Here is a 144,179-nt window from a genome sequence, read left to right on the forward strand (position 1 = left end):
CTAGCAAGTGTGAGGTCCTGAGTTCAAATCCCAGTAATGCCCAAACAAATAAATAAATAAGATGACAACTATTGTTAGTTGTAATCACTATTTCCCAGTCTAGTTCTTCTTTAGTCAGGTGAAACACTGAAGTTTATGGAAGGAAGTCAGCATCTGCCTTGCCAGTGAACAAAGAATCTGTGGAATTAGCTGGAACCAGGGAATTCCTGATGATCATAAGATATACTTTTTAATTTTATTTACTATTTTTTTTTGTTGGCACTGGGATTTGAATCAGGGCCTCAAGCTTGCTAGGCAGGCACTCTGACTGCTTGAGTCACTCCGTCAGCACAATTGTAAGCTATTCTGAAATAAGATTCCACGGTACTGGAATCATAAAACCACAGTTCTGGATCGTGACACTGTGTGAGTCATGATGTATTTAAGTCCACAGTGGGTTGAATAGAAGAAAGCCCTAGAGGGTGGCTGGAATTCCCAAACAAGTCCTCTGGGTCAGATCAGTGCCTTGCCAGGCCTTAGGGAGTGTTCAGAGGTACCTGGAATACAGCCGTTGAGAAGAGAACTTGGGGGACTGTTGTAGGTTCTGAACGAGTTTCTTTTTTCTTTTTGGTGGCATTGGGGTCTGAACTCGGGGCCTCATATGCTTGCTAGGCAGGCTGTCATTGCTTGAGCCACTCTTCCAGCCCTGAACAAATATTTGAACCTTCAGCCTAAGGGTCCAGCCTGGGGTGTTCGGTGGTCAACACTCCTCCCTCTGAAGGCCACTGACTTCTAGAAGTCAGATGGAACCTCCAGGATGCATAGCAGGGACTCTTATCCCTAAGCAAAGCAGGTCCGGAGGGACACCCCTGAAGGTAGGTGATTTTCTGCAGTGTCAAAACAGCCTGCTGGGAGGCAAGTCACATGAGTTAGAGTGAGGCCTCAGAGTGTTATCAAGATGACATTATTTTGATTTTTATCATGGAGCTTATGAAAGCTCACAAAAGAATGGGATTTTTGGGTCCAGAAGCTCACTGAGGGACTGTGGGAATTCAATTCCGGAATACTCAGGCAGGAAGAATTCCAGGAAAATGCTGAGGGTGACACCAGGAGAGAGTGGTGCACTTGTCCTGAGTGAGCAGTCTCCCACCAGTCCATGGCCACAGGAGATTGCTGCCCGCCTCAGATACTGTGGACCTGGACTTGTCCTGGGTTGTGTGGCAGGCAGACGTCACCCATGTGTTGGCATGGGCTTGCAGAATGGCGAGCTGGCGGGGAGAGGGAGGTGTACAAGATGGACCTGTGGGCTGAGAGTTGTTGAGCCTGATGGCTGCAAGTGCAGCGAGAGAAGAAGGCAGCTCCTTGTAAAGCTAGACAGAGAGCTTCGGAAGGTGTGGTGCTGCTCGCTGCAGAGACCCTGTGGGACAAGTGGGGGCAGAGATTCTGGGTGGGGCACCAGGGAGAAACTCCTCAGTTGAAGAAGAGGTTGTAGGTCTGGAACAGGGAGTGCCTTGAAAACTGCCAGCTACTGTAGGCACTAAGAACACTTGTCATTGGCATAAGAACCCAAGAAGTCCACGCACGAGAAAACAAGAGGATGGAGACTTGGTGTGGGGGACTTGAGGATCTCAGGTGTCTGCTGACCCCTAAAGTGAGGATGCTTTGTGGGGCTATTTTGCCCTAAAACCAAAGACTCAAGCAGGCAAGCTTCAGGAGGACAGGTGATGCCTGCTAAGGTCTGCCCACACTGAGCCCAGTAAGAGGCTGTGTTTTGGGTTCTAAGCTGTTCGCCAAGTAGTCCTCACATGTGGAAAAGTGGTTTGGAACTCCCAGCCCAGAATAAGCCAAGTACTTCCCCAGGAGAGATGTCCTAGAAAAGAGGCAGGGAGCCAGGGAAGACCAGGGCACTGTCTAAGGAGGAGGGCCATCCTGGGGTGGCCAGGGGTGAGCAACAGAAGGTTGAAACCATGGCAGGGGTGGGAGATGGGAATGGGCACATTGAGCACTCATGATAGGGCGTAGACAAAAGCAGCCAGCCCCAGGGATCTGCAGGTGTCTGGGCAGTTAGCCTCTGTCATCTTCATTCTTTCTCTTATGGTTTTCCAAAGGAAAGGCCCAGCCATGAGGGGAATGTCATTTACACTGCTCTTCCCTTTCCCAATTCTTGTAGCTTGAAACTTCTTAGCCTAGTAGGGAAGAGGGAGCATCTTTACCCCAGTGAGAGGCTGGCTGGCACAGTGAAGACTTCCCTCTTTACCCACCTGTGTTAATGGACTTGGAGGTGGAACTGGGCCAGGAGAGCCAGGATGCCTGTTCTGACCCCTCCACTCCTTATTCCCCATTTTGATTCTAGCTTTACTCCCATTCCTTTACAGTCTCAGATGACAGGACTTCCCACACTTTGGGAAGCTAACTGGTCAATGACCCACCCTGCTCATTGCCCATGAATCCCCCAGAAGTAGCAGGTAGCTTTTGGCATGGACAGGTGATATGGGGTCACAGGAGGAGAGTCTACAGAGGATGTGCCCAGGATGGATCCCTTGTCAACTCATCAGAAGAAAGTTCTGGAACTCTTCTGGGCAGCCTGCAGATCACTCAGGAATGTGGTTGTCATTCACATCGCTCACCAATGTCAGTTTCTGCTCTTCCCTCTGCAGCTGGAAATGGGAACTCCTTGGATCCCTTATGGGGTGGGGGTCACATGACTAGTTCTAATCAATGAGCAGAAATGATGGAATGTCTTGGCTGGGGCAGACTTGCCTGTGTGATACCCTCCAGAGTTTCCTTCCTCCTACCGCATCGAGTCACAGTCATCTTCAGTCTGGGTCCCAGAGTGATCTCAAAGAGCAGAGCCCCCGCCAACCTTGGGTATGCATAGCAAGAGCAAGGAGTAAGCCTTTTTTATGTTTAAGTTACTGGGAATTTGGAGTTGCTTGTTACTGCAGCATAGCTTATCACATCCTGACAAGAAACTTTTTCTTTTCACATGGAGGGGTGATGATTAAATAAGAAAGGGCACTAAGGGACATTTCACCTATCAATACTTATTGTGGTTACTAGAGAACTACCCAAATGGAAGAGAAAAAATAGAAATGGGTGATCTACATAAAGAGGACGCAAATGATACCCATCTATGTGACTTGCTCTTCATACATGCCTGCTGGTCATAGCACTGCAACAAATCTGCATCATATGAGGTGAGTTCTGGAAGGTCAAGGCTGGGTTCCAGAAGAAGCAGGCTGGAGACTAAGGTCAGTGTGCAGGAGGCTTATTAAGGAGATGTCTTGGATTACCAGCTGTGCAGGGGAAGGAGGCAAAGAGGGAGTGGTGCAACCTCCAGGCAGTCTCTGTGGAAGTCCTGAGGCTCAGAGGCCCTCAGAGTCCTCCCTAGTTCAGGCAAGAGGGTCTTTGTGCAACCCCCCACCTTGGTCATTCACTGGATGTGTGCTCCAGGCCGGTGTGTGTGTGTGGGGGTCTTTGGGCCTGGGGACTGTATTCAACTGAAGAGACCGGGCAAGGGCCTGGGGCCAGGGCAGCTCTATGGCAAATGTAGACTATGCAGCAGATAGAGATTGACCAAACTTCCTCTCAGATGTGAAAATAACTGAGAACAATGACTTAGCACTCTGGGACTTAGCTGTGTCATTGGCAACTGAAGCTGCCCCAGGAAACTCATGAATGGGCTGGAACCCAGGGATTCCACGTGCACGTGTCCATAGGCTGCTGTGGCACTCTTCCTTTCCTCCTGTCTGATAGCTATTGACTGATCCTTAGTAAAATCCAATATTTGGAAAGTAGACCATGATGGAGATGACTCAAATCCAATGGACTAGTAGGTACAGACCCACAGCCAGGGTCTGACTGCTTCTCCAGTGGGAGTGGGTGATCCAACCAAAGCCCAAAAGGGATCTTCGGGGTCTGCCCCCAATTCAAGATAAGGTGTTCCTTGATTTTATATATATATATATATATATATATATATATATATATAAAATACAGATATATAAAATACAGATATAGATAGATTTAGATATGCATACACAGGCTCCACTGACAATTCTCACTACTTCCCTTTCCAAAGGTGCATTACTATAGCAGTAGATGTTAATATTTCAAATCCTCCTGAAAAGATATTCATCAGGGCTCATTATATTTAATAAATTTATGTTTGTTTATATGAAAATTAAAATTATTTTTTAAAATCCTATTAAGTGCCCATTTAAAATTAAAGTGACCTAGCTCTTTTGGGTTTGTAGCTGCACAAATCAGACTGTGGCTGGGGTTAGTCAGCAAAGAGCAGATGTTGAGTGGCTGGCTCCCTTGTCTCTAGCAATGAAAAATACCATTGAGGGAGGCAGAGGTCCTGTGTGTGGCTGTGTAATCGTAGGCAGGATGTGGAATTTCTCTGAGCTTTGGTTTCTATCTTGGAAAAAAAAAAAAAGACTGTGTTTGTGTGTGTATTGTACTGAGAATACCAAATGTGCCTTCCTGAATTACAAATTCTGTGATTAATTAAAATCAATCAGGATTGGCAAAGCTTTTCTTTTGCCAGTTACCACAGGGTTGGAAACAGTGAAGTCCACAACCCACCTTGCTTTGTGGCATATAAAGATTTGCAGTGACTGGCAGGGCAGCAGATCTGCTTTACACCAAACACTGAACATCTTCAACATCCAGAGCAGGAGACAGAGGAAGACAACCCCTAACACTCAGGGCCTGGCTTCTGAAGTCAGAGCCAAAGGCACAGCTGAAGCCATAGGGCAATAACCAGCCTTTCTTTCAGATTCTTGTGAAAAAAATCATCTCATTTCTTTGATATAATAGAGGTATCTCAAGATGAAAACAGGCAACATAAGAGTTGGCATCTCTCTTCCATTAGCACACAGATCTCACACTTGAACTTGCTCAGGGTTCCTTAGGTGGCTTGTTAAAGCATCGATGGCTTGGCCCTTGCCCAGAGTTCAGGGTTCTGCAGAGCCTGGGTGGGGCCCAAATTTTGCATCTCTAACAGGGCGATGTCAACCTTGCTGATCTGAGGCCCACACTTTGAGAACTGTATTTCTAGAACAATCTCAAGTATGACTCAAAAGTGGAGAGGAGAAAGAGCACGGCAAAGCAGTTTTTGAAATGTTTCTTAAAGGCTTTAAAATTATCTTTACATTAAGTTGCTTAAGGACTTTTACTCAACTGAAAACCCAAGGAATCTGAGGCTAATCTATAGCACTCACTATATATGATGGGAACCAAGAGTGAAGAAAGTCTTGGGATTATTAACTATTTATTCCCCAACAGTTTACCTGTAATGTCAAATATCTCAGGTTTAAAAACCAGCATCTGAAATGTTCTCATCTGCTACAGCTTACTAATAGCAAGATGAAATCCGTATGAATTTTAAAATGAGCCATTTCTGTAAAAGACACCTGGCTCAGAGGAATGTTTGATTTTACCACTTTGACACTTCTCTGGGTGTTTTGGAGAGCGTTGGAGCCAAGAGTGAGTAAAAAGATAATTCACAGAAAGCCCTGGCTGCCACCTGATATAGGGGAGGGTGAGTGTGGGTTGGGGGGCCAGTGAGACAGTGCACTGTCATTAGGGCAAGTGACAGTTTCTCTACCTTGCCTCTCAGGTAAGGGAGACAGAATGGGTCCCTCTCTGACTTTTCAGGAATTCCTTCCCTCAGGTTGCAGGGTAACATCTTGCATTTCTTGGATACCGTTCCCTAAAGCAAATAAAGAAAAAGCGACTTACGCATCTCTGGAGGAAAATGTCTGTATTAAAAGCCAGAAAACCACAGAAGTACAAGAAGAAACGCCCACCAGGCCACATCACTGGATAGATCGACTTGGAAAAGGTTCAGAAAGTTCATTTTCAACAGTAACAATAAATCAGTGTCAAATCCTTTCCCTGCCCTCCCACCCCCTTTTAAAATAAATTAAAAAACAACAAACTTCAAATACAGCTATGTTCAAATACAAAGAGCTTCTGTTACTACAGCGATAGCAATTTAATCTTTTTGTTTTATATTTTTTTACTAAAACTTTCATTTAAAACAGTTATTAAATATATAAAACAAATACACAGGATCTGGTCATTTTCTGCCATGAATAGGGGCACGTGGGCGCAGGGGGGACGAGGGGACGGGGGCAGGGGATGCAATCGAGGTGGGGAAAGGGCCCTTTTCCTCCCTTCTGCCTTCAGAGCCTGGTTCCCACCCTTCGCGGTCAAGGGCTCACATCTCTTTTGGGAAGAACAAGCACAACAACAGACTTGGATTTGCAAACTCGCTGGGGCCTCTCGTGTCCCCTCCCCGGAAAAGAACTAAGGACAACCACAGCACGAAGCACACCGGCCGAGTCTCCCGGCGAGAAAGGCACCCACGAGCGTGGGCGGACACGGGGCGGACACAGGGAGGTGGGGAGCGGGTCACTTGGTGGTCACCCCCGAGGTGACGGCGGCGGCGGCGGCGGCTGCGGCGGCAGCGGCGGCGGCGGCCGCGGTGGTCCCCGCGGGCACGGCGGCGGGGGCGGCCGCGGTGGCGCTGGCGGTGGTCCGGCGCTGCTCCATGCCGTTGGGCAGGAAGCCGGCGATGATGGGCACCGGCCAGATGAGGGCAGCCACGCTCCACACGACGATGACCAGGGTCATGAAGCAAGCCACCAGCGTGGACTCGATGGGCTTGCGGTTGAGCCGCCAGCCCGGCTCGCCCTGCAGCTCCTCCAAGCTGAAGTCCAGGCAGCAAAAATGCAGCGGCTCGCCCTGCAGCCACAGCGGCCCGGGTGGCTCGGCCGCGGGGTAGGCGGGCAGCGCCGTGGGTGCCCCGGTGGTGGCGGTGGCGGTGGCGGTGGCGCCGGCTGCGGCGGGCCGGAGGCGACCCGGGCGGCGGCCGCGCACCCAGCCGCAGCCCACGCAGAGGCGCAGGTCCTGCTGGGCGCCGCCGGCCGCCAGCCCCAGGTGCTCGATGAGCAGCGGCGGCCCGACGCGGTGGAAGGCGGCGGCGAAGAAGGCGCGGCCGTGCGCGTTGGTGGAGAAGAGCAGCAGGTCGCACTGGAAGCCCCGCGGGCGGCCCCAGCGCACGAGCAGCGAGCTCAGCATCTGCCGCTGCACGCTGATGTTGCACGGCGCGGCCGCCGGCGCCTCCTCGGGGCCGGGGCGCTCGGGGGACGCGGGGGCCGCCGAGGCCAGCAGCCGCGGGGCGGACGAAGCGTTCACGGTGGCGTTGGAGGGCGCCCCGAGGAGGCCCAGCGCGTCCGCCGCCCCGCCGTGGGCCCGAGGCAGCGGACAGGCGGCGGCCAGCAGCGCGGCGAGCAGGGGCAGCATGGCTTGCGGCGGGCGCCTACGCGCGCGGGGTCGGTGGAGGCGGCTGCATGGCGCGCGGGCGACGAACCGGCGAGCGGACGGCGGGGCCGCGGGAGCCGGTGGCTGGGCGGAGGATGGGCGCGCCGGGCCCCCGGCAGCCCGCGGGGGCGGCGCGGAGGCGGTGGCGGCTGGCTGGGCTGGCTCGGCCGGCTCGGCGCGGGGATCTCTCCTGATTCGTTGCGCCCGGGCTTCCCCGCCGCCGCCGCCCCCGGCGCTGGGGCCCTCGGACAGCCCGGCTGCTGTGCGAGCAGGCGGTGCGCCCGGAGCAGGATTCCCCGGCTCGGCTCCGCCCCCCGTGCGCCCCGCCCCCCTCCGCCAGCCCGGGGATTCGGGAGAGGGCGGGGTTCCACGCGCCGGGGCGGGGCCGGGGCGGGGCCGGGGCGGGGCCGGGGCGGGGCGCGGCCGGGGGCGGGTGGTGCTCCCAGGTGAGCGCGTGGGCTGGGCGCGAGTGGAGGCGGCGGACGTGCGCTGGCGTCCCGGAGCTCCGAAACGATTGCGTCCTCTCTGGAGGCACCCCTTTGTCACGCCCGAGGAGTCCCCCCAGCCTTGTTTCACAGGAAAAACAGGCCACCCCACCAGTCAGAAACAGAACTCGGAGTCGCGAGCTCTTTCTCCAACCGAGGTCGTTTAAAATCTCAAAAATCTGGACAGTTTGGTTTTTAATGCTCCTCCAACACAATGGACCCACTTGGCATCCTCCTCGCAGGAAGTGAACCTTGAGAAAAACTCCCCAAACTACGGAGTTCTGGGGGGGGGCGGTGAAGGCTGGTGGGAATGCGAGCCCTGCAGCTCCGCCGCTCTGAGGGGTCCCTAGCGAGTGTCCCACTTAGAAGTGACCGCTCTTCCTCGCAGGCCACCTCAGGTGGCGTGAGCACGCATTTGGGAAAATGTTTATTAGAATTTGCATATTGTAGGATCTCCCTGGGGCACGGCGGGAGGCTGCCAAGAGTAACATGTCAAGATAAAATTACGTTAAAAGTGATTAAAAATCAGTTTCCCAGTAGTTTGGCCTCTCACACTTAGAAACAAATGTCACCGGCCCCTCTTAAGGGAATGTCCCTGCGGTTTGAAGCCATTACACTCCACGAGTCTGTCTGGGAGGGAGGAAATAGGCAGCCAATGACCCGCTTATCTAAACCAGCTAAGTGTCCCGAAGGGTCTGCATAGGACACAACTATGGTCGTTGCCAGGCACCGGGGCTAAGCACATTTCTGGAAGCTTTTGTCCGTTGTTTTCCAACAATGAGTAAAAAAACAGTAAGAAAATTGTGTGTGTATGTGGGAAGCAGCGTCAAAATATAGGTCCTCCACTTATGCCAGCTGGGCAAGTCATTTTTCTGCCTTGGCCTGCTTTCCCCAGCTGATGGTGGGGTGGGTGGTCCCTGCCTTGCAGGGGTGATGCGATAGTGAATGCTTGAAACCCAGTGTCTGTCCCTTGGTCTTCAGGGGTGCTTTCCTGGTTATGTAGTCCCTAGCAGTCCCACCAAGTTGGCTGTCCGGAAGATCCTTGGTTTCTGCAGAAAGGGTGAATCTCCCCCAAGGAGGGGTACGACTCCCCTTTTGTTTATATCTTCATCACTTTGGGGCTTGAAAAAAGTGCTACCAGAGAGGACAAAGCGAGTTTCCATATTGTTATTGAAAATAGCTTCTTTCAGCTTTGCATCTCAGGAACAGAATCTACCACCTGATGTGGAAGAACTATTTTCACCTGAGCCTTGTGGCTGGTGAATGTCCAAAAATAGGGGTATCAGGTGATTCTGAGGGCTAAGAGAGGCCTGGTCTTCAAGGGGTGCATTTTAAGCCAGGCAGTGGCTGCAGATCTGGGGCTTTAACCAGAGGCAGCTTCCCTGAGGCTGCCTTGTCTGTCCATACAGAGAAGATAGAGGTTAGTTTGGAGAGCTAAGCAGCTCTCTGAAAAGCCACTGCCACTTTTAACCCTGTGTCCCAGCAACCTGCATCCTCCCCACCTTCTCAGCATGAGACAACAACCACCACTCACCCTCATTCAGGGCGTAATTATCAGATAATTGCACAGCTCCTAGCTGTCTTTTTGGGCAACTGGAATATGAGGACAGCAGATAACAACTATTTTCTGCCTTGTTTGCTATAGTCCCTAGCAGCAGGAAAAGTACCTAGCATAGGGCACAGGCTCAGTAAATACTTGTTGATTGAACAGGTTTGCCTTTTATATTAACAGTTCTGACCAGCTACCATTTGTTTAGTTCTTTCCATGGACCAGGTGTTTCATACACACTACAATACCATGGGTGTGATACCTGTTTCACCAAGAGAAAACTGGGGCTCAGAGATGGAAAATAACGCACCTGAAGTCTCCCTGTCCTGAAAGGCCAAGCCAGAATAGTAGGAGAGTCTTATTCATGATTTTTAAAGAAGTAGAGGCTTAGGTTGGGGACAGATGTTTCATGCCTGTAATCCTAGCTACTCAGGAGACAGAAATCAAGAAGATCTCTGAAGCTAGCTCCAGGGAAAACAGTTTACAAGACCCTATCTCACAACTACTCAAAACAAAAAAAGGGCTGGTGGAGTGGCTCAAATGGTAGAGCATCTGCCTAGCAAGTGTGAGGCACTGAGCTCAAGCTCCAGCACAAAAAAAAAAATAGAATAAAATAAAAAAAGAATTAGAGGGTTGGGAGGTGGAGGGTAGGAGGACATGGTCAGAGGCTGGCACAGGGAAAAGCTCGAGATCCTATCTGAAAAACAAACTAAAAAGAAGGAGAAGGAATAAAAGTACAGGGGCCATGGCTCAAGTGCAAGGCATGAGTTGGATCCCCAGTACTGCCAAAACAAAATGACAACAAAAACTAGAGGCATCTCATCTTATACAGATTGAGATCCAAAGCCTGTGCATAAGTTAAACAAGTATGGCACAATTCTATTTCATTTTGAGAAAATAAATTTTCATCTGAGTCTCTTCTTAGAGATGTATGTATTACATACATCTTTGCCAGACTTTGATCCATTTGAAATGTTATAACATATCAGATGACTCTTTTTTTGGCAGTACTGGGGTTTGAACACAGGGCCTCATACTTGGGAGGCAGGTTCTGTACCACTTGAGCCACTCTGTCAGCCCTTTTTTGTGTTGGGCATTTTCAAGATAGAGTCTCTCAAATTATTTGCCTGAACTGGCTTAGAACTGAGATCCTCCTGATCTCTGCCTCCCAAGTAGCTAGGATTACAGGTGAGTGAATCCCTGGCAGCCAGCCAGAAGAGCTGACTTTTAAGGTACTTTTTCTTTACTAATATCCGACTTCCTGATAAATAAGGATATATGTATTATAAACCTAACAGCATTACACAAAAGTTGGAAAACAGAGACAATTCTAATCCCACTGACCTGATAGCTTTACTTTTCTGTATTCACATTATTTGTTCTTTTCTGCACTTTCATATTCTCTAAAATGTGCAAATACTACTTCTGCAAACATTTATATGTTCAAGTCCTGCTACCTTTCTCAACTATGACTGCTTTGTGCTCTGTTCTTCAGCTCACTAGGGACCTGGAGGACCAGTCAGGGGCAAGAGGTGCCTAATGGCAGTCATTGACTGCACAAGTCTGCCCACTGGTTAAGAACTCTGCCCAAACTATACGTTGAGATACGTTCATGGTTCCTGGCCACTTGTCTCATCCATCTTCTGCCACTTGCCCTTCCCTTTGTCTGCTTTGTTCCAGATACACTAGCTTCCTTGCTGGTCCATCTGGAGCCTTGAGTTCTAGACTCAAGACCTTTGCCTACACCATTTCTTCTGCCTGGGACACTGTTCTTTCTGACATCTGTCTGGGTTGCTTCCTTGCCTCCTTCAGATCTCTGCTCAGCTGTCAGCTGAAGGCTTTTCTGGCCATTGGCTGTCAAGAGCATTCATCCTGACATCCACATTGCTCCCCATCTCTCACACATTGGTCCACTACTTAGTGAAACTTACTGTTGACTGGCCTATTGCACGTTCTCTACTTTAGTGTCTCTCCCTGTATTTGAATGTCTGTTCCCTTAAGCAAGAATTTATCAGTTTTTTTCAATAAAACAGTATAGCTAGCCATCAGTGGCTCACATCTGTAATCCTAGTTATTCAGGAGGCAGAAATCAGAAGAATTGCAGTTCAAAGCCAGCTTGGGCAGACAGTTCTCACATGAGACCTTATTTCAAAAAAAAAAAAAAAAAAAACTAACAAAAAAACCATCACAAAAAAGGGCTGGTGGAGTGGCTTAAGTGGTAAGCATGCTTGCCTAGCAAGCGTTGAGGCCCAGTGCTGCCAAAGTAAATAATAAAACAGTACATGGCACCCACAGTAGAGGGTCAAGGAATAGTTGAGGAAGGAGTGAATGAATTCAATAGACAGGGCAAAGCCAGCAGACAGGGCGTGGGCCAGCAGCTTAGAGAATGGAGAGGGACAGAGCCCCTAAGAGCAGGTTAAAGGAAGAAAGGCAAATGAGACTCACTTCATTGCCCCAAATTCTGTAACTTTTATAAACTGAATGGAAAGCTTGGATGAATCTCTGCTTTGTCCATCAAACAGGGATGGCAAATTTGTCTGCATGGAATGTATTGTTAGAAAACAGTAATTGAGAACTTAAAGAAAATAATTAGTAATGATGCACAGTAATTTCTTTCTCTTCATTTCCTATGTCTCTCCCTGGTATTAGATAATTTTTTCTTATACTGCCTGTTGAAGTAATAACTTTTAAAAAATGATCTCTCTGGGTTATTTCAATTCCTTTCATCCAAGGACCTCAGAGTACCACAGTCATTTGTTAGTTCTCTCCTGTTATGTGGGTGGAACTAAGATATTACCATGTTGTAGACTGAGAAATAACCAAGGACCAAGAAAGGGCCATAAAAATAGGACAGAGAAGAAGAGGTTAGAAAGCAGTGGTTTAACCATATCAAAACCACTGGTGGAGACTGTGGTGTTTGTGCTGGGTGTGAGGCTGGGGAGATTTTTTATTAGGAGTGAGGGAAGATGCTTTGCATACCTGTCTTCCTGAGCTGTTGGCAGGTAGGGGAAGGAGGTCTGGAAACCACCAGGGTTTGGCTGATTAGACTTTGCCAGTCTCTTGCCTCTGCTTCTGTATAGCAACTGAGTGAGTCCCCAGTGTCCTAGCCAGATCTCCAGGGCCTGAACATCTATGCTCCCTGACCACTGTGATCAGAAGGGAGATTCACCCTACAGAATTCTGGCAGCAATTACAGTCTGCAAAATTCACTTAGTAACTAATCATGGACCCTTGGGTGAAGGCTACTGTTGCCAGCTTAAGTTGTTATTTAAACTTAATTCTGCCCTATGCATTTTACAGTTTGAGTGAGAATACTCTGTAGCATAGTATACAGGGGCTGGTGCTTGCATTTCTTTCATTTCTTTTTTTCTTTTCTTTCTTCCTTTCTTTTTTTTTTTTTTTTTTTTGCAGTACTGGGGCTTGAACTCAAGGCCTTATGCTTGCTAGTCTTGTTAGGCTTGCTAGGCAGGTACTCTACTGCTTGAACCACTCCTATTTTTTGGGGGGCGGGGGGAGGCAACACTGGGGTTTGAACTCAGGGCCTCACACTTGCTAGGCAAGGCAGGTGATCTACCTTGAGCCGGGTTTGCATTTCTTTTCATGCTGGACCTCTGGTAAAATTTCATGCTGGGCCTTTTTGAGGAAATAAAAAGCTCCTACTAGTCTGGAGAGGCAGAGTGGGTCTTACAGACAACCAGGAGGAGGAGGGGAAGCCCAGTTGTGCCTTCGGCAAAGAACTTGAAGAGGAGAGAAACACCCAGTGGGTGAGCACCTCTTCTGGGCTTCGCCTGGTTCTAGCACCTTCACTGGATAAAAGCTGTCCCTTAACCAACAGGTACTGTGTGCCAGGTGTTGGGCCAAACACTTGAAATGCATCCTTACCATAATTCACAAGAAGTGACTGTGCCCTCTTTACAGAGGAAGTAATCTGAGACTTAGAGGAATCAAGTCACGAGTACAGGAATACAGCAATGGAATAAGATCCTCACCTCAGCTCTGCTAAATGCTCTTCACTGTCACTAACAGTCTGGGGGATAGAAGCATCTTCCCATTTTACAGATGAGGAAACAGAGGCAGTATGACCGGGCCTTGGGCAAGGGCTGGTTCACCTGCAGCTTTTTAGCTTTTCAACTGTCTACTCTGCACTTGGTCCTAGCTTATGAATTCTGCCAACACTGAAATGCTTAAGGATGATCTCCTAGTCCAAGGTATCCTTACTGATGAAACTCTAGATTATGTCTCTTCTAGATTATGTCTCCTCCACTGGCCTCTCCACAGGTCTGAGCTCTGTCCACCACTCTGCTGCCAGGGTCACTGCTATGGTTTGGATAAGTGTCCCCCAAAGGTCGTGTTTTGGAGGCTTGTTTCCCAGGGTGGTGCTATTGGGAGGTGGTGGAACCTTTAAGAGATTGGGCCTGGTGGGAGGTCCTTTGGCCACTGAGTGTGTCTCCTTGAAGAAGATTATGGAATCTCTATCCCCTTTCTCTTCCTCTCTTTTGCTTTGTGGGGATGAGGTGAGGGGCTTTTCTCTGCCATATGCTTCCAAAGGGTGCTCTTGTCCAAAGGGTCCACTTAACCATGATGGAATTGTAACAGGTACTGAAACTGCTTTTGCTGAAAAGCACCAACTTCTTACTTGGGCCCATGAATTAACTAAAAGCAGGAGAAAAGCCTGGCATTCCTGCTTCTATGTTGTATCTGTTCATTTGTTCTAAGCCATTCTCTTTGCACTCACTTGGCTTCCAGGAAGGACAGGACTGATCAATAACATCTTTATGACAAGGGACCAAACTACCCCTATGGAACAGTGGAGCCTTGCAGGGTAGACCAAATGCACCCTGGAGCGGGAGTAATCATCTTTTGAGAACCAGATTGCTTGCCTCGAGTGATGACAGCAATAACAACTTCTCCAGAACCCTCAGAAAACCAGAACTGAGATAATTGGGCTGCACTTTGACCAGGACTGTTTAATTATGCACACCTCTCTCCCCCTGCCCCAGTTCTTCCTCTGTTTAAACCTAAAGCTTATGTCTATACCCTGAAGATGTCCAAAGACAAATTGAGGTGCTGTCTGGCTGCCCATGCCACCAGTAAATCTCTTTTCTCTGCACCTTCATCATCATCATCATCATCTCTTTCTCTCTCTTTTTTTTTTTTTTTTGGTGGTACTAGGGTTTGAATCATCATGTCTCTTTATTTGGCACATAGGGGTGTGTGATCAGACTTGACATGTGGAATCCCAGGAATTTGGACCTGGTGTGTAAAACTTGGATTTCAACTTCTCCAAAATTGTGAGACAAAATAAGGCTTTTTTTCTTTATAAGTTAATTATTGCAAGTATTTTGTTATAGCAACATAAAACTAACCCAGTCATGCAGCTGGTACAGAGTAGGTGTTCAATTAGTGCTGGTCAGGAACCAAGATTCAGCAGGGACCACTTAGCATGGCACAGAACCAGCCTGGAGCTTCCAACATACCTGAGCGCTTTCAGTTATGCCATTGATGTGTTTCAAAATAATGAATTTACAGGGGATGAGAGTGGGTAAAGGAGAATGATGGAGGGGGTTGAATTCAAGTATGATCTATTTGATATATTGTAAGAACTTTTGTAAATGCCACAATGTGCCCCCACCCAGCACAATAAAAAACGAGGAAAAATAACATAAAATAAAATAATGAGTTTACAAATCACTTGAAGAGATATTGAAGAAAGAGAGGAGAAGCCCAGGCAAATAGTTTGTGAGACCTATCTTGAATATATCTAACACAAAACAAGGCTGGTGGAGTGGTTCAAGTGATAGAGTGCCTGCCTAGCAAATGTGAGGCCCTGAGTTCAAATTCTAGTACTGCCAGAGAAAGAAAAACAGACAGACAGATGGGGGAGGGGTAGAGAGACTGGGGACATTGAGTAAACCACACTGACATGGTTTCTGTGACAATTGCTTATGCTAAACACTTTTTTTTCTAGGGCTAATGTTTATCAGATGAATCTGAATTTATTCCTAATTTTTTCTGCAATACAGGAATATGCATTTCTCTCAGTCCACGTGCTACTTATAAAGCAAAGTTTTTGGAACGACATCTCTTTAAGGAAGTGATATCTTGTGGTTCTTGCATCCACTTGATAGCAAATTCAACTGTCATTTAGCATTTGTAATTGCGAATTCTGAGGATTTCAGTGTGACACACCTGGGAGACAGAGCTGGATATCAAAGCCAAAGCAATGGAATGTTCCCCCTTAGCACAACACGAGTCATAAAAATTTACTGCACGCAGCTCAAAACTGTGCCACATTCCCTTCCAGTGAAAGAACTGGCATTCCATTTACCGAGGGGAGGAAGAGATGGGTGAAGCCAGAGCCCATTTTGAGAAAACCTGGAGCACAGGACCACATTATCAAGCTTCACGTGCCTCTGACTGAAGCCCTGCTGCTCCTGGCTTGCAGGATGCTTGGGATTTGCCCAGTTGTGCTTGTTCATGCCGGTGTCTTGCCTAGAGTTCTCTTTGTGTTAAGGTCACCACTCAGTGTCTCCTTCTCGCTTTTTCTACTATAGTCCCCATGACAGCTTTAGTCATGTGACTGTGAGCATGGCCTTTGGAGCCTCCCATGCACTGTTCTACCCTGCCACATCTCAGTTGTCTTGTCTGTGAAATGGGCTTATAGCTGCACTTTTGTGAGTACTAGATGAGATCACTGTGTAAACAATCAGTTCAGGGCCTGCACAGGGTAGGTATTTAATTGTGACTAGCACTTTTAGTCTAGAAAGCACTCTTTCTAGGGACACAGTCATGTGGCTCCTTCTCTGTCCTTACATGGCTGGGACATTGGTCTGTTTTCACCAGCAGGAATTCCTCACTGTAGGTGGGAAACAAGGGGACACATGGATGCATCCCTGGTAGTCAAGCAAACCAGGGATGCAGTCATCACGAGAGTTGGAAGGGGTCCTACAAGCCCCCCAATTTTATATGTGTGGAAAACTGAGACCCAGAGAGGGGTACTGATCTTGCCAAAGAAGAAAATCTGCCCGTGGCCACTTGGGCATCAGACACGGTCCTTCCTGAGTACTGTCCTTGGTGTACTTTCACAGCTGCACTTGAAAAATGAGGTCCGGTTGCAAAGGGAGAGCAAAGAGCCTTTCTAATTTATTTAGGGAAGAAGAGGGAAATGATGGGTTTCATAATTGCTGGAATCACACTTGTATCTCAGTTTGAGGGCAGAGGATTGATTGCTGGGCTAAGCGTGTCTGTGTACTCCACAATCTCCATTCTGATGCAAGCTAGCCTTGCTCCTTCCGGCTCTGCTGAGGAACCTGGGCCAGGCCTCAGAATACCCAGATGTGAGGTGGTGCCCATGCTGGACCAACCCCTGCCCCATCTTCTGAAGAAGCCCATGGGGAGAGGCGAAGGCTTGGAGCTCCTGTGCCAAGTGGAGTCCCTGGGGCCATCGCTAGGCTGAGCAGTGGAGAGTGGTGATTCTAACCAAAAAGGCCTCTGGTCACAGACTCCAGAAGATTCTGGATAATTGGTGGTGGGGTCTTCTTGACTGGCCTACCCAGACGGTGGGCTAGTGAAGACCGGGTCTAGAATTACCACATTGTCCTGGGAGTTTGAATCACCCACAAGCTGTATGGCCTTAGGCTCCATACTCACCACTCTGAGCCTTAGTTTCCTCAAGGGCAAAATGGAGATAATAGGAGTTGTCCCCCAAAGGCCATATGTGACAAGCTTGGTCCCTAGCTTGTCACTACTGGGAGGTGGTAGAACCTTGAAGAGGTGAGGCCTTGTGTGAGGTGTTTAGGTCATTGGGGGTGTTCCCTTGCAGGGGATTGTGGAATTCTGGTCTTTTCTTCTTTCTCCCTTTTGCTTCCTAGCCTTGAGGTAAGAGGTTTTGCTCTGCCATCTGCCCCTGCCATGATGTGCTGCCTCACTATAAGCAATAGGCCATGTCATCATGGACTGGAAACTCTGAAATCATGAACCAAAGTAAACCTTTTCACTTTATAAACTGATTATCTCAGGTATTTGTTATAGTACCAAAAGCTGACTGACACAATGGGGTACTCACCTCATAGCATGGTAAGGATGAAATGAGTTAACATTTTTAAAGCCCTTGGAACTGCACATGCACATAGTAAGTATGCAGTAAGTGTTAAATAAGTAAATAAGTTAGCTGAATCCCTGGAGACCCACAGAAACTGTAAGCTGGAGACTTCTGTCTCTGGCCACTGAGATGTCAGACCCTGCCACTTGTTCATCTTCCTCCCCTGGTAGGATTGAGCCTGCCTCAATACCACATCTTGTTCAAGGAGGGTGGGACCCTGTCTCCCTTGCTCTTCCTTCTGCCAGCCCCTGCTATCACCTTGATCCAATCCAGGGTCATGCTTCCTATAATCCCTCAGACAGTATCCCTGGGTGACCACCTGCTTCCAGCATACGTCTGGAGCACCCAGGCCCTACTGTGTCCTGTTCCTGCCACCTAGGTTGGCACCTCAATGGCAGTTTCCACTCTGGTGGTACCTGGGTTTGTTCTGCACTTTGGAGCTGTGTGCCACGAGCCTCTCCACAGAAGGATCTAGTGTCGACCAGGGGCTGAGCCCCCTGTATTTAGCATGGTCCACTCACTCTAGCTCGCCATGACCAACAGATAGAGCACACAGGTGTGTGGGGAGGGTGGGCATCAGACTCTTCTGAAGCCACGCCCCAGTGGAAATTTAGATGAACAAAGCCCAACGATCTCCTGAGCTGCCAACTCATGACTTACTCTTGAGTGATGAAAATGGAAAGAAAGCACATTATTTGGCCTCCTGAAGGCAAAAACACAGAGATCACAATGTCTCACCTCCACGAAAGTCCAACCAACTCACTGTCCACAAAGATACCCCACCTCAGTGACCTACACTCCCAGGAGGGAGCATCTCCATCCTCCCGAGGGGCCCATGAGGGTTTTGAACTGTACTCCCTTCCCACGACCTAGTCCTTCCTTAGATCTGATCTACTTTACTTTCTTGCACACCAACAATATGTATCTGTTTTTTTTTTTTTTTTTTTTTGGTAGGACTGGGGTTTGGATTTAGGGCTCCACAATTGCAAAGCAGGAGCTCTACCACTTGAGCCATCCTGTAGCCCATTTTACTCTGGTTATTTTTGGAGATGGAGGTCTCGTGAACTATTTGCCCAGCTGGCCTTGAACCAGCCTTCTGAGTAGCTAGTATTATAGGCACAAGCCACCATCAACCGGCTGGTATCTTGTTTTATGCTCCCAAAATGGCAAGTTGCTTTGATCTTCTAGGCTAATTTGGATTGGCTGGAAGTGGTTGTCTGAGTACTGTGTTAAGGATTCTATCCTCAACAAAATAATGGCAAACCGAATTCAGCAACACATCAAAAAGATTATCCACCACGACCAGGTAGGCTTCATCCCAGGGATGCAGGGGTGGTTCAACATACGAAAATCAATAAACGTAATAAACCACATTAACAGAAGCAAAGACAAAAACCACTTGATCATCTCAATAGATGCAGAAAAAGCCTTTGATAAGATCCAACATCATTTCATGATAAAAGCTCTAAGAAAACTAGGAATAGAAGGAAAGTTCCTCAACATTATAAAAGCTATATATGACAAACCTACAGCCAGCATTATACTTAACGGAGAAAAATTAAAACCATTCCCTCTAAAATCAGGAACCAGACAAGGATGCCCACTATCTCCACTCCTATTCAACATAGTACTGGAATTCCTAGCCAGAGCAATTAGGCAAGAAGAAGGAATAAAAGGAATACAAATAGGTAAAGAAACTGTCAAAATATCCCTATTTGCAGACGACATGATCCTATACCTTAAAGACCCAAAAAACTCTACTCAGAAGCTTCTAGACATCATCAATAGCTATAGCAAAGTAGCAGGATATAAAATCAACATAGAAAAATCATTAGCATTTCTATACACTAACAATGAGCAAACGGAAAAAGAATGTATGAAAACAATTCCATTTACAATAGCCTCAAAAAAAATCAAATACCTAGGTGTAAACCTAACAAAAGATGTGAAAGACCTCTACAAGGAAAACTATACACTTCTGAAGAAAGAGATTGAGGAAGACTATAGAAAGTGGAGAGATCTCCCATGCTCATGGATTGGTAGAATCAACATAGTAAAAATGTCAATACTCCCCAAAGTAATCTACATGTTTAATGCAATTCCCATCAAAATTCCAATGACATTCATTAAAGAGATTGAAAAATCTACTGTGAAATTTATATGGAAACACAAGAGGCCACGAATAGCCAAGGCAATACTCAGTCAAAAGAACAATGCAGGAGGTATCACAATACCTGACTTCAAACTATATTACAAAGCAATAATAATAAAAACAGCATGGTACTGGCACAAAAACAGACATGAAGACCAGTGGAACAGAATAGAGGATCCAGATATGAAGCCACACGACTATGAGCAACTTATCTTTGACAAAGGAGCTAAAAATATACGATGGAGAAATAGCAGCCTCTTCAACAAAAACTGCTGGGAAAACTGGTTAGCAGTCTGCAAAAAACTGAAACTAGACCCATGTATATCACCCTATACCAAGATTAACTCAAAATGGATCAAGGATCTTAATATCAGACCCCAAACTCTTAAGTTGATACAAGAAAGAGTAGGAAATACTCTGGAGTTAGTAGGTATAGGTAAGAACTTTCTCAATGAAACCCCAGCAGCACAGCAACTAAGAGATAGCATAGATAAATGGGACCTCATAAAACTAAAAAGCTTCTGTTCATCAAAAGAAATGGTCTCTAAACTGAAGAGAACAACCACAGAGTGGGAGAAAATATTTGCCAATTATACATCAGACAAAGGACTGATAACCAGAATATACAGGGAACTTAAAAAACTAAATTCTCCCAAAACTAATGAACCAATAAAGAAATGGGCATGTGAACTAAACAGAACTTTCTCAAAAGAAGAAATTCAAATGGCCAGAAAACACATGAAAAAATGCTCACCATCTCTAGCAATAAAGGAAATGCAAATTAAAACCACACTAAGATTCCACCTCACCCCTGTTAGAATAGCCATCATCAGCAACACCACCAACAACAGGTGTTGGCGAGGATGCGGGGAAAAAGGAACCCTTTTACACTGTTGGTGGGAATGTAGACTAGTACAACCACTCTGGAAAAAAATTTGGAGGCTACTTAAAAAGATGGACATCGATCTACCATTTGATCCAGCAATACCACTCTTGGGGATATACCCAAAAGACTGTTACTCCAGAGGCACCTGCACATCCATGTTTATTGCGGCACTATTCACAATAGCCAAGTTATGGAAACAGCCAAGATGTCCCAGCACTGACGAATGGATTAAGAAAATGTGGTATCTATACACAATGGAATTTTATGCAGCCATGAAGAAGAACGAAATGTTATCATTCGCTGGTAAATGGATGGAATTGGAGAACATCATTCTGAGTGAGGTTAGCCTGGCTCAAAAGACCAAAAATCGTATGTTCTCCCTCATATGTGGACATTAGATCAAGGGCAAACACAACAAGGGGATTGGACTATGAGCACATGATAAAAGCGAGAGCACACAAGGGAGGGGTGAGGATAGGTAAGACACCTAAAAAACTAGCTAGCATTTGTTGCCCTTAACGCAGAGAAACTAAAGCAGATACCTTAAAGCAACTGAGGCCAATAGGAAAAGGGGACCAGGAACTAGAGAAAAGGTTAGATCAAAAAGAATTAACCTAGAAGGTAACACCCACAGGAAATCAATGTGAGTCAATGCCCTGTATAGCTATCCTTATCTCAACCAGCAAAACCCCTTGTTCCTTCCTATTATTGCTTATACTCTCTCTACAACAAAATTAGAGATAAGGGCAAAATAGTTTCTGCTGGGTATTGAGGGGGGGAGCGGGAGGGGGTGGAGTGGGTGGTAAGGGAGGGGGTGGGGGCAGGGGGGAGAAATGAACCAAGCCTTGTATGCACATATGAATAATAAAAGAAAAATGGAAAAAAAAAAAAAAAAAAAAAAAAAAAAAAAAAGGATTCTGAGCCAGGCATGGTGAGGCAGGAGGATCGCAAGTTCCAGACCAGCCTGGGTTACATAAAGAAAGGAGAGGTGGATTCTGAGAAATTAGAACACTTGCTCATTGTTGGCGGGAATGTAAATGACACAGCTCCTAGGGAAGACAGCATGGTGGTTTCTCAAAAAAATTAAAAATAGAAACTACCACATGATGTAGCAACCCCATTCCTGGGGTGATATATACTGAAATCAGGGTCTTGAAGAGACATCTGTACTCTCAAGTTCATTGCAGCATTATTCACACTAACCACGATATGGAAACACCCAACTGTCCATCAACAGACAAATGGATAAAGAAAATGTGTTAGATATGTACAACGGATTTTTCTTTTTTATAAAAGGAAGCCTATCATTTGTGACAACATGGATTAACCTACAAGACATTATCCTAAGTGAAATATATCAGTCACAGAAAGACAAAGACTGCAGGATCCCACTTATACAAGGTATCTAAAATAGTCATGCTCGTAGAAGCAGAAAATAGAATAGCGGTTGCCAGGGGATAGGAAAGGAGAAAGTGGGGAATTGTTCAATGGATATACAGTTATAAAAGATAAATTCAATACTTAACAATATAGCACTGGGCACTTGAAATTTGTTAAGAGAGAGATTGAAAAGGAGCTTTTGGAGGAGAAGGATGTGTTCATTACCTTCACTGTGGTGATGGAATCATGGGTGTATATATGGATGTGTCCAAACTCAACTGGACATGTTTAAATACACAGTTATTTGAATATCAGTTATTCTTCAATAAAGCTGTAAAAAAAGGGGGTGGGTGGGTCCCAAGGCTTTATCTATCTTTATCTATCGACAGTTACTGCTAGGGTACAAAGAAATACAGGCAGCAGTGAACACCCGTGGTTTATGGCTCTACATCCCTTTTGTACTTTCTTCTGGAAAGGAAGTACCTTTCTCTTGGTTACACGCTGCTCACTAATTCCATGTGGTTCTGGTGGGGCTACCAATTAGAGAACCTGCTACCCTAGTTCAGTGATGGACATGTGACCAAAACCTAGCCAATCATGGTGCCCCAACCAAATGACCACAGTGATTGGCCCAGCAGATAAGCATGTGACCCAAGCCAACCAACTGGAGATCTTCCTGGACAAGAAGCCAGAAACAAGAAGGTGGCTCCTTCCTCTGGAATCACTAGCCAGGATGAAGTGAGGCTGGAGCAGTTTGTGGGGCTGCCCACTTCTCTCCCCACTGTATGCTCATTATTCCTCTCCCTCCACACAGATAGCCTGTGTGCAGTAGGAAGGATAAGGCCAACAGTGGAAGCTGAGAGATAGAGAAAAGCCTGGGTCATCACTTGAAGCCCTAGATCCAGGTGCTCTTGAAGACTGCACCACCTCCCATTGTAACCAGACTGTGAGCTTGAAAATATCATTTCAGCTGGGAACAGTGGCTCATATCCATAATCCCACCTACCTGGATGGTGGAGATTCAGAGGATCACAGTTTGAGGCCAGGAAGTTCCATCTTAACCAAAAAAGCTGAGGGTGGTGGCATGCACCTGTCATCCCACCTACTTAGGAAGCACAAATAGGAGGACTGCAATCCAGGCCAGCACCTCCCACCTCCAGCAAAAATGTGAGGCCCGATCCCAAAAATAACCAAAGCAAAAAGGTTTGGGGTGTGGGTCTGCCTATGTTAGGCCCTGAGTTCAAAACCCCAGTACTACAAAAAAAAAATTCACTTAAGCTAGTTTGAATGTAGTCTTAGATGCCTGCAACCAATTCATGCAAATGTGAGAGTTGACAGTAACAACTCCATTTTGTAACTCAGACTCCATCTTGTGCTGTGGAGACTGCTCTGTGAACTTGCTGACATACCAAAAGACAGTTATTTGCTGAAAAGGAACATCCTGAGGACTGTATAAACTGAATTATTTCCAATAACAATGGTATAGTCTGTGCAGGACCAAAGAGTTATAGAGTAAATTTTTCTTCCAAACATAATTTTTGTTTTATGGTGCTGGGAATTGAAACTAGGGCCTTTCACATACTAGACACATCCTCAGCCCTGATCATAATTCTTGACAAATGACCTGTGTCACCCACTGAAACTCCCCCCTTGTACCCTTAGAAAGATCTTCCAAGCCCTTGCCTAACAGGGCACATTCTGGTTTCCACACCAATGTGTGCTCCTTGAATTGTAATTCTAAGACACCAAACAAAACACCTCTTTACCAGATCCTGGGAGCCTCTGGTTGATGTCAACCCTCTGGTTGTCACAAAAAAAGTCTTCCCCTCTAACACTTGCACCTTTACTGAAGGGCCCATCTGCTTCCTCCACTCATACTCTCAGAGCTTACCCAGCTCTTCTCTTTGAACCCCTACAACTCTGAAAAAGCAACAAAGAAATGACATTTATGATGCTGCCTGCGGCTAACACCTCCTTCCCCTGTTCAAGCTCAAGTGAAATTCTGTTCTCTGTAGTACTTAGCATTTGAACCAAACCCCTCGACTTTTGTGACTCTGTTTTCCAAGGTCCTAATCATAAATAAAGAAAAAGGTTTTAGCTCCAAGATGTTTATCGTGTGTCGTTTATGATGGTAAGAAACTGAAACAAACCAAATGTCCTGCAATAAGGGAATGGTTAGATCAGTACAGGTTTGTTCACATTATAAAATGCTAGGCAGCCATTATAGTTATATTGTTGAGTTTTCTGCACTGAGGTCACCATATAGGATTTAGGCCCTCATGGGGTCCGCAGGAGCATAGCCCTATGTGATTGTGTGATCTTTAGTGACAATTTCTATCTTTCAGGGAGAGCTCACATTGCATGGAGCAAGCCATCCACTGAGTCCCTCCATCTTGTCCCTGGATGTCCAAGTGCTTTGCAATAGCCTGCCGTGGGCTCTCCCTCTCTCTCGTCTTGTCCCACACCAGCCTTGCTGTCTTCGCTGTCCTCCCTTGTGGCTTTCTCAAGGTCCTCCAAAGTCCTTTCCTTTAGTCATGGAGAGAGGTCCAGTTGTCTCCAAGCTCCTGCCTCCCTGGCCAGAACCACCCAGATGGCCAGATCCTTCCTCCTTGCTGGGTTTGGTTGCTGGACATGTCCTGTGAGGTTCTCCAACCTTCACTGTAGATGTCTCTCAGACCTAAATGAACCAGAATTCCCTGGAGGGCCATGGAGAGCACAGGTGCTATCCCCATCCCCTGTTTCAGTAGGTCGGGTGGGATCCAAAAATCTGCATCTCGAACAAGTTCCAGGTGATCCCCAGGTGTCCCAGATGTAGGGATATCACTTCAAGAACCACCAGTTAGCTTATTTCTTCTGGACACAAAGAAGGTTCCATTCCTGGGAAGGATAGTGTTTTCTCTATCTGATCACATTTCATTATCATTATTGCAAGATCAAAGTTATATAGAAATATATATTTGCTTCACAGTTTCTCCACACAAAGGGAGAAGGGATTCCCAGACCAACCTTCTGCTGTGTTCACTTAACCATGGACACTTAAAAAGTCAAGGGTGGCAGTGCATGCCTGCAATCCCAGCATTTGGGAGGCTGAGGTAGGGAAGTCTCCAGTTTGAGGGTAGCTCGGGGGAGAGAGAGAGAGAGAGAGAGAGAGAGAGAGAGAGAAAGAGAGAGAATTTCCAGCAACTAACTAGGGTTAGTTCATGGTTTTCAAAACAGAGAAGGTGCCCACATTGGGACAGGATTGGACTTGTTGGGAGAGGAGGATGGGGAGGGGGGCAGAAGCCAGGATGGGGAGATAGAATGGTCAGTACAATGGCAGAGGTCAGTTGACCCATCCCTGCCCCAAACCCTGCTTTTACTCCCCTTCAGGACATCAGTTGGTGAGGCTTTGTCCTTGAGTGGGTCACCGACTTCTTGGGGGTTTCTAATTGGTAAGGCAAGGGGCCTGCAGAAGATAATGTCCTCTGTCACATAAGACTCCAAAGATAAATGGGCACTCCTTCTCCATTAGGACTGTCTTTTGGGGCTGGGAGTGGTGGTGCTCACCTGTAATCCCAACTACTTGGGAGGCAGAGGTAGGAGGATTGCAGTCCCAGGCCAGCCTGGGCAAAAGTGTGAGACCCTATCTGAAAAATAAACTATAAGAAAAAGGACTGGGGCATGGCTCAAGTGGAAGAGCACCTGCCTAGCAAGGGTGAGTTAATGTCCAGTACCACAAAGAAAAGAAAAGAAAGAAGAAAATTGTCTTTCTCGGGGTCTGGGAAGAGAGAACCAGCTTAGAGGTTTTGTGAATCTATGCCTTTTATAATGTCCTGGTGTGTTTTGCAGCCTCCGTGGTTATGAGTGCTAGACAGAGATCCAACACCCCATACCCCTCCCAGTGGTGCTCTTCTTACTTTGTTGAGGTTGGTGGAGATGGGTGGCATACTTGGCTTCCAGATGTTGGGGTGCCCAACATAGCCAGCTGCATAACGGATGCGAAGGTGAGAGCACTAGGAGAAAAGCACCAACAGCTCTTGTGTCTGGAAGTCCAAGTATGAGGGTACAGAGGCCTCAGCTGGGAGGGGACTGAGGACAATATTGCGTTCTATGTACAGGAGTGTCGCTCCACTGGGAGCCAGCCTTGGGACTTGACATTGCCTGTTACGGTACTGCTGGTAATTTAGGGGCCATTGGTTTCCCCAGATTCTGTAGTTGGACTGGTCCCAGGACTTGAGAGAAATCTCATCTGCCAGCAGGGTCTCTTGGTGACTGTGCCAGCCTCTGGAAAGTCTTCTTCCCTGCCACAGGGGTCTGTTTTGACTTAGGAAGCTGACCCAGGCTCTGGTTTATTTTTTCCCCCTTCTTTGCTGTGTCCCTCTTCCCAAGTGCCTTGGAATTTTCTTGTTTGACAGCTAGCTGAGTGCTTCACACCTTATCGAGAAGTCACCACAATAATTACCAGATCATTAACAGGGGATTTTGAAAAGGCACTTCAAAGCGGCTCTTGGAATTGCTGAGACAGGTGGGAAAGTCTGTCTGGGCAGAAAGCCGGCATTTGAAGGGGACCTTGGGGATGGAAGGGTAGGTGTTAATTAAACTGGGCCCACACCAGCCAAGATCGGTAACCTTTGAATGGAGCAGGGCATTCTACCCAATGGCAAGGAGGCCTGGATGTCTAAAATAAAACACAAAATGTTCACTTCTCCTCTTATAGCTTCCTGAGGAATTTGACCTGTGCCTTAGGTCTTCTAAAACCTACTGCATATCCATGTTGGCAAGAATAAACATAAATTATCCTGTACCACCAGCCTCCTTTAATGAAAGTTGATGAGGTGATACAACAGCAAATCAAATGCCTAAATGACTAGGTTGGGGTGGTCAGAATTTTCTGCCAAAACATCTTTTTAAAAAATTTTTTTATTATTCATATGTGCATACAACACTTGGGTCATTTCTCCCCCCTGCCCCCACCCCCTCCCTTACCACCCACTCCGCCCCCTCCCTCTTCTCCCCACCCCCTCGATACCTGGCAGAAACTATTTTGCCCTTATCTCTAATTTTGTTGAAGAGAGAGTATAAGCAATAATAGGAAGGACCAAGGGTTTTTGCTAGTTGAGATAAGGATAGCTATACAGGGAGTTGACTCGCATTGATTTCCTGTGCATGTGTGTTACCTTCTAGGTTAATTCTTTTTGATCTCACCTTTTCTCTAGTTCCTGGTCCCCTTCTCCTGTTGGCCTCAGTTGCTTTTAAGTTATCTGCTTTAATTTCTCTGCATTGAGGGCAACAAATGCTAGCTAATTTTTTAGGTGTCTTACCTATCCTCATATCTCCCTTGTGTGCACTCGCTTTTATCATGTGCTCAAAGTCCAATCCCCTTGTGTTTGCCTGTGATCTAATGTCCACATATGAGGGAGAACAAACGATTTTTTGGTCTTTTGGGCCAGGCTAACCTCACTCAGAATGATGTTCTCCAATTCCATCCATTTACCAGCGAATGATAACATTTCGTTCTTCTTCATGGCTGCATAAAATTCCACTGTGTATAGATACCACATTTTCTTGATCCATTCATCAGTGGTGGGGCATCTTGGCTGTTTCCGTAACTTGGCTATTGTGAATAGTGCTGCAATAAACATGGGTGTGCAGGTGCCTCTGGAGTAACCTGTGTCACAGTCTTTTGGGTATATCCCCAAGAGTGGTATTGCTGGATCAAATGGTAGATCAATGTTTAGATTTTTAAGTAGCCTCCAAATTTTTTTCCAGAGTGGTTGTACTAGTTTACATTCCCACCAGCAATGTAAGAGGGTTCCTTTTTCCCTGCATCCTTGCCAACACCTGTTGTTGGTGGTGTTGCTAATTATGGCCATTCTAACAGGGGTGAGGTAGAATCTTAGTGTGGTTTTAATTTGCATTTCCTTTGTTGCTAGAGATGGTGAGCATTTTTTCATGTGTTTTTTGGCCATTTGAATTTCTTCTTTTGAGAAAGTTCTGTTTAGTTCACTTGCCCATTTCTTTATTGGTTCATTAGTTTTGGGAGAATTTAGTCTGCCAAAACATCTTACAGTAAGCTAGGCATCGATGGCTCACACCTGTAATCTTAGTTACCCAGGAGGCAGAGATCAGGAGGATCATGGTTCGAATTCAGCCCAGGCAAATAGTTCTTAAGACCCTATCTCAAAAATACGCAACACAAAATAGGGTTGGCGGAGTGGCTCAAGTGGCAGAGTGCCTGCCTGGCAAGCATGAGGCCCTGAGTTCAAATCCCAGTACCAAAAAAATTCTTACAGTAAGGAAGCTAAGTGGTTATGTCATAAATAGAGTGTTCAATTGCTACCCACCAAAGACATCACTTTACAGCGTTAGTTGTTTGAACAGATGCACAGCCCTTCTCTACTTCAGGTCTTGTGTGCAGAGGTCCTTGCCTGGTGCTTCTGGTCTCTGGGGAGCAACAGCCCCAGTGTGCAGACTTTGTCTTTGTGACACTGGTTAAAGCTGTGGACTTCTTGGCTGCAGATCAGAATCACCTACATCACTTTCTGGTGATGCTGATCTCAGCTCTCACCTAAGCTTCTTGGTCTCTGGGGACCAAGACCTGGCATCTATTTTTAAATAGCGATCAACGTGATTCTTAATGCCATTTTTACTGGTGTTAGGGAATTACAGAAAACTGAAAATATTGTTTTGTGAGCGTTGTTTAGTTACTTCTGAGCACAACTGCTCTGCAGTGGTACCTCTGGGACTTCACCAGTGTCACCTTCAAGAGGCTTGATTTGCAAGACACCTTCTCGATGCCAGACAGAAAATTTAAGCCAAGTACAGGAGAGTTTAGGCTTGTCTTTAGTGCCATGCTCAAATCTGTCTGGCACCCTGTAGGCTGGCGAAACAAAGTGCGAAGCAGCCAGCAGTTCATGGTGTTTTCTATTTGTAGTGCAGTGAACACCAGCTAGGATGTCCTGCTCTCTGCTAATTTGTGCATTAGAACATTTCTGTTTTGTCAGCCTCCATGGGCTGCTGCAGACTCCAAACTCCATCCCAGATTGTAGGCCTGAGCCCAGAGGCTGAGCCATGCAGCCAGAGGCTGCCTTTGTTACAACTATGGCAGACAAGGGAGGCTCTGGATGGCCCCAGAGAGGACAAGGTGACAGGCAGGAGGCAGCGCTAGGAAGGAAGGTGCCACCAGCTAAATGGAGAATCCGTAGCTTGGAACATTTTCTGTAATTCATGGGTCAATCTGTAACTCATGGAGGCCCCTCCAGTACTTCTTTGTGCTAGTATCAATTTTTCCATTTGGGGTTTATGAAAATTGCCCTGAGAACCTGTCCCACGTATGATAGGCAAACTGATGTCCCTCGCATATGTCTGGGTATTCTCGGGGGTGCGCCTCTCCTGACTGCCTCTGGTCCGGTACCTGCGGGATCTGCTCTGTGCTGTCGTGTTTCTCCTAGGACATCCCCTGCACCTGGCCCGGCCCTCGTATCCTCTTACCCATAAAGCCCCACAAGCTCAAGGCTTGGGTAGAGTGAACTTCCAGACCTAGTTCAGCAGAGCCTTGGGCTTCACAAGGACATTTTTGCCTCAGCCTGGTCAGGATCCTTTATTCTTACAATACTCCTTATGAAATAAAAGCAAGGCATACACCCCATTCCCAACAAAATTCCCCTCCGTGTAGCTTGTGCTCACCCCTCAGAGACCTCGGATACACCCACCAGGGCAATTCCTTGAGGTACCCAGACCTCCTGTCTAGAAGGGAGGGTGTAGAGAACTATGGAGGGAGAGGGGTAGTCTCTGATGTGTCCCAATAATATGGCCTCAGCATTAAAATCAAATAGGCAGAGATTAGATTCTGCAGGCAGAAGCCAATTATACGCAAAATGTAGGCAAATCATATGCAAATCATAAATGTGAGTGTTCTGGCTTGCACCTGCTTTCGTGTGTCTCTGAGGAGCAGGCAAGTAGAGATCACTGGTAACGTGTGTTCAAGATGTGCTGACCACAGGGCAAGAGAGGACAGTGGTAGACTCTTAAGCTCTGCTGCAGAAGAAATTTTTCATATGTCATCTGTTCCACTAGTTCCTACTGAGTGGCTGCTCTGTACCAGGCACAGAGATGGGACAGAGATCAGTGAGAAGCTGTGCGCCCCTCTTAGGGAACTCACAGATTTATCAACACCCAAACAAGTCAACAGAAGGGATTCACAAACGCTTGGAAAGGCAGTGAAGGTGACAGGTACAGGGGGCTGTGGAGCATGAGCAGGTAACTATTGAAATCAGAGTGGGGCACAAGAGGGGTGCACAGATTGAGAGGGGTGAGGGGCGAGGGACAAGATGAAAATCAGGAAGTGGATAATTAGTCTTTCATCACTGAGCTAAGAAGCACTTTTTATAGTGAAAAGTGAGGGTATAGGCAGGAGAAGAGTGAGATAAGGAGACTGAAGCTGGGGTGTGGACAGGAGTGGATCCAGATGGGGTAAAGAAGTGGGGCAGAGGGCTTAGACTGGCAGTGGTGGAAGAGACAAGTTGGAGATCTGATGAGTCAGTTGAGGAGGTGATGGTGACACAGGGTTCTGCATGACTATGGGAGCTGGGGAGCTGACATGGGACCATGGGAAGAAGGGTGGGAGGACAATACTAGTCTGGACACATCTGGTATGAGGAGCTGTGGGGTGTCCAAGAAACCACATGGGAAACACGGGATACTTCTCACTGTCCTGGGGCAGGTTCTCCTGGAGCAGGTGCTTTGTCTGAGGCAAGTATTTTTTTCCGTACTTCCTTCCTTCCTTCTGTTTTTTTTTTTTTCTCTCTCTCCCTTTCTCCCTCCCTCCCTCCCTTCCTCCCTTTCTTTTCTTTTTTTGGTGGTACTAGTGATTGAACCTAGTGTCTCATACTTGTTAGGTAGGAACTGTACCACTTAAACAACATAGGGTTTTTCAGAAAGGGTCTTGAGCTTCTTACTGGCTGCCTCAGACCTGGATCCTCCTATCTCCATCTCCCAGGTAGCTGGGATTACAGGTGGGAGTCACCACACTTGGGGCTGCCCTGGCTGGGGGTGGGAAGAAAAGCAGATGGCATATATGGTCTCATCATATGAAGGCAGGTTCTTGTGGTTCTTCCCAAAAGAGTGGCAAGGATGGAGATTGGAGGCAAAAAAGCAAAAGCCTGCTGCTGGTGGGGAGGTCATGCAGAAACAGCAAACAACATCTCAGAACCTCTGGGCGGGGCACCAGTGTCCACTGACCATGCAGAGTCCTTGGCCTCAAGATTGATCTGCATTGTAGGTATTTGCTATGCAGACAAGGGCTCCAAGTTTAGAGAGGTTAGGCAGCTTGTCCACAGTCACACAGCTAGGTGGCTATGACCCTGGAACCCAGGGACTGTAGACATCCACTCTGTCTTACACTCCTATGTAATAATGACAACATTCATCACCAAGGCTTGTGCCACGCCCCACCAGCCACACCCATGTGGCAACTGCTTTGTTCCCAGCATCCCCAGGAGCTACTTTCATTCTCAACTTGTGGGCAAGGAGGCAAGAAATTGAGAGACACCTGGCCAGGAACACCGTATCAGTAGGCACAGAAGCTGGGATTTGAACCCAGGTCCATCAGGTTCCCAGCCCCAGACCCTAGTCCACAGCGCTGGGCCTTCCAGGTGGGACACCATTCCAGACTCTACCCAGACTCTCTTGGAGAATGTGTGGGACGAGGTCAGGGAGAACGTTGTAGATTTGTCGAGGGTCTGCTCATGTCCTTTGGCAAGATATGGAAGATCTAGAGCTGGCTCGAGGTGCGCAGACAGCCCTGCCGCCCCCTCCCCCAGCCGGCTCCACAGAGGCAGCGCTGGATTCTGCCAGTGCGGTTGCTCATGTTTCCTGAAAGGGTAATTTGGCAAACAGTGCTGAGAAGGAGCGGGCTGTGGCAATAAATTACCATGCTAAAAGGAATTATTTTTATCACTCTCTGTGTTCTGGGGCCTGAAGAATGCAGCAAACAAAGACAGGTTGAGTGGGCCTTTCTGTCTGTGCGGGCCGAGGGCGGAGGCACAGATGGAGCACACAAGTGCGCGTGTGTGTGTGTGTGTGTGTGTGTGTATGTGTGTGTGTGGTGGGGTGTGTGAGTGCGCATGCGTGTGTGTGTGTGTGTGTGTGTGTGAGTGAGAGTGCGCGTGCGTGTGTGTGAGTGTGAGTGCGTGTGCGTGTGTGTGCGTGTGTGTGCGTGTGTGGTTGCGCGTGTGTGTGCGTGTGTGTGCGTGTGTGTGTGTGTGTGAACTCCTACCTGCTCCTCAGCTGGATGACAGACACGCACTACAGGAGCACCAGCCCTCACCCCGTGGCAGATGCTCACGGTATTTTCCTTGGGGAAATGTCTGTTCAGGACGTCGCCAGAGGACTTGACACCGGGGGAGGTGGGAGCCCCCAGAGACACCACGTTTGTCTGGGCCTAGAGAAACCTCCGGGGAAGCCTGAGACCTTTCCCGAATATCTTTCCATCAATGGCCAGGAAGGCCAGGTCTCATGCTGGGCTGCGGGAGAGATGGAAGGCTCCCTCTTGTTTGATGAGAACACATTACCTAGCCATTTTGTCTGGTTAATTTGGAGACAGGGTCTTTTTGCCCAGGCTGGCCTGCACCGTGATCCTCCTATTTTATGCTGTCAACCATAGCTAGGATGACAGGTGTGTGCTACCAAGCCCAGCTGTTGGGTGAGATGGGGTCTTGTGAACTTTTATTTTGCCTGGGCTGGTCTTGGACTGTGATCCTACTGACCTTAGCCTCCCAAGTAGTAGGATTACAGGTGTGAGCCATCGGTGCCTGGCAGCTGATGCAATTTTTAAGCTTTTGATCAAAGCTCACATTCTCGGAAGTGAACCCATGCAACCCAGATAAAGAAGACAGAACATGGCTGGCCCTCCTGCAGCTCCCTCCACCTCCTTCCTGTCCCTCCCCACCAGGGTAGTCCCACTGAGCTGTGACAACGTAGCTCAGTGTGCCTGCTTTTGTGTGTCATAAAAAGGGGATCACAGGAGGTATGGCTAAAGCAGTGGAGCACCTGTTTTGCAAGCTCAGAGCCCTGAGTTCAAGCCACAGTCCCACCAAAAAAAAAAAAAAAAGGCGGGGGGGGGGTGTCGGGGCAGGGGTCATACAGACAGTTTTTGTAGGATGATTTATGCTACTCAGGAGACAGAGATCAGGAGGATTGCAGTTCAAAGCCAGCCCAGACACACAGTTCAGGAGACCCTATCTTGAAAATATGCAACACGAAATGGGGCTGGTGGAGTGACTCAATGGTAGAGCATCTGTCTAGCAGGTGTGAGGCCCTGAGTTCAAACCCCAGTACTGTCAAAAGAAAAAAAAAAAAAGACTCCAGAAACATCTTTGACTCCACATGCTACCTCCTGGGCACACCCGAGCAGAGGTTGGGTCCCCAAGGCTTTGGTTGACTCCACAGCTTTGCCAGGCTCAACCCTTGCTTCTGTTCTCTCGAGTTGGTGGTGCATGTTGGTACCTGTACAGATGTGGGATCTCAGTGGTGGTCCTGCCCCTAGGTTCATTTCTTTGGGTTCTGTAAGGTAGGCAGAATGGAAATGGTCTTTTCACTTGCCAATGAGAGATTCTAGTCTTAGGTCTGGATTTGAGAGAGAGGGCAGGAAGAAACTGCATGGAAGAAGATAATAGGAGGGGACTAGAGAACCCAAAAGGACATTGAGGAAAGATATAATGGTTTGTCAGCTGTTTTGTATTCAGCTAACACCATACTGGAGCCATACTACTGGGAAATACATAAGAAAACCCATCACCGTTTATGCTCTGCTTAAAGAAAAGACAGGCTATAAGGATGCAAGAATGTGTACTTTCATTTCCTTGTTTCTTTCACCAATAGGGGAATCAGAAGGAAGGTGATCACTCATCTATTCATTTATTATTTGTCCACTAATCATGGTAGACAACTTTCAAAGGTGACTCATCAACTCCTGTGCCCTGGCATGCGAGCCACTCTTCCGGTCAAGAGCTGGGGTTGGTTTTCTCCTGCACTTATATTGCTTTGACCAACAGAAGGAAGGTGGAAGTGGTGTTCTGCCAGTTCCAGAGCCAGCCTTTAGTAGCCTGCACCTGCTGTCAAGAAGAGATGGGCCATATGCAGAAGCCTGAGGTGCACACAAGTGAACCCTTCTAGAACCTTCCTGCCCAGTCCAGCTGCCACGAGAATGCAGGTGAGTGACCCCAACCAGTGCTGCAGAAAAATCGCCCAGCTTTTAACACCATCCAAATTCACAACACAGAATCATGCAAAATGGAAATTGTGGTTTTAAACCACTACACATTAGGGTGATTTATCACCCAGACATGCAGACACAGATAACTGAACACTTACTATGTTTTTGTTAGCTATATTTAAAGAGGCTCCCTTTTACTCCATTTTTCTAAAAAAAAATTAATTTTTAATCAAAGACAGGAGGTAAAATTTGTTGAATGACTTTTCCTGCCTTTATAGAAATGACTACTTCTCTCCTTTAGTCCATTAATTTTATTTATTTATTCTATTTTTACTTATTTACTATTATTATTTATTAATTGTGGTACTGGGGAGTGAATTCAGGGTCTCGTGCTTACCAGGTAAGGGTTCTACCACTTGAGTTGCATTGCCACCTCAGCTGATTTTTACATATGATTTGTACTTGGTGATTTCACTAACTTCATCTAGCAGTTAATTTTTAAAAAAAGAAATTCCTTAGGATTTTCTATGTAAAATCATATTGTCTACTAACAGAAGTGATTTTACTTCTTCCTGTCCAATATTTTTGACTTTCATTTATTGACTTGCGACCTATAGGAAAGGGATGCACAGGTGTGGGCCACACATCCTTGCCTTGTTCCTGCTTTTAGGGGAAAACATTCATTCTTCACTCTGTGTGATCCTAGCTTTAGGTTTCCATGCATGCCTCTTTATCTGGTTGAGAAAGTTGCCTGCTTCTCATGTTTACTAACATTTTTATTATGAGTGGGTGTTAAATTTTGTCAGACTTTTCCTTCATTAAGGAGGTGATCACATTCCTCCTTTCCTGTTAATGAACTGAATTGCAATGTGGTTGGCAGACTCCAAGATGGTCCCCAGGCCTCATCATAGGCTCCAAAGTAATGGGTCCAAGTGACCATGGGAAGAAGTCTCCAAAACCAAGTCCGGCAAAACTTTCTTCTTTTTAAGTTGATTATCTCAGATATTTTGTTTTAGTAATGCAAACCTAGCTGAGGACCTGAGGAAGGCCTTTAGCCAGTATCCAGAGGAGGACTGAGGGCCTCAACCCAACAGCCACAAGGAACTGAATCTTATCAACACGATTCAGTGATCCTAGAAGCAGATCCTCCTTCACTCAAGTCTTCCGATGTGACTACCACCTTCACTAACACTGTGGATGAGCCTCCCTGTGCCAAAGAGCCCAGGTAGGCAGCACCTGGATTCCTCACCCACAGAAACATTGAAGTAATAAACGTTTGTTGCTTTAGGATACTAAATTTGGGCATTCATACTAAATAGATACTAAACTCATACTAAATAGATAATACATTCATTGGTTACTTTTTTTTTTTGGCAGTATTGGGGTTTGAACTCAGGGCTTCACACTTGCTAGGCATGCACTCTACCACTTCAGCCACTCCACTAGCCCTGTTTTGTTTTTTTGTTTTTGAATGTTTTCAATATAGGTGTTGTGACCTATTTTCCTGGGGCTGGCTTTGAACAGCGATCCTGATCTCTGCCTCGCGAGTAGCTAGGATTACAGATATGAACCACTGGTGCCTGGCTGACTTACTAATATTTTGGTAAAGATTTTGTGTCTAGGTTCATGAGGTATTTTGGTCTACATATTTTTTGCAATGTCTTTTGTCAGGTTTTAATATTAGGGATATGCTAATCTCATAAAATGAAATTTCTCCTTTCTATTTTTTGAAACATGTAAAATTCATATTATTTCTTCCTTAAAGTTTTAATAGAATTCAGCAGAGAGCCTGGGATTTTCTTTGCGATAGTTTTTTAAATTATAAGTTCAGTTATCATATAGATATAGGACTGTTCGGATTTTGTTTCTTCTGAGGTCATTTCTACCCCTTCTCTTGCTTTAAAGATCCAAAGAAGAAATACACAGGGTGATTATCAAGTGATGGCCAGGCCAGTGTGGCAGGAACTCCTACGAGAGATCTAGGCAATGTCAAAGGATTGTGCTGTGGGGAAGAATATTCCTGCACCAAGGGACCAAGATGGGAAAGGTGGCATGCACGGGGAATTACGTCAGAACAGAAGAGGGAAGTAAAACATGGTCGGAGTTTCAGGAGCTGCAGAATGGAGAGCAGAGATTGCAATGAGTTGTTAAGGCCTAAGTTGAATCTCTTTAAAATTTTGGGAGAGACAGCAACTAAGATTAAAATTCGTGTCTGCACCATGCTTCTCTAGGTATGACGTGCCTGTGGAACACTGCTAGGAATCTCGGGACCACAGGGGAGGAGGAATGCCACAGTTTCAAGGTACAGCTGTTCCATTGCTCTGTATAAATCCTCTGGGCTTATTAAAGTCACTAATATCCCTAGTTCCTATTGTTGGGTAACAGATCACCCCAAAGCCTCATGGCACATGTGACAATTGTTATGATTCTCTTAGAGTCTGTGGGCCAAGAATTTGAACAGGACACAGTGGGCACCATTTGTTCTTTGCTGTTTCCCTGCCTTACTGGCAGACTGGAAGGTGGGGGTGACCTAACACCGGCAGGCGCTGCACGGCTGAAGGCTTGCTCACTCATGTGTCTGGCAGATGATGCTAGCTGTTGGCTGAGACCTTAGCTGGAACTATTGCACAGACACCTACATATGGTCTCTCCAAAGGGAGAGGGCCTCCTCCTAGCACTGTGGCTGGGGTCCAGCACAGAGGGTCCCATGGGAGCAAACTAGGTGGAGGCCTTTTCTAATCCCACCTCTGTGGCCATACAGTGTCACTTTCACACTATTCTCTTCATCAAGGCCACCTGAAAGGCTTTTCAAAGGTCCAGGTGAGGGGAAAGCAATAGGGTGGGTGACAAAGTCCTAAAGACGTGGGCCTGAAAATATTGTTGCCATCATTCTGGACAGATAGAACCTACTACTTATACCCATTGTAGTCCCCTGCAATGTTTGCTCTTGGAAACACTATTGATGCAACAGTGTCTCCCTGGTCACCTTGTGCGAGACTAACAAAGCTGGAATGTAGGGCCCAGGTCTCCCTATGCCCTGCAGATTGACTATGAATTCTCACAACAGGGGAGTGATTCATGTGCATTAGCACAGGCCATGGGAGGTCTGTAGGAGTAAGGGTGAGTACCAGTTATTAGGGACAGTTCTTGAATGCAATCCTATGTTGCTTCTGAGATCATGAGAAATCTAAGAACCCTTCCATCCTGGTTCTGGTATTCTAAGGCCATTCAATGTCCTTTCCCTTCTACGTCTACACACTGCTATAGCTCTTTCTGTTATTGACCTTGGAACCAAGGTCCAAGGTAAGTGCTTGAGGATGGTAATGAAGGGAGGATGGCATTTCAGAGAGGAAATGTAGGAAGCCGTGTGACAGCGGTGGCTGCATTGCATGAGGACTCCTGGGGGAAAGGGCTGTGGGAACTGAGCTCTGTAATGGCCCCTGGTCACTGGTCACTGACCTAGATGAAGTGCTATCAGATTTACAACCAAAATTCTTCTCTACATGTTATGTTCCTAATGCTAAGACATCCTCAGGAACCCAGAAAGCCCCCAAACAGTTCAGGCCAAGGTTATGGATATTTATTTTGCATCCCAGAGATAGCTCACTGGGGACATTAAACTAGGAGTTAACAAGCAAAAGCGAATAAGGCATTCTCTCTTAAATGGGCAAGTCATTCTCTTCACAGTGGGTGAGAGGAGCTTTGACAGAGAGGAGTGCTTGGGGCCTTGCATCTTGGGAGCTCTGGAACATTGCAGGTTCATCCACATCCTTGGCTTCTGTAAAAGATGCTTCAGGATTATGGCACAGCCAGAGTCGCCTCTTTTCTGAGAACTCCCTCCATGCCTATGGGGAGTAGCCATGTTTGTCCTGAGCGAGGTGGGACTCAAGAGGCCATAGCAGGTTGGACCAGGAGCTGCCGGATTCCCAGCTCCTCTCTGAGGGACTTCAGTGAGGTTCTGAGCTGCTGGTCAGTCTCGGCTTGCTTTCTGAGCCAAGAACAGGTAAGCTAATCATCCAGTGGCTGGGCTCCCACCCAGCCAAGTACCACCTTTCCCAAGCCATCTCTTACGGTTCTATGGACCAGGAATTGGATGCGCAGCTTGCCAGCTGATTCTGGCTCAGTGTCTCCATTGAGACTGCAGTCGGGGTGGAGGTCAACTGCAGGTTCAATCCCAGGTGCCCGTTGGTACTGAGCACTGGTGGCAGGTCTCCATGCCTCTCCACCTGGGCGTCTGCACAGATTGCTGGGGTTCTCCCTCACTCTCCACCACATGGTGTTTGGCATTCCCCAGGGTGAGGAAGCCAAGTGATCAAGGAGCTTTTATGACCTAGCCTCAAAATTTCCACCCTTCTGCTCCTGCCATAGTCCATTAATCACATTGATTCAGAATCAGAAGGAACTACACAGGTGTCCCTGGCTCCCTGGGGGCCCATTTGGGTGCTGCCCACCGTAACCCCTCACATTCGTACAGTAATCTGTGATCTGTGAGCATTTCTGACATGCACCATCTCCCCAAAGGTCTCAACAGCCATGTGACCTGGCCCCTGCTTAGCGTTCTCCAGCCTTCCAGTTTCTCTCTTTATTATTATTTTTTTTGGTGGTACTGGGATTTGAACTCAGGGCTTCATGCTTGCTAGGCAGGTGAGTTCTACTGCTTGAGCCACCTCTGCCAGCCAAGACTTCCAATTTCTGAAAGTCTTCTAGCATTTTCCCTCACAGAAGTCTTCCATACATGCTTGCTAGGCAGGTGAGTTCTACTGCTTGAGCCACCTCTGCCAGCCAAGACTTCCAATTTCTGAAAGTCTTCTAGCATTTTCCCTCACAGAAGTCTTCCATACATGCTCTTCCCAGTGTAGAATTCTCTTCTGGGATCTCCTTATCCAACTCTTTCCTGTTTTTCTTTGGGGGATCTGCTTAGATAGCCAGATCTTTGGCCCTCCCTGCCTTTGAGCTTCCATAGTTCCCTGTACCTTCACCATCAAAAAACCCATCATATATTACAGATTCTAATGTCTGCCTCCCCAGCCACAGAGCTCCATGAATCTAAAAGTGGTCTGTACCCAGCACGCCATAGGTTTGTTAGCTTAATGCATTAATGGGCAAGGCAGACACTGTTATTCCCATTTTACAGAGGCAAGGGCTGATGGAATGGCTCAAGTGGTAGAGCACATGCCTAGCAAGTAGGAGGCTGTGAGTTCAAACCCCAAGGCCACCAAAAAAAAAGAAATCCCATTTTACAGAGGCAGTGAGAGTAAGGTTCAGCCCAAATCGTAGTGAGTTTATGATGTAGCTGAGTCCAAGTCTGGATCACATCACTCCCAGTGTCCTGTGCATCCTGGAAGCAGGTCACCAAACATATTTGCTGCAAAGCCCCCATGGCTTTGGCCCTTGGTACTCTGACTGCTGTGTCCCCTGTCTTTCCAACTTGGATATGCCAGGGTTCTGGGTGCATGGCAGAAAAAGTTTGGTTATTAACCTATTTTTATTTTTTGCCTGTGAACCACTCAGCGGGAAGACATGCTGTTAATGGGAAACACAGTGAGAGACCCAAGGTCTGTTCCCATCATTAAGGTGCCTCTATGACTCAAATATTGATTTTAATTAAGAAGTGATGCCTAGGCAGAGTGGGGGAGAGAAACAGGAGGATGTGGGGACAACAGGCCTCTGTAAGGAGAGGACACAATGACAGTTCTGTCTGCTCAAATTGCTCCGCATCTTTCTTTCCCATGTAGAGTTATGACAAATAGTTTTCTTTTTCTTTTTCTCATTTGGGAGATAGTAACCAGAAAAGTACTTAACTCAGGGAAAAAAACAAGCCTGACAGCCAGACGACTGGCTCACTGTCTCCTCACCAGCTGCTTTTAATGGGTGTTGAATCAATACCATTGAACCCACAGCCTTCCCAGAGCAGACACTTCCAGATGCCTGGCTCTGGAGGGGTGAGGCAGGACTGGACCAGCCAGAGCTGGGTCTGTGAGACGGTAACCAAGCAACAGGCCCACCAGCTCAGAAGGGCAGGGCAACCAGGAGCTTGTGGCAGGATGGCAAGCAAGGATTCTGGTACAGGGACTCAAAGAGCCAAAAATACAGAAAGAAAAAGCACCCAGTTATTACAGGTGAGAAAGCCAGACAGTTAGACAGTTATGAATTCAGCAGCAACAAAATGCCAATAAAAGAATCTTGATATGGAAGTCAGATCCTGGTCTACGGAGGAGCTTTCCATACACTTCCTTTTAAGGATAAAGCTATTTTAATACTCAATAAATAACACATGGGAACACTTAACAAAAGAAGCTATCCAAGTGACTGCAAAACATACAAAACAGGCCTCCAGCTTTTAGCCATCGGGGAAGGGAAAATTAAAGCTGCAATAAAATACCATTTCATGCTACTGGGATGTTGGTAACCACTTGGGGAAAAAGTTCAACAGTTTGTTATGAAATTAAGCATACATACATCTACCTTGTGATCCAGTAATTCTGTTCTTTCTTAGTCACCAAAGACGAATAAAAACACATGCCCACAAAATGGTTTGTATAGTATATGAATCTTCTTCAGCAACTTTGTTTATAACAGCCCCAAGCTGAAAACAATCCAAATGTCCATCCACAGGAAAAAGGATAAATTCTCCATACAGAGAAAAACATTCAGCAAAATAGACTGCGGAATGCAAATGAATATGTACAACTGGATGAACGGATCTCATAGAATTGCGTGAGCCAAAGAAACCAGGTAAGTGTCCACATTTATTCCCAGGCCATCGAAGAGCAGTAAGCACTTCATCTTTGGTGGCAGGATTTGGAATGTGGTTGGGAATGGGGCAGGCGAGTAGAAGAGACTTCAAGGGAACTTTCTAGAAGGGTGAAAATGTTCTACATCTTGTTCTGGGTGGTACTTCCAGGGGTGTAGATATTTGCTCAATCCACCAAACTCAACATGTAGAATCACTGCACCTTGCTGTGTGCTAATTATGCCTTGATTTAAAAAATCCTAAGCCATGCAAATACAAAACCGAAATGCAAATACAAAATTCATACACTGCGTCTTCCACTTCTGCTCCCAGGGCAGACGCTGTAAATGGGCTTCAGCACTCTGTGCCTCTGAGATTCAGCGGGATTTTAAAACACATCAAGAAGGAGTTCTCCAAGTGGGTGCTAGCAATCACCAAAGTACCTTGCTACTGCTGCTGTGACCCTCAACCTACTTGTCTAGTTTGAGGACTTGGGAATTCAAGTTATCCATAAAAATAATAACCCCCATTGCAGAAAAGTTTTTAAATAATCCAAAATCACACTCCCCTATTCTACCACTAAAACCATTTAGATGTCTTTCCTACTTTTATGTTGTCATAGGCCTAATCTAACGTACAAGTGTATGTGTGACTTTTGCTATTCTGAGCATTTTTCTAAATTACTTAACAATGAGCCAGGAGAGGATGGCTTCTGCCTGTTATCCTAGCTACTTGGGAGGCTGAGATTGTAAGGATCACAGTTAGGAGACAGCCCTGGGAAAATTGTTCATAAGATCCCATGTTCGAAATAACCAGAGCAGTCGACGGAGTGGCTCAGGTGTAAAGAGCCTGCCTAGCAAGTGTGAGGTCCTGAGTTCAAACCCCAGTACTGCCAAAAAAAAAGAAAAAAGTTAACAAAATAACCAGAGCAAAATGGACTGGAGGTGTGGCTCAAGTGGTGAACATCTGAGTTCAAATCCCAGTCCCACCAGAAAAAAAAAATTACTTAATAGTTTTCAAACTTCTCCTCCGCCTCCTCCTCCTCATCCAGTAACGGTGGCATAGCTCTCTGGGGAGTTACTCCACCGTGACTGATCCTTCTTTATGGTTACCGTTACCCGTCCTCCCTTCAGTTATATATTTGGGGACACTTTGGGGTCAGAGGCTGTAGCCATCCTCCAGTGAGCACCTCCTATGTCTAGGCACCGTGCTTAGCAATTTAAAGACATTTTACCCCTCTTTACAACTGCCCTGCAGGCTACAGATAGCCTATAGCCTACAGGGTAGAATCGCTTCCTATAGGAATAGTTTCCCTATTCGCAGGTAGGGAAACTGAGGCATGGAGCCCTCACCCAGGGCTACACTACCAGTAAGTGTCAGCATCAGGGTGGAGTCAATGCCTCCTGCCCTCGAAGCAAGGGGAGAGAGCCAGCGTGTTTTCTACCACCTTCCAGAGACCCTGGGGAGGTGGGCTTTGTTGGCTCATGGTTGCCAACCAGAGCAGCCTATGTCAGATAGGTCAAACCCCTTGCTGCCTCCAGCAGCCTCCCCAGCATTAAGAGCGTCTGAAAGGACTTCTCCAGACCTCAGTGGATTTGATGTTGGGGTGCATTCTGTGGCTGGCTCATTCCAGTGTTCTGGGAGGCCACTGCAAGGTTCACCCAACAATCCAGAGGCTCCCACTGTAGATGGGTGACAGGAATGTTCTGCTCTGTGCCTTCCAGGCCAAGGGCCCCTCTGCCCATGTCTTCGGGGAAGATACTTGTGCTATCAAGCATCGTTGAATGATTGGAGTTTAACATAGGTATTTTATTGCATGTAGACTTAGCTCAATAAAATTGATTTTAAAAAACAAACAGATAACTGTGGCAGAGTCCTGGGCTCCTGGTCCTTCAAGACCAGGCTGTCCTTGGCATCTGAGCAGAAGACAGAAGGTTCTCTTCCATAGGCTGAGCATTTTGTGACACCCTTGAACCTTCTAGCCCCTCTGCCCCCTTTCCACTTCAGCCCATTCGAGTGGATTTTTTTTGCCACTGTAGCTGAAGTGCTGTTGAATGAGACAAAGTTTTATGACAACTGACCCTGGAGAGAAGCAGCCTTGGGGGTGGTGACAAGTGAGCCCTTAGGCTTATGTAAATTGCTCAGAAAGTGAACTTGCTTTTCCCCCATGGACCCCAAACATAAGTCCTGCCAGACCTTTCCCTGGCCGTAGAGAATCATGTTACATGTGTGTTTGTGGTGGACATTGACTGAGTTAATCCACTCAAACTCCTGGAAGAAACTAAGCAATTGTCCCCTTTGGTGACCCTCCCTAGCTCACATTTTTACTTAGCCTGGGAGGCTCAATTGAGGGGACAGTCATGCCCACAGGAGCGCGACTCTCACTCAGCCCATATTTTAGTGGGGCCACCTTCTCCAACCCAGAACTCTTGGGGTCTTAAGGGTCTAAGTGCTTTCTTTTCTGTGGAGTTGCTAAGCTGGAGGACATGAGCCTGGAGCTGTTTGAAACCCTGGATCACCTGTGGCTAAAGTGCCAGATCAGATCCCAGACACTACACTTGTAGGAACGAATTCATTTCCTTTTCTGTTTAAATCCAAGAGTTTCTGGCACATGTAATAAAAAAATGATTGGTGTTGAATGACACTTAGATTCACAAAGATTTAAAAAAACCATACTTGGCATCTTGACACCCAGTTGGTCAACTTAGTTTTTAAAATGTTCTCATGAATGTGACTACACAGATCCCTTTCTATTTCTATACACACTACTTTCCCTTTTCAGTGCTGCATAGTAGTCCATTGGCTGGGTAAACTGATTCATTTAACAGGTACCTGTTAACGAGGACACCACTTATTTTTTGTTTTAAATAATTTGCCAAATTATTATTATTATAGTTATTATAGAAATATACAGGCTGGGCACAGTGACTCAAATCTATAATCTCAGCTACTCGGGAGGTGGAGATTGGGAGTATCACTGTTTGAAGCCAGCTGGCCAAAAAAGTTATGGAGATCCCCATCTCAACAAATAAGCTAGACATGGTGGTTCACATCTATAATTCTAGCTCTGCAGGAGGTATGGATAGGAGAATTGAAGTCTGAGGTCAGTGGGGGAAAAACAAAACACAAGACCCTATCTGAAAAGTAACTAAAATCAAAAAGGGCTGGAGGTGTGGCTCAAGTAGCAGAGTGCCTGCCTAGCAAGTACAAAGCCAAGAGTTCAACCCCAGTACTGCCGAGAAACAAAGAGATAGATATACATTTGATCAAGACAAAATTGGGCTACTAGAAGGATGTAAAATGAAAGGGCACTGCCGTCACCCTTTCTGATGTTCAGTTTCATCCCCAGGGTGGCAGAGTGTCCATCTTTCAGTGGTTATCTTCCTGGTCACATGTTTCCTTTCTCTCTTTCAGCAGCTGGGGATGTGGAGGCCGAGGGGTGTACCAGGCTGGTACTACTTCCTGAATCTCCCTTTCAGTTCTGTAAAAACGTTTCCCATGAAAAGGAGTGGGATTGCCCCACGATCTTGGGTAGAGGCAATGTCACTTTCTTCACTTTTTCTGTTTGGTGCCACACTCAGTATCATAGTGAATTTTGCTGCCACTCCACCCTTGGTTGTGATCACAGAAAGCTCCCTCATCCTTCAGCTTGGCATGGCCCTCCCTCTTGCCTGTCATCTCTTTCTCAGGCCCTGGTGCTGTGAGCACAGAGAGAGGACTTAGAAGGGGCCACAGCGCTGGGGAGACAAGAGCTGTGACCTGGCAGTGGGAGCCCTAGGATGAGCTCCCACCTCTGCCCAGTGCCTGGCTTGAATTCTGAGACTTCAAACTGCCTGGTGCTCCAGTCCCCACCGCCTGGCCCTCGGGTCGCTCAGGAGGGTGACCTCCTCTTCTTTGATCAGGAGGAAGCCACAGATGTCATGTGCTCCTCGAACAGGAATAAGGACACAAAAGGGGACAGGGAAGCCCAGCTGTTTTGAGGTGGTCCTGATGACTGCACCTGGGCCTGCACCTGAGTGGTATTGTTAATTCCAACATGGAAACTGCTCCCCGGTAACCATGGTAATGGCTACTTTTACCTGTGGTATTTAAGACTACTGTTCTCTCTGTCCCATTTTCAAAATCCTTTTTGATATTTTTCTTTCTCTAGAGAATAATGCATTTATCAATGTAAAGTTCCCATGACCAAGGAGTGATCATTGTACTAATGAAATCTACCTTGAGGATACAGTCATCAGTCCCCAAATCTCTTAAGGAGCTTGCAGTGTAGAAAGGGGAAGCAAATGTTTGTAGGAAGTTCTGTGGGGTTCGAAGGAAAGAGGTCTCAGATCTAACCAGGGGCCTAGGAAGGGGTTCATAACTAGGATATGCAAGGGCATCTTACGTGGAAGAAGGAAGTCATGAATCAGGGAGGATTCAGTGGGGTGGGGAAAAATTGCCTTTCTCTGTAAGTGTACTCCTTCTTTCGTCCGAGGCTTTCATTCTGGGTTATCTTGTTTCTTTCTGAAGTCCGCTCCTTAGAAGTTTCTTTTTCTTTTGGCAGTACTGGGATTTGAACTCAGACCTCGAGCTTGCCAGGCAGGTACTCTACTACTTGAGCCATGCCCAGCCCTTTTAAATTGATTTTTCACATTGGGTCTTGCTTTTGCCCAGGGGCGGCTTTGGATCACAATCCTCTTCCCTACGCCTTCCAAGTGGCTGGGATTATGGCTTTTTGAGGTAGGCCCTTGCTAACTTCTTTTAGTGCCCAGGCTGGCCTTGTACCCTGATCCTCCCACCTCTGCCTCCCTGGGAGCTGAGCTTGCAGGCGTGAGCCACCACGTCTACTGTAGAAGTTTCTTTAGTGAGAATTTGTTGGTGGTAAATTTGGTCAATGTTTATATTATTGAAAATGTCTCTATTTAATTCATTCTCCAAATACATTTTTACTGGGCTTGTAAATCTAATTGATGGTTATTTCTCTCACCTCCTTGAAGATGTTACCCTGGTTTTCTTGGACTGGAGGTGTGGCTCAAGTGGTAGGGTTTCTGCCTAGTAAACACAAAGCCCTGAGTTCAACCCCTGTCCCACCAAAAGAAAGAAAAAAAAGAAATTGCTGCCTTACTCTGGTCTTCTGACATTCATGTTTGATCAAGGGTTGATCTAACTTAATTCCTTTTTTGGGAATTGGTATTTTTTTCAGGCTTCTTTTAACATCGTCTCTTTACCTTTGGCTCCCATATGATGTATGCTGTTTGAGATTTTTTTGAACTTTCTAAATATGGAAGTTCATATCTTTACCCAAATTACAAAATCCTCAACTATTATCCCTTTGAATTTTACCTCCCTCTCTATTATCTGCTCAAGTAACCTGATTAAATATATGTCGGACCCTCTACATCTCTCGATTTTCTTTCTGTTTTTTTTTTTTTTCATGGTACTAGGATTTGAACTCAGGGCCTCACACTTACTAGACAGGTCTCTATCACTTGAGCCATACTCTCAGCCCTGTCTTTCAATTTTCTTAACCAGAATTTCCCGCACTTGTGTCTCTCTGATCTACATTCTGTATAATTTCTTTGGATCCAAATATTTTTTAAGACAGGGTCTCATAGCCCAGTCTGTCCTCTAACTCAAGATCCTGCTGCCTCAGCCTGAGTGCTGGGATTACAGAAACAAGCCACCACACCAAGCCAGATTTGTACTTGAAGTGACTAATTCTCTCTTCAGCTGTGTCTACTTTGCTTCCCAAGACTTTTACAAATAGTTTGATTCCTACTGTATTCATTTATAGACGTTTTGATTCTTTTATAAAAATACATCAGTTTATTTTTATAATTTCTTGCTTTTGACTCGCTTTTAAATCCGTTATTTACTTAATCATGTTCAATTAATATTTTATATTTGATCATTCTAAAATGTCTAATATTTATGGATAAAATCTACCTTTTTTCCTGCCTCTCGTTCATGATAGCTGGCTTAGATGGGACCTTTTCTGGCTTTATGTTGTGAGCTCCTAGGTGGTGAGGCCTTCTCAACAATGAAATTTCATGAGGCCTGGGCTGAGGACACATGCTTGCCTGACAGGAATTTGGCTACTATAGACTTGATTCTGCTAAATTAAAATTTTTATTTGGGGCTGGAGATGTAGGTCAGTGGTAGAGTGCTTGCCTAGCGTGCGTGAGGACCTGGAATCTCGAGTTCAAGCCCAGCCTAGGCCATACAATGAGACCCTGCTAATTTTTGGGTATACATCAGCATTCACACCTCACACTATAGGAAGACTGGCTAGTGACCTTGAAATTTCAGGGGAGGCCTTTATTTCCTCTCTCTCTTTCCCTCCACCAGAATTGGTTTTTGCAGTCGCACTCCAGTTGGAAGGATTTCTTCAACTTCATCCTTTTTTCTCAGGGTAGAAACCCCTCTAAGTCCCAGATTTATGCAAGGTTTTGCTGCTCTGGGCTTGTGTTACTGCTCAGGTCTAAGGCTTGATTTCCTGCCCCTGCCCCCAGCACCCCCAATCTGCCTCCCCTGGGGAAGCTCCAATTAAATTCTCTCTAAAGATGACCTCAAGCTGGGAAATGCTTTTTGATTCCCATCTACCTTCAAAGGCTGGCGTTCCTACTGATCTTCTGAATCACAGTTTCCCTTACTTTATTTTCTTGCCAACTATTTCATTGCTATAAAAGAGATTGTGTGTGTAGCATGTTAAAGCATTTTTTAGTCAAACAGTTTCAGGACGCTTAAATGGTTGCCTTCTTTTCTTCAGGTTCTTCAGTTTTCTTTTTGTTGGCTCTTTGCCTGTAATATATTTTCTCTAATTGCATTAATACCTTTGTGTTTTTCCTTTGCATCATTAGGATTATGAGAGCAAATTGATTTTGAACTTTCAGTTTTCTGTTTCTTACTGTTTGTAATATTTTTAATTAATTCTTTAGTGGTCATCCTTTGGTCCTCAATTTTTTTTTTCATTCTGAAAGATTTTTTATTTCAGTGTTCTGATTTATTAACTCACCTTTCAACTCTTGGCTTATTAAATACATGGGGTTTTTAGAAGCAGCACACATGTGAAATTTTCTTTTGTTCTTAAGTTATGTTTTCTTCTTTTTATTCATTTTTTTTTGTTTGTGTGTGTGTGGTGATATTGGGGATTAAACTCAGGATGGTACTAGGGGTTGAACTCAGAGCCTTGTGCTTACTTGGCAGGCACCCTACCTTGAGCCACACCCCAAGTCCTTTTGCTCTTAGTTTGTTTTTCAGATAGAGTCTCTTGCTTTTCTGAGGCTGGCCTTGGACCATGATCCTCCTGACTCTATCTCCTAAGTAGTTGGGATTACAGGTGTGAACCACACCACCCAGCTAGAATGGTCTTCAAGTATCTTTTGAATACTTTGTTCTTGTCTTTCTTTTTCTTTATTGTAGCATGTTTTCAGAGTTACCATGATGTTTCTGTTGACTCGGTCAAGTTGACTATGGATAACTATACCCATACAGACTATATTGTGTGAGAAGTTTCCTGTTTTAAGGTAAAAACCTAATCAACTCTCCATTGATTAGGACAGATATGAAATGGAAATAGAGGTTTTATTACTTTCAGGTCACACACACAGAGGTCAAATAATGCAGGCAAAGAGAAAGAAAGGAATTTGTGGACCAGTGCCTTCCTTGGGTCCAGGACATTACCCAAACAGGTTTCCCATGAGGAGCTTCCATTGGCGGGCTTAAAGCAAGCAGGCATCCAGGCTGGGGGTGGGGCTCAAGAGGTAGAGCACCTGCTGAGCAAGCACAAGGCTCTGAGTTCAAGTCCTGGTACTGCCAAAAATAATTATAATAATTAAGTAAGGAAGCATGAGTTCCATGAGGTCGCAGTGACTGAGACTTAGTCGCTGTACATATCTACACATCTTAGTGGCTTTGAGGATCAGTGTGGCCAGACAGGCTGAGTCAGCTGTCACCAGGGAGCAGTTACATACAGCAGGTATCGTTGAGGGACTGGGGGAAGCTGTGGGTATGGCAGTGGAAATACTGGAAAGTATGTCCAGGATGGATGAACTCTGTTTTCAGCGTGAGATGGTCCAACTTATATTTAAAATGGATGCTGAGGCAACACGAGATTACAGGCGTTCACCACATTTCCCTGGGAGTAAGTCTTTTCTATCTACTTTTCTGTAGCCTGAGAGCCGGGGGCAGGGAGGATGTCCCCCCTCACTGTGAGTCCCCAGGGCTGCTTTCTCCTGAGAACTTATCTCCCCAGCTTTACCTTTATCTCTCAGTGGTGAAGTCACTCTTACTCTCTCTCCCACTTCCCACCCCAAGAGAAAGAGGAGAAGAAAGTGTCCTCTTTCTCCAGAGGGGCCATGAGTAGAGTTCCAAGAATTCTCTGGACTCGCCAGAGCCAGGGTAGGCAAGAGGGATGCTGTGCTCCTTCATCTTCTGAGTTATTTTTCCTCTGCCATCATTCCTCCAATTCTTACACCATTAGATCATTCTCTTGGCTACTGATGTACTGGTACATTTCCCTGCTTTATCTGTTTTTACTATTTTTGACATTTCCTTTGGCATTAAGAGGGAGAGTAGTTATGGTCCTGCTTCCCTTTGCTGAGTCAACCAAGACTCATCTGTTTTCTGTCTTCCAGAATTCTCTCAAATGTTCTGTCAGTTGTAGGCTACTATTCTTGTTTTCTAGCTCATTTATAGTTTCACTCCTTCACTACAAACACATGGCACAGACATACACATATCTTTTCTGACTTTTTAGTGAGATGTTGAGGAAAGGCGGAGGGACAGTTTTAGTTTCTAAACTGAGCTCAAAGCCCTTTTGGCTTTTCTTGAACATTGAAATATTAAAGGATCCTGGGAGAACCATATTAGTACTCACATAGATGACCCTATTTGTCCTGCTGTTCAATACCCTTGGACGCCCTCAGGACAAGTTCCTTTCAGGGCTGAGAGAATTTGCCTACTTATAGCCTGAAATCCTTCCTTGTATTAGTCAACTAGGCACTAAAGTAATCCATGTTTTCTCCATTTCTTTAAGATACATGTTTTAGGGCCAGGGGCTGTGGCTCACCCCTATAATCCTAGCTATCTTGGAGGCTGTGATCAGGAGGATTGTGGTTCCAGGCCAGCCTGGACAAAAAGTTCATGAGACGCCCCCCCCATCTCAATCAATTGTTGGGTATCCCCATACCCAAACAAATGCCTGTCATCCCAAGCTGGGTGGGAGGCTAAGATCAGGAGGATCACACTCCCAGGGCAGCCTGAGCAAAACACTTTGTGAGACCCCCATCTCAATGGAGAACCGCTGGGAATGGTGGTACTTGCCTGTCATCCCAGTGACCACAGGAAGTATAAAATAGAAGGATCAGGTTGATCTGGGCAAAAAGTGAGACCCTATCTCCAAAATAACCAGAGCAAAAGGGCTGGAGACATGGCTCAAGTGCTAGAGCACTTGCCTAGCAAGCATGAAGCCCTGAGTTCAAACCCCAGTACTGCCAAAAAAGGACATGTTTTATTTCTCAGAAGCAGCTTCTTGCATTCTGGGTTTTTATGGTGTCATTTATTTCCTGAGTCTCTTTGTTACTACAATTCAATCTCTTAGCTTTTTTGGTGGGGAGGTAGTTATTTGCTACCACAAATCCAATTTGAAAATACATGATATATGAGGACGGGTTCCCCTTTGAAGTCATCAGGCTCCTGCAATACCTAACACTGTATAATCTTCCAATACCTACTGAATAAACTAGCACACAGTGAGGGAGACAAAATACCCTGGCTCGTGAGTGTGTGCAACCTATTCTTCATCAGTTACGTTTGATCTTAGGCTTCTGTGAGGCTCTCTGGTGTGGATAGAGGTTAAAGATCTGGCTTGAGTCCTCACTTTGTAACAGCTACTGAGCAATCTTTAGCAAGTCACTTCTACAATGTAGACCTTGGTTTCTTTGTCCATATTTCATTTATTCATTCACTCACTCACTCAACAAACCTCTCCTGCATACCTGCTGTACCCCCTCATATACCATCTTGGGCCTGGGATATAAAGCAACATTCAGTCCTTGCTCTGGCAGAATCAGTGTGTTAATTGTCAAGGTAGGAGCGAAGGTCTAATCCAACTGTAAGACTCCATAATTTAAAACTATCTTTTGACTTCCTTTTTTTTTTGCCATACTGGGGTTTGAACTCAGAGCCTACACCTTGAGCCACTCCACCAGCCCTTTTTTTGTGGTGGTTTTTTTCAAGTTAGGGTCTCATGAACTATTTGGCCCAAGGCTGGCTTCAAACCACAATCCTCCCAATCTCTGCCTCCTGAGTAGCTAGGATTACAGGCGTGAGCCACCAGTGCCGAGCTTGACTTCCCATTTTATAGATGAGGAACTCAAGTCCCAGAAAGGTTATGTACCTTAGTCAGGATCCTGTAGTTTCAAGGCCAGCACTCATGGCCCTAGTGGTTTGTAAATCAGGAAGTGGAGGCTGCCATCTTTTTAAACCCTGCATGGCTCCGATCAGGAAGCCAGCCCCCTGAAGATACTGAACATTTGTCTGCTGATGACACAAAGGTCTTTTCTTTAAGAACTCACCAAACAGAACGATAGCCTGAGTTTAGCTCCCTAGTATGGGTCACAGGACTTGAGAAAGGCAAACACATTTGCATGTACTCCTTGCATAGCTGAGAAGGGTTTTTGCTCTTGAACAAATGTATAAACCAAAGCACATGGGGGTCCCCAGCACCCCTCTTTTGCTGCAGACAAGGATGCAGAGTATCTATGACTGTCAGGTCTTGGAGGGAAACACTGACAGCAGAGCAGACTTAATATTTTCCATGATCAAACATAGATTGCCACCAGCCCATCCTGTCTGAGCATACAGGGCCCCACACCCAAACAGGTGGCATGAAGGAACCATGCTGAGAAACAAGAAAACGAGTGATGCCTGGAGTCATGAATGAAGCCCTTTCCCTCCCAGGGCATTGTGGGACTTGCCCAGCCTGGCCTGGATTGTCCAGCCCTGCCTGGGTGGGAGAGAAAATTTGGGGGGGGTTCTGATTCCTTCTTTCAGTCTCCCCATACCAACTGCTATTCTGTTCAGCAGTTTACAGTTTACACAGTGCCGTCACATATTCCCAGACACGACATTCCCAGAGTTCCTGCAATTGATATGAATCTCGCTTAAGAAAGCAACAGCAGGTAGAAAGAAGGGGGAAATTGGCTTGAAGAAATGTAGTTAGTCAAGGTCAAAGCCAGAACCTGAATGCTTATCAGCAGCCCCCTCTGGTCTTCTACCCCCACATACTGTGGTCACCCTGGGGACAGTCCCTTCACTTTGAGGACTTCACTCCTTAGGAGCCACCATGGAGCTACTTGGCTTCCCCATTCCACCCATCCTAGTGTCTGCCTGGGCCCTCAGTGGAGCCGTTGGAGAACAGGAGCAGCCTCAGCTGGGTCACTCCAGCCTCTGGGATTTTGGCTCAGGCTGTTGCATAGCATAAGTTATAACCAAGAAATCTATTTTTTTTTTCTTCTCAGCTCTTAAGTCTTTCCAAAACAGTCCTGGCTAAATATAACAAAGATGCCCTTTGGCATATCTTGCCAACTTTGTGGGTGACTCATAGACCCTCATTCAAGGTGCCCAGGGGTACAGTAGGTACCACGCAGTTAAAAATACCTGCTGTGCTGGAAGGTGGCAAGGACAGATTGGATGAGCTCACCTGGCTTCCCCAGAGGCTCATGGAAGAGTGGGCTCAGTCTGGCAGTGGGCGGGTTTGCTCTGGATCTCCTCTGGGCACTAGGTCTCATTATGGAACTGGCAACTCACCAGCATCTCCCAAATGTCCACAGAGCAGATGAGGCAGAATCAGGAGGGCTGGGATGGGTAAATGGCCAGGGTCCATGCCACGTACCTGTTCTGTTATGCAGAGTTCCCCTCCTCTGACAGCCCCAGAGGCACAAAGCCCTGAGATGGGCATTTACTGAGGACCTTCACAGGGAAAACCAGGATTAGATTAATAGGAAAAAGCTTCTGGAACTGCACTACATGCATAATCATTGCTATTGTTTATTTTCCTTTCTAGTTCACACTGAAAACTCCCCTAGGGAGTGAGTCAGGGGCAACAGGATCTGGATGGGGCAGGGAAGAAGCTGGGCAGACATGTAGTTCCCCCACAGTCTGGTTCAGCCTGAATCCCTGGGTCACTCAGAAGCACCCACTGTCCACTGGAGGTAAGACCTTTGGCCTTTCAATCTTGTGTCATTCATCCCTGGCTGTGTGCTACCCCTGGACTTTTTGGGTGAGGTAGTCTGGGGGCAGAGCTCTGCAGGACTGAACAACCGTGAGCCACAGTAGCTAACAGCCACTGGGGTACAGCGCACAGGCCAGGTAAATGGGCTTGTGGCACACTGACTGCAGGTACCACCAGCATCATTCTTATCTGTCTGGAAGACCAAAGTGATGAAAGTATGTGAAATCAAGCCACTTATTCATAGCAACATATTATTTTCTACCTGTCCCACAGGCAGGAGGAAACCAAACATGGCATAACTCACTCATCTTGCGTCATATCTGACTTTTCCATGAATGGGGCAAACCCTGTGACTGAGGGAGATGCAAGGCATAAACACAACAGACTCATTCTTCCCCCACCCACACACTTTCCACTCCCACCGTCCACACCTCCTCTCCCGGAGGTGCACACCCTACATCACTCACTTACCCCACATTCAGTTGGTTTTGCCTTGACTTTAGACAGAGGTCTACCCAACAGCACGTCTTTCCCCTTGACCAGGCTGAATATCACCCTACTCCAAGTTCACCCTCCAGAAGCTTCCCTGAGCAATGCAGCCCCCCCCCCCCGACCTCTCCCACTGTGCAACTGGGACCACACCACCCTACATTAATGTTCACGGTGAGGAGGCTCCATGTGCCCAGCACTGCATTTATTTGGTGGGGACACATGGATGAGTTAAGTCATGTCTGCTCAAGAACTCTCTGAGTTTCAGGTGGCTTCAAGAATAAGGGAAATCATATTTATCATGACAAGGAGTCTAGGAGTCAGGAATCAGTTGGAACTATCCTCAGTTACTACGTCCCCTTCTGACACTATTACCCATGGAATAGATCATCCAAACAGCAAGGGGCTAGACAAAGAAGAAAAGGGCTACAATACTACATGGAAAATGTAGTTAGACACTCTGCCTTCAGTTCTGCCCTCTGCGTCCACATGGCCTTAGTTGGTGTTTATGACATCTACCCTGCAAGCCTAGATGGTCCCTTTCCCTTTGGGGAGCATAGCTGGACAGAGTTCTTGACCCGGTGAGGTACCCCAAGCCATGCTATTTGAAGAGTCAGACTTTGGAGGGGTCCATGGAATTATACAAGTCTTCCATCAGCTTTTGTGTTTTTAAACCTTGGATCTGACACAACCAGGTGTTAACTCCCTACTGTGTGGATAGAATCGTTCCCAGCACACATCAGCCAGCCTACCTCTCATCCTCTCTATGTCTCTTCATCAAGAGCATGATGATATTGCAATGACAGGTGGCAGCTTCAGTTTTTAATAAAATGAAAACATTCTTTTGTCTCTTTTCTTGGATGTTTGTCCTCAAAGCCAGCAGAGCCCAGAGTTGCAGAAATAATCAATCAGTCCGGATCTCAGCAGGAGGCTGAAGTCAGCTTATTTGATTCAAGTGAAAAAACTTTTCTGAGGGACTACACATAGGAATGTGGTTTAAGGGCCCTAACAGGATGCTGAGGTCCCCAGAGACTGGCAGAGACAGGAAGCCATTACCATCGTAGGCTTGAGAGGGCAAGAGGAGGAAATGGTGTTTCCTGAGCTAATGAGAGTGGAGCTGAGGTGAAACTACCTAGCTGCAGCCACAGCCATGGGAAGAAGTAACCCTTGGAAAAGATGCAAAGCAGGGAGAGAATGAAAAAGAAATTTTCTTTCTCTCCTCTTCCTTCCACTTACCTGCCGGTGCTGTCCATCTTCTGATCCAAACAGAAGTGGTACCCAAGTGGAACAGTCTATGGGGATACTTCAGGACAGAGAAGTGGGCGAATGGGGCTGGGGAACCAATGGAAAATAACCAACATCAATAGGAAATGAAAGCATTTGCAAGTGTTCCTGTGTAACAGTGAGCGCTACCATTCCATTTCTTTCTGTGGGAGACACTGAGCCAAATACTGGTCTCTGGTTCTGTAGTACAGCAGCTACCTTACAAGGGGTTTTGTCTCAGCAAAGGCTGTTTACTGAGTCCTTATTAGACATTCTGACGTTCTGTAATATAGTGGCCATCATATGGTTTTCCTCACTTCCTTACTTCTTTCACTCTAAAATAAGTTCTCTGCAGAGAAGCAATGTAGTATGGGATATCACGATGCTGGACATATTTCTGGAAGAAACATGGCAGCCAGGGAGGCCAAATTCAAATCCAGTGTGGGCTTCTACTATTATCTAAGGACAAACCATTGTATCCTACAAAATGGAAGGGGACCTGAATAAATAACCTGCCACCAGGTAGCTGGCTATTCTCCTGAAGTAAGTGCCATGTGGGTGCCATACAAGTGGTCTTTGCAGCTAGATTGGGGGAACAGTAATGGCAGATCAGCTTGGTAAAGGAGAGTCCTTACGATCAAGCTCATGTATAATCTCTATCTGAGCTACCATGGCCACTTTGATCAAGAGTCAGGGGATGAGAGAGGTGATTGATAGCCATGGCCAGACTGTTCATCTCATGTTTGAAACCTACTCCACAGAAGGCCCCCTTTTTGGTGGTACTGGGGTTTGAACTCAATCATGAAACTTCATGCTTGCTAGGCAGGTGCTGTATCACTTGAGCCACTTTCTAGCCCCAGAAGGGCCCTTTTTCTAAATATTTACATGGGACACAGTATAGTCCCACATTTCATATCTATTTTACAAGGTCTATTCATATACCTGTTTCCCAAATTTCATTGATACCAATCCTCCAGTAATGTCTTACATAAATCTCTCTTTTTGAAACAATGTATTATTATTAACTATAGCAAATAGTTGTACAATATGTCTCTTGAATTTATTACTCCCAAAAAACTGAAATTTTGTATCCTTTGACCAACATCTACCCAATCCCCCCAGACCCTCCCAGGTCCCAGTAGCCATCATCCTATTCTTGCTTCTATGAGTTCTTTTTAAAGTTCCACATATAAGTGAGACAATACAGTATTTTTCTTTCTGTACCTGGCTTATTTCACTTAATATAATGTCCTTCAAGTTCATCCATATTGTCACAAATAATAGAATTTTTTTAGGATTGAATAGTGTTCCACTGTGTATACACAGACCACATTTTTAAAATCATTTATCCATTGGTGGACACTCAGGTTGATTTCATTCAAATTTCTGAATACTAATTCAACCTATTAACCATGAGTGTCAGTTCAACAGGAGCAGGTACAGTGGAAATGGTGTGCATCCTGTTCATGCAACTCATCAGTGACCTCAAGACTGCTCGCACCCCACCTGGGATGTACTCATTCACTTCACTTGCCTGATCTCAGGGCTTGGTATAGCAGATAATGTCCAATTATTCTTGGGAACTTCAGATCTCATAGATCCTTGGTGTCCTTGGATTGTGCAATCCATCTCTACTAAAGATCAGATGCAAGTTGGTTCTGAAAAGGAGAGGTTTTTTGGGAAGAAGACTTAGCTCTTCTCGTAATCCCATGGGCTTGCACTAATTATTCTGTGGTACTTTCTATGTGCCTGACTCATCACCCTAGTTCAACTTACATGGTATGAGCACTGTTGGATGCTGTGGGTCGTTAGCTACCAAAAGAAGAGCTTCTAACACCCCAGCCTGGACTAGCTGAGAGCTGCTTCTTGCCCTGGGCCATCCTCAAAGCTGTTAGCCTTTTGAGTAACTTGACTAAGAAGCTAGAGCAACACATCCAACTATATCACAATACTTTCTCCTAAGTACAAAGAATTTCAATGAGTACTGTGTCTTAGTGTTGCACACTACTTCTTTTTTTCACTTGAAAGGAGTTACTACAGTATTTCCCAGGTTACTATATCTCCAGAAATTTCACCAGGATACTAGGATGCCTTCCTTATAGGAGTTTTCTCACCTTCTGGCATCCGTGTATCTTACTAAGACCCCATGAATGCCTGCTACTTCCCGCTATTTGGATTCTGTAAGTATGACATCATCAATGTAGCATATGGAGTCTTATGGGACAGTGAAATGAGCATGGTCCCGGTAAAGTAAATTATGACCCACAGTAAGTGGTAGCATAGCCCTGGGCAAAATGGTGGGGTGTCCTGCTGTTCCTGTCCAGTGAAAGCACACTGCTTCCAGTGTTTCTGCACTTCTAAGGCTAGAGGAAAGAAATTGAATAACTACCATCCCAGAGACCATGTAGATTTGCCTATTTGAATAGCAGTTGCAGCTGGGAGCTTCTCCTAATTAAGCTTGTAATAATTTATTGCAATTACCCAACGCCCATTTTTATCCTTCAGGTGTCAAAATGGTGAGTTAAGTGGAGTTATGATAGAAGTCAGTACTCCTGTTTCTTCCACATCTTTGACTATCTTCAGTAGGCTTTTAAAATTTATTAATTTTGTGAACTCCTTCATGGATGAGAACTGTCTTTTGGTTCATAATTTTAGAATGGGAAAGAAACTCTTCCATTCCCTCTCCTATAATTGCCTTTAATCTGAGGTCAGAGGGCAGGTGTGTACATTGCTCTTCCTGCTTAACAAGTTTATTCCAACTATGTGTGCAGGAGCTGAGACATTACCCCTTTGGGCTAGGGGATGGTTGTTAAAGATATCAGTGGGATCACTGAAGTGAACTAGTTCCTTTTTGTGCAAAAGGACCATGGTGGCATGTATCTCTCACAGCAGACATCCAGCTCACCCCAAATGGTCTCTTTTTCTTCTCCCTAAAACATGATTACCCTGGTGAATGGACCCAGATCCCTTTGGGACAGTGGTTGTGGCAGAAGGTGAGTGGGATGGAAGAGGTTTGGATTCCCCACATAAAATAAGTTCGTTGAGTGAGAGTGACACTGAGCTTCAAACAAGGTATGAAAAGCTCTTCAAATATGGAAAATTTCCTGTTCCTGGGGAGATAAGTCTCCAATGTGCCCATGTCATCCAATGTCAGTTCAAGACTAAAGCTGTGAACAGCTAGGGCATTCCTTAGTGCTGGCCTGGACTTCACCCTAGCCAGTCTACATTCCTCCCCAGAGTACCTCTGTCACTAAGATGTCCAGTGCAATAAGAAGAACTCAATTTATCCTAGGCTAGGTATAAGAGTTCATGTTCAAACTTTCGATGTTACCATGTTATCAAGGGGCCTTGGATCTTCTAAATAACTCAGATCTTGGAATGGCTCTAGTGACTGGAGTTAAGGTCCAACTGGCCAAACTAGAGGCTTCTGGTTTTAAGGACTGAGTAGGACAACAGTGGGCTGCCAGTTGAGTTTAGCCCAAATGGTCCCATAACAAATTGGCTGCTCCAAAATACTCTGAGTTAGAATATTTTGAGAGCCACCCCAGCCTCTCTGTTGACTGCTGTATCCCTGAAGTATATTCTAGAAGCTAGTGCCACCAGTCAGCCTCTGTACTTCTGAGTGTCATCTCACGTGCACATACACATACGCACACACACACAGACACTAGGGAAGCTGTCCCATTGTGACTTTCCCACCAATACAGCCAACCTGTGAGAGCTACAGCATGACTTTTCAAAGATCCACATTCTCTATCAGTGTAATTCACAATATTTTGGCACAGAAAACGTCATCAGGCCACTTTTAAGGGACATACTTAGGGAATGAGTGAGCGGCTCTCATATTATTAATCCAGCCCAACATTCATATCTCCTCTACGTACACATTGGGTACACATTTCAATCACCTGGAGTTTGGAAAAGTACCAATGCCTTGCCCCATGCACAAGTATTCTGATTTAACTGGTCACAGGTGGGACCTTGACATCGGTATTTGAGAACACTCCTTAGGTGGTTCTGGTGTGCAGCTGGGTTTGAGAGCTGCTGTTCTACATCAGGCCATGGAATTTCTAGAAATGTCAGCTGCCGTTGATTCACAACTAAGTTAGCCAATCAATTAGAGTAATTAAAGCTGCAACTACCTGTCAAGAGAGCATATTAAACCCAGGATCTGGTCAGAGCACACAAACTGATAAATCCAGTTCTAACTAAGTTATCTTCCTTCCTTCTTGGTCTATAATCTTCAGAATCAATTCCCCCAGACACCTCCATGAGCAGCCAGTTATCTCCACAGGCCTTGGGTCCTCATAATTTCTGTACCATTTGATGGCAGCACCATGAGAAGCCCCCTCCCTCCCCTGAGCTTGGCCTTCAGTGTGCTCTTCACTCTGGTTACTTCAAGACTCAAGCCTTGGACTGCCAGAGAATTCCTTAATGCTAGTCCAGTCTTCACGTCATCCCTTCCACCTAGGTCGGGTAACTGATCCTATGTCCTTCCCCAAACTTCTGCAGTTGGCAATGACTTCAGCTCTCAATTTCTGGATTCCATTTTCTGATGGTGAGAAGTTGAGTCTAGTAGGAAAGGAATTTATTAAGAACATATTGGCACTGGGCATTGGTGGCTCATGCCTGTAATCCTAGCTACTTGGGAGGCTGAGATCAGGAGGATCATAATTCAAGGCCAGCCTGGGTGAAAAGTAAGACCTGATGCTCAAAGTAACCAGAACAACAACAACAAAAGCCTGTAGGCATGGTTCAAGTGGTAGAAAACATTGGCAAAGCTCACAGAAGTGTTGGGATGCTGGAGGACCATGCTCAAAGCTAAGCTTCCAGAGCTGACCTGGGAAGGGCACCACCAGTCCGGCACTAGAGGAAACCCCCACTGAAGCTGCTCCTCCCCCAGGAAGTGGCCTTGCACCCACAGCTGACCTTAAAAATCAGCTGCCTCTGCCACTACCCTGTGGAAGGTTCTATACATAGCCTCCTTTGTGGTGCTCATTTCTGAAATCAAATCTCACACGATGAACCACAAAGTAGGAAACCATGTCAGGTACCTGTGTGCCAGCAGTGAAGGAGGATGAGGAACCAGCTTCCTGGGTTCTATCCTGGATAGGGAGGATATCCTGGTATAGAAGACTTAGTTTAAGGAACTGACTTACGTGATTTTGAGGGCTAGCATATCTGAAACCCCTGGGACAGTCCAGTAAGCTAGAAACTTTTCAGCTAAAGCTATTGTTTTGAGGCAGAATTTTCCTTCCTTGGGGGAACCTCAGTTTTCGGTCTTACAGCTTTTCAACTGATTGAATGAGGCTCACCATACCATCAAAGATAATCTCTTTTACTTAAAGTTAGCTGACTGCAGATGTTTACAACATCTATAGAGCACTTCCACAGTAACACCTAGATCAGCATTTGATTGAATAACTGGGTTCTATAATAAATCTGGTCAAGTTGACATACAAATTAACCAAAACAGTTGGTTATTTCCAAAAGTTAGCATGGTGTTCAGAAGATCCCAGGAAACCAGAAACATAGCAAGTGTCTGCAATGCACCCAAGCACTCTACTGAAGAAGATGAGGACGACAGTTACTATGGTGCTTTGCCCACAATGAGCTGAGTTCCTTCTCTGCATCGAAGCCTGGACATTTTATTATGTCATCTAATCTTCATGATAATTCCACAAAGTGTTTACAATTATTTCTAGATGATGAAAAAGAATGTGCGGCTCAGAACAGCCAGTTCACGGTCACAGTGCAAGCAGGGGAGAGAGGAGAGAGATCCCCTCTGTCAGATTCCAACACCATTGCTGCCCTGCAGCCCCCACGTGCTGCCTCTCCAACTGTAGGAGACCTTGGGGCAACTTAGCCAATTCTCAATACAGTACTAAGGAGGGAAGAAGGAAACATTAAAGCAGTGAATCTCACCTTTAATGCTAGTGGGTGTCACTGGTGAGGTTGCGAGGCACAGACCCCCGGCCCCCACCCCTAGAGAATTCCATCTACTGGTGATACAGTCTAGGAGGTCTGAGCACCTCTTGGTTGTGAGTGGTCCAAGTTCTTGGTAAATTGAAAAAAGAATTGGACTGTTAGGACCCGGAATCCTATTCCCCCGAGAGACAGAGAGCCAGGCGTGAATGCAATCAACAAAGCAGAGTTTATTGGACTGGCTAGCCAGGGTCGAGCTCCCACACGGACACGCAGGACCGGTTAGGAAAGCAAGACCCTGAGCCTCTTAGGGGGAAATCTTATATAGACTGCAGTGGCGTGCATATTTTTGTTATCAACATTAGACAAGCAGGCAGAGCACATCCTGCACGTACTTCACATCTTGCTCGTACCTCACATCTTGCTCGTATCTCACATCTTGCTCGTATCTCACATCTTGCATTCCTCACATTCTATATGCCCTAACTGAGCCCTGCCTCATTGCTTATCTTATCTACATGGGATGTTTGGTACTGGTTTCTCCAACAAGGGGGTTGGGGCCCGCTGAGACCTCATATTCCTTTCATTCCCCCCTTTCTTATGGCCTAAATTGAGGAATCATCTTCGAGAGGATGAAGAGCCTGATATTGTTGGCGGAGGACCAGAAGTTGGATAGTATTAATTCGACTTTTGACAAAAGTCATAAGTCGGTTTAGAATCCAGGGTCCTATGGTAACAAGCAGTAGGATGATTATTATTGGCCCTGCCAGTGCAGATAAAAGGGTAGCCAACCATGGGGACTGGTTAAACCAAGACTCGAACCAGCTTTCTCCTGCCTCTTTTTCTCGTTTTCTTTGTTCCAGGCTCTTTCGGAGTTTAGACATGGAGTCACGAACAACTCCGGTATGGTCAGCGTAAAAACAACATTTTTCCCCTAGAGCAACACATAGTCCCCCCTTTTGGAGGAACAACAAGTCCAGACCTCGTCGGTTTTGAAGTACTACCTCAGACAGGGAAGTGAGGGATTTTTCTAGGTGGCTAATGGAGGTTTTTATTCTCTCTATATCTTTATCTATGGCTGCGCGCAGCGAAGACATCCCTTTATGTTGAGTAGCCAGGGAGGCTATGCCGGTCCCTGCCCCAGCCACCCCTAGGCTAAGTAGGGTAGCAATGGTTAGTGTAGAAATAGGCTCTCTCTTTTTTCTCTCACCTGTTTCTATATTCCAGTATGAATATAGACTTTCCTCCGAATGATAGAGGATGCGGGGCAGCACAGTCACTATAACACAGAATTCTTTAGAGCTGTTAAACACCTTAGTTGATAGGCATGGGGTGAGTCCGGACTGCGAGCATAGCCACCACCCATTGTCCTTTGGAATTACCCATTTAATAGCATTTCCCCAGGTAGAACTGGCGTTAATAACAGTACATAAGTCCCGTCTGTTCTTTGGCACTTTTCCTAAGCAGGTTCCTTGGCCGTTTACCTGCTGTATGGTCAGACCTCTCTTACGGTCTCCCCAGGAACATTGAGTAGGGTTTTCCTCAGATGAGGTATCGTGAGTGGTGTTTAGCCCTATTGCCTCATAGAATGGGGGCCTCACATCATAACATAACCAACAGGAGTTAGTCATGTTAGGGTTGGTGTGGTTTAACGTCAGGAAGGCAGCACCCACTAGCTCCCAGAGGGGGTCTTTAGATCCGGTCATGAGACTGGGCCTCACCAGGGGAGGGCTGGTTTCTGATGGTCTTGGAGTTGTAACATTAGCCCGAGCTATGGTTGAGGGAAGGTGGTGAGTTGTGGAAGGTTGGGGAGATGGCTTTACATTGGGCGGCCTAAGTACCTTATTGGGGCCTACAGCTGTGGACGGTGGCCCTATGGGCTCAATTTTTAATCTGACCACTATGGTCGAGCCAGCATGTCCACCATATTTATAAAATACAAGTCCCCATACCTTACCTTGTATCCACCCAGGGGTGTCCTTCTTGCCAGTTTCAGTGAAAGTGACCTTGATTCTATCTAGATCCGTGGGCTGGCATTTATGGGTGGGTATTGGAATTCTGTGCCCCCTTAATATCCCATTTACAAAGGCAAATTTGACTAGGTCTGATTTTGATATCCCCCATTTCCATTTACTATCATTGGATGTGACACATGCCCATGACCTACAGAAGGAGTATTGTATCCCCCCACATTCCTGGTTCTTTTTGTGGCCGGGGCAGGCATAAAACCCATAACGTCGGGCTGACTCCGGGGCAGTAGACTTGTAGGCAGGATTGATGTCTCTGAAGCAGAACTGAAGCTCCGGCCACCAAGTTCCTATGGGGGCAGTGCGAGTAGTCTCGTTGAGGGTGGTATGAGTCTCCCCATCGGTGAGTATCCAGGTTTGCTTATAGGGCTGGTGAGGGTTGGTTTCTGCGAGGCTCCCGCTCTGGGCATTGAGCAAGATCAGAGCGATCAGCCACCCCATCCGTGGCTGCTCCTGAAGGCTCTGCATGTTCCCGGGGCCACAAAAGCTTTAGCTTTAATGGGTTGTCTGGGTGCCGCCGTACAGTCCACTCCTTGACCCCTTCTTGTTTTTGATGATTGGCTCGACGCACGTGGGAGTGGTGGATCCAAGGTCCGATGCCATCAACCTTGAGGGCGGTAGGGGTAGTAAACAGTACAACATAAGGTCCTTTCCATCTAGGCTCTAGGGTTTTGGACTGATGCCTTTTAACCCATACCATGTCACCCGGGACTATGCCATGTTCCGGAGCCGGGTCCCTCTTAACAGCGTGGTATGCTTGAATTAAGGGCCAAATCCGTTGTTGCACTTTAGCTAAAGCCTGCAACATGGTCAGGTAATTTGGGGCCAGATCACCTAGTTCTGGGCTTAAGGTCCTCTGAATGATGGGGGGTGGAGCCCCATACAGGATCTCAAAGGGAGTTAGCCCATGGACATAGGGGGAGTTCCGGACTCGGAAGATGGCCAAGGGAAGGAGCGTCACCCAATCACCGCCAGTCTCCAGGGCCAATTTGGCTAAAGTCTCCTTTAGTGTCCTATTCATCCTTTCTACTTGCCCTGAGCTCTGGGGGTTATATTCACAATGTAGCTTCCAATTGGCCCCCATAGTCTGGGCTAGTCCCTGCAGGACCTTACTAACAAAAGCCGGACCGTTATCTGACCCAATTGCCTCGGGCACCCCATATCTGGGTATGATTTCCTCTAGCAAAGCCTTTGCCACTACCTGACTCGTCTCCTTCTTTGTAGGAAAAGCCTCCACCCAGCCTGAAAAGGTATCTATGAATACCAGCAAATATTTGTACCCAAACTTTCCCGGTTTTACCTCAGTAAAATCCACTTCCCAACTTCTTCCCGGAGCCCTCCCCCGTTCCCGAGTACCTGTATGGTGTCCCTCCCTTCGTCCTGGTTTTATGATTGTGCAGCTGGCACAATCTTCCACAATTTGGCGGACTGCTATGGTCTGGTTCGGAAATCGGAGCTGCGCAGATGTCAACAAGTCTAGTAATTTTCTCCGCCCCAAATGGGTGGACTTATGTAAGTTAGCCAACAGGAATCGTCCGAGTTTTTCAGGCAGAATTAACTTGCCTTTTAAGTCGCTTTTCCATCCGTCTTCCCCTTCTCTAAAGGGGGAGTGGGCTCTCATCCAAGTGAAATCCTCTGTGGAGTATTCTGGTCGGGGGGGTAGCGGAGGGAGCTCTGGGACCGGCACGTCTATCGCCGCAACCGTGGAAGGTTGCCCTGTCTCCATGGGAGGACTCACCATTGCTACTCTCTTTGCTTCTTGATCTGCTCTGTTGTTACCGACAGCTTCCGGCGTCTTGGCAGACTGGTGGCCTGGGACATACATCACTGCCACTGCCTTCGGTTTTTCCACTGCCATTAATAGACGCTGGACTTCGGCTAGGTTTTTTAGATGTTTTCCTTCTGCTGTGCGGAATCCTCTTTCGCGATAGATGGCCCCGTGGACATGGATGGTACCGAAAGCATAGCGGCTATCGGTGTAGATATTGACTCGCTTTCCTTTTGCCCTCTCCAGGGCCTCTGCCAAGGCAATTAATTCCGCTTTTTGGGCTGATGTTCCGGGTGGGAGGGCGCTGCTCCATACCGTATTTCCTTCTTGGTCGACTACAGCTGTCCCTGCCCTTCGGGCTCCGTCTTGGAAAAAACTGCTTCCATCCGTGTACCAGTTTAATTTGCAGCCGGACAGGGGGGTATCCTTTAGGTCAGCCCGTACCTGTGTAACTTCGGAGAGGAATTCTTTGCAGTTATGGACAGGTGTCTGCAGTTCCGGGTTAGGCAACAAGGTGGCAGGGTTCAGGATTACGGGATCTGTGAATGTGATCCGAGGGGAATCCAACAAGAGCCCCTGGTAGTGGGTGAGCCTGGCATTCGTCATCCATTTCCCAGGGGGTTGTTTAAGGATTCCCTCCACCGGGTGAGGGGCCGTTACCCAGAGGGCCTGTCCAAAGGTTAGTTTATCGGCTTCTCTCACCAGCACGGCAATGGCCGCTATGATGCGGAGGCAGGGGGGCCATCCTGCCGCTACTGCGTCTAATTTCTTGGAAAAGTATGCCACTGGTCTCTTCCAGGGACCTAGCTGTTGGGTCAAGACTCCTTTGGCTACCCCCTTTTTCTCATCTACAAACAGAGTGAATGGTCTTGTAGGATCTGGCAAGGCTAAGGCAGGGGCCTGCAAAAGAGCGTCTTTTAGCTGATCAAAGGCCTGTTGTTCTCTCTCTCCCCAACTCCAATCTGGAGCTTCTTTGGTGGCCTCATATAGGGGTCTGGCTATTTCCGCAAATCCTGGAATCCAGAGTCTACAGAACCCCGCGGAGCCCAGGAATTCTCTCACCCCCCTAGTGGATGTTGGGGATGGGATAGCCAGAATAGTCTGTTTCATGGCATCAGTCAGCCACCTTGCCCCATCTGCAATCCGATAACCCAAATACGTCACTGACCTTTTACAGATGTGAGTTTTCTTGGCACTTGCCCGATACCCCAGCTCACCTAATTCCGTTAGCAGGTGTTCAGTAGCCTTGATGCACTCCTCTCGGGTTTCTGCCGCTAACAGTAAGTCATCAACATACTGTAATAGAGTGACTCGTGGGTGGCTCCGACGAAAAGGTTCCAGGTCCTGGCTCAGGGCCTCATTAAACAGGGTGGGAGAGTTTTTAAATCCTTGCGGCAGTCTGGTCCAAGTGAGCTGTCCGGATTGGCCCCCATCTTCTTGCCATTCGAAAGCAAATAGCGGCTGACTAATTTCTGACAATGGAATGCTGAAGAAAGCATCTTTCAAATCAAGGGTTGTATACCATACTTGCGAGGGGGGTAGGTGGCTGAGCAAGGTATAGGGATTTGGAACGGTGGGATGAATGTCCTCCGTCCGCTCGTTTACCTTTCGTAGGTCTTGCACAGGCCTATAGTCCCCGCTTCCCGGCTTTCGGACAGGGAGCAGAGGAGTATTCCAGGCAGACTGACAAGGTCGCAGTACTCCTTTCTTTATTAGCCTGTGGATATGAGGGGCTATGACTCTTCGGGCCTCCTCAGGCATAGGATACTGTTTTACCCGAATGGGGAGAGCAGAAGCCTTCAATTGTATAACTACGGGCGGGAGGTGTTTGGCGAGGCCGGTTCCCGCAGTCTCCGCCCAGGCCGTGGGAAATCTTTTTACCCAATGAGTCATGTCCCCTCCTGGTTTTTGTTGACTCTCAAACAGACGATGCTCGTCAGCCAATGATAGGGACAAGACATGAATCGGGCTCCCTTTTCGATCAGTCACAATTATTTCATCTGGTTTAAAATGGATATGGGCCCCTATTTTGGTGAGTAGGTCCCGTCCGAGCAGGGGAGCGGGGCTCTCAGGGACGACCAAGAAGGAGTGTGTGACCTGGTGTTTTTCTAAGTTTACCTTTTTTTTGGTAGTCTATGTACATAACTGCGTACCGGTGGCCCCCTGAACAACACTTGTTCGTGCCTTGTTTAAAGGTCCATGTGCCTTGTTTAAAACCGAATATTGGGCGCCGGTATCCACCATGAACCCCATCGGCTTCCCCTCCACATGCATTGTTACCCAGGACTCGGGGAGGGGGTCTGAGCCCCGTCTCCTTCAGTCCTCTTCTCCGGCTAGTAGGACTCTGGCCTGCTCTACTGCTCGTTCCCTTTCCCTGTTTTCCCCCAGTCTCCTTCCAAACCCTCTTTTTCCCTTTAACTTAGGACATTCTCTCTTTTAATGCCCCGTTTCCTTACAGTAAAAACAGTGTTCCTTATCTGGGGTCCTGGCGTGGCCCCCTCCTCTGGGTTGGTCCCGGACACCCGCTAGGAAAATACGAGCCATTTTTTTTTGTTGCTTTCGGTTTTCCTTAGCCTGGAACTCCCGGTCCTCCTTTCTTAATTTCTCCTGGGCTTTTCTGTCTTTCTTTCTCTGTCTTTTCTCCCTTTCTTTTGGAGTTTCCCTAGCGGTAAAGACCTTTTCTGCTACCTGTAGCATTTCCCTTATAGTCATCTCCCCTAAGTTTTCCTGTTTATTGAGTTTTCTCCTAATGTCTGGGGCTGCCTGATTAATGAATGAGAGTACCACAGCAGACCGGTGGAGGTCCGCCTCAGGGTCAATCGGGGTGTACTGACGGTATGCCTCATAGAGGCGCTCTAAGAAACCGGCTGGGCTTTCGTTTTCCCCTTGAATGACTGCTTTTACTTTTGCAAAATTGGTGGGCCTTTTAGCGGCCGCTCGGAGACCGGCCATCAGAGTCTGGCGGTAGATCCGAAGACGCTCCCTACCTTCTGCGGTCCCGAAATCCCAATCAGGGCGGCGTAGGGGAAAAGCCTCGTCTATGGCCGGTTGGAGAGTTGTGGGTCTCTCATTATCCCCCAAGACATTCTTTCTCGCTTTGTTGAGGATGCGCTCTCGTTCCTCCGTCGTAAAAAGAGTATTGAGCAGCTGATGACAGTCATCCCAAGTGGGGCGGTGTGTATGCATGATGGACTCCAGGAGATCTATGAGACACTTGGGGTCTTCAGAAAAGGGCGGGTTCTGCGTCCTCCAGTTATATAGATCACTGGAGGAGAAGGGCCAGTACTGAAACTGTTGCCCTCCTCCCGGTCCCCCTTGGCCCACCATCCGGACTGGAAGTGTAGGGACAGTTTCCTCCCCCTGTGTTGATGAGGGGGGCCCGTCTTCCCCCTCCCTTTCCCGGATCCCTCGGGGGCGAAGTCTTCGACCCATTCCTCCTCCTGCTGCCAGTCCTGTTGAGGAGGATGAGGAAATTTCCTCCTCCGGGGCACTGGCTTGGCCAGGGGGAGTCACGTATGGAGGCGGCCGATCTTCCTCTGCCCCTGCGAGGGATGGGTAAAGGGGGGAACTCTCTGGTAAGACCGGAGATGGTGAAGGAGATGCCCTAATTTGAGGACCGGTCAAGGTGGGAAGAGGAAGTTTTTCCTCCTCCTTTATGACCAAGGCGGGCGTGACTGGGGTTTTAGCCCCGGGGGCCGAACTGGAGGGGTGGGTCAGAAAAACTGTTAACCAAGGGGGAGGGTTCCTCACCAGATCCTCCCAAACCAAAATGTAAGAAACTTGGTCTGGATGGCCTCGATTGTCTGGCTGAAAAATGACTGCTTTAACCTTAGTGATCAGGTCTAGGGAGAGGGAACCTTGAATGGGCCACCCGACTCCAAAGGTGGGCCACTCTGCAGAACAAAAGGTGTCGAACTTACCTTTCTTGATGACCAGACCCGCATTTAAGGCCCTTTCTTTAACTTCTGGAAAGTGAGAAAGGATCAGAGACTTTGGGGTTGTTTGTCCCTGTCCCATTGTGGAAGGAGACTCAAACACCAAGAGAGATAGAACAAAAAGGGTAAAGGCAACAATAATTTCACACACACACAACACTCTCCAGCACTCGCTCGGACCGGTCCTTCTCTCACACTGGTGCGCACCCCATTCAACCTCCTCACCGTCCAACTGGGATATCAGGCCGAAAGGCGTCCACTTGACGGGTGGTCGGTCGACTAGCTCAATTAGTTCTTCACCTGGCGCCAGGGTTCCTAAAATGCTCGAGCCCAAATGAGAGGAAAGCCTCTCCCAATAGGACCCTGTGGTCCTCCTTGCGAGATTCCCAGAATGAATCTCCCTGGGGATTGGCCGAATCCCCGCTGCGGCCCAAATGGAACACTCAAGTTCCTCCAAATGAGGGTCTGGGATCCCCTCCCAACGCCTAGGACTTGGGATCGCCCCTGCTTTCTCGCAGGCAGGTTCTGTCTTTCGAGAAAAATGAAATCTCGGTGGGACCTCCAAATGTTAGGACCCGGAATCCTATTCCCCCGAGAGACAGAGAGCCAGGCGTGAATGCAATCAACAAAGCAGAGTTTATTGGACTGGCTAGCCAGGGTCGAGCTCCCACACGGACACGCAGGACCGGTTAGGAAAGCAAGACCCTGAGCCTCTTAGGGGGAAATCTTATATAGACTGCAGTGGCGTGCATATTTTTGTTATCAACATTAGACAAGCAGGCAGAGCACATCCTGCACGTACTTCACATCTTGCTCGTACCTCACATCTTGCTCGTATCTCACATCTTGCTCGTATCTCACATCTTGCATTCCTCACATTCTATATGCCCTAACTGAGCCCTGCCTCATTGCTTATCTTATCTACATGGGATGTTTGGTACTGGTTTCTCCAACAAGGGGGTTGGGGCCCGCTGAGACCTCATATTCCTTTCAGGACAAAACACACAGAAGTAGCAAACAAAGCATAAATTTACTGAAAGTGGAAATACACTCCCAGAGAGGATGGGAGCAGGCCTCCGCAAAAAAGCTCAAGGCGCCAGTTCTCCTGTCTGTATTGTAATTAAGGCCAAAGGCAGGGGGCCCTAAGGGCGGGCAGTTAGGGGCTTCCTCCTTATGATCGACAGCCTGATTGACTAGAGCTGTTATTTAACTTATTTTACACTGTACAAGTCCTTACCATAATGCACCCTGTTATAATTACATGCAAGAGATGCAGTCCAGATGTATGAAACTTTAAGGGGGGGTGTCTCAAAAGGTCATCTGAGGGCAGCCCTCAGCACATGCCCTAGTTCCAGACTTTCCCCTCTGCAAAGCCCCTCCCTTATCATGATGCAGCAGTCACTGAGCTGACCACAAAAAGGGGGTTCCAAGGGTGTTCCCAACCAGATGTTTCCTTAAGGGCGCACGTCCTAGGAAGGACCTGGGATGTATCCAAGGTGGATCTTTTATGACTTTTTATCCGGTCAGTCTCCACCCCCTCCTGACCAAGCTGTATTTTCCTGTTCTGCCTCACTAGGTCAAAGGCAGATGGCTGAATTCACATTTTTAACACAATCCCAGGTGACAGTGATGCTGGTCTTGAACCAAACTGAATAAATAACGCAGGAATGCACATGGAATGCAAGCATTTCTCCCCTGGGAAGACTTGGTCAGCAGCATCTCTCATTGGCAGAAAGCTGACTGGAGCAGACTACCTCCTCCCTTGCCTGGGCTGACAGCACAGTGAGCAGAAGGCAAGGGGTTGAACAAGGAAAGAAGCAGCAGCTAAGCTTGCCAGTGTCTTTGTCAGAGAAGAGCTGGTCACTATGGCACACACTTGCAATCCAGCTACTTGAGAGGTAGGCAGGAGGACTGTGGTTTGAAGTCACACTAGAAAAAAGTTGGTGAGACCCTATCTCAGAAAACAAGCCAGGTGTGGTGGCTCATGTCTGTAATCCCATCTACAAGAGAGATGGAGCTGGGAGGATTGCACCTCCTACCCAGGGCAAAAAGTGTGAGACCCTTTCTGAAAAATAAACTAAAGCAAAAAGGGCTGGAAGGTATGGCTGAAGTGAAGGAGTGCTTGTGTAGCAAGTGCAAGGCCCTAAATTTCAAAACCCAGTACTATAAAAAAAGAGAGAAAGAAAAACCCCTCCTCTGTTACTCTTTCTACCTTAAGCTGTTACTGCTGCAAGCAGGGCTTCCTACCACCTTAATTTCTTTTTTTGTTTTTTTTTTGGGGGGGTGGTACTGGGGTTTGAACTCAGGGCCTCACACTTGCTATGCAGGCACTCTACCACTTTAGCCACTATGCCAGCCCCTACCACTTTCAATTCCAAGTCTCACAGTTCACAAACTGTTCTTTTGCATACAAAACAAATATTTACAGTTTTTCTAACTTGATCTGCTTTTGTTTCTGACACCATATTTCTGCATGGCACCACCTGACCCTTTAGTGGCTGCCCAGAGGGCTCCAGGGTTTTTCCCAGTCTGAAAGTGGTGGGTGAGTTTGTACCGGTGGAGGGTAGGCTGCTGGCCAAAGGGGAGAAGGAAGGAGGCAGTTGCGGGGACCTGAGAAGAGGTACAGCATCTCTGTGGGTAAGAAGCTGCAGACTAACTCATGTCTGTATTTCAGAATCCACTAAGATCACATTGAGGTGCGTTATCCTGTCAATGGGATGAAGGCTTGGGGGAGTGTAACCCAGTCTGGGCTCTCAGGTTCCTGCATGTGAAACCTCCAGGGCTGGAGAACTGAAAATTTTGCTCAGAAGACTTTTAATGACAAGGCTCCCCGGTGTTGTCCTCTCAGCTGTTAGAGATCTGTGCTTCTCACACATATGCCTCTGATCTGGCAGGTGAACTACTTAGGAGCATTAACCCTGAATGGAAAAATGCTCTTATCATCGCTACTCTAAGGGCACATGTCTCGATCTTTGGTGCAGTTCATAAGTTGTTATTTGAAGTGCTGGGGATTGAACTCAGAGCCTCCCGCATGCTAGGCAAGTGCCCTTCCACAGAGCTACACGCCCAGCCCTGTGGTTCATAAGACAGTCATGTGGCTTCAATGATAAGAGTGCTTCTCTAGCATGCTCAAGGCCCTGGGTTCGACCCCTAGCACCACAAGAAAAAAAAATCTTCTTTGACATAAGTTAGATAGTCAGCAAGAGTCTGGGTTCCTCACGGATACTGGCCATTTGTATCACAAAGGCAGATTGCACCAACATTCGTCCTCCATCACTGTGCACCTCAACTTTGCTTTGCCAGCTAAGGTAGGCGCAATGAAGTACCATCTTGTTGGCTTAAAAAAGTGACTCTTATTTTCTCACAGTCTGGAGGTGGAAAGTCCCAGATCACGGTCCAGTGGGTTTGGTTTGTAGTAAGAGCTCTCTTCCCTGGCTTGCCTTCTTGCAACGTTGCCGCATGACCTTTCCTTGGGTACACTGGATTGGGAATGTGGGAGTAGCAGAGAAGAGGACGCAGGGTCTTCTCATAAGGACACTAATCCCATTGTTTAAGGCCCCGCCCTTATGACCTTATTTAACCTTAATTACTTTCTTAAAGGCTTCATCAACAAATATAGTCACACTAAGGGTTAGGGCTTCAACATACAAGCTTTGAGAAGGACACACACATTCCATCCCTAACATCACTTGTAGAAGAGAGAATGCATCTGCCATCTGATAGCTATTCCACAAAGCCCAGCAAAAATTGTTGCATCTCAAACAAAGGAAGGGCAAGCATCAGGCATGCATGCTCCCACTTTCCCATCCATTGCCTTAGGCAGACATTGCTACTCAAACGCAGTATTCTTCTTACTGATCTAGTCGACAACAATCTTTGTAACAATCTTACAATCGGTAACAGAGCTTTGGGCAGCCACTACCAATTGCCTGGTGTTGGCTGGTATCTTCACTGGGAGTATTTCGGGTGCGCTGGGGACAAAAAAGTAGGTTCCTCCTGTCTGGGCATTTACACTCTTATGCTTTGTCTCCAGAATTCACAGTTCAAGGTGGAAGTGCATGGGGTTTGGCAGTAGGCACACCTGGTAGGGCTCTGGCTCTGTCATATTACCTTTATGACTTTGATCAACTTTCTGTCTCTAAACATTGGTACTCTTACTTGTAAAATGGATATATTAATTTGAGGTTACTGTGAAAATGAAATGAATATCAATGTATGGAAGCCACACAGTAGAGGGGAGTTCTCATTAATTAGCTGTAATTAAAGTCATCATTATCACTGGATTCACCTTCTTGTAGCTCAGAGAACGATGGGAGAATGCAACTGGCAGTTATGACGAGCTTTTCTGCAGGTTGCACACCCGTGAGTTAGCATAAAAGCTCCATGAGCTTCAGTGATGCCCCAAGTGACATCCATTGTTTTGTCTTTCTCCCTTCTTCTGGGATGCCCTATCTCCTCCTCTAATCATTTGGTTTGATTGACAGCAGCCATATGGCCTCCCTAACCAAAGTAATTGGGCTGAGCTAGGCCTCACATCTAATCTGGCTTTCTATCAGCCAGGTGCTGGTGGCTCAGTCCTGTAATTGTAGCTACTTGGGATCAGGAGGATGGCAGTTCAAAGCCAGCCCAAGCCAAAAAAAAAAAAAAAGAATGTGTGAGACCCCCCATCTCAGTGGAAGAAAACTGGGCATGGTAGTACACACCTATCATCCCAGCTACAGTGAAAACATAAAATAGGAGGATGGTGGTCCAGTCCAGCCTGGGCATAGGCACAAAGTGAGACCTTATCTCCAAAATAACCAAAGCAAAAAAGGCTGGAAGCCTGGCTCAAGTGGTAGAGAGCTCAGGCATAAAGCCCTGAGTTCAAACCCCAGCACCACCAAAAAAATTGCTTTGTATGGCTGGGCATGGTGGCCAATGCCTGTAATACAGCACTCAGGAGGCTGAGTTGATCAGACATGGGGAGTTCTGCAAGCTTGGTGCCAGCCAGGACTACAAATAGAGTTTACTACAGAGTTTCAGGCCATCCTGGGTTACATAGTAAGACCCAGTCTCAAAAAAACAAAAGATGATTTTTATGGATTTTTGGCATGAAAGAGACAAAGAAATTGAGAGAGAGAGAGAGAGAGATTGCATTGCATGGATCCGTGATTATAGTTGATCTATATGGAATGTGATCAGTTTAATCCTAAGTGCACAAAACCTTCACAAAAGTGAAAGAGAGGGAAGTTTTCTGTGTAGACTCTGCCTTTCTCTCTCCACATCTTTTTGTTCCCTCCATTCCTCTTTCCCTTCACCCCTGCACGTCCTCTCAAAATCTCCAGCGTACAGCCATTTCACTCCTCTCACCGAACTCAAATTTCTACCTGAGAGGAGACTGCAAGGAGCGGTGTTCATGAAAGGTGGGGCTCCATTCGATTTCCAGAAGTGTGAGGTTCAGGCCTGTGTCAGGTGTGGCCTGGGCTGGTGTGATTCCTTCCAGCCATGGTGTCTCCCCTTGGCGCTGCCAAGGAAGAAATGGCTTTGCCTCCCCCAGTCTTTTGTGTTTTGTAAATGTGGGCATCTCAGGCTTTAGCTAGAAATGAGATGATGCTCTCTGGCCCCCTTAGTGGGGATGATGTGGGTACTCCGGTTCCATCCTGACCTCCCCACCCTTGAGAGCTATAATGACTCCACTTAGCCATGAAAAATCAACCACAGAAAGGCAAGCATTCACATTGTTCCCTTAGAGACAAACCCATGCTCAGTATGAGGACCATATCTTCCCACCATGAGCACGACTGACACACCTGGTTTGATTGTGCCAAGGAACACAGCTTCCACAGCCGCCTGCATGGCTGGTACTAACCTGGACTGGAGTCTGTGATTCCAGTTCATTCTGCCACAGTAGCTGACACCTAGGAGATTCTTTCTTTCTTTCTCTCATGTAATTAATATATCATATATATTATATATACTACATACTCTTATTATATATACTTCAATACTCTTATGACATTGCTATACATCCCATTAAGTAACTTTTTCTCTCACCATTTTCTGCCTTCCCTCTTGTTTCTGACCTTGTCTTTGTGGCTTGACCTCCTCTTTGTGATCATTGTATCCCCCCCTTGTTATTAGGAAGTGGATGAGCTTTTTGGTGATGGACTCATGGGAAATTCCTAGCAGAGAAAACAAGGAGTTAAAGATCCCCCTCCTCTTCTCACCAAGGAGCTGGGGCGCTGTTTACATCAGCAGAGTTGTCATTGGAAAGCACTAAACAGCCCAGATTAATGCTCCAAACAGCTTCCATGTGGGTGGGCCAGGCAATTAAAAGCTAGACATGTGCAAGTCTTTTAGCAGATGTCTAGGTGATGAAAATGCTGTCAACACATCCAAGCAGGAATCTGCCAGCCTTTGTTGGAACAACACACTTCTCATGTCCAGAAAGGAAAGTCATCTTCTCACCATGTCTAATGTCAAATTGCAAAGGAGAATTAATGGGAGTAGGAGGGAGAGAGCAAAGATGCCAGGGGCTTCGTGTTTAAAGGTCAGCCAAGGAGACACCCATTTAAATCAGGATTATGCTACAGGAGTTTTAAGTGCCAGTTTCCAAATTTCTAGATGGAAAAAGAGATGAAGGATCCTTCAGAATTCCCAGTCTGCAGCTTGGAATCACTCCATGTCATTGTCCTAAATGATTGTTGAGCCTCTTTTCTGTCCCAGGAATGTTGCAATGAACTTCACGTAACCATCTCATTCTTCACTACAGGAGGTCTGATCGTCTCCACTTTGCAGATGTCAAGACGGGGTCTCACAAGGTAAGATGTACGACCAAAGTTGCACAGCTTCCAGAGGTAAGATTCGAGTCTAGGACTGAGTACTTACTCCCAGGCCCTCTGTGTGATGAGTGTTTCTATCTGTTTTTCATTACTTTGTGTTTGGAGCTTTGGAGTACCTCTCTTCCGATTGCTCATAAGCAATCTAGTAGGTTATTGCAAATTGTAGTCACCCCATTGTGCTGTAGAACCCTTTTTTGACCAGTACATATTATACACATGTATTGAAATATCACATGGAACCTCAGAAGTCTGTACAATTGTTTCATGTTAACCAAAGTTTTAAAAAGTTGTTTAAGGACAGTACAGGCCTGGCTGCGAATGCCTATAATAATGCCAGCTCTCAGGAGGTGGAGTTAGGAGAATCACACAAAGTTCAAGTCCAGCCCAGGCAAAAGTCAAGAAGACCCTATCTCGAAAAGAAGCCAGGCATGGTGGCACACATTTGTAACCCCAGTTACTCAGGAGGCAGAAGTAGGAGGATCAAAGTCTGAGGCCATCCTGGGCAAAAGTGCAAGACACTTTTTAAAAAACAAACTAAAAAGCAAAAGGACTAGGGGCATAGCTCAAGCTTGCCTAGGAAGTACGAGCCCCAGAACCAGCAAAAGAAAAAAGAAAAAAAATGCTTAAGAAGATTGAAATGTTATCTGTTTCAAATACATTCTACATGGTATAGATTGTGTATATATAAAATTATCATACCATATTGTACATACAATTAAATAATAATTTTAAACCCCTTTGTGTCTTCAACCCATCCACTTGTTGGAGTCTAGTTTCCAGGAAGTCCCTCTGTCCTGCTAAGCCAGGCCCATGGTGCAGGCCCCAGCACCCTTCCTCAGAGGATGAGGGAACTGGAGAGGAGTTGGGTCCTGAGGGGTGCGGGGAGGGACCCTCACACAATATGTGCTCTTCTGACATCAGGCCAGGAAGCAGCCATGCTAGTCCCCAGAGTCTCAGAGAGCTTTTTGTAAAATTAAACTACAATTTTTGCATCTGTCACCTAGTCAGGCCAAGCCTGGCCCGAAGAGCCAAGCAGGGAGCAGACCCTATTTTGGGTGCTTTCTTGGGTTCCCCTCTTTACTCCTCCCCTCTCCTAACCCCTTCTTCAGGTACCAGTTCCTCCTCCCTCCTCCATTAGCCAGCCAAGAAGAGCCTCCCACAATCAGCTCATTCAAATGGATGCCTTGGTTTCTGTGTTAGTTTATCATTATTGTGCCAAAACACCTGACAGAAACAATCTAAGAGAGGAAGGATTTATTTTGGCTCACATTTTCAGAGGGTTCAGATCATGGTTGCTAAGCTCCATCCCTTGGGCAAAACATCATGGCGGTCGGTGGGTGTGGAGGAGGAAGCTGTTCACCCTACTGCAGACAGGAAGCAGAGAAAAGGGGAGGAAACTTGGGGCCAGGTATAACCATCAAAGGCAGCCCCTTCAGACCCACCTCCTAAAGTTTCCACCATCTCCCAAAATAGCCCTACCAACTGGAGACCAAGCATTGAGCACATGAGCCTGTGGGGTGAGGGCACTTCCAATTCAAACCAGTAACAATTGGTCACTTTGAAATGCCAATTTGTCCTTAGATTCCTCCTCCTCCTCCTCCTCCTGCTCCCCCTCCCGCTCCCCTTCCTCCCCCTCCCCCTTCCTCTTCAACTTCTCTTTCTCCCTCCCTCCATCTCATACACATAGATACACATTTTTTCAGTGTTTTGCAAAATTGATATTATGCCATATATATAGTTTTATCTTCCTTTTCCACTAAATACTGTATTGTGAACATTTTTCCATACAATTAAATATTCGTTCCAAACATGTTTTTACTACCTGAATGCTTTCTTATCTTCTGGTGAGTTACTGTGATTGATTCAGTCATTCTCTATGGTTGTCCATTTAGTCTTTGCCAGTGATTTTCCTATTATTACAACGAACATCCTCTGTACATTTCCCATAGGATGAGCTTCTCAGAAAGACCCACTCCACGTGAGTATAGGACCATTTTTAGAGTATTTTGATAAATGTTGCCAGTTGCTTTCCAAAGTGATTGTACCAATTTGCAATCCCATCAGAAATGAGTCCAACTCACTATGCAGTTGCCAGCACTGACATCAACTTTGAAAAGAATCTCTGGGCTGGGGGCATGGCTCAGTGGTAGAGCATCTGCCTAGCAAGTGCAAGGCCCTGAGTTCAAACCCCAATACCACCAAAAATAACCCCAAAAGTGAAGATAAAAATAATCTAGAATGAAAAGAAGCTCTGTCGATTTCATAGGCAAAAGTGTTATCTCGGTGTTGCTTTCATTTTATTTCTTAATTTGTACATTCAATATATTTTCCTATGTCCATTGTCATTTGTATATATATTGTTTTTGGCTTGCCTATTTCTGCGCTTCATTTTGTTCATTTTTCTTTTGTACTATTGGTCTTTTCTTGCTTATTTTGATTTTTTTGGTGGTCCTGGGGTTTGATCTCAGGGTCTCACACATGCTACCCAGGAGTTCTATCACATGAGCCACACCTCCAGCCCTCTTACTAATTTTTTAAGTCCTTTATACATTAAACACATTATTTATTTGCGTACCATATTTATGCATATACCTTTATCCCACTTTGTCAATTACCTTTTAATTTTGTTTATTCATTTTGACAAATAAAAGTCAAAAATTGGGGCTGGGAATTTGGTTCAACAGAAGAGACTGCACCTAGCATGGGAAAAGTCCTGGTTTCAATCCCCAGCACCGCCAAAGGGGAAGAAAAGTCAAATGTATTGGGGGGTTTTTTTGGTTTATTTTTGTGACAGTGTTTCACCACGAGCCCCTAGCAGACCTTAAAATCTCTATCTGCCTGCTTCAGCCTCCTAAGAGGTGAGATTATAGATATATACCACCATGCTCAGCCAGTCTTTGCATTGTGTTACTTCCATTGCTTTTATGTTTCCTCTTGACAAAGTGGTTCTGAAATTCTCTGGAATTTTTTAAATCTTTTTTTAAATTATTGTTGTACTGGGGGTACTGGAATTGTTTTTTTTTTTTTTTTTGGCAGTACTGGGGTTTGAACTCAGGGCCTCACAATTGCTAGGCAGGATCTCTACCACTTGAGCCACTCCACTAGCCCTGGAATTATTTTTAAAGGCGAAAATAGTTTAAAATAAAGTAATAGAAAATGAGAGGACACAGATGTCAAAATATTTTAGGGAGGATTTTGGGTGTTACGAAGAGCTTGAAGAAACCTCTCCCCTGAGAAGGTATCTATTAACCTGGCCCAAATTAGCAGAGACAATTTGTGTCAATCAGACTTTCATCACTGTGACAAATGCCAGACAGAAGCAATTTAAAGGGAAGAAAGATTTATTTTGGCTCATGGTTTCAGAGGCTTCAGTCCATGGTTGATTGGCTCTGTTTCTTTGGGCCTGAGGTGAGGCTGCACATATGGGGGTAGGACCATGTGGAGGAGGAGACTGTTTACCTTATGGAGGACAGGAAGCAGAGAGAGAGAGAGGAAAGACTAAGGGATCAGATACAACCTTCAAAGGCATGTCCTCCCAATGAGCTACTTCTTCCAGCTAGGCCCCACCTCTTAACGTTTCTACCACCTCCCAAAATAGCACCAGCAGCTGGAGACCAAGCATTGAACACATGAACCTGTAGGGAACATTTCAGATTCAAACCATGACACAATCATTCAGTCTTTACTGATGGATAAAATTGCTCACAACAAATTCAGAAGCTTTCATTCAATAAAACCCAAGGAAATTCAGTAAGCATAGTGGCAGACCAGGCTATTCAAGCTAGGGACTACACCTGTGTCTCCTACAGATCTGCCTTGTAGGTGAGTTATTACATCAGGTTCTGCATCCGATTGACAGTTCCCATCTCTCCCAACAACCTGGCTTGGAAGAGCTCTTTCTGGTGATTTCTACAGCTGGTGAACACCAACATTCATTCTCCACATCTCTGTGCTATGAAAAGCCTACAAAGAGTGAATGGCAGCAGCTAGATAATTGTCTATTGCCCCTACCCTGCTATGTAGGGAGGATCTGGGTGGAGCCATTGGTGGTTACTTCATTCCACCTTTCATCCTCTTGCTGTGATGTAGGAAATCTGCTCCAGTGAATTCAACAACCAAGTGGCAACTTTCACACAGTCATTCCAGCTTCCTAGGACAGGGTCCTACCTATTAGTAGATTTGGTCATCAGTAGAGTTTAGCAGATCCTTATCTCCCTGACCTGGCTTCAGAAGATTCATACTGAGTAATGGCAGCGATCACCATTACTCCGGCCCCTGGAACCATTATTCCTGTACCATAGGGAGGATCTAGGTGAGGTATTCTAGTGAAGAATGAGTTCTCCAACCCCATCCCACCCAAGCTCCATAGAGCAGATTCTTCCCAGAGGAGGGGTGAACAAGACTCAAAAACTGGCAACATGCTGACCCTGCCAAGAGGCTTGACTTCAATTTGATCAGACTGTAAAATGATTGATGTCTCTGGGCACTGTTGAAAATAATAGACTGATCTGCTATCAATTTGTGGAGGCTAACAATTGGGTATAATAGCAATACAGTTTCATTGGGAGGTCAGGAAAAGAGACAGTCAAAGAGACCTCTAGTGACCAAGAAGAATATGTGCACACCCAAGGCTGAGTCCTTAAGAGTGACATCAAAGACTGCACACTGCAGGGAAGAACACGCCACTGACTCAGTTCTGCTAAGTCTCTAAACATGTAAGTTGGTGAACAACAGCAAGCCCTGGGGAAGAGAAGAAACTCAGCATCCAGAGTTGTCATGGTTCTTGAAATGTCCAGTTTTAAACAAATAATTATTAGGCATTCAAAGAAAGAGGCAAATGTGACCCATACACGGTGGGGGAAAACACAGATACAAGAAATGCTTTTGAGGGGCCCCAGATGTTGGACTTAGCAGATAAAGATGTCAAAGCAACTATTATAAATATACTCAATGATCTAATGAAAATCATGTTTAAAGAATTAAGGATCCAGGTGTGGTGGTGCATGCCTGTAATCCCAGCACTCAGGAGGTTGAGGCAAGAGGACTTTCAATTCAAAGACAGAAGTAGATTTGAGCTGGAGGAAGAATTAGTCAGTTGATTTGAGTATAGATCAATAGAGACTATGCAATTTAAGATTACAAAGAAAAACAAATGAAAATGCACAGAGCCTCAGGAAAATGTGTGAAACTATAAAGTGCACCAACATAGGTGTAATGGAACTACTAGGAGATGAGGAGAAAGGGAGAAAGACAACATTTATTTAAATTGTAATTAATGGCTACAAACTCCCTAAATTTGATGAAAAAACACTAACATATATACATCTGAGAAGCTCAACAAACTCCAAATATGATACATACTAGGAAATTCACGTCATAGTCAAATATTGAAAGACAAAGAGAAAACCTCAAATGCAGCAAGAGAAGACAAGTCATTATGTATAAGAACACACCAGTAAGACTATCATTTGATTTCTAATTAAAAACAGCAGAAGTCAAAGGCAGTAGAATGACATACTCAAAATTCTGGGGAAAAAAATCTGCCTAAAAAGAATCAAATATGAAGTGCCTTTCAAAACTGAAGAGGGGAAAAAAAGGCAAAAATAAATAAAAACATTGCAGACTAACCAAGATGGAGAGAACTTGTTGCTATCCAACCCACTTTATAAAAAATACTAAAGGTAGTTCTTTAGATTGAAAATGTCACAAAGCAGTAATTAAAATCCAAAAAAAAAAAAAAAACCCATGGACTGTTGATAAAGGTAATTATGTAAGTAATTTCATGTCTCACTTAAAAGTTAATACACTGTAAAATGAAAATTATAAAACACTGAAGTAGAAATTGGGGAAGACACTAGGAGAGTGACCTCCCATGTTCATGGATCAGCAGAATCAGTATTGTGAAAATGGTTATATTACCAAAAGTGATTTATGGAGTCAATGAAATCCCCATCAAAATTCCAATGACATTCTTCAATAACTAGAAAATAAACCCCTAAAATTCATACAGAAGCACAAAAGACCCCAAGTAACCAAAGCAATCCTGAGCAAAAAGAGCAATGCTGGAGGTATTGTAATATCAGATTTCAAAATATACTAGAAAGCCACAGTAACAAAGACAGCATGGTATTGGCATAAAAACAGACAAGTAGATCAGTGGAATAAAGTAAAAAAGAGGACCCAGAAATAAACCCATGCAGCTACAACCATCTGATTCTCAACAAAGGTGCCAAAAAAATACATCAGAGGTAGGACAGCTTCTTTAACACATAATGCGTGGAAACTGGTTATCCTCATGTAGAAGACTGGAATTACATCCCTATCTCTCACCCTGTGCAAATATCAACTCAAAATGGATCAAATACCATAAGACCCGAATCTTCAAAACTAGAGGAAAACTTAGAAGAAATACTTCAAGATACAGACATAAGCAATGGCTTTCTGAATAGGACTCCAATGTCTTAGGAAGAAATACCGAGAATCAACAGATGGGATCACAGGACTCCAATGTCTTAGGAAGAAATACCGAGAATCAACAGATGGGATCACATCAAACAGAAAAGCTTATGCAAGTAAAAGAAACAATGAAAAGAATGAAGACAGCCTACAGAATGGGAGAAAATCTTTGCCAGCTATTATTCTGACAGAAGATTAATATCCAGCATATATGAAGAACTCAAAAAAATGAACATCAAAAGAACAAGTAATCTAGTCAAAAAGGGAGCAAGTGAACTGAACAGATATTTCTCAAAAGAAGTACAAATGATTAACAAATATATGAAAAAATGTTCACTAACCTTAGCCATCAGGGGAATACAAATCAAAACTACACTGAGGTTCCATCTCACCCTGGTCAGAATGGCTACTATCCTTAAGAATGCAAACAATTATAAATGAGAATGAAGATGTGTGGGGAAAGGAACTCTTCTACACCTTTGGTGGGACTGTAAATTAGTCCAGTCACTATGGAAAGCAGTATGGAGGTTCCTTAAAAAAAAAACCCTAAAAATAGAATTACTATGTGATTCAGCTATACCACTCTTGGTTCTATACCCCAAAGAATCAAAGTATACAAGAGAGACACCTGCACATGCATGTTTATCAGAGCACTATTCACAATAGTCAAACTATGGAATCATCTTGGGTGCACATCAACAGATGAATGGTTAAAGAAAATCTGGTATATATGAACAATGCAGTAATATTCTGTCATAAAGAAGAATGAAATGATGTCATTTGTAGAAAAATGGATGGAACTGGAGATCATCATGCTAAATGAAATAAGCCAGACTCAGACAACGATCACATGCTTTCTTTCATATGTAGAATCTAGAAGGGAACAAAATGATGACTGAAAGAAGATGGGAGAGTATTAGAGAAAGGGAAGGGGATTGGGAGAAAGGAGAGGGAAAGATAAGGAGATATTAAGGGGCACATATTATCAAAGTGTGTCATATATATGTATGAAAAGTTACAGTGAAATCCATTGTAACTAATTAATTAATATGCACTAAAAAGATAATATGATTTCTCCTTTCTTCTCATATTCCATAAAGAAATGTTCCCATAACTGCATTGTTGGGTCTGTTACAAATAGAATTTTAAGCCAAGCATGGTAGCACATACCTATAGTCTAGCTACTTAGATAGCCAAGGCAGGAGGATCACTTGAATCACAAGTTCAAGACCAACCTGGGCAACATGAGATCCCATCTCTAAAAAACCCAAAAGCTGCTTAAATACCAGCACTAGGGAAGCTAAGAATCAAGAGTACAAGGCCAACTTGGGTTATATGGCAAAACTATATATATACATACATATATATATATATATATACATACATATATATATATACACATATATATATACATGTATATATATATATATATATATATATATATATATAGGGAGAGAGACAGACAGACAGACAGAAAGAGAAAGATATATAGATATATTTATAGATTAAAAATATATAATATATATATTTAGAGATATGAATAGATAAATATATCTAAATTTCCCCCCACAATATAGCACAAAGGAGATAGACAGGAATGAAAGTTATACTAAGTGTATGGATATTATACCAGATGGTAACTCAAATACAAAGGAAGAAATTATGAGTACCAAAAATGGTTAATGTGACAAAATGTATGAATATAAATTTGTTCTTTCTTCTCTGAACTTCTTTAAGTGATTAAAAGATTTTTTAAAAACTATATAACATAATGCTTACCACAGTGTATTGAGTTTGTGACATATACATCTATATTGACAAATTAAAAGATAGGGAGGAGACAGAACTATGTAGGAATTCTCACTGGAATTAAGGAAATAGATCTGAGGTGCATATTATAAGCCATTCAGCATCCAATGAGAAAATAACTATAAAATATAGTTAAAAACCATTAAAGGAATTGAAATGTTATACTAGAAAACCTCCACTTACCATAAAAGAAAGAATTAAAAGAGGAACAAAAAGACATGAGCCATATGGAAAACAAAAATTAAATGCAGATGTAAATCTAATGTATTAAAAACAATAATAAATATGAATAGATTAAACAATCAAGAATCACACTGCACTTTTTAAAAGATCCAATTGGCTATATGTTTTCTACAGGAGATACACTTTAGATTGAAAGATATAAGTAGATTGCAAGTAAAAGATGGAAAGAGACATGCTACATAAATATCAGACAAAACAGACTCTAAAACAAAAATGTCACCGGAGTTAAAGAGGAACATTTTATAATGAGAATGGGGGCAACACACATGGAAGATATAACAATTATGAACATGTGTGCACTTGGCAACAGAGCCCTGAATACTCGCACAAGAACTTACAGAATTCAAGGAAGAAATACAACACTCAACAGTAATATTTGGAACCTTTGATATCCCACTTGCAGTAATAGATAGAACTAGGCAGAAGATCAGCAAGGATATATAAGACTTGAACTATACTACAAGCAACTGGATCCAATAAATGTCTAGAGAACACAATATGCATTGTTCTCAGGCACACCTGGAACATTCCCCAGGTTAGATTGTGTGCTGGTCAATAAAGCATGTTTCAATCAACGGGAAAGAGTGAACTCATACAAAGTATTTCTCTACCATATTAGTTGTCATTGCCCAAGAACCAGAATAGGCCTAAAATTCAAGTCACCCTTTGTCCTTCAGCTGCTTACAACCCTTCACTGTCCTTCACTCTCCCCTGCCTTCCTGTGGCTTCTCAGTCCTCTCACAACCTTTGCCTGTTCCATTTTCTACTATTCCTCACATTCCATCTTGAACTTCCAAAACATAGACCTTGTCATTGCCTGGGCATCCTCTGCTGCTTTTGCACATGGTGGTCTCTCTGTTGTGCCTTTGCATGTGGTGCTTTCCTGCTTTACTTTCTACCCTATCTTTAGTGTTTATGACTCCACTCCCCTTTTGTCTTCTCCCTGAAGCCCTTGTCTGAAGCCCTATTAATCCATAGCTCTCTTGTGTTATTTCCATACATTGTACACACTTCTCATTGCATAAACCATGTTTTAATTGTCTATTTCCTAAGTCTCCCTGATTGACTGCAGGTTCTTCTAAGACACGAATCCTTTCTTTTTTACTGTTGCACCCTGAGCTTCAGAGTAAATATTCACTAAACTGAACCAGAAGACTACAGTTGTATATCTCTTGAACTAGAAAAAGCAATGAAGAGAAGGTAGGTTAGTAGATTGCAACCATGAGCAGACAGCTAGCTTCAGATTACAAACTTACACTAACCAGACAATTCACTCAACATCCCTGAATCTCAGCTTCCTAGCCTGTAGATTGGGCACAGTAACACCAATCTCCAAAGAGGTGTTATAAGAAACATACTATGAAGAAAGCAACTGATAGAGGGTCTAACTGTGCTACCTGCCCTCATCAGTCTCTTTGACTCAGCAGAATTTGGGGAAAGGAATGAGATGCTCAAGTGAGAGGCAAAGTTGGCCTGAAAAGTCTGCATGCCACATGGTGCTGCAAAGACCTCCAATAGATGCAATTACTCTTTGGAGCCACAGGACAGGACAAAAAGTAGACTAGAGGCAGCAGTGTTGATTGGGACCAGCATTTCTGGAAATGCTTCACTTACTGACTCATCTAATCCTCCAGCAAACCTAGAAGGTGTTTAACCTATTCTAACTATAGGCTATGATGTATGGCTGGAACACAGAGATGGAAACTGAGTCGGTAGGGTAACCCAGTGGACAGCAGTAGAGCAGAGATGTGAACCTGGACAATGTGGCTCCAGAATTTAGGGTTGTAACAAGCAAGTCAAGCTGCTTCTATGTGCCAGAGTCTATATTAAGTGACAGAGATACTGGCTCACTCAGCACCTTTTCTAACATCTTCCTAAAGTACCTCCCTATATGGCAACTATGGAAGCTATGGAACTTTCCAGACCCCCTAACAGCTACTTCCCAGATGTGACATAGGTCCCATGTACCAGATTATCTCATGTAATACTTTTATTTAGAACAGAGTTACCTGAACAGGCCAGGCATAGTGACTCACATCTGTAATCCCAGCTACTTGGGAGGTGGAGATTGGGAGGATCACAGATCAAGACCAGCACTGGCAAAAAGTTAGCAAGACCCCATCTCAAGCAATAGGGTGTAGTGGTGTGCACCTGTGGTCCCAACTCTTCAGGAAGCTGCAGGTAAGAGGATCATGATCTGAGACTGGCCCTGAACATAAAAACAGGCCCCTACCTGAAAAATAACTAAAAGCAAAAAAGGTTTGGGGGTATGGCTCAAGTCATAGAGCTCATGCCTAGCAAGCCTGAGGCCCTCAGTTCAAATCCCAATACACTTGGAGAGGCAAGACGGCAGAGAAGTAGAAGCTTTCCCCATTGGACTGTATGAATGAGAAGAGCCCAGGTAACAGAGGAGAGCAAAAGGGAGGAAGAACACTAAGAACCATGAAAGAGGGCAGGACAGCTAAAAAATACAGTGAAACAGAAAGGCAGCAGAGTACATTAAGAAACAATTTGCAGCTCCAGTCCTGGTTCCTCCAGGGTGAAGGGAAGGAAAGCAGAAACTTCCACCCTAAGGTAAGATAGGTGGCCTCTGCAACAGACTGGCATACCCAACTGTAGGAAAAAAACACACCTCCCACAAACATTAACCCCAGTGTGGAGATTTGACAGGACAGTGACATCCACAGTGTGATAGGCCAGCATCAGACGAGACAATTTTTCATTCCTCATACCTCAGACAGCTGTGGCAGGGGACCATCTTGAGAGAAGTCCTCCTGTTAGAAGCTGAGGTATTGGGGGTGGGGAATGCAGGGCAGGAGAAAGATCTTGTAAACAGAGCAAAATCACAGATCAGGGTGTCCTGAGACACCTGGACACAGTGTATGAGAGGGATATGGTCATGAGAGGCTAATGGAAAGGGAAAGGCTTTGACTGGAGTGAGCAGGAGCTCAGGTAGGGAAAGGCACAGTGGTTAGCAGCCCCACCTACCAGGTGAGAGCAGTTCCATTGCCTGAGGACAATTTCAGAAACAAAGCACCTAACTTCCAGAGGCAGACAGCTCAGGTTACAGGAGCTCCCCACATTTTACCTGCAACCAAGCAGGCTTTGAGACTGAGCCAGCCTGGGAACTTGGAAAATCAAGGTACAATCCCAATTCAGGGGTTCTGGAGCACCAGGTCAGTATTGGAAGAGAGACAGCCACTAGAAGTGGTTGGGGAGAGGGAGGGACTTTGACATGTCAAACTGAGAAATTAAAGCAGCCCCAGTGTCTGGGGATCACTGCAGAAACCGTGAGCACTGTGGCCATGGCCAGCACAGTGCTCAGCATCCAAGAGCTATCTGCTGGCTTTGGGGGGCTCTCTACCACATGGGGTAGAGAGCTCTGAGCACAGGACCTGGAGCCCATGCAATATCCCATAGTCTCATTCCTTCCACAGTGTGAACTCCTGGGCAGGGTCTGAAAGAACTGAGACCTACAGGCAGAACACCTTGAATCCCTCAGTTCTCCATCACTGGTGCAAGCTCAGTGCATTATTTGTTCCCCCAATCATCAGATACATTTGGGGAAGACACACTGGGGGTTTGCACATGTGTTGCTCCGGTAGGTACAACCAGGGGAACCTATGTAGGAAGTGGGAACTTGCCTGGTCCCAAAACAAGACACAGCTAGCCCACAGCTAGCAGTGGCTTCCAGTACACAAAGAAGGGAAGCCTCTAACGTGGAAACAGCATGGAAGTGGACGCTAACACTTGACCAGGTGTTATATCACGAACCCATACACAAGGAAACACAAGAGGCTCCAGATACTTCCCCTCTATCTGAGTGGTGCTGGGAACCAGGTCTGGTGCCTTGGACACACAGGCAAAAGCTTGCCTAGGGAGCTGTCCCCTAAGTCAATGATAGGAAACTACACTGCAACCCTTCCACTACACAGTTCTGCCTGAACACTGAGAATACTTTGCAGGCCACTGGTGATTAAAACTTCCAACCAATGAATTTGGCCTCAGATGCATAAACCTCAATGCCAAAACACAAGAAATATGAAAAAAAAAAAAAACAAGGCAACAAGAAACAAAGGTCAACAACTCCATAGTAACAGACACTAAGGCTAGTGAAGAGGAAGGAAATGAACTCAAAAGCATGATAAAAGAATGATCAAGGAAATGAAATAGAAAAATGTATAAAAAGAACAAATTTAAAGAATTGAAAGAAGACATGTATAAAAAGCTGAATTCAAACAGGCTACAGATAAACACCTAAACAAAATTAGGAAAACAGTGCAAGATATGAAAGATGAATTCAATAAAGATACAGAAAGCCTGAAAAAAGAACCAAAATCTAATTCTGGAAATGAAAAGCTCAGTAAGTCAAATAAAAAAAAAAAAACTCAGTGGAAAGTCTCTTCAGTAGATTGGATCAAATTAAAGACAGACTATTAGGGCTTGAAACAAGGTAGATGTATTAGAACAGTCAGATGAAGACGAAGGGAAAAAATAAAGAAGTATGAATGAAACATGAAGACCTCTAGGTGACTATTAAGACCAAACCTATGAATCATGGGCATAGAAGGAGACAAGGTGCAAGCTAAAGGATTAGAAAATATATTCAAGAAGTAATAGGAAAAAATTTCCTAAATCTTGAGAAAGAGACAGCTATTCAAGTCCAGGAGGCTTTTAGGACACCCAACAGTCAAACCCTAGGACTCCAAAAAAGAAAAATAAGAACTGAGTTACCTGACAGAAAAGCTGGGTGTGAGGCATCCATTTTCCTGCTACACTTGGTACATCTGGCACAATCTGGAGGTGGGAGCTGTACTGATAGCTCCTAGATCTAGCAGTTCCCCCATTGGACAGAGGGACCAGTTCTTCTGGCAACTCAGTTCCACAATATGGTTTTGGTAGCTGTTCCTAAAAACCTGGCCCAGATTTAATTTATGTCAGATTTCTATTCTCCTTCATAAACTCCTTAGGTGGCAAGATTCTGTTGTTTGTAACCAAAAGTCTTCCTTCATATCCCTGGGTTCCATTCTTATAGGGTTAGTTGCATATTATCTTCAGGAAGCCATTGAAGTTCAAAGAATTTAAAAGGGTTGCCAAAGTCAGAATTTTGTAAGTGGTTAAGTAGAAACTCAAGTTTAGTTCTAAAGTCTGGCCTTAACTACTATATTTTACTGACTCACTGTTTACTGTTTTTTTTTTTCTTTTCCTGCTAGATAGAGATGCAATCACAACTTATTATTTTGGAGAAACTTTTTTCTGGTGGTACTAGGATTTGAACTCAAGCCCTCATGCTTTCTAGGTAAGCACTCTACCACTTAAGCCATGCATGCCTCTAGCCCTTTTATTTTTAGTTTATTTACCAGGTAGGGTCTTGCATTTTTGCCATTGGCCAAACTCGAACTGTGATCCTCCTACCTCTGCCTTCCACATTTGGAGATTACAGGTGTGTCCCACCATGCCCAGCTGGACAGACCTGTATTATTGGAGACAACTGTGATTCTCTCCCTCTCTCAGCATCATCCTGGAATGTTGTCCAGCTTCAACAGCAGTACTTTCCTATGACTTAACTTCATTGTCCTGAGTTGAGCTGGGTCCTATGCTGGAAACTTCCATAAATGTTTCACGTCATGCTTATAAAAACCCCAGGAGGTAGGTGATGTAAATCTCATCTTCAACAGGGCAAAAGAAACTCCCAGATCTACTGACTGAGGATCTTGGCTGGTTAACAAAGGTCATGCTAGCTATTGCAGCAGACGACCCTTGCCATGTACAATGGGTCAAACGCAATAGGAGTTTATTTTTCATTCATCCAAAATCTAAGCTCCTTATATATTCTGGTTATTGGTCCTTTTTCTGATGTGTAGCTGGCAAATATTTTCTCCCACTCTGTGGGTGTTCTCTTCAGTTTAGAGACCATTTCTTTTGTTGAGCAGAATCTTTTTAGTTTTATGAAGTCCCATTTATCTATGCTATCTCTTAGTTGCTGTGCTGCTGGGATTCCATTGAGAAAGTTCTTACCTATACCTACTAACTCCAGAGTATTTCCTACTCTTTCCTCTTAGAGTTTGGGGTCTGATACTAAGATCCTTGATCCATTTTGAGTTAATATTGGTATAAGGTGAAATACATGAATCTAGTTTCAGATTTTTGCAGACTGCTAACCAGTTTTCCCAGCAGTTTTTGTTGAAGAGGCTGTCTTTTCTCCATCATATATTTTTAGTGCCTTTGTCAAAGACAAGTTGGTTACAGTTGTGTGGCTTCATATCTGGGTCCTCTATTCTGTTCCACTGGTCTTCATGTCTGTTTTTGTGCCAGTACCATGCTGTTTTTATTGTTATTGCTTTGTAACATAGTTAGAAGTCAGGTATCGTGATACCTCCAGCGTTGTTCTTTTGACTGAGTATTGCCTTGGCTATTCGTGGCCTCTTGTGTTTCCATATAAATTTAATGGTAGATTTTTCAATCTCTTTAATGAATGTCATTGGAATTTTGATGGGAATTGCATTAAACATGTAGATTACTTTTGAGAGTATAGACATTTTTACTATGTTGATTCTACCAATCCATGAGCATGGGAGATCTCTCCACTTTCTATAGTCTTCCTCAATCTCTTTCTTCAGAAGTTTATAGTTTTCCTTGTAGAGGTCGTTCACATCCTTTGTTAGGTTTACACCTAGGTATTTGATTTTTTTTGAGGCTATTGTAAATGGAATTGTTTTCATATATTCTTTCTTGGTTTGTTCATTATTAGTGTATGAAATGCTAATGATTTTTCTATGTTGATTTTATATCCTGCTACCTTGCTATAGCTGTTGATGGTGTCTAGGAGCTTTTGAGTAGAGTTTTTTGGGTCTTTAAGGTATAGTATCATATTGTCTGCAAATAGGGATATTTTGACAGTTTCTTTACCTATTTATATTCCTTTTATTCCTTCTTCTTGCCTAATTGCTCTGGCTAGAAATTCCAGTACTATGTTGAATAGGAGTGGCAATAGTGGGCATCCTTGTCTAGTTCCTGATTTTAGAGGGAATGGTTTCCGTTTTTCTCCATTAAGTATAATGCTGGCTGTAGGTTTGTCATATATAGCTTTTATAATGTTGAGGTACTTTCCTTCTATTCCTAGTTTTCTTAGAGCTTTTATCATGAAATGGTGTTGGATCTTATCAAAGGCTTTTTCTGCATCTATTGAGATGATCAAGTGGTTTTTGTCTTTGCTTCTGTTAATGTGGTTTATTACGTTTATTGATTTTCGTATGTTGAACCACCCCTGCATCCCTGGGATGAAGCCTACTTGGCCGTGGTGAATAATCCTTTTGATGTGTTGTTGAATTCGGTTTGCCATTATTTTGTTGAGGATTTTTGCATCAGTGTTCATTAAGGAGATTGGCCTATAGTTCTCCTTTTTGGAGGTGTCTTTGCCTGGTTTTGGGATAAGTGTAATACTGGCTTCATAAAATGTGTTTGGCAATTTTCTTTCCCTTTCTATTTCGTGGAACAGTTTAAGGAGGGATGGTATCAGTTCTTCTTTAAAGGTTTGATAGAATTCAGCAGATAATCCGTCAGGTCCTGGACTTTTCTTTTTTGGGGAGACTCTTGATTGCTGCTTCAATTTCATTTTGTGTTATAGATCTATTCAGGTGATTAATGTCCTCTTGGTTCAGTTTTAGATGATCATATATATCTATTTGAATATAAGTTCTCAAAGTAGTTTCTGATGATTTCCTGGATTCCATGGTGTTTGTTATCTCTCCGTTTGCATTCCTGATTCTACTAATTTGGGTTTTTTCTCTCCTCATTTTAGTCAGGTGTGCCAGGGGTCCATTGATCTTGTTTATTTTTTCAAACAACGAACTTTTTGTTTCATTAATTCTTTGTATGGTTTTTTTGGTTTCTATTTCATTGATTTCAGCTCTTATTTTTATTATTTCTCTCCTATTTGTTTTGGGATTTGCTTGTTCTTGTTTTTCTAGGAGCTTGAGATGTATCATTAGGTCATTGATTTGGGATCTTTCAGTCTTTTTAATGTATGTACTCATGGCTATAAACTTTCCTCTCAGGAAACAGCCTTTGCTGTGTCCCATAGGTTCTGAGAGGTTGTGTTTTCATTTTCATTGACTTCCAGGAACTTTTTAATTTCCTCTTTTATTTCATCAATGACCCATTATTCATTAAGCCATGAGTTACTCAGTTCCCAGCTGTTTGCATGTTTTTTGTCTTTACATTTGTTGTTGAGTTCTAGTTTTATTGCATTGTGATCAGATAGTATGCACGGTATAATTTCTGTTTTCTTATATTTGCTGAGGCTTACTTTGTGCCCTAGGATATGATCTATTTTGGAGAAGGTTCCATGGGCTGCTGAGAAGAATGTATGTTGTGTAGAAGTTGGATGAAATGTTCTGTAGACATCAAGTAGGTCCATTTGATCTGTTGTATATTTTAGATCTAGGATTTCTTTATTGATTTTTTGTTCAGTTGATCTATCTATTGATGATAATGGGGTGTTAAAGTCTCCCACGACCACTGTGTTGGAATTAATATATGCTTTTAGGTCCTTCAGGGCATGTTTGATGAAATTGGGTGCATTGACATTGGGTGCATATAGGTTGATAATTGTTATTTCCTTTTGGTCTATTTCCCCTTTTATTAGTATGGAATGTCCTTCTTTATCTCATTTGATCAACGTAGGTTTGAAGTCTACTTTGTCAGAGATAAGTATTGCTACTCCTGCCTGTTTTCGGGGGCCATTGGCTTGGTAAATCTTCTTCCAGCCTTTCATCCTAAGCCTATGCTTGTTTCTGTTGGTGAGATGGGTCTCCTGTAAACAACAAATTGTTGGATATTCCTTTTTAATCTAGTTTATCAAACAGTACCTTTTAATTGGGGAATTAAGTCTATTAACAATAAGTGTTAGTACTGATAGGTCTGTGGTGATTCCTGTCATTTAGTTGTCTTAGTTATTTGAAGGTTTGATTGTGTGTACCTAAATTGAGGTTACTCTCTACTTTCTTGCTTTTTCTTTTCCTGTAGTTTGGTGCTGCCTGCCCTTTCATGGTTATTTTGGGTTTCACTTTCTGTGTGCTGAATCACTTGAAGAATCTTTTGTAGTGGTGGCTTTGTGGACACATATTGTTTTAGTTTCTGCTTATCATGGAAGACTTTTATTGCTCCGTCTATTTTGAATGATCGTTTTGCTGGGTAGAGTATCCTAGGGTTGAAGTTATTTTCATTCAGTGCCCGGAAGATCTCACCCCATGCTCTTCTTGCTTTTAATGTTTCTGTTGAGAAGTCTGCTGTGATTTGGATGGGTTTACCTTTATATGTTATTTGTTTTTTCTCTCTTACAGCCTTCAATATTCTTTCTTGGGTCTCTGTACTTGTTGTTTTAATGATAATATGCCATGGAGTAGTTCTACTTTGGTCTGGTCTGTTTGGTGTTCTGGAAGCCTCTTGCATCTGTATGGGAATAGATTTCTCTAGATTTGGGAAATTTTCTGTTATTGTTTTGTTGAATATATTACGCATTCACTTTGCTTGCACCTCTTCTCTTTCTTCAATGCCCGTCATACTCAGGTTTGGTCTTTTGATGGAGTCAGTGAGTTCTTGCATTTTCTTTTCATACGTCTTGAGTTGTTTAATTAATAGTTCTTCGGTTTTTTCCTGAATTACCATTTCATCTTTGAGTTCTGAGATTCTGTCTTCTGTTTGTTCTATTCTGCTGGATTGGCCTTCCATTTTGTTTTGCATTTCTGTTTTGTACTTTTTTCTGAGGTTTTCCATATCCTGAGTCGTTTCCTCTTTAATGTTGTCTATTTGCGTCCTGAGTTCATTTATCTCTTTATTAATTGTGTTCTTTGTTTCACTTTGGTGTTTATACAGTGCTTCTATGGTTTCTTTTATTTCTCCTTGTGCTTTCTCAAATTCTCTATTTTTGTTGTCTTGGAATTTCTTGAGTGTCTCCTGTACATTTTGGTTGACCATATCCAGTATCATCTCTATAAAATTCTCATTGAGTACCTGTAGGATTTCTTCTTTTAGATTATTCTTGTGGGCTTCATTGGGTTCTTTGGCATAGTTTATCTTTATTTTGTTGGAGTCTGGATCTGAGTATCTGTTTTCTTCATTCCCCTCTGGTTCCTGTACTAATTTTTTGCTGTGGGGAAACTGGTTTCCCTGTTTTTTCTGTCTTCCCATCATTGCCCTTGGTATTGTTATTGTTCCTGTACTGTGTGCAATTAAGTATTTTCTAGCTTGTAATAATAACAATGGTGATATTTAGAATGGAAGGGTGAGAGGAGATGGAAAGCAAAGAAGGTAAAGAAAAAGGGAAAAACAAATAAACAGACAAGTAAAAAACAAACAAACAAACAAACAAAAAGTTTCAAAGATATAAACAGGGAGAGATAGCGTACTAATCAACAGTAAGCTAAACAGGCATTAGAGAGACAGAAAGAGAATTGAAAAAATAAATGAATAAAATAAAATAAAAAATAAAAAAAATCTCCAAGTTCAAATGCAATAAAGTTTCAGTCTTAATAATGTTGATGTTTGTCTCTCAGCCTCCAATCCTGGTGATGGTGTCTCAGAAGTAGTTCTGTCATTGTCTCTTCAAAGGGGAAAATCACCCCCCCCCAAAAAACACTACAAAGTGTCCTAAGTTCAAATGCAATACAGTTTCAGTAAATTTTTCAGCATGCAGGTGTAGTTCTGTTGTTGTTTCATCAAGGCAGGGAGAAAAAAAAAAAGAGTCTGGAGACAGTTCTGTGAATGGCTATCTGAGGCTGTGCCTCACCTGCCCGCTGCTGCCAGCCTGCTCTTGCTGGAGGGTTTATTTATGCAGCTCTCAGGAGTGAGCTTAACACTTACCTAGCCCCGAAGGCTTTGTTTACTTAGAGTTCTCCTAGGCACAACCACCACTGCTACAAGCTTCCGCCTTTCCAAGCACACTGGGGGAGGTGACAGTGCACCCGCTTTCTCAGGCCTGCGTGTTTATTTGCAGTTCACGTGGGAAGTGGGCCTTCCCCCCATCTCCTGTAGAGTTTTCCTCCCAGCACCACTTTTACAAGCTTTCCCGCTCCTGGTTGCTGGGTGGGTGCTGCTGCCACTCCTGCCTTCTCTGGCCGGCTTGTTTATTTATAGTTCCATGAGGGATTGCCCCTCCCCTCCTCTTCGGAGCTCAGCGTGCCCCACCCTCTTTGCTGCGTGTATTTTTTTTGTGTTGCTTATTAATCAGTTTTTTTTTCTTTTTTCCCTGGGTGGGGGTTGGTCTGACCAGGGGGCTATGCTGATCTGGCCCAGGGTTGTCTATGGGAGTACCGCATGCCGCTTAGCTCACCTTGTGGTCTGAGTCTTCCCCAGTGGTCTCAGCGCTGGCGTCTGGCTGCACGGGAGCCCTCCTGGTTTCTCCATTTAATGTAGAGTGGGAATGCTATGTGTGGGGTGGAGGTGTGGAGGAGTCAAAGTTTTGCCTCTTCTCGGTGGTTTTTCCTGTAAGGTGCATCTCCATTGTCTCTCCAAGATTTTACTTTAGGAGGCATGCTTTCTGCTTCCTCCCTCTAATCGCCATCTTGGAATCCTCATCCAAAATCTAAAACAAATGTTCCTTATTGACAGTGATTTAGGGACCCAGTCTCCCTCCATGTGTAGTTCTATTAGTCTCAACATGTGCCCTCCTCAAAGTCAAGCCAGTAGATGATCATGACCTCATTGGGAGGGTTCTGTGGGCCAAGCCTGCAAGACTTCTGTTCACATTCTGTTTTGTTCATTGGTGTGTGCATAGCACCTATTACCTACTTAGTATGAAGTCATTGTTCAGTGAATATTTGTTAAGTGATGTTGATAACTTTAAAGCACTCTGAAAGGGGCTAGATATATTGTAAGCATTTAGTAAATGTTAACTATTATTATTGTTATTATTTTGGTGGGACTGGGGTTTGAACTCAGGGCTTCATGCTTGCAAAGCAGGTGCTCTATCACTTGGGTTGCACCTCTAGTCCATTTTGCTCTGGCTATTTTTGGAGATGGTGGTCTCATGAACTATTTGCCTAGGCTGGCTTCAAACTGCTGTTCTCCCAATCTCAGCCTCCCAAGTAGCTAAGATTATAGGTGTGAGCCACTGGTGCCTGGCTTAACTGTCAATATTTTTATGAAGTGTCTGGATGATGATATAATATTGAAAAAGATCAAATACATGGGTATAGTAGTACACAGCTATTATTCCAGCACTTGGGAGGCTAAGGCAGAATAATTGTGAGTTTGAGCCCACCCTGGGCTACATAGCAAGACTTTGTGTAAAAGAAGAAGGAGGAGAATAAGAGGGAAAAGGGAAAACAGAAAAGAAAAAGAGAAGGTTGGGTGTGACAGTGCACATCTGTGATCCCAAGTACTCAGGAGGTACAAATCGGGAGGATCATGATTTGAGACCAGCAGAGACAAAGTGTTAGTGAGACCCTATCTCAACCAACAAACTGAGCATGGTGTTATGCACCTGTCATCCCATGTACTAGGTAGGAGGATCATGGTCCAGGCCAGCCTTGGGCAAAAATGGTAGACTCTACTTGAAAAATAATTAAAGCAAAAAGGCTGGAGGTGTGGTTCAAGTGATAGAGCACCTGCCTAGCAAGCGTGTATCCCTGAGATGAGTCCCCATTAGCAAGAAAAAGAAAGAAAGCCATCAGATAGTATTCTTGCCTTTGTGAATTTATAGTCTGAAGGAAGGCAAATATAAAACAAAGGAGAAAAAAGCATGTATTAAAGTTGTGATGAGTGCTAGAAAAATCTTAGTGGGCTCTGAAAGAATAGGACAGAAAAATGTTTTTTTCAGGGGGTAGAGAGTGCTCAGAGCTGGCCTCTCTGAGAGAAAACTCTGACAGGTGAACAGGAGTTAGCAAGGTTAGAGGGACTGTTCCAGGCATGGGGAGCAGAGTGTGTACCCTCAGAGCAGGAAGGAAAACAGAGTTTCTGGAATCTGAAGGAACTCAGTGAGGCTGGTGCTCAATTAGTGAGGGAGGCAGGGACAGGAAACTCAGAAGGGCTGAGTCTACTGAACAGGGGGTCTCACAGGCCAGGACGTGATTTAAGCAGAGGAGGGACATGATCCTCTGGCTGCTGTGGAGAGTGAGCTAGACGGGAAGAGAAGGAGCAGCATCAGAGACAACACTTCCCAACCTGCTCCATTTCTCACCTTTCTCTTCCACCATTTGTTTTTCCTGGAGTTTTTGAATTGCTTAGGCAAACATTTTCTTCTTGGTATTTACTCATCACGTTCTAGTGCTTCATCTTGAAACCGAAGGTCTTTCCAACTGATGGTAAAAGCATTCTTATCACAAGACGAAAGAACAATGTTGCCTTTTTCTTTGCAGCTGCAGAAAAGCAGACACTTAAAACAACAACCAAAAAAAAAAAAAAACAATAAAAGCATAAACTATTCACTATTCTGTATTCTAAACTGACTTTGAAGATGCTGCGTCCAACAAGATGTTTTTCAAGATGCCCAGATTTTGGAGATGGTTGTCCTGCCTTTAACCATGATTTTTAGCCTCTGAAATTTCTATATTGCTAATTGATTACCCTGATAGGTAAGACTTAAAATGACATATTTATTTTCTAAAAGCAAAAGGCACTCCTGCGATTTCTTTCGAAAACGAGATTATTAACCCTCCCGTCTTCTTTATAAGAGAAGTGTACCCTTTGTCACACTTATCTAAACATAGTCTGGTAGTTTTGGCTTGTTGACCGAACAGATACAAGAACTTTTGCAAAGGCAGGTGAAAGATGCTGCCGTCTGAGAATATGGTGGTGGGAGCTGGGCACCAGTGGCTCACACCTGTAATCCTAGTCACTTGGGAGGCTGAGATCAGGAGGCTCGTGGTTCAAAGCCAGCCCAGGCAAAAAGAAGTTTGCAAGACCCCATATCAATGAAAAAAAATCTGAGGGTGGTGTTTTACACATGTCATCCCAGCTATGCCAGGAAGCATAAAATAGGAGAATTGCAGTCCAGGCTGGCCTAAGCAAAAAGCAAGATCCTGTCTCCAAAATAACGAGAGCAAAAAGGGTTGAAGGCATGGCTCAAGCAGTAGAGTGACTAGCTAGCAAGGAGGAAGTCCCGATTTCAAACCCCAGTACCACCAAATATATATAAATGGTAGGAATGAGAGGTTGACAACTAGATGGAATCACGAAAGATTATGGAGGGAATAACTAAACTAAAAGCGGGAGGGGGTGAGTGGGCAGTTGAATGATGACGCCCAGATTCTTCACATAAACAATATGGAAATTGCACATGAAAAGAAGTGCAATCTGGTCATCTTTTTATCCCACAATCAGTGATATTGGGAGCCTCTTCATGCAAAATTTCCCCCTTTGGAGGCCCTGGGAGAAACTTCAAGCTCATCGCTGTGTCTGAACGGTATTGCAGGAAATGGGGGTGGGTGCGGGTGAGACAGGCTCTTGGTGACTCAGAGGTGGATTTTCCTCCACGGATGTCTCTGATGATGGATTGGGACATGAATGGGAGCACAGCTCCCTTCCAGAGTCCCCCAAAAGAGGCAATTTCTCTGGAGCTCCACTCAGCTGCCTCCTCTGGATGCTGGGAGCTGGGGGTGGTGTGAGGGTGGGAGCATATTCACATGACATGGAAACTGTGACATCAGGTTGTTTGGGGGGAAGCAAGGACAGGGATGAACAGCCAAGAAGACATGTGCTGCGAATTGAATTGTCTTTGAAAGACTGAATATACAAAAACACAGTGGCCAGACTGGACATCAAAATGGATCTTTGACCAGTAGTCTATAACTACCAGTTCAGGAACTCATAGCTCAACCCCTGTAACAGTCAGCTCCAAACAGCAGTGTCTTAATCAGAAACTGTGTCCCCCCTTCCAACTCAAGACCTAGAATGGAAAGGCAAAGATGCACCCCTAGCCAATCACACGGGCTGACCCACTTCTGCCTCACCCAGCCATGGTGTGCTCCAGGTCCCCCGGTCTCCAATCAAGGTGCCCCCGAAGCCCTTTCTCTTCTTACTAACAAACTTCCCCACTCCTCTGCCTGCCTCTGCCAAATTCAAGTTGAGGGAGCTGACTCCTTTCTGTAGCAAGCTCAGGACCTTTATCTGTTCTCACTTGAGTGGCTTTTGTTTATTCACACCTGGCCCCTCTGGGTGTGGAAGGGGAAGGCAGATGTAGGCCTCCAGCTCTCTGGATTTCTCAGGTTAATTCTTCATCACAGATGATGCGGCAACATCTGACTATCATTCTAGCACCTTCCCAGTGCAGCAGGAAAGGATGATGGATAGTAAAAAGGACATCTGCTGGGACACACTCTCCAAAAACCAGCTGTTTAAAGATGTGTGTTTTCCTGAAGCCATTCACCTTCTTTGCAGAAAGCGGACCGGTGGCAACTTCTAGTAACCCCTAGGGTCTGAAGTTGTATACATGGGCAGCATGGCGTGTTCTCCCTCTCAGAATCTGCACAGGGTATGCACATGGCTGTCTGCCACTGCCACTGTCTGCCACAAAGCCTGGCTTTGTCACTACCAGCCTCGTGGGGTCTCAGATTGCTCAATGTTGTGTTTCACAGGCATGGGTAGGCTGTGGACCACACCAGCTGCATCTGAGTTTCCTGGAGTATTTCTTCTGATCTCTAGGCATCACCCCAGAATTAATGATTAATTAATGATTCATTGGCTACTTCCCAAGTGATTCTGTTTATTAAAGTTTGAGAAGCTCGCAGTTATGAGACTTGACCGGTCACAGGATAACTGAGATCCCAGTACCCCTCCTCACTGACAACTGTGTATGACTACATCAAGGCAAAGCAAGTTGCAATAAACACAGAAATCGAAGAACAAAGCATTGTGGGAAGAAAAGATGAATTCTGGCCTGGGACTCTGAGAAAGATGGTATGGAAGCAGCTTTTAGTACAGGTCTTGAGGGAGAAGTGGAATGTCATTTGTCATGCACACATGAAGATAAGAACAGGGGTGATCATCAAGCACATAGACCCTGTCTCTGTTAACTTTTGCTACATTAAAAAAAAATTATCCCAATAAAGGTGGGCATAGTGGTACATGCTTGTAATCTCAGCTACTGGGAGGTGGAAGCAGGAGAATCAAGAGCTCAAAGTCAGTCCAGACAAATGTAGCAAGACGCTATCTATCTCAAAGACAAGATAAAAACAAAAGGCTGGGGGGAAAAAAAAAAAGGTTGGGTGTATAGCTCAAGTCATTGAGTGCTTGCCTAGCATGTGCAAAGGCCTGGGCTGCACTGCAAAAAGGGAAAAAGTATCCTAATAATTAGTAATGCAAAATAGCCACTATTTATTAAATTCCCAAGTTCATGGACCAGCCAGGTGTTTCTATGGATCTGGACCAGGTATGACTGATCTCAGCCTGACCTACTTATGTGTGGATAGTTAGGTGGCAGGTCAGTTGATGAGTGACTGGGACAGGACTGCTGCATTCACACCACTGGTGACTGCTGGCTATTGCCTGGGGTGCTGGGGACCTGGCCCCCGTGCTCATCTGGCAAGCTAGCCTGGGTTTCTGCACTATGGTGCAGAATTCTTGAGCCTTGGGTTAAAACTCATACACCATCACTTCTATGTTCTGTTAGCCAAGGCAAGTCATGGGCCAGACCGGACTTAAGGTCTAGAGAAACAGCCTCCATGGCTTGCTGGGACAGGCTGCAAAATACCAGACTTCATATTAGGAAAATGCCCGCCTCTTCCCACCATGCCACAGAGCAGGGGTTGGTGGGTGCTGTGAGAGACCCAGTGCTCTGACTGTTGAGTGTCTAAACCTTTCTGTAACTGGCTGCTCCCTTTCATTGCTGCCTTGAACACCCAGGTCTCCAGTGGAGGTCTGCTGGGAGGGAGAATTTCCCTCACCTCCTCCCATCCTGGAGGAGAGGCGTATTTAAAGTTAAGTCATTGATACATGCAATTGTTTCAAAGCAGGCCAGCTTTTAGTCAAACTTATTTTTCTTTTTTAATTCTCTGTGGATAATGGGCTCCCTGATTGCAGACTGATTCCCAGGGCAGACCACTACCACTTGGGTCTCCCTTGGCTCACCACTGCCAGGGGAGATGTCGGGTCCACAGAGTGGACTCTGGCCTTGAGACCTGGTATTAAGGAAGACAAGGGATTTTTACCTTCTATAGTGAAAGTGAAATCAAAGTTTTGGACCCGAGGCCCAAACTCCTGAGATTCCATATGCCAGGTCTGGCCACTGCCCCTAAATGCCAAAGAAAGAGGCCTGGTGAAGGCAGAGAAAGGAGGTTTATTACACAGCTCGGGCATGCCTTGGGAAGAGGCAGAGTAAGCGCTCAGCTCATCCTCAGCCATCTTCAGGGTACAAACATGAGCTATATGTTTAATTAGACAAAAGAACTGGGGGCAGGGGACAAAGGTATGCATAGTTAAACAGTCTCAGTCACAGATGTAGACCAAGACTGGCAGAACGGTCTTGGTCAGGCAGATGGTCTAGTCCAGTTTTGGAAGTTATCACCTGGAGGAAGTAATCTGGTTCCTGTTTGAGAGGATTCTTGGGATAATTGTCTTCACTGGGAGGGTGGCAGCTCCAGGTGGCTCCAGTTCATTGTCATAAAGATATTATCAGATCTGTCCTTTATGGAATCCAAGGTGATTACAAAGTCACTGTAAAGAGAATGGCTTAACGCAAAGACTGATACAAAATGGAGGCAGGGATGCCAAGCTTCTCCAGCTTTTACTTAATTCTTGGGCCCAAATAGGGAGTCGGTTCTTTTCAGCAAAAGCAGTTTGAGCAGCTCTTACAAAAGAAGTATAAGCTCAATGCTTTGTCCACACATCACTGGTTACAAGTACATAGGCCCATAATGAAAAGTTCAGTCAGCTGCCCCCTGTCTGTGGAATGGATAGCGCTGTCTCTGTTTTACCAGTGAGGGAAGAGAGGACCGGAGGGACCCAGGGATTTGCCCAAGGGCATCCCCCTAAGAAGAAAGAAACCTGAGGTTTGAGTATGGAGTTAAGGACTCTATGGAGGAGGTGTGGGGCTGGGGGAGGTTTCCTGTCCCATGGAGTATTTGAGTTGCTGTGATTTTGTTCCTGTGAAAAGCCAGGCCTCAGGCAGAGGCGGGCAGAGCTGAGGTGACAGAAGCCCTGGTTTACAGTGTTCGCCGATTCCTGTGGTGTAAACTCTTCCAGCATAGCCCATTTCAAGGTATCAACACAATGTCACTGAGCAGAGTTTGGCTGTATACAGCGTATCCACAGTGGACTCTCACGAGCGAGTAAAAGCAAGCTCTGGTGCAAGGTGGCCCAGAGATGAATTAAGAAGTGAGGTACAGGACTGGTGGAGTGGCTCAAGTGGTAGAGGGCCTGCCAAGCAAGCATGAGGCTGAGTTCAAACCCCAGTGCCACCAAAATAAAAGGAAGTGAGCTACACTAGTGGGGTGAAGAGAGGCCATAGGCTGGCCACGGCCTCTGGTTGGTTCGGGGTGTCCAGCAGTCTCTGGCAAGTGGCGCCATCCTGCAACTTCTTTGTCATGGCTTTTCTTAGCTATCTGCAGCTAAGGAACCCTGGCAGGGTGTAGGGGCAGGGCTTGAGAACTTCTCTTCTTATTGCCTACCTCAGAAGGCAAAACATCCAAGAGCGTGACAGGTCCCAACGTGGCAGAGGAGGCTGTGGGTCTGATGAAAGAGCCTGAGGAGGAGTTTCCTGACCTCAGGATCCTGGAAGGAGAGAGGCAGTGAGGAGTGCAGGGAGTGTTTTCCTCAGCTCTGACTATCTGCTTGGAATCTTGTCACTACAGAGTCAGTTGCTTTACTACTGTGGTTTCTTGTTTTCTGGGTTCTTGATGCTCTGGCATTTGTAGCCTGGCTGATTGGGACAGACTGCCCTCCCAGGGCCCCGCCAAGCTGCCAAGCCTTAGAGACAGCAAAAGACTCCCCAGGGCCCTTTTTGTATGCAAAGTCACCAGCACAGAGCTACAGGTTTATTCCCCTGCCCTAAATCAACCCGGAGCCAGGTGCTAGCCAGGGAGTCCCCAGTTAAGCTGTGGAGATTGCCTTTCCCACAGAGTCCCCCCCCCCCAACAGCTCTGGCCTAGGCTTTTCCTTTTGATTCAGATTCTCTGGGGGAATTAGAGGTCCCACACTTGATGGGGGCTCACAGGGTCCCAGGCTTTGTTGCCCAGGAATCCACCTCAGTCTTTGGGTTGGCCTGGGCCAGGGCACGGGCCCAAAAGACCCTCTCCAACAGAGGTTCAGTGGATCAGCCTCATCTGGTCTGTCTGGGTCAGGGGTGGGGGTGGGGTGTTTGGGGGTTGCCTCACTGCGGTCATCCAAGGCCCAGGGGACAGCTGACCTCACTTTAGACCTTCAGAGGCATAGTTCCAGGTGGCATTTGTGGAGGAAGAATCGCTTGAGCCTGGGTCTTACTGACTTCATATTGGGCCTAAGTCCTCCACACCCCCCTCCATTTTCTTTCAAGGCCTCCCCACATGGGAACATTTTGTGAAATGTACTCCCACACATGCACTGCTCCCTGTTCATCATGTACTTGCCACTTAGCTTGTCACCAGGTCCCCTCTTTGGCATTGAAACCTGTGGGGTGGGCATCAAAGGGCAGGGGATGATGAAGTCAACAGGCCGCCAGACACACAGTGAGCAGCCTCCTGTCCTCTGAAGAGTAAGATGTGGAAGACCCCTCCCTACCCTGCCAGTCCCCCTTGTCCTGTCCTTAGCGTGGCTGCGCTGGGAAAGGGAAAGAGACAGAGGTGAAAGTCCTTGCATGGTTCATTCCATCTGATTCCCCCATAATTGACAGGAGGTGAAGATGTGCTCTCCTTGCGGGACAGTTTGCCTCTTGGAAAGGCCCAGACAGTTACCAAAGGACTGTTGCTGCCACTGAGAGTGGGCCTGTTTGTCCTACAAAGCCCAGTCTGATTGTCCCTGGCGTAGGTGGCTGCTGGCATGATGGGATCCTAATTGGAAGAGGATCCTGTGACCTCCAAACCAATTAAATGATTTCTCAGGAGCTGGGGACAGGTGGCAAGCACTTTCCTGTGATTGCTCTGGGAAGCAGGAAATTTTCTTCCACCCCCAGAAGTCACTATGGCAAGCTTGGAAGGAATTGACTGTGGGTGCTGTTATGTCCAGAAAATTGGCCTCAGGGGGAGCAAGAAAAGGGACGAAAAGGGACATTAGCAGCCTGGCTCTTTCAACAGTGGCTCTAATGAGACAGAGCGGATCTTTGGGGAAACGGTCAGTCACTTAACCCACTCTCAGGAAAGCGGGCTGAACCAGAAACAGGTACCTTGGACACCTTCTTGATGGGGCAGAGAATTTGCCGTCAGAACTGCATTCAGAAGCATCCCTTGAGGTATTTAGGGGGAGGCAGAACTGTTCTGAATCCTGACTATGGGGGGGTTAATGTGATTATATGCATCTGACAAAAGCCACAAAGATTTGTAAGGAGTTGCCAAAAATAAGACAAAACAAACAAAAAACAGCAGCAACACAGAAAGCTGCGAACTTTGAAGGATCAATTTTACTGCCTCTAAAGTATTCCTAACCTGTTTTTTTTTTTTTCCGGAGGTACTTGAATTTGAACTCAGGGTCTTGCACTTGCTAAGTAAGCACTCGGCCTCTTGAGCCATGCCTCCGGCAAGTGTTCCTAATTTTAAACACACACAAAACACAGGGACACATATACATAGTGTCCCTGGAGCTACTACCCTCACCCAGATCTGTGGTATGAGCTGATATAAACCTGTCTTTCCCACAACTCCTGAGGTCCATCACACAAAGCTTTTTAGCCCTGGCAGAAGGAGAACCAAACACCAATACACGACTGTGAAAGCTGAGATCACCACACCAGGCCAGGACGGTCAGAAGCTCAGGGTTTTGTTTTATTATTATTTGGTTTTTTTGGTGGCACTTGGGTTTGAACTCGGCCTCACGCTTGCTTGACAGGAGCTCTTACCACTGGAGCCACTCCACCAGTCCAAAAGTTCAGAATTTTGAAGTCCCCTTTCCCCACGATAACAGAGGAGACTGCTACTCTGAAGCTATGATGAGTGGCCTCTTGCATCCTTTACTGTTCTGTTTTTGGGGCACAGTGTCAGAAAACAATTTGGTTCTGTACTCTGTCCCCTGCCACATCTTTCCCCACCCCACAGAGGCTCAGTGCCCTTAGGTTTCATCTTCCTGCTGGGATGGCACATTCAGTAGGTTCCTCTCTCCCGTGCAAGGAACTACCTGGGAATTTGCCTTCTGTCACTGCCATCTTTCTTTACTCCCCAGCAATGTGCTGTATTGTGTCCCTAAAAGAGGGAAAATGGAACTTGGACCTGAACTCTGGCTAGAGCCCCTACTAAAGGTAAGAGTGAGGGCTGCTGCCCAGGGTGGGGCAAATCACTCAGCCTCTGTGAGTTTGGGGTTTCTCACCAAGATGGCAGAGATGTAAAGAAAACTTAATGTTTACAAACTTAAGCATTTAAGTTCTAGTTAGTACTTTTTATCATCAGCTCGCCAGGGGGTGGGACCTCATGTCCTCCATCATTTGATTTTCTACAGGAGTCACTGAGGTGTTCACACATGAATGCCTGCTCACTGTTGACCAAATGAGTTATTCCGAAGTCTGTCTCTCATGGGGAAAGAGCTAAGTCAGTTCAGGCCAGGACATGTCCTGAATACCAGTAAGAAGCAGTCTGTTAACTCACAGCTCAGCGCAGGCCTGGAATAGAGTAGCTGGCTCCCACTGGGAGGTTTCTCAAGTGGCCAGGATTTCTGAGTGCTCCTGTCCTAACAGCAACCCTGTGGCTGTGACCATGCCCACCTGCCAGGAGGGAGGATGGTGAGCCCTGCCCTCCCACTCGTTCTGCCCATTTGGCTGGTTCCATTTCCTGTAGAACTGGTGGGGCATGAGACTCTCCCCTCTGGAGGGGAGAGATGGGAGGCACAGTGGGGAGCTGTATTTTGAAGTTTTGGTTGGAGGACATTTTTTTTAAAGGGTTCTTTCTTAAATGTTGGCAAAGCAGACAGACTGCCAAGAAAAGCTGTGACACCAACACAGTCACTTGGCCTTTGTCACAGGTGCAACCCCTGGAGGCTACATGTCCCACCCAGCCTCAGGCTTCTCACTCAGGCGCCAGGTCCAGGGTGTTGGCTGCACCTGGCACACCTGCCCATTCAGCATCTCGTTAGCTTCCTCAGGCTGCCCTCACAAAGTACCACAAATGGGGTTAAAACAATAGAAATTAGACCAATACAGGGGCTCAAGCCTGTGATCCTAGCTATTGGAGAGGCTTGAGATTGAGAGGATTATGGTTCCAGGCAAAAAAGTTCATGAGACGCCATCTCAACCAATAGCTGGGCATGGTAGTGTGTGCGTGTCATCTCTGTTCTAGAGCAAAGCAGAAAAATAGGATTGTGATCCAGGTTGGCCTGGGTAAAATATGATACCCTATCTCCAAAACAACCAGAGCAAAAAGGGTTGGGAGTGTGGCTCAAGTGGTAGAGCACCTGCCTAGCAAGAAGGAGGCCCTGAGTTCAAATCCCAGTACTACCAAAAACAAACCAACCACCAAGAAAAAAAAAAACACTTCAGAAATTCATTCTTTACAGTTCCAGATGCTAGAAGTTCAAAATCAAGGCATCTTCATGCTTTTATTGAAAGCTCTAGAAAGCAAGGAAGAAGCTTCTTTGCTTCTTCCTACATCCTCATGGTAGTTGGCAATCCCTGTATGACTTGGTTGTAGCTGCATCAGTTCTGTCTCGATGATCACAAGGCTTCTATCTTTCTCTAAGTTTGTCCTGCTTTCTCTCTTCTTCTTCTTTTTTTTTTTTTTTTTTGGTGGCACTGGGGTTTGAACTCAGGGGCTCACCCTTGCCAGACAGGCATTCTTAACACTGGAGCCATTCAGTCATTCCAACATTTGTGTCCCTTTGTGTTCATATGGCCTTCCTATAAGGCTACTAGATTTAGATCTGAGGCCCAAGGATCACTTCATTTTAACTAAATTACCTCTATAAAAACCTATTTCCAAATAAGGTCCAAGTAGACCTGAATTTGTGGCAGGATGCTATTCAACCTTGGTGCTCACTCACTCCTGGAACCCAAGTTCCTCCTTGTGGTTCTGCCCCAAACCCTTTACCCAGCACCAATTATGGAGCCACAATGGTCCTGAGTTGGTGTCCAGTGCAGAGCAGATTGGAGCTTTGTAGTGAAGTCTGAACAGGGTTTGCTCAGCACTACACTACTGATGGGCATTGGGGCATGAGGGATGGGACAGGAGCCTCATCCAGAAGACAGGCCAAATTCCAATGGACCCAGCTTCCCATGGAGGGACCTCACTGATCACTAAGAAGAAAGCCACCTGCAGTCCCATGCCTTATTAGAGTAAGTACTGAGACTATCTACATTAAAATTCCCCATCCAGGGCCAGGTGTGGTGGGGCAGACCTGTAATCCCAGCTACTCCAGAGGTAGAAGTAGGAGGATCCCCATATGAGACAAGCCCAGGCAAAAGCTCAAGACCCTATCTGAAAACAAACAAGAAAATAAAAGGGACCGGAGTGTATGGTAGAGTACCCTGAGTTCAATCCCCTGTACTGCCAAAACACCCAACAAAACAGAAAACAACCTTCTTCTCCTGCCTCCCCCAATCCTTAAATACTAATAGGAAAAATTCAGTCTAATCCCAGTAAGCCCCCATTTGAAGAGCACCTTAAACCAGATCACCCAAATCCTATAAACATGGCGCCCTGGCTGAGGCAGCGGCCTCCCACATTACAGAAAGCCACAGGCTGAGCTTTGCGGACTGCAGGTTTTCGGTGGATTTTATGGGGAGCTGAGATAATTAACACCTCTCCGAGTGTCAATTTTTGTTATAAACTCTGTAAGATGAGGATGATAATCCCCCCACACCCAGCCCACAGGTATGTGGGTTTCCCCTCCAGTCCCACCATTGACTTGAAGAAGTCAATGGGAAGTCTAGAAAGTTCTTTTCAGCCAGGAAGCAGTCGGAGTCTCAAAGGAAGAGTTTTACACTTGGACAATCTGGAGTCTCTTCAGTGTGACAAGTCTATAAAATAATTCTGTAAACTGTAGGCTTTTGTCTAAGCCTGGGGGACAATGATTACCAGTTAGATATTTTTGCATCTCCACCCTCAAACAGAAGCTTTTGAATCAAATAACAGAAGTTAGTGAGATAAAATTGACCATTTATTGAGAAATTCCGGGCCCTCAATCAAGAGTTTCTTTATTATTTAGAAATAGACAAACCCCTCTCCCCAGCCTTCCTTGGGTTTAGGATTGACCTGGATGACGTAGGTGCTGTGGAGAGAGACGGGGTGCTGTGCTAGGTGGTCTCCTGGTCTTCCTCCAGCCTACTTCCACTGCCCTAGGTTGTCCCGACCACATGGGAGTGGGAAAAATGATCTATGCAATAAGCCAAGAAGTTAATATTTAATTAGTAGGTGCCAACTGAAAGTTTAAGAATTCTAAACTGGATTCTCTCTCTCTCTCTCTCTCTCATTTTTATCTTTATTTTATGGTTTTTTTTGCAGTACTGGTTTTGAGTTTAGGGCATTGTACTTGCTAGGCAGGCATTCTACCACTTGAGCCTCACCTCCAGCCCTGTAAATGCTGTTTTTAAGAACAAAATTGGCAGGTGCTGGTGGCTCATGCCTATAATCCTAGGTACTCAGGAGGCAGAGAGCAGGAGGATTGTGGTTCGAAGCCAACCCAGGAAAATAGTTTGTGAGACCCTATCTAGAAAACGCCCATCATAAAAAAGGACTGGTGGAGTGGCTCAAGGTGTAGGCCCTAAGTTCAAACTCCAGTACCATTTAAAAAAAAAAATTAAGGGATTGATGGAGTGGCTCAAGTGATAAAGAGTGCCTGCCTAGCAAGTGTAAGGCCCTGAGCTCAAACTCCAGTGCTGCCCCCTCAGAAAAGAACAAATTTAACCTCATATGCTCTGTGGTGTGTGTGTGGGTGTATGTGTGTGGGTGTTCTACCCATTAGGGTAATTTCCAATTTTTGCTGTTTACAAACATGACAAACATCCATGCATACAAATCTTTACCTTTTCCATAAACAGGATGACTGGACCAGTAATATGCATGAGACTTTTGATACACATTGACAAAGGGCCACAGATGGCTCAAGCCTGTAATCCTAGCTACCCAGGAAGCAGAGATCAGAAGGATCACAGTTTGAAGCCAGCCTGGGCAAATAGTTCGTGAGACCCTATCTCAAAAAAAAACCATCATTAAAAAAAGGCTGATGGAAAGGATCAAGGCAGTACTGAGTTCAAGCCCCAGTACTGCCAAAAAAGGCCAGGGGGCACAATTATATTTATTAATTTATATATACACTGGCCATAGGTGAACCTGCCCATTTTACCAAAACTTCTCCAAGCCAGAATTTTCTTTAAATATTTTTTGGAAAACGAGAAAGAACACATGGTATCCAATTTTAGGTTTCTCATACCTGACTAATTAAGGAAGCTGAGCACACTTCCTTATGCTCTTTAGATGTGTTTCTTTTTAGATTCATTTACTCTACAAATTCTTGCTGACTTGTGGAGTCTTGTATCTATATAAGGAGAGTAACCCTTATCAGATGTTCAGAAGTGATCTTGGACTTACCTACTGAGTGCACTTGAGGCACAGCACAGAGGAAGCACTTGGCACAGTGCCTGGCACAGGTGGGATGCATGCTGCCCTTACAGAGATCTCCCCAGGTGATCCCAATACCCTACACCCCCAGTCATGTCCCCTCCTGTGACCACAGGGACCCTGTCATCAACCTCCAGGATTGGCGTCCTGACCTCCCTGCCTCCCACATCGTTCATTCCTCGTCCAGCTGCTCCTTATGGGCCCACACCCTCTAGGTGTGCCTCTTGCTTTTCCCTTGTCTGAACTATGGGATGTGCTGTCCAGTGTCCACTGGCCTGATCTGCAGCCCATCCACCACAAGACAGGAATCAGTCAGGTGCCTGACTTAGAGGATGGAGCCTCTGAAGGCAGCAGAGGGTGGGAGCTGGTGGGTATGGAGGGAGAAAGCCTAGCCCAGGGGCCAAAGGCATGAAGACATCCTGGGCAGGTCAATAATTTGGTACCCATCAGGATTTGGTAGGACTGGGGTTTGAACTCAGGGCATCATGCTTGCAAAGCAGGCGTTCTACCTCTTAAGCCACACCTCCAGTCCACTTCGCTCTGGTTATTTTGGAGATGGGGTTTTTTTGAAGTATTTGCCTGGGCTGGCCTTCAGCTGAGATCCTCCAGGTCTCAGCCTCCCAAGTAGCTAGGATTATAGGCATGAGCGACCTGTGCCTGGAAGGATATATTATTTTTAATTCTGCAAAGGGAAATTGAAAGTAATTTTCTGTTTAAAAAAAAATCACACAGAGCTCTCTCCCCCGGTGCTCCCCACTATGTTCCCAGATTGGCTTCCCTTAGACTTTCTTCGGAGTTTTCCCTGTATCCTCCAACCAGACTGTGAGTTCCTGGAAGATGGAGACTTTCCTCATTTCTCTTGCAGTCCCCAGCATCTTGGTGCAGCACCTGGCACATAGAAGTTGCTGGAATGAATTGCTGAGTAACTCCTTAAAAGACTACAGTAGTCATATGGCTCAAAGGGAAGGGGAAGATGTGCCAACATTGCTGAGCTCAGGCTCCTTTGGACACCAATGTGCAGCCCTTGATGGCTTGGGTCCCCACACAGGGCTATGGGGTGAAGCTGAGGGACTTCCCTTCCCCACCAACTGTTCCAGGATTTTCATCTCTGTGTCCTGACTCAAGTTCAGTTCATCTTGTCATGGATTCACTTTGAAATATAGCAATTTAGCTTGGGGGTGGGGTGGGGGTGGAGAGTGGGGAGAAAGAGAGAGACAGAGAGGAACTGAATGTGACCTGGAAGGTCCATGATGCTGCCTGGACACCAGGAACAGGAAATTTGATTGGAAGCAGAGAAGCTGTAGGCAGAAGGGGCTCTGGAGGTGCTCTGGACTGACTTAACAATTTAGACCACCTGATCTGGTTCTTCCCCACCACCTGTGTGCTTTAAATCATTCAAGCTCTCTGCATACTAAACACTTTTTAAAAAAGAAAACATCCTATTGCAGACAAGGAAAAAAATAGAAAATGACACTAGTCATCCATTCTCTTTTATTTTCACTCCCCACCCTGTGTTGGTCAAATGCTTCCCCTCCCACCCCAACACAGACATAGCTTCTATGAACAGGGATCAGCTGCTTGCTGACCATCACAATCCAGAGCAGAACAGTCCTCTCACCCTAAGACATCACCCCACCCTTGTGCAGTTGCTTCCCTCCCCACACAAGCCTCACAAAACCATTGATCTGATGTTAGAGTTTTGCCCTTTCTAGAATATCATAGAAATTCACTCATATATGTCATCTTTGTGTTTAACCACTTTATTTTAGCATGTTTCTGAGATTCACCTGTGCTGTTTCCTGTACTGTTATTTTGTTCCTTTTTATTGCTGAGTAGTATTCCATTGTGTACATATTCTATCATTTATTTAATATAAATTAATTTATATTAAATTGATGCATAAAAACTGTACATGTTAATAGGATATCATACAATGTTTGATACACTTATACATTGTGTAATGCTTAAATCAGGGCACATATATCTGTCTGCACAAATATTTATCCCATTTCTTTGAGGTAAAACACTTAAAATCCTTTCTTCTAGCTTTTTGAAAGATATAGTAAATTATTGTTACCTGTAGTCTATACTTTGTTGATAAACAAACTTCACCAGTTAAGGGTTACTTGGGTTCCTCCCAGTTTTGACTGGAAATATTCATGGGCTCATCTTTGTGTAACATGCTTTCATTCCTCTTGGGTAGATATCTAGGAGTGGAATGACTGGATCACATAGTAAATCTATGTTTAGCTTGAAAACATACTGTTACAGTGATTTCCAGAGTGTCTGTTCCATTTGGCATTCCCAGTGGCAACATCTGAGAGTTCCAGTTGCTCCCTATCCTTGTCAACACTTGGTATTGTAAGTCTGTTTTAGCCATTCTAGCAGCTGCACTTCAGTGTTTCCTTGTAACTTGACATTGCAATTCCCTAGTAAGGATGAACAGCTTTCCCTGTGCTTGTTGGTCATTTATATTTATTTTCACTGGTGAAATGTCTGTTCAAATCTTTCACTTATTTTTGTGTTAGATTGTTTGTTGTTTTATTCTCAAATTACATAGTACTTAATTTTCATCAGCTAAATTTGCCCTACAGCTCAGACTGATGAATGAGAGTCTAATTTCCATCTCAACTATTTTATATGTTACTTACAGAGTCAGATTTGACAAGAATAAAATTCATGTGTATTTATCCAGTTGTATTGATAGACACAGTACAACTTGGATAGATATCTGCGAAATTGTTGGATAGATATTCACAAAATTATCTCTGATCAATTGTGCATTTCAAAACTAAGAAAGAATGTGTGATCTAAACTCTAACCATGGTTACCGTGACTTCTGCTCTTTTCCAAGAACATACATGTGTGACTATACTTGTGCGGGAAAACACCCACACAGCTGACAACTTTTCTTTTCTTATCTTGGCCAATCACTACATCTCTTAGCTTCTTGGTACACTGGTGGGCTCCAGGTAAGAAATTCCTTTTTCTTTTTTCAGCGCTCAGGGTGGAACCCAAAACCTTGGGTGTGCTAGGCAACCATTCTGCCACTGAGCCACACTCCCAGCCCAGCAAAAAATTCTTACACATTAGGAAAGTTAAACCTTGCCTCAAATTTCTAGAGATTCTGATCTTACTGTAAAGCTGTAAACATTTCAGGGGAGTTTTTTGTTTGTTTGTTTTTTGGCAGTACAGGGGTTTGAACTCAAGGCCTCAGGCTTGCTAGGCAGGTGCTCTACCACTTGGGCCATGCCTCAGCCCTTTTTTGCTTTAGCTATTTTTTAGGTAGAGTCTCAAGTTTTTGGCCTGGGGCTAGCCTCCTCCTACCTGCAGCCTCCCACATAGCTGGGAACCTAAGTTTGCACTACAACACTCAGCTTATTGATTGAGATGGGGTCATTAGATCCAGAACTGCTCATCACTCTGGGCCACCACGTCTCCTCCTGTGCATCACCATTGAGTTGTCTATTCAGCTGGAGCACCGTGGTGCTTTCTCCTGTCTGGAGATTTGAAAAGTTGATGCTGCATTTCCCAGACTGCCCAACTAGGGATCTGAACATTACTGAGGTTCTGCCAGTAAGACATTTCTTTGATAGGTTAGAGAGTGCTATGTGAACTTTTATGAAGATTTTCTTCTTTAAGATGGGGTTTGGGGCACTGTCTTTGTGTGGGGGAAAGATGAAGTTGTCTGGGGATCTTGGGCTACGTCAACTTCTGTCTTCTTGACATTGCCCAAAGACTTCCCACAAAGCCCGCAGCTACTGAAGAGAGTAGGGGGCATGGATACATTTTATTGGTGATTTTTTCCATCCATCTTTTTGGGCTCCAAAATTTGTTTTTCAGTACTGGAGATTGAACCCAGAGCCTGGCACATGTTTAACTTCTTTGATGTTTAGGCTTGTATTTTTGTTTTTGGAGACTGGGTCTTGCTAAGGTGCCCAGGCTGTCCTTGAACTTATGATCCTCCTGCCTCAGCCTTCTGAGTTGCCGGGATCATAGGCGTGAGCCACTTTGCCTGGCAAAAAGTTGTACATTTTTTAGGAGAGCATGTGACTATATTATTGAACTAGTCCCAACCAAGACCAAACTTATTTACATATTTGAGAGTCCTTGGGAAACTCTCCCAAGGGCTATGCCCATACTTCTGCTTGCACCTGAAATCCGCGGGCCACCCAGCCCTTCTCATCCTTGGCTTTCATGAGTCAGGGAAACACCCCATCTCTAGGAGCTCCAAAAAGACCTGGCTTGCTTTGTGCACTGCACTGACTGCTGGCGTTATCCCTGGAGATGGAGATGGTAATTCTACCAATCACTCTGCCAGATAGACCTGGAATACCCCATGATTAATGGAAGACATTCACTCAAAGCACAAGATGTCTCATTTTCTAATTGGGTGTAAAGCAAGATACGGCGGGATTGTCTTAGCCCCCACTACTCAGCAGGCTTCCTTTTGTTCCCAGGCAAGTGGAACCAGCAGGGATGTTGTCTTAGAATCCAAATCAAATTCAGGATAAGGGGTGCTATTGATGGGTGTCTGGTATTTTTTTTAACAAAATTTTTGACAGTACTGGGGTTTGAACTCAGGGCTTCACATTTGTTAAGCAGGTACTCTACCACTTAAGCCACTCCACCAGCCCTTTAACAAGTTTTTTAAACATCATATTTCCAAAGTGATTTTCATATGTCCAGTGTAGAAAAATTGGAAATCATAGAAAAATATCAAAAAAAGAAACATGCCAAGCATGATGGTGTACATCTGTAATCCCAGCACTCAGTAGGCAGAGGCAGGAGGATTGGAAATTTGAAGCAGCCTGAGCTACGTAGTGAGGCCTTTCTCAAGAAAAAAAAAAAAAAAAACAGTTAAAAGTCATCTGGAATTCCACCAATTACAGACAGCCCTGGCATTTTAAGTATCTGTTTCCGTCTGTTTGTGATGTATTAATGGCTCAGAAAAATAGCCTTTATTTTTAACTTTCTTTTTACTTTAGCAATTATGGTAAATTCTTCTGGGGAATACATAACCATGTCCCAGGATGAATTTTCTAAGTTCTGCTGGTATTTTTCCATTGAATCTTCCCAAGTACTAAGGAGAAAGATACTTTTATGTCTTCCATTTTACAGATGAGGAAACAGAGGATGAAACAGAGGCACAGATGTTGAACAGCTTCCTAGGGTCATTAGCTTGTGACACCATGGAGTTAGGACTCAGAATCTGGCAGCCTGGTTACACATCGTGCTTTTACTGCCACCATGCTGTGCTCTGGTTTCAGTGCAAGCTCTCCTGCTAGTGACCGACTGACTCTCAGTCCTATTGAGAGTTACTGCTGGTGCAGGTTTGGCACGAATGCTGAGAGAACCTTTCCTGAGTGCCTACTATGTGCAAGGTGCTGCAGTTGCAAATTCAACAGACAGCATGCCTTGTCACCAAGAATCTCAAAATGCAATAAGGGGACAGACACTATTTTCCCAAAGCAGGTCCTTACTTTCATGTGGACTTAGCCAGCGAATTCACGAAGACCTTCAGGGCACTTCCTAGAGGCAACAGTGAGAGCTGCGACCTGATGTTGTGGTGACCTAGAAGGCTGGCCAGCAGCCTAGCTTCCAGCATCTGAAAGGGGTGCCTGCTCTGAATAGTTGTGGGTCCTCTCGGGGTCAACCTGGCATTTGGAATCAGTACCATGGTTCTGACAGGTGCATCTGTTGGTATGGTACCCAGACAGTAGGAGGCGGACCAGCCACAGACAGCATCCTCTGAGCTTTCTTCCCCCTCAGCAGGAGGAAACATGGCGGGACATGGAGGGGATAAATCCTAGGCAGGAGTCAGACCCAACCCCAGCCCAGGAGGAGGAGGAGAAGAGATGTTCCTGGCCACAGTCGGGTCTCACATGGTGAAGGCTCTGGAAACCTGAGCTTTGTGAGGGTGACAAGGATGCTCAAAGCAGCCAATGTCCTGCTTCAGCCACTGCCACACTGACAGTCATGGCCAGGCTGCTCTCCAGAACTCACAACCAACTGACGTCTGGAACAAGCTGGACTGCCACTCCTGCACCTCCCTCCTTCATGTGTCCTACTGGGTAATGACACAAACCCTCACTAGGGAACTGTATTGATGATAAGAGATGGAGCCGTAGAAAAGATTAGAAGGGAATTCAGGCAAGATGGCGGCTAGAGGGAGGAAGCAGAAAGCGACCCTCCTATAGTGAAATCTTGGAGAGACGCTGGAGACACACTTTGCAGGCATAATCACTGAGAAAAGGCATAACTTTGACCCCTCCACACCTCCAGCCGGCGCAGAGAATCTCCACTTCACGTTAAATGGAGAAACAAGGAGGGCCCCCAGGCTGCCAGTCGCCGGCGCCCAGACAGCTTGGGAAGACGCGGACCAGGTGAACTTTGCGGTACCACGGTACTCCCACAGACAAGCCTAGGCCATAGCAGCATAGCCCCCTGGACAGACTGACCTCCACCCGGGGAAAAAAGAGAAACTGACTAATAAGCAATAAGAACAATAAAGACACGTGGGAAAGAGGGTGGGGCGCCCTGAGCGCTGAAGATTGGGGGAAGGGAACCCTTCCCAGGACTGTAAATAAACAAGCCGGGTGGGCCGGAGAGCCTCTGGCGAGAGCAGGGGCGTGCACCCAGAAACCAGGAGTGGGAAAGCTGGTGAGAGTGGTGGAGGGAGGAAAACTCTACAGGAGAGGAGGGAAGACCCACTTCCCACATGAACTGTAAACAAACATGGCAGCTGGCAGGAGCAGCAGCACCGCACAGTAATCAGGAGCAGGAAAGCTTGTGAAAGTGGAGGTAGGAGGAGAACTGCACAGGAGAGGGGGGAAGACCCACCTCCCACATGAACTGTAAATAAACACGCAGGCCTGAGAACGCAGGTGCAGTGTCACCTTTCCCAGTGCTTGGAAAGGGGAAAGCTTGTAGCAGAGGCTCACGCACAGGAGAAATCTGAGCAAACAAAGCCTGCAGGGCCAGGTGAGTGCTAAGCTCACCCCAGAGATCTGCATAAATAACACCTCCAGCAACAGCAGGCTGACAGCAGCAGGCAGGCAAGCCACAGCTGCAGATACCATTCTCAGAACTGTCTCCAGACTCTTTTTTTTCCCTCTTTTTCTCCCTACCTTTGATGAGAGAACAACCGAATTACACCTGCAAGCTGAAAAACTTACTGAAACTGTATTGCATTTGAACTTGGGACATTTGGTGGGGTTTTTTTTGTGTGGGTGTGTGTAGTTTTGTTCTACTTTGTGTGTCCTCTTTGATGAGACAACTACAGAACAACATCTGAGGCACCATCACCAGGATTGGAGACTGAGACTTCACTGCATTTGAACTTGGAGGTTTTTTGGTTTTTTTAAATTTTCTATTTTTTCATTTTATTTTAATACATTTTTATAAATAGATTTTTCTTTCATTTACTTATTTTTTATTTTTATTCTTACCTTTATTTTTTTATTTTTGATTTTCAATCCTCTCTCTCTCTCTAATGTCTGTTCAGCTTACTGTCAATTAGTACACTAATGCTCCCTGTTTATACCTGTGAAACTTTCTTGTCTGATTCCTTGTTCTGTTTTCTCCTTCTTGTCTGTGTATTTGTTTTTCCCTTTCCTTTAACTTCTTGCTTTCCATCTCAGCTCACCCTTCCATTCTAAATATTACCATTGTTATTATTACAAGCCAGAAAATACTTAATTGCACACAGTACAGGGACAGTAACAACACCAAAGACAATGACGGGAAGACAGAAAAAACAGGGAAACCAGTTTCCCCACAGCAAAAAATTAGTACAGGAACCAGAGGGGAATGAAGAAAACAGGTACTCAGATCCAGACTCCAACAAAATGAAGATAAACTATGCCAAAGGACCCAATGAAGCCCACAAGAATAATTTAAAAGAAGAAATACTACAGGTACTCAATGAGAAATTTATAGAGATGATACTGGATAGGGTCAACCAAAATGTACAGGAGACACTCAAGAAGTTCCAAGACAACAAAAACAGAGAATTTGAAAAAACAAAAGAAGAAATAAAGGAAACCATAGAAGCACTGTATAAACACCAAAGTGAAAGAGAGAAAACAATGAATAAACAGATAAATGAACTCAGGACAAAAATAGACAACATTAAAGAGGAAAACAGCCAGGATATGGAAAACCTCAGAAAAAAGAATGAAACAGAACTGCAAAACAAAACGGAAAGCCAATCCAGCAGAATAGAACAAACAGAAGACAGAATCTCAGAACTTGAAGATGAAATGGTAATTAAAGGAAAAACCGAAGAACTATTAGGAAAATAGTTCTTAAAAGAAAATGCAAGAACTCACCGACTCCATCAAAAGACCAAACTTGAGAATCATGGGCATCGAAGGAGAAGAGGTGCAAGTGAAGGGAATGCGTAATATATTTAACAAAATAATAATGGAAAATTTCCCAAATCTAGAGAAAGATATTCCCATACAGATGCAAGAGGCCTCCAGAACACCAAACAGACCAGATCAAAATAGAACTACCCCACGACATATCATCATTAAAACAACAAGTTCAGAAACTAAGGAAAGAATATTGAAGGCTGTAAGAGAGAAAAAACAAGTAACATACAAAGGTAAACCCATCAAAATCACAGCAGACTTCTCAACAGAAACATTAAAAGCAAGAAGAGCATGGGGTGAGATCTTCCGGGCACTGAATGAAAATAACTTCAACCCTAGGATACTCTACCCAGCAAAACTATCATTCAAAATAGATGGAGCAATAAAAGTCTTCCATGATAAGCAGAAACTAAAACAATATGTGACCACAAAGCCACCACTACAAAGGATTCTTCAAGGGATTCTGCACACAGAAAGTGAAACCCAAAATAACCATGAAAAGACAGGCAGCACCAAACCACAGGAAAAGAAAAAGCAAGACAGTAGAGAGTAACCTCAACTAGGGTACACACAATCAAACCTTCAAACAACTAAGACAACTAAATGACAGGAATCACCACAGACCTATCAGTACTAACGCTTAATGTTAACGGGCTTAATTCACCCATCAAAAGGCACCGCTTGACGAAATGGATTAAAAAAGAAGATCCAACAATTTGTTGCTTACAGGAGACCCATCTCACTGACAGAAATAAGCATAGGCTAAGGATGAAAGGCTGGAAGAAGATTTACCAGACCAATAGCCCCCAAAAACAGGCAGGAGTAGCAAAACTTATCTCTGACAAAGTAGACTTCAAACCTACATTGATCAAACAAGATAAAGAAGGACATTCCATACTAATAAAAGGGGAAATAGACCAAAAGGAAATAATAATCATCAACCTGTATGCACCCAATGTCAACGCACCAAATTTCATCAAACATACCCTGAAAGACCTAAATGCATATATAAATTCCAACACAGTGGTTGTGGGAGACTTTAACACCCCATTATCATCAATAGATAGGTCATCCAAACAAAAAATCAATAAAGAAATCCAAGATCTAAAATATGCAATAGATCAAATGGACCTAGTTGATGTCTACAGAACATTTCATCCAACTTCTACACAATATACATTCTTCTCAGCAGCCCATGGAACCTTCTCCAAAATAGATCATATCCTAGGGCACAAAGCAAGTCTCAGCAAATATAAGAAAATAGAAATTATACCGTGCATACTATCTGATCACAATGCAATAAAACTAGAACTCAACAACAAAAGTAAAGACAAAACATATGCAAACAGCTGGAAACTAAATAACTCATTACTTAATGAAGAGTGGGCCATCGATGAAATAAAAGAGGAAATTAAAAAGTTCCTGGAAGTCAATGAAAATGAAAACACAACCTCCTGGAACCTATGGGACACAGCAAAGGCAGTCCTGAGAGGAAAGTTTATAGCCATGAGTGCATACATTAAAAAGACTGAAAGATCCCAAATCAATGACCTAATGATACATCTCAAACTCCTAGAAAAACAAGAACAAGCAAATCCCAAAACAAATAGAAGGAGAGAAATAATAAAAATAAGAGCTGAAATCAATGAAATAGAAACCAAAAAAACCATACAAAGAATTAATGAAACAAAAAGTTGGTTCTTTGAAAAAATAAACAAGATCGATGGACCCCTGGCAAACCTGACTAAAATGAGGAGAGAAAAAACCCAAATTAGTAGAATCAGGAATGCAAAAGGGGAGATAACAACAAACACCATGGAAGTCCAGGAAATCATCAGAGACTACTTCGAGAACCTATATTCAAATAAATTTGAAAATCTTAAAGAAATGGACAGATTTCTAGAGACATATGACCATCCAAAACTGAACCAAGAGGAAATTAATCACCTGAATAGATCTATAACACAAAATGAAATTGAAGCAGCAATCAAGAGTCTCCCCAAAAAGAAAAGTCCAGGACCTGATGGATTCTCTGCTGAATTCTATCAGATCTTTAAAGAAGAACTGATACCAACCCTCCTTAAACTGTTCCACGAAATAGAAAGGGAAGGAAAACTGCCTAACACATTTTATGAAGCCAGTATTACACTTATCCCAAAACCAGGCAAAGACACTCTAAAAAGAGAACTATAGGCCAATCTCCTTAATGAACACTGACGCAAAAATCCTCAACAAAATAATGGCAAACTGAATTCAACAACACATCAAAAAGATTATTCACCACAACCAAGTAGGCTTCATCCCAGGGATGCAGGGGTGGTTCAACATATGAAAATCAATAAATGTAATAAACCACATTAACAGAAGCAAAGACAAAAACCACTTGATCATCTCAATAGATGCAGAAAAAGCCTTTGATAAGATCCAACACCATTTCATGATAAAAACTCTAAGAAAACTAGGAATAGAAGGAAAGTACCTCAACATTATAAAAGCTATATGTGACAAACCTACAGCCAGCATTATACTTAACGGAGAAAAACTGAAACCATTCCCTCTAAAATCAGGAACCAGACAAGGATGCCCGCTATCTCCACTCCTATTCAACATAGTACTGGAATTCCTAGCCAGAGCAATTAGGCAAGAAGAAGGAATAAAAGGAATACAAATAGGTAAAGAAACTGTCAAAATATCCCTATTTGCAGATGACATGATCCTATACCTTAAAGTCCCAAAAAACTCTACTCAGAAGCTTCTAGACATCATCAATAGCTATAGCAAGGCAGCAGGATATAAAATCAACATAGAAAAATCATTAGCATTTCTATACACTAACAATGAGCAAACTGAAAAGAATGTATGAAACAATTCCATTTACAATAGCCTCAAAAAAATTCAAATACCTAGGTGTAAACCTAACAAAAGATGTGAAAGACCTCTACAAGGAAAACTATACACTTCTGAAGAAAGAGATTGAGGAAGACTATAGAAAGTGGAGAGATCTCCCATGCTCATGGATTGGTAGAATCAACATAGTAAAAATGTCGATACTCCCCAAAGTAATCTACATGTTTAATGCAATTCCCATCAAAATTCCAATGACATTCATTAAAGAGATTGAAAAACCTACCATTAAATTTATATGGAAACACAAGAGGCCACGAATAGCCAAGGCAATACTCAGTCAAAAGAACAATGCAGGAGGTATCACAATACCTGACTTCAAACTATATTACAAAGCAATAACAATAAAAACAGCATGGTACTGGCACAAAAACAGACATGAAGACCAGTGGAACAGAATAGAGGACCCAGATATGAAGCCACACAACTATAACCAACTTGTCTTTGACAAAGGAGCTAAAAATATACGATGGAGAAATAGCAGCCTCTTCAACAAAAACTGCTGGGAAAACTGGTTAGCAGTCTGCAAAAAACTGAAACTAGATCCATGTATATCACCCTATACCAAGATTAACTCAAAATGGATCAAGGATCTTAATATCAGACCACAAACTCTAAAGTTGATACAGGAAAGAGTAGGAAACACTCTGGAGTTAGTAGGTATAGGTAAGAACTTTCTCAACGAAACCCCAGCAGCACAGCAACTAAGAGATAGCATAGATAAATAGGACCTCATAAAACTAAAAAGCTTCTGTTCATCAAAAGAAATGGTCTCTAAACTGAAGAGAACACCCACAGAGTGGGAGAAAATATTTGCCAGCTATACATCAGACAAAGGACTGATAACCAGAATATATAGGGAACTCAAAAAACTAAATTCTCCCAAAACTAATGAACCAATAAAGAAATGGGCATGTGAACTAAACCGAACTTTCTCAAAAGAAGAAATTCAAATGGCCAAAAAACGCATGAAAAAATGCTCACCATCTCTAGCAATAAAGGAAATGCAAATTAAAACCACGCTAAGATTCCAAGTCACCCCTGTTAGAATAGCCATCATTAGCAACACCACCACCAACAGGTGTTGGCAAGGATGTGGGGAAAAAGGAACCCTCCTACACTGTTGGTGGGAATGTAAACGAGTACAACCACTCTGGAAAAAAATTTGGAGGCTACTTAAAAAGCTAAACATTGATCTACCATTTGATCCAGCAATACCACTCCAGGGGATATACCCAAAAGAATGTGACACAGGTTACTCCAGAGGCACCTGCACATCCATGTTTATTGTGGCACTATTCACAATAGCCAAGTTATGGAAACAGTCAAGATGCCCCACCACTGATGAATGGATTAAGAAAATGTGGTATCTATGCACAATGGAATTTTATGCAGCCATGAAGAAGAACGAAATGTTATAATTCACTGGTAAATGGATGGAATTGGAGAACATCATTCTGAGTGAGGTTAGCCTGGCCCAAAAGACCAAAAATCGTATGTTCTCCCTCATATGTGGACATTAGATCCAGGGCAAACACAACAATGGGATTGGACTTTGAGCACATGATAAAATCGAGAGCACTCAAGGGAGGAGTGAGGATAGGTAAGACACCTAAAAAACTAGCTAGCATTTGTTGCCCTCAACGCAGAGAAACTAAAGCAGATACCTTAAAAGCAACTGAGGCCAATAGGAAAAGGAGACCAGGAACTACAGAAAAGGTTAGATCAAGAAGAATTAACCTAGAAGGTAACACCCACGCACAGGAAATCAATGTGAGTCAATGCCCTGTATAGCTATCCTTATCTCAACCAGCAAAAACCCTTGTTCCTTCCTATTATTGCTTATACTCTCTCTATAACAAAATTAGAGATAAGGGCAAAATAGTTTCTGCTGGGTATTGAGGGGGTGGGGGGAGAGGGAGGGGGCGGAGTGGGTGGTAAGGGAGGGGGTGGGGGCAGGGGAGAGAAATGACCCAAGCCTGTATGCACATATGAATAAAAAAAAAAAACTCCAATAAAAAAAAAAGAAAAAAAAAAAAGGAAAGATTAGAAGAGCTGAAAGTAAAGGTCCAGGTAAGGTGGTTAGAAGTGTGCTTTTGCCTCAGAAAAGTAGGTCATCTTCATTAACATCGTGTCTCTTGAAAATTGAACTTGGCCCCTTCCAGGTGTGTGACTTGGCTGGGCCTCTCTTGTTGGGAAATTGCCATTGTTAGGGAGGCCTCTGCTGGCCATTAATAAGAGTCATGACCATGGGCCCTGAACATTCCTCTGGGCAGACCCTGAGCTGAGAGTTTTAAGTACAGTGTCTCACTGAATCCTCATGGCAGGAGATGGTTCTGGAATTTCTCTCATATAGACAAGGAAATCAGCCTCAGAGAAGACAGGGTAGGAGGCCACACAGCTACTGAGCAGCAGAACCTGGACTCAAACCTGGAGTTGTCTGATTACAAATCATTCCCTCAGCCCTGTTGTGGGACTGCATCCCTCTGTGAGACATGGAACCCCCTGCAGTCTGGAAACAACCCACTTAAAATTCTTGGGCTCCTTTGGGGCAAGCAGAGTCTCTAGGCCCAGGGAAGCAGCAACTGGAGAGGTAATGGGTGGGTTTTGTATTCATTGGTTCCAAAACCTAGGTGTCTGGCATCCCAGTCCCACTTAAAGCCCACCAAGGGCACCAAGGAGAGCATCAGCCCAGCATCTGTCATATACCAAGAGCCCCACCAAAATGTGCTGGATGCTCCTTCTCACGGGTCTCCACCAGCATCCTCAGATCCCAAGCCTCCTGTTCCAATGGAGGTCCTCTGTACCCAGTGTCCCACCTCCTCATCTTTGGTGTGACATCATTCCTACAGTCACACACCCTGTCTCCAAACCCAGCCCAAACTCTACCCCCTGCATAAAACTTGCTTTCAGACAATAGCTTTTTCCTCCCCCTGACTCCTAGTACCCCTGTCTGTCCCCCCCAGCAGAAGAGTTTCTCTCCTCCCACTTCTCCCCTTTCCCCCCCTGCTTACCGCATTTTCATCACCAAATTTCCTTCTAGTAAAGAACTGTGCATCAGCTGGAGGGGTGGGGGGCTTGCTCAAGAGGTAGAGCACCTGCCTAGCTGAGTTCAAAAACAACAACAAAAACCAGCAGAACAACAACAAAAACTGTACATCAAGCTACTGTATTATATTATCATAGGAAGTAGCAAATAATGAAGCTGCTACATGTTTGAAATCATGTTTGTAGAAAAAAAATTAAGCATATTACAACCCCAGCTTCTTTTTAAAAATCAGACTGTACCTGGGTACAGGTGGCTCACGCCTGTACTCCTAACTACCTGGAAGGCTGATATCAGGAGGATCTCGGTTCAAGGCAAATAGAACCCTTCTCCAAAATAACCAGAGCAAAATGGACCCTTTGCAAGCATGAAGCCTTGAGTTTAAACTCCAGTCCTGCCAATAATAAAGAAAAAGGAAAATCAGATCATACATTTCCAATCCTTGTTTTTAAATGCCCATTTAAAAATTGCATTTCCTTCTGGGTTCTGACTGCCTCCATCCCCTGCTTTTATTATGATCTCCCATGACAGCCCGACCCCACTTCCATCTTACAGGTTTGTTCACAGGATGCGCTGCCTTATGGAGCTATCTCCACTTACAGCAGGGCCTACCTTGGACAAAGAGATGAGGTCGAAGCAATGGGAATACGCCCAATCTCATTCCTTCTCTTTTTTTGAGGTGCTGGTGTTTGAACTCGGGGCCTACAGCTTGAGCCACTCCACCAGCCCTATTTTGTGCTAGGTTTTTTCGAGATAGGATCTGGCAAGCTATTTGCCTGGGCTGGCTTTGAACCATGATCCTCCTCATCTCTACCTCTTTAGTAGCTAGGATTACAGATGTGAGCCACTGGCACCCAGCTACCAGTCTCATTCTTGCATTCACTTGCCAGATGTTTGCTGAGCAGGTACTGAGTACCGGGCTCTGCTATGGGGATCCAGCCAGAAGGAAGCAGGCACTTGGGAGGGAGAAGCCATGGAGAACACTGAGGTCTGGGAACAGAACACAGAGTGCCCGGAGTGGGGTGCTGTGGTGGTAAGGGAGAAGTCTTGGTACAAGTCCTTGAACAGAGACCTGAGAGGTCCAGGAGCTGATGGTGTGGCTGCTCCAGGCAGAGGTATCTACAGGAGCAAAGGCCCTGAGGTAGGAGCCTGCTAGGCCAGCCAGGCACAGGAGAAGACAGTGAGCCAGGGGGAGAGGGCCAAGCAAGCTAGGGGAGAGGCAGGTCAGCAGGGCCTTGGAGATGATTTTAAATGACTGGCTTTTGCCCATGTGAAGTGGGGAGCCTTTGGAGGCTCTTATGTTTTCAATTTATGCTCTTAAAGAAAACTCTGGCTGCTGGATAAAGAACAGACTTACAAGCAGGGACTAAAATGGAGGCTGTTGTTGGTCAAGTGACATTCTAGGGACATTTCTATGGTCCACCAGACAGGTTTCCCCCAATGATTTGAGTGCGTGATGTCAGAGGAAGAAGCTGCCGGGTGGCACAAAAAAAAAAGGTTTTCAAAGTGCCCCTTGGCATGTTTTTACATTAAAGTCTTTGATAACCCTTGGGAGGAAGGGGTAGGCAGGGCCTCTCTTTACAGAGGGGGAAACTGAGGCCCAGAGAGAGAAGGGGTGTATCACACATTGCTGGCAATAAGAAGTTGAGTACAGATCACATGGAGTCCCCCAGTGTTGTTTCTTAGGCCCCGGCCTGTGCAGTTGGCTCACGAGGCTTCTTACCTCACTGTCTTGCTCCTTGTTTTGAGAGACCCCAAGAAGGAGGCTGTGCTGGGAGGATCAGGAAGCCCTGGGTCCAAGAAGGGATCTGCCAGGGGGCCAGCAAGGAAGGACTGAGCACATCAAACTCAAGTAATGGGCTGGGCACCAGTGACTCATACCTGAAATCCTAGCTACTAGGGAGGCAGAGATCAGGAGGATCACAATTTGAAGCCAGTCTGGGCAAACAGTTCGCAAGACCCTACCTCAAAAACACCCAACATAAAACGGCACTGTGGAGTGGCCCAAGTGGTAGAGCGCCTACCTAGCAAGCATGAGTACCGGAGTTCAAACCCCAGTACAACCAGAAAAAGAAAACAAAAAACAAAGGCAGGTTGGGAGAGGGAAGCTGGATTGGGAGCTGACTCTGACATCCCCATCCTATCTCTCCATACACAGAGCCAACATAAGACCAGTGTTGTCTGTAGCATGAAACTGTGGATTCCATTCTGCATGACTCCAAGATCATGGAGGGTGTGGCATGATTTGCCCACGACACAGAGATTCCTCTGACCTCAGAACAAATGGGAAACCTAGACCCTTTGAGGTAACCCAGAGAGGTAATTAGATAATGTGTCACCTGACAGAGTTTTCCCACGCTGCACCAAGGCTTTAACATCTTGTCAGCCAGCTCATCAGGCAGCCCTGACACAAAACAGAATCCCCGCCCCCGCCTTATGGGTCAAGAGACATCAGCCATGGGACTGTTTATAGAGTAGGTGGATTAGGGAAACCCAGAGGCTCCCCACAACCAGGGTCTGTTGCCACCCCTGGATCTGAACACTCCAGATAAGGAAAAGGTATTTTCAAAGCCCTGAGAGAGCTGAGGCCATGAAGACAGACCACCCCATGGAAGCTACCGCCAAGGTCAGAGCAGAGACTGAACAGAGAAGACTTCTCTGGCTTTTCTCCTCCCCCACATGCATCTCTGTCAGTGCCTCCCATTGGCCTACCCAGCCAGAACCCAGAAGGTACAGGACCCCTGGCCATGCAGTCCTTAGGACCAGCCTCCTGGCTCACAGGGCAGGACAGAGAGCTGATGAGAGGAGAGGGAGGAATAAATAACCAGGATGCCCAGAGATGCCATCCCCCTCGGGGAGTTGTGTCCTTAAAGCCACATTGATTATTCATTACTGCTTTCAATAGACCTGTGCTTAAGTTGTAGCTGGAGAAAATCAAGTTCACCGGAAAGAACATCCTGGTAAGAATAATGATTAAATGCTAAAACCCAGACACTGTGAAATCTGGATTCTGGAGGGATTTCCAGAACAGAGTCAGACGATCAATGTCTTCAAATGTTGGAGATAGTCCGGAAGGCAGAGGGCCACGCTCGCTGTAAGACCCTTGAGGACATTTCCAGCTCTGGAATTCGCGTAACTGTTCCAATATGGCCTGTATTATTTTTCTATAGCGGAAATCTATATCATTTGCTGGGCAAATTATACACTAAAAACTATGTAACTACGTAACCTACGTAACCCTTCCCAGGGAAGACACGCCTTGATCGTTGGGGTGGGGTAGACGGGCCTTCAAATCCCTATAAATTTCAACTAACTAAGATATTATAAAGCTAAAAGGGACTTATTGCAAATGACAGATAAATACATTGCCTTCTTAATTTAAAATATTTTTTTAAAAAATCATTAATACTTTTTTCAGTCCTCTTTTCTTCCCAGCTAAACTCTAGGTTTCCACAGGAAAGTAGCTGGCCTTTTGATGTGAGCAGAATTTCCAACCCATTATAAAGTCAAAGATCGATGCTTAACAACAGTCACATCGGTCTGGAAATCTTGTATTTTTGTGAGCTGTGTAGGCGGCTTTTCTGATAACACGCACTTGCTCTGTGTTGGCATTTGGAAGGCGTCTGCAACTGAAAAGCACCCTGCAATCGGATTTCCCTCTCAAATGCCCAGGAAAGCGTTGGGCACTTGCCCATTAGGCCTTCTAGCTGTGTACAACGAAAGCTGGTTTGCAAAACCCAGGATCCACTGTATACACCTGTTGATGGGAAGGGAGAGAAGCCAGGGCAACCCTGTAACAGGTGTCAGGAGTCCACCAGGCCACCTTATCTTTAGTGCCCGGACTCTTTGGCCTTCTCCCCAAAGAGCTACCACACAGTACTTCTGTTTTCTCATGCATTTTTTCACTTTCTCCTCTGACAAGAATTTTTTCGAGAAAGGATTTTAAATTATAAGGGTTTGCAATCTCATTCCTTCTAAGGAGGGAGGGTTTGGAGTTGTTAGATCAGCCACCTTTGCTTTGTAGAATTCAGGAAATGAGTAAACAGGAAAGACTAAAATTAGAGTTGGGTACTAGATGGATAGATACATAAAACTAAGGAAGTCAGAGTGGCCAAGTTGATCTATAGAATAAAGTCAAGAGCAAGAGAAGAGGGAAAGAAGAGAAGGAAGTTGGCAAAGGAAGGAGAGGGAGGAAGGGAGGGAAGAGAAAGAAAAATAAGATGAGATCCGTGGTCTTAGTGAACAGTTTTGGGTATCTAAGTGGGGAAATAAAGAAATGCATGGGGAAGTAGGTGTGGTGGTACATGCCTGTAATCCAGCACTTGGGAGGCTGAGGTAAGAGAATTGTGAATTTGAGGCCAGCCTGGGTTACATAGGAGGTTCCAGGCCAGTCTAGGCTATGTATTAAGACCTTTCTCAAAAAAACAAAAAGGAAGGAAGGAAGGAAGGAAGGGAGGGAGGAAGGGAGAGAGGGAGAGAGGGAGGAAAGAAAAAGGTGCAGGGAAAGAAAGAAGTTTAGCCAGGTCTTTTTCAAATACTTTTCAGTTGTTCATGTGATACTTATTCTGGGTTGTTTGGCTGCATGCAACCTGCCCCATGGCAGGGTCACGTGGAGCCCTGGGGTTTACATGGGTTTCCCTTCCTTCCTGTGGGAGAGGAAGTGGGGTGGCCCTGGCTCTGTCAGTCACCCATTTCCTGTCCATTCTCTCCTTTTTTCTTTTTGAGTTCTTCCCTGCACCCATTAGCATGCCCAGATCCTTGGAGAAAATCTTGCTCTGAGAGGGCTGCTGTCTGGGCTTCCATCTGTACCTCTTCTTCCCTTTTCTTAGGTTCCTCTTATTCTTACCCCTCCTCCCCGGAAGGAGGCTGCATCATCAGTCTCTCCAAATCCCTTCCTGCCACTGCTGTAGCTCTCAGGGCCTTGCGAATGTTGGTATTGGGACTCTCACCATGTATCTCCCCCTCTCCATGCCTCCCAGGCCCAGTGCTTCCCTCTTCTTCCAGCGCCTCAGCTCTTTCTGTCTCTGCCCCCCAGTTCCTTCCCTCCTTCCACTAGACCAGCCGCACCATCACTCCAAGCACCTACTACAGTAAAGCGCTCTAACTTCTGGGGAGAGGTCAGCACTTCAGGCTCTATGCTGAATGGAGAGGAACAGAAATAAAAAACATACCATCCTGGCATCAAGGACTTAGGGTGGTAGGGGCAGAGACAGATGAATAAACAAAAACATGCAATGATCTATCATGGGAGCCACACTGAGCACCTATTAGAGTCGAGTTAGGCACAAAGGCAGGTATAGGACCTTTTCCCTGGTGTCATTCAGCTGGCTGTAAGCCCTGGGGCTTTCCAAAGGCTGGGAATAATGGACCTAGGACTAGCATCTCAACACAATCTTTTTACCAACACACTCAGTCCAACCCCTTTCCCAGCTGCCTCTGCTGCTCCAGTTTGCCCCTGCACCTCTATTATTTTGTGGCCCCAAGCTCTTGGGGCTTGTCTATGAAAACCAGGTAAGTAATGCAAGAGTATACTCTCAGTATGGCGCAGTGGCTTAAGCCTGTAATTCTGGCAACTAGGGAGGTGGAGTTTGGAAAGATCATGGTTTGAGGACAGTCTGGGCAAAAAGTTTGCATAACCCCATCTCAACAAATAAAAGCTTGGCATGGTGGTGCATGCCTGTATTTCAGTTATGAGGAAGCATAACTAGGAGGATGGTGGTCCACACCAGCTTGGGTATAAACGGGAGACCCTACCTCAAAAATAATCCAAACAAAAAGGGATAGGGGTATGGTTCAACTGGTTGAGGGCCTGCCTAGCAAGCGTGAGGCCCCAAGTTCAAAAACCCAGTACCACCCCAAAAAAGTATACCTTCTTAGTAACAGGCTCCTGAAACCCACTGTGAGAAGCCAGTCTGAGAAAATACCATGATTAAATGATTAACTGCTTAAGGGCAGAAGGTGGAGGTGACAAGGTAACACCAGAGGTGATGGCAAAGAAACTTGCTGTACTCCTTGAGACAGGGGACAAAGGCACAGGGGCTGAATTTCATGGACCCTGAAGTTTCTACTTTGATGACATTCTTTTAATGAAAAAGGATATAAAAATATATCAAACTTTGGCAACATTTACAAAAATCTGATCACAGGAACACTTTGCTGGGGCCTCCAAAGAATGATTGGCCCTGGAGTTTAAGCATCATTAGCTTCCCTGTAATTCTTCCTCTGGGCACAAGTGACCACAGAAAAGTCCTCAGAAATCTTGGGGTGAACTTCAGGTTGTCACAGCCCTGACAGTAGGAGGGATTGAGTCAAGGTGATTAGAGCAGGAGGCCCAGCCACATACACTGACAGCTGAGGATCACCTTCCTAAAGTCAAGAACGAGGGATAATCTTGGAGGAGGAGAGGGAAGAGGAGAGACGGAGTGAAGGAGCTGCTGGGAGGGCAGGTCTGTGATCTTGTTTGCAGAGGGGCTGGGAGGAGGATGACCACAGGCCTGCAGGGTGACATCAGCCTACTTTTTAGAAGCTCTTACAGTCTTATTAGAAAATTGCATGGAGAGCTCTCCTGCCGTCCGCTCCCTCCAGCACACACGGTTGGATCCTTCCTCCATCCTGATTACCCTCATTCTTCTTTGGAGCTGAGAAAGGAGCTAATCAGAGAGCTTGAGTTGCATAAGCTACTTCAAGTGCAATTTACAATCCAGCGTGTGATTGTGAACAAGCATTCCAAAGTAATTAAGGTGGGAAGGCACAGACTCCAAATCCAGGGCTGGTAGGGCAAATGGGGCAGTGAGGAGAAATGGGGACACAGCTCACATCATTATCAGCAGCCACCTCTGTACCCCACCACCCCAACAAGGACAGCTAGCTTCATTGCAGTCTTTCATGGCTGGCAGTATCCCCTGTAATCCTCCAGACAACCCTTAGCACTGGGTGTATGAGTTTTCTGTTGCTGCTGTAACAAATCACCACACTTTTCATAGCTTAAAACAACACAAATGCCAGGTGCCGGTGACTCATGCCCTTAATCCTGGCTACTCAGGAGGCAGAGATCAGGAGGATTGGGGTCCGAAGCTAGCCTGGGCAAGTAGCTCTCAAGACCCTATCTCAAAAAAACCCATCACAACAAAAAGAGCTGGCAGAGTGGCTCAAGTAGTAAGAGTGCCTGCCTAGCAAGTGTGAGGCCTTGAATTCAAATCCCAGTGCTGCCAAAAAAAAGAACAAAACCCAAAAAACCCACAAATGATGGCCAGAAATGTGGCTTAGGAAAGCCACATGCACAAGGCCAGGAGTCTGATGATGACCCCCAGTACTGAAAAAAAAACAAAAAACCCAAATTAACTTTCTTAAAGTCCTGGTGGATATCAGAAGTGAACATGAATCTCTCAGGTTTGAGGCAAGGTGCCAGCAGAGTTGTGTCCTCTCTGGAACAGAATTTATTTCCTTGCTTTTTCCAGCTTCTGTGACATACCCCTGTGGAAAGCTGTCTTCCAAGTCAGCAGTGGCTGGTCTTTCTCAGATCACATCACCACCACTCACACTCTCCTGCTTCTCTCTTCTACTTTTTCGCCTTGTGGTTATGTTGATCTATAAAAATAATCTGTGATAATCTATTTTCAGCTCAGCTGATTAGCCACCTTAGCTCCTGTGTAACATAGTCACCGATTCCTGGGGTTAGGGACTAGGACATCTTTGGGGGTTGCTATGGCACTGTGTTCACTATCCACCTTCCCGGGAGGCAGATTGCACCAGCCTCACTTGGGACATTTGCCGGCCACTTGTGCTGAAAGACAAGGAGGAGACTTGATTGACTGTCCTTCCAGAGCTGGAAAGAAGGGAAGGTGAGGCTGGGGGCATGACTCACGTAGTAGAGTGCCTACCTAGCAAGAGTAAGGCCCTGAGTTCCAACCACAGTACTGTCGGAGGGAAGGTGGCAGTCCCCAAAGAAAATTCTAACAGTGGAGAAAGGGGAACAGATACCAGCAAGCAAACGACAGGTATGAGTCACACCCAGAGTGTCCTTTTACACATTTGTAAAATCATCTTTTATCCCTGGCACTTCCAGTTTCCTTCTGTTTTCAATGCAAAGTATTACTTTAGTGATTATTGACCTAAAGGTCTGGGCATAGAGGCTTATGACTGTATTCCCTGCTACACAGGAGGTGTAAAGGCAAAAAGTTTGCAAGACCCCATCTCAACAAGTAAGTCAGCTATGGTGGTTCATACCTGTGGTCCCGGTACATAGGAAGCCCTAAGTAGGAGGACTGAAATCCAGGCCAGCCCTAGGCAAAAAAGTGAGACCCTATCTAAAAATTAACCTCAAGCAAAAAGGGCTAGAGAGGTGGCTCAAGTGGCACAGTGTTTGCCTGGAAATCTTAAGGTCCTAAGTTCAAACCCCAGTGCTGCCAAAAAAAAAAAAACCCCAAAAAAACAAGAATAAAGAAGACTTGATGTTCCTCAGTGCGTGTGGAAACATTTTATCTGTTTTAGTACATGGCCCACCAAGAGTTGTCAAGGTGGGACCCTTAACATGGTAGCCTCCTGTTCTACTGTGTCAGCAGCCATCTGGAGAGAAGAGGAATTAGTGTGTGCTAGTACCTAACAAAAGTGACCTAGTTCAACTCTGTCCTTTCTGAGATGCAGGTGTCAGAGGTCAGTGCCCTACTGAAGGTCGAACAGCTATTTTCAAGGCAGGATCAGCACTAGCTCTGCCATTCAACAACCCAGGCCTTGGTGTCAAGCAGAGCCTCCTGGTATCTGTCAGGTGTAGCACTGCCTCAACACGAACTACGAAGTGCATCCGCTCCTTAGTGTGGGACCTGGTGGCTGGAACCAGTGCTCTGGATAGACTCCTGGTCATGGTCCCTCACAGATGGGGAGCTGGGTTAACTGCACTTGAAGTCTGTACATGGGTGAGGTGCCAAGCTGGGGGCCCCATGTCAGACCTGCTCTCTTCACAGTCAGTGTCTCTTAGGGTTTAAAAAAAAAGAAAGAGACAGAACAAGAAGCCCACTTTAACCTCTGATCTTACTGAATAAGGCAAATTCCTTACTTCAATAGAATCAAAGCCCAAATCTATCTTACCCAGAGACCAGAGGAAGAGACAAAAGTTTAGTCGACTTTTTTCCTCTTGAACAGTTGGATTTCATTTGAAAGGATTTCTTTCTTTAGCAGGGAGAATTAAGTAAATGAGTATCCCTCTAGCATTGAGAACTCAGAAGCAAGGTGTGTCCCTATGTGCTCAGAATCTGAGGGTGCGGCACGGTTTTTCAGGGTGTGGGTGACAGGTCATCTGGGCAAGGGCTACAGAACCAAAAGAGGGGTGAGATTCCCAACATTGCTGGGAGTCTCAGAAGACTACCAAGTCCCTGGCTTCCAAAATGCATCCTATGTTTCAGGGACACAGCAGGTAGACAAAAGTACAGAAAGTCGACCTGCATCGAGCCCTGGAGCCTTACTGAGAATTGCCGGGCTTAATTGCTTTGCTCCAAAGTAGATGGAATCTAAACCCAACACCCCATTTTATCTTTCTTCTATCTCTAGGTGGTCCTTGCTTCCCAGGCCCTTCCTCAGGAATAGGTCACATGAATGAAAACCTTAACAATATAATCCAAGATCAACCAACAAAATTAAGGAGCAAGTAAAACCAAGAATGTCTGTAACCAGCAATGCCTGATGGTTATTTTTAAACAGGCATGCATTGCTTTGCTATCCTGATACTTTGTTTTATTTTCCTAGGACACTCAGTTATCCCCTGGTGGGAATTTCCCAAAGCATTGCTCCATTGCACCTTATCTGAAAGGCTGGCCACCTTATCCCCCAAAAGAACAGGGCATGGCATCTGATAGGTGTCCAATAAATATTTATTGAATGAATGAATGACAAATTCATCTGCTGGGATGTACCCAGAACTAATTCTGCTAGTGTCCACAGAGTCCTCACCTATGTCCTGAAGCAGACAGATGGAGAAGGGGTACCTCAGTTCACTGCCCCAGATGATTTGACTGTGTAATTTTTGAGGAAAAAATGCACTTTGAAACTTACATAAGTTTGTGAACTTATAACCGAAATTTAGGGGGAAATGGGACAGTCTTCTTGCAAGTGATTTCATCCACCCATCAAAAGTGTTCTGAGGTTGACAGAGTGGCTCAAGCGTTAAGAGTGTCTGCCTAGCAAGTATGAAGCCCTGAATTCAAATCCCAGTGTTCTGAATGTGGGGGGAGAGGAGATAAATGAGAATAATGGGGGGGGGCGATTTCAACTATGACATATTGTAAGATCATGTGACTTGTACCTTGTTTGTTGAAATGCTTGCTCTTGGAGCGCCTGAGACACAATGCTGGAGGGGTGAACTGAAGGAGAGAGAGAAAGAAAGAGAGAGAGAGAGAGAGAGAGACTTCAGTCATATCACCCTAGGTGCCAGACATGTAGTCCAAAAGCACTTAGATGATACTAGCTCCAGCCATTGGAATCTTCCCTGCTGTCAACTGTTGGAGACGAAGTGTTTATGGCCCCCTTCCAGCACTGAAGCCCTGGTCCCCATGCAATGGCATTTGGAGATGGGGGCCATTAGGACATAATTAGAATTAGATGAGGTCAGGCGAATGGGCCCTCGCATTGCCTATTAGTATGCACTTCACTCCACTGCATTCTTTCTGCAGCAAGAGATAACCAGAACACCCCCTTCCAGAGCCCGGTACTGTGGACCATGTCAGTCTTGAGTTGCCAAAGCCTTATCTGTTGTGAAGTGGAAATGAAGAGGAGAAAAGACCCACCCTTCCTTGATGATTCAAATCATTCGAGCCTCTGGATCAAGCCAGACCAAATCTCCCTATAACTTTTCAGGTGCATGCATCAACAAATTCCTTGGAAATATATAAGCCAGTTTGACTTGGCTTATGTCTCCTGCAATTATAACTAGGACAAAATGATAGGATAAGAAGGAAAAAGAGAAATGGAGGATGGGGAAACAGGACCAGACATTTCCTGTTTTCCATGTAAGTGGCAGGTGTGGCAGGCACTGTTGGTTGTCTAGTTAACATGCACACCCCACCTTCTCTCTTAGTAGAACTTCAATGTTTCATAGGAGCCATTTTTGCCAATGACTCAGGGGAAGGTGACTCAGAGATGAATCCAGACTGATTCTAAGCTAATCAAAGTATCCTCGATCCCTGTACCAGTGATTGATTCGAGAACAGGCATGTGATCGTGTTCCTCCAATGAGATGTGAGGGGAGTTCTATAGAAGGTGCCTCTGCGAAAGGCCTCCTTTCAACAAGTAGACTACTAATGAGATGGGGCTCTTAGTCTCTGAACAGTGTTAAAAGGAATGTGCTATCCGGCATATTAATCAGCTTTTCATCACTCTAACAAAACACCCGAAATAGACTATGCATAAAGAAAAAGAGGTTTATTTAACTCAATTTTGGAGGCTTAAGAGCACGGTGCCTACATTGGCTTGGTTTTGGCAAATGGCAGACAGTGGAGCACACATACAGGAAAGATCACTCTAGAGCCAGGAGGCAGAGGGAGGATAAGAAGGGCCTGGCTTTCTCCCTTCATAACAACCCTCATTTGTTACCTTTCAAGAGGTCACCTGTGAAGTAACTACCTTATGCTCCCCAAAGACCTAAGGACTTCTCACCAACCTCACCTCCTAGAAGTTTCACCGCCTCCCAATACTGCCTTTCTGGGGATAGTGCATCTTAATGGTGGTTGTTTCATTTAGTGCCTAACACACTGCTGGAGCCTCAGATCTCGAGTCAGTCCCACAGGTCTCGCTTATAGAGTGGTGTGTTGAGGCTGATTCATACAGGGTTACAAAAGCTCACTGTTAAGTATTCAGGAAATTTTCAGACTTTTACACCATGGAAATTGCCAAACAAACTGGCCTCTGCCACTCCTGAGAGCTGGTTGTTCAACCTTCTCCTGCATCCCAGAGAACAGGTAGGTATATGTCCATGTGTGGCTGCAGCGGGGAGTGTGGACCACAGGTTGCCTCCCTGGCTGGCTTTTCCTCATTAGGACTGCCTTCTTCCCTTAGGTTTCCCTATCTTGTGGCAGCACCTTCCAAATATTCTGTCCCACATTCTGTGTCACTTTAAGAGGTCCCCATAAGTAAAGGGAAGTCCACAGGGTATTCAACATCCTACCACAAGCCCATCACCTGGCTTCCGGGATCTCCAAGAATTGTGGAGAGGGTGTGGGGGGGTGTTCACAAATCAATGCATCAAAAGTAAAGAATCATCTGGGTGATTCTGGAAGCATTGCTGGAAAATGTAGGCATCAAAAGGACTGGGGGCTAGAAATTTCCAGATCTCTGCTTCTCCTCTTTGACTGTAGTTAAGTCTCAAATTGTGTGTCTTGCTCTTAAAACTAGCATCACTCATGGGGCCAGTTTGCAGATGGAAGACTCCAAGACTCCAGCCCAGTGCAAAGAGGACATCCTTGCTTTCCCTATCCTGTCCTGCTCCTGGCCTAACTTCTGTGGACCCTGTTTCCTCTCTCCAAGGTCTTTTGCTTCCTAACCTAAAGACATTGTGTCTTGATTGTTCTCATCCATGGAAAGTCCATCCCCCCACCCAATTCCCCTAGGAATACTGGTGCTAACATTGACCAGAGATGAGATGGGACAAGACACCTCAAAGGAGCTCACCAGCTTTTCCTAAAGAAGGGCTTCAAAGATTCTTGGAATGTTTAAAGACCTTAAGAGAAAAAAAATGTCAGTATTAGAGCCACTAAAAAGGTTGAAAACTACTCTATGCTGAACTCAGAACCCAAAAAAGTACAGAGGGGAGATTCTCTGAATTCTATGTTACCCCATAAAGCAATACACCTTCCCAGGGTCTCTCCCTCACCCTTGCTCCTTAAAGAGGACCATTATCATCTGAGCAGAGCTCTGAGAGTGACATTCTGCCTGTATATCATCCATCTAGTTTTGTATCATGGCTGACAATGACTTTCAACATGGAAATAATCATTAAATGTAAATTTCTTAATTGTAAAAGTAAAGCTTCACTGGGTGCTGGTGACTCACTCCTATAATCCTAGCTTCTCAGAAGGCAGAGACCAGGAGGATCATGGTTCAAAGCCAGTCCTGGGCAAATAGTTCTCAAGACCCTATCTCCAAAAGAATCCATCACAAAAAAAAGTGCTAGAGGAGTGGCTCAAGTGGTAAGAGTCCATGCATAGCAAGCACGAGGCCCTGAGTTCAAACCCCAGTGCTCAAAAAAAAAAGAGTAAAGCTTCATATAGAGAAAAGAAAAAAAAGTCACTCACAGTCCCCTTAACACCTTAACACAATACCACCATTATAATTGGTGTCCTCCCCTACACACATTTTTAGAAATTTAATTAAGTAATTTAATTTATTTTTTGAGACAGGGTCTCTCTATATAGCTCAGCCTGGCTTGGAATTCTCAATCCTCCTGTAGCATGACATCCAGGGCCAGTGTTTTCCCTTTCAGTCTCTATCCTTATAAATACACTTTTCTTTTCTAATGCCATGATGTTTGACTTGGCCTGCTTTTCCCAGAAAGCAGAGACTGAGACAAAGTTTTCTGTGCAAGTACTTCATTAAGGAATGTCATTCCAGGAAGCAAGAATGAGGGATGAGGGAAGGAAGCAAACAGGGGTATATTATGGTATTGGCCATAGTTGTGTGCAACTGGGAGCTGAATCTGGAACCATCTGAGAGGAAGAGAAAGAAGCATTTTCCCATTGGCTCCCAGTTGTGGTTGGCTAAAGGCTTTCCCCACACCAGCTTCCTTTGCTGAGTAGGTTTTGTTAGGGTCAACAGTAAGGGCAGCAATGTTAGGACCAGACCCCCTCCCTCTTGCAGGTGGCTTACTGGAACTTCCCCATTTGACCCCAAAAAATGACAAAGGGGCAGTCATTAACCTTTATCTCCAGGTGGATGCCAAGGACAGTTAAGCAGAGGAGTGACCTAACTACAACTTATCTTCCTTGGTTGCCCAGTAACAGCATTCCTTAGTGACCCAAAGAACATTTTCCCACCCAGTGACCTTCCTACTTCTCCCTACACCTACCCCAAGCTTGTACGTGACAGTGGGCTCTAGCTCTCTTGCTGGAGACCCACTTCTGCAAGTTGTTTCCCGAATAAAACCTGTGCTGATGCTTCCATGCCTCTTTTCACTCTAACAGGTTTCCTCTATGTCTCAGGAAATGGTGAGAAGCAATGCGTATGGGATGCAGATCAGGCTGAACCTGTGAAAAGCTACCTGGGCCTGGAATTGACCCAGAACTAGTCACTTTTGTATGAGTAAACTCAGGGGCCAGGGCTGGAACCTATCATGATGCATGTGCAATTTTATCCCTGCATTCCTCACTGACCATTCTATATTTTTCGTATGGATCAATAGTTCTCATAATTTAAAATTTTTGAATTCTGGATGCTTGTAGATGGAATAGAGCTTATTTCTGCACATTGTGTTATTTGCAAACTAGGGACAAGTCAGAGCACTAAAATGACCTGTGGCTTAAGGGAAATGCCAGTCTTCAACCCAGGTGGGTAGTGGGAGGACATCAGTCTCCTTCCTAAAGACTTCTGCTTCTATTTCAGGTATCTCTGGAACACAGTGATGACTGGAAGTTTGGAGGGGAAAAGCTTATTGATTTCAGGGTTCTAAAATAAGTATCTCCCTTTTCTTTCTCTCCAGTGGCAATGTAACAATTTTAGAATTGCTATAGAAGTCTGGATAAAGATAGGGTTAAGACTCTATCGTTCTCTCAGCATGAATTTAATTCAGCAAATATTTATTGAATACCTGCTCTGTGTCAAGTATGACACCAGACTCTGGGGACCCAGAGATAAAGGACCATCTCTGTCCTCAGAGTTCAGTGGCTGCAGCGATGTAAAACCACCAAATATTGTACTGATAGAGCTATGATAGGACAACCAGGGCACAGGAGGGAAAAAAAGAAGTCTGACATTCATTCATTGTGTTAGTTATGTATTACTGTATAATAAAGTGCCCCAATACATAGTTACCTAGAATGATAATAAATATCTCACATGGTGTTGGCGGGCCAGGAATGTAGAAGCAGTTTAGCAAGGTTGTCCTATCTAAGCGTTTCTCATGACATTGAACCCAGGTGCTAAAGTCACCTACATGCTTTACTGGCCTCAAGAATCTGCTCCCAAAATGGCTCCTTCACATGGCTGTCATCAAGAGGGATCACTTTCTCACCATGTAGAACTGGGTTGTTTAAGTGTCCTGTGAGCTTGCCACTGACTTGGAGCAAGACAGCCTAGAAAAAGGTTGAGGTCACAATTTTTTTTTTTTTTTGTGACCTAGCTTCAAAAATCATGAGTCACCACTTCTACTGTATTACATTAGTCTATGAACTTCACAGAGCTCAGTTCAGTATGGGAGGGGATACCAGGAACTGGAAATCATTGGGAACTTGCAAATTACAGCTACCACATCGGTTCATTAATCCATTTAATTGCCATTTATTAAGGACCTGCCAGTTCTAGCACTTTGCTCAGTACTGAGGATACCAATATGGTTATGAGTAATTGAGTTCAGAGACCAAATCTTTGTTCCATTTTTCTATCTCCACTGCTCAGAACACAGACAGCCTCAATAGATGTTTAGTTATTTGTCAAAAGGAAGCAAAATGGCTGGGCATGGCAGCATACTCCTGTAATTCCAGCACTCAAGAGGCAGAGGCAGGAGGATCAAGAGTTCAAGGATAGCCTGGGCTACATGGCAAGACAGTATCTCAAAAACAGAAAGGAAGCAAAATGTAGTGATTAAGAATTGGAACAGTACTGTAAAGAAGAGTTGTTTTGGGCTGGTGGAGTGGCTCAAGTGGTAGAGTGCCTGCCTAGCAAGCATGAGGCCATCAGTTCAAACCCCAGTACTGCCAAAAAAAAAAAGAAAAAAGGAGAACCTTCCCATTACTGATTTATTCATTTAAGTATTTATTTAGATCAATATGGACTCCTGCATGTTAATTTTATTCTATGTACTATAGTCCCTACTGTCATCATTTCTTGCTCAATTTATCTCAGATTTGGTCATTGGGAACTCTCTCAAGTTTCTCCTGTGTATATGGGAGTATTAAAAAAAATATTGGATCTAATCAATCTAGGTTCAAATTGCAGCTTCTTCTACTACCCGAGTGATTTTCCAATACATCTTGGCTAACCAGAGTCAGTTTATGTTGCTAACAACCAAGAACCCTAATGAATGCTCTCAGTTTTCCACTGATGTCCTTTTACTAGCTCAGGATCCCAGATTCCAGCTCCCACATTGCCTTTACCTGTCATGTCTCCTTAGCGTCAGGTAACCTGGGACAGCACCCATCAGGTACTTTGCAGCATACCCCTCATTTGGGCTTAGCCAAGGCTTTCTCGTGATTAGATTGAGGTAATCATTTTGAACAAGAATAAGGCAGAAGTCATATTGTGAATCCTATCAAGGATACATGATCTCAATATGTCTTATTCCTGGTGATGTTGGCTTGGATACCTTGGTAAAGACGGTGTCTGCCTGGTTTCTGTTTTTCCCCTGTAATTAATAATTATCTTGTGAGGAGACACCTTGAGACTATGCAAATATGTTTTGCCCACTGTTTTAGCATCCGGTGGTGATGCTTTCTTGTGCTGGTGACCTAGTGCTGATTTCCTATAAGCATTGTTCTTTCTTAATTGCAATTCTACTGTAAAGAAGAGCTGTCCTGCCTGGTGCCAGTGGCTCACACCTGTAATCTTAGCTACTCAGAGGCAGAGATCAGAAGGATCAATCACTGGAGGAAGCCTACCCAGGCAAATAGTTCATGAGAGCCTATCTCAAAAAAGCCCTTCACAAAAAAGTGCTGGTGGAGTGACTCAAGGTGCAGGCCCTGAGTTCAAACCCCAATACCACCAAAAAGAGAAGAAGAAGAGCTGTCCTTTCTCCTTATTTATTCAAGTACTTATTTTTATCAGTATGGACTCTTGCAAGTTGATTTTATTCTATGGACTATAATCCATTACTGTCATCATTTGTTTTCAGATTATCTTGGGTTTAGCCATTGAGAACTCTTCCAAGTTGACTTCTATGCATATAGGAGTACTGGGTGTGGGGGGACAGTGCTTGGGTTTGAACTCAGCTTCGTGCTTGCAAGGCAGGTGCTCTATCACTTAAGCCATGCTCTCAGCCCTTCTGGCTTTGGTTATTTTTTGAGATAGGCTCTTGTGTTTATGTTGGGCTGGCTTGGACTGGGATCCTTCTATTTTATACTGCCTGCATACCTGGGATAACAGGTGCACACTGCCACACCCAACTGCTATTGGTTGAGGTGGAGTCTTGCAAACGTTTTGCTTGGGCTGGACTAGAACCACAAACTTCCCCATCTTTGCTTCTTGAGTACCTAGGATTAGAGGTGTGAGCCACCATATCTGGCCAGGAATATTTTTTTAACATCTTCATTTTTTATTATAATAAGTAATACGTAACCTGGGTAAAGGATACCCTTTATACATGAGACCTCTTTGTACTATTTTTTTTGCAATTTCCTACAAACCTATAATCATTTCAAAAATAAAGTAAAAAAGTAATATATGCTTATTATAAACATTTTCAGAAAAACACAGAAAAGTAAAAAAATCACCCTCTTGCTTTTAGATGTAATTTCTGTCTATATTCTGGTGTTTTTCTCTCTAGATTTTCCCTTATTGCTCTAAATGGTATCATAACATAATCGTGCAACTCTGAGCAACAATATTCGAGTTTTGTAGTAGTGAGAATGCAGGCTGGAGAGAAGGGATTAATAAAACTGTTACCACCAGCTGCCTGCCTTCCACAAGTATCCACCCATACCCCCAGGCTCTCCTGGTATTTGTTCTGCTCAGAGCCCTGCCCGCCATGTTGGGGGAGTGGTGTAGGCAGTACTGCTCAGCGGGACCATAGGGAGGCCTTGAGAGATTGCATCAGAGGGAAAACACATCAAGGTTAGTAGAAACAGAGTTAAGCTAGTCAATGCTGGAGAATGTAGAGATGAGGCCAGCTTTACAGAGGGAAAGAGAGAGATGGGGAGGGATGGGGGGATGTTATCAGAGGAGGGAAAGAAAAACAACAGAAGCGTTAAATGTTTGCATTCTTGCTACCAGGAACTACAAGGCTACCAAGAACCCAGTGGGTGTTTAGCCAAACAGGGTTAAGGTCTCAGTCAAGGATAGACTTCCTGCCTCCACTCTGGGTTGCCCTGACAACCTCCTCCTTCTGATATTGACATTACAGTAGAAAGAAGGAAAAGTAGGTAAGTGAAAAAACAGTAATTAGAGGCAGAACCAGCTGCTTCTTGCATCTTGGAGGAAGATTTGGGGAGGGGCAAGGGGAGGAGAGGCTCATGGGCTGATGCTGCAGACAGAGGCATAAGGACCAGAGGGACAGATGGGTGTCCTGTACAATGACGAGTCTCTGTGCTAGGGACATCTGAGGCTTCTGAAAATTTCAGGGCCAGCTGGGCGGTAATGAATTGAACCTTAGTGATGGATACCCTCAGTGTCTCACCTGCTGCCTTAAGGATTCTTAGAAGGAAACGCCACAGTCCCAGGATGGAGAAATGGCAGCTGTTCAGTCATCACATCAGCTTGGGACTTCCCTCTCTCCCTTTCTACCATCCATAAGGGTTGGGGTCATCAGAGGAGAGAGTAGGAATAGAAAAAAGAGACAATAGTCATTACTACTCACTTCTCTTTCCAGATGGGGAAACTGAGGCACTGAATGACATTAATTATCTAAGGTTACAAAACTAAGATGTGGCCAAGATTCACAGTCAGGTTTGATCACTTCAGAATCTTTGCTTGGCAACTCCCTCACTCTGTGATAAAGAAGAGTAGTTCTCCAACTGTGGCTTGCATCAGACTTCCCTGGAAGGTTTGTGTCCCATATCCAGAATTTTTAATTTGATAATTCTGGGTTAGAGAAATTGTCTTTCATAAATTTCCAGTCCATATTGATCCTGGGATCACACTGAGAGCTACTTACATAAAGCAAACCATTTAACCCTCAGACTGCTAGTATAGTCTTTGTAATACAATTTCTAATTTATACTAACTGGCTGGACCCCAAATGAGCACCTGAGCATTCTTTCAGAGATGCATTAGCCATGTGGTGAGGTCCTCTCCTGACTTAAGGCAAAATAACTCCCTTGCATCTCTTCACACAGTAAGAGTTCCACATGAAATCTTTTTGGAAAAGAAGTTCCTGCTGTTAAACATAAAACTAAGGTTTAAGCCGGGTACCAGTGACTTACGCCTGTAATCCTACCTATTTGGGAGGTTGAGATTGGGAGATCTGCTGTTCAAAGCTAGCTTGAGCAATAACCTTGCAAGACCCCATCTCAATTAATAGCTGGGCTCAGTGGTGTGCATCTGTGATCCCAAGCTATGTGTGTGTTGGGGAGGGAACTGAGATCAGAAGGCTCATGATTCCAGTCCAGCCCTGACCAAAAAAAAGGTTTCCAAGACCCCATCTCAATGGGAAAAAGCTGGGCTTGGTGGTGCACACCTGTCATCCCAGCAATGGTGGGAAGTATAAAATAGGACATCATGGTCCAGGCTGGTTTGGATAAAAAGTGAGACCCTTTATCTAGAATAAGCGGAGCAAAAAGAATTGCAGGCATGGCTCAAGTGGTAGAGTGCCTGTCTAGCAAGTGCAGAGGCCCTGAGTTCAAACCCCAGTACTACCAAATTAATTAATTAATTTAAAAAGAAAAAAAAATAATAAGGCTTATCAACAACAGAACTAAAAAAAAAATGTTAGGACATTGTTGGCTCCTGTTATCTATTGCTATGGCTTAAAACAACTATCTTAATGTTGCTTACTTTAGTGAGCCAAGATTTTGGGCCTGGCTCTGCTGGGCAGATCTACTCCTCATGGTGTCCACGAAGGTTTGTAGTAGTTGCTGGCGCCCGGGCTGCTCAGGGGATCTGAGGTGACTTCATTCTGGAACCTTGCTGGGGCGTGGCTGAAAGTTGGGCTCAGTGGTGACTGCAGACTAGAACATCTGTCAGCTGCTGTCCTTTCAGCATGGTGGACTCCCGGTTGTTGAACATCATGCAACTCAGGCCCAGAGCAAGTGTTCCAAGAGACAGGGTGGATAGCACCAGAATCTCTCTCTCTCTCTCTCTCTCTCTCTCTCTCTCTTGCAGTACTGGAGTTTGAACTCAGGGCCTACACCTTGAGCCATTCTACCAGCCCTTTTTTTGTGAAGGGTTTTTCAAGATAGGATCTTGCAAACTATTTGTCTGGACTGACTTTGAACTGCAATCCTCCTAATCTCTGCCTCCTGAGTGGCTAGGATTACAGAAGTGAGCCACAGGACAGGCGCTTGGCAAGCACCAGTCTCTTAAGGCCAGGGCCTAGAAACTGGCACAGTGTCACCTTGGCTATTTGTCAACATGGCCAACAGAGCTCCTCCTCCCCACAC

At 45.1% G+C, this 144,179-nt stretch overlaps 1 protein-coding gene across 1 annotated transcript; it reads right to left on the minus strand.

Moving 5' to 3' along the window:
• Window positions 1–5,734: 5,734 nt before the first annotated feature.
• On the minus strand, window positions 5,735–7,606 carry Tmem158 (transmembrane protein 158). The gene has a single exon (XM_020181569.2). It carries the CDS (start codon window positions 7,294–7,296, stop codon window positions 6,403–6,405), a length of 894 nt encoding a protein of 297 aa, XP_020037158.1. The 5' UTR covers window positions 7,297–7,606; the 3' UTR covers window positions 5,735–6,402.
• Window positions 7,607–144,179: the final 136,573 nt, after the last annotated feature.

The sequence above is a fragment of the Castor canadensis genome, chromosome 17 (assembly GCF_047511655.1).
Source record: "Castor canadensis chromosome 17, mCasCan1.hap1v2, whole genome shotgun sequence".
NCBI lineage: Eukaryota > Metazoa > Chordata > Mammalia > Rodentia > Castoridae > Castor > Castor canadensis.

Excerpts from the sequence above, each read along its gene's own strand:
- Tmem158 (XM_020181569.2), bottom strand. The coding sequence starts at position 7,296 with ATGCTGCCCCTGCTCGCCGCGCTGCTGGCCGCCGCCTGTCCGCTGCCT.